Source organism: Bidens hawaiensis, unplaced genomic scaffold, assembly GCF_021521415.1.
Source record: "Bidens hawaiensis isolate Kalapana, Puna unplaced genomic scaffold, B.hawaiensis_p1.1 tig00032442_1, whole genome shotgun sequence".
NCBI classification, from domain to species: Eukaryota; Viridiplantae; Streptophyta; class Magnoliopsida; order Asterales; family Asteraceae; genus Bidens; species Bidens hawaiensis.
In genome coordinates this window covers 3,965-148,143 of record NW_027495526.1, presented here as the reverse complement: position 1 = coordinate 148,143, position 144,179 = coordinate 3,965, and the positions used below count along the sequence as shown (strand labels likewise).

Genomic DNA, 144,179 nt, shown 5'->3' with positions numbered 1-144,179 from the left:
ATGCATCTTGACATTTAAACATAATTATAAATTGGTCAAATAAAAAAATGAACCCATAGCTAACTAAAACACGTAAAGTTCATTAATAATAATAATAATGAATCATTAGAATAATAAAATAATTTTAAAATAAATTAAAATACTATGCAATCAATTCTATTAAATGATAATAATTTCTGTTAATTTATTTATAATATTCTGCATTTATTATTACATAAGTATTTTAGTTTAATTGACATTAACCATTATTTTAATATATAGACTTAATTATCAGAATTATCTATTAAATCAAATATTTGGAGATTCAAAATATGGTACAACATAATAAAATATATTGTATATCTTAAACTAAAAATCTTATAATTCTGTTTTTCTGTTATTATCTTATTTTATACAGGAATGTTATATTATCCCTTCTTTAGAGCATTTCCATCCAACTCCCTATCCTTAAATCTAAAATTACACTAAAACACGCTATATTTTCTCTATTCTTTTCAATTAAATAATACTTTTTTATACCTTTATCATTACCATTTCTCTTTCCTTTACTCACAACCACTTTCAAAATATATTAAAAAATTATATGGGATGAACAGTAACTTTTCAAATATACAGAAAAATCACTACGTTTTCTAAAATATAAAAACTCTTCACTCACAACACCTTAAATCACTCTCTAAATTATAAAAACACCCCCTCACATAAAATGAAGGATTGGATGAGAATGCTCTTAGTAAACATCATTTTAATAAAGAAATATAGCATATGCATAGGCATAATTAATTGTATCATATCCCGTATAATAAACATCTTTTGAAGTTAGTTTATACATTTATTTTTAATTAGTTGACTCAATTAAAATTTTCAATTTCATATCCCGTCCCTAGTAAAAATTATTTTAATATATAGGCATAATTATTTATGTTATTGTTAATTGGGTCTAATTTTAAATGTATGAGAATTGACAATTCATACCAGTTACCAAAATTCATTTAATTGATATGATTAATTATAATAATGGTAATAAATATCAATTACTAACTTATTCTTGTACATTACTAATTTTATGCTCTAGCTTGACATATGGTGTAGATTTAAACATATCAATTTTAATTATATTGTAATTAATCATGTTTAAAACATTATATCACCTAACCTAACTAAAACACGTTTTATAAGAATCTTTATAAAAACGTAAATACATTAATTAATTAACAATAATAATTTATTGGTTACCTTAATTAAAACACGGTAATTAAAAAATTATAATAAAGACATATTAAATTGGTCAAATATATTAAAGATTCTATAATGTACCTGAGCACCGGATTATTAACTGTATAACCTATTTTTGTAAACCTTATATAAGTGGTCAAGAATTCGAATTAGGGAATGACGGTAATTGACGAAAAATACAACCGATTTACACTGGTTTAATTGAATTTTTGTAAACTTAAAGTATATAACCGATTCAAGAATTCTCTATTTGCACTGGTGTGGCTAAAAAATAATACAACCGATTTAATTGAATTTTTATAAACTTAAAGTATTGACGAAAATTAGGGAATGAGGATTAATTGATTTTTCAAAATTTTGAATTACTCAAATGTAATGTGGTCAAATTAGATTGTAATATTATAAATATAAATGAATTAAATTTATATCTTTAAATCTAGACTATATTTAATCATAAGGAATGTAACTTATTAATGTAGAAATATAAGTTAGTAATTTATGTATTTACGTTAATATAATAAATCATCAATTATATTACCGTATATATAAATATCTAATGTATAAAAATACTGTATATATAATATATAAAATTATAATAAATTAGGATATATTTAAATACTAAATCATATGAATTGAATTTAAAAAAAAAATACTCAACATAATATAACTAATAAGCATTTAAATAATTAAGTAATTGATATTAGTTGTGGAATAATAAGTTACTAATTTTTATTTTTTATTAACATTAAGCTAATTTTAATATACTTGACCAATAATTATGAATTACAATATTATCAATTACAATACTTACAATATATTTAACATATTTAAAATTAGAATCAACCTCATATATTTAAATCTTTAGTCGCTCAATTTGGAAGCAGTCAATGGTCAAAATCCGTATTTATAGAAATTACAATAATTAATTGAATTATACAAATTACAATGAATTACAATATTATCAATTACAATGCTTAATCAAATCCTTAGTCAAATGATACTCGATAATTAAGTGAATTATAGAAATTCCGTAATTACAGAATTCTTTAATGAAATGGAGGATTCATTCCTAATTTGCATAAAATGATTAGGAATTTGAATTTATACTCTAATTTACAGAAATTGATTAGTATTTGTAAGTAAACATATTTGCACCGAGTGAGGCCTTCCGAACAATCAAAGATCTATTATCGCTTGGGAATGCAAGGGTTCCTTACATAGGCTTGCATTCTGTTGCCCTGTCACATTATTATTAAGATTAGTACAAAGTTGTATGAATAATATAGTAAATTAATGAATGTGTTAACAATACCATTTTGTCTTGCACAATCATTTCGATCGACCAATCTTGCCCGGGCTTTGAATTGTTCTTCAGCCGCCAAAGTTTCAAAATACGCACCTTTAAATACTAATCTTAGTATCACCATGTTGAACCAATTGGATGTTCTTAATAGTGAGTGTATCCTAAAGGTGCGTATTTTGAAAAAAATTTTAAAAAAACAAAAAGTTCATTTAGGAACAATAACACTTTTAAGCCAAAAAATGAATACAAAAATGGACGATACAAAAACAACACAAAATAAAAACCTTAGACACAAAGCTAATCGTTTTTGCTAAAGAGGGTTTGATGGTGTAAGAATTACCGTATAAAAGTTAAATATTTATACGGATTGAATTATGGGAGAATGAATTATAGAAGGAAGGTATACGGGGAATTAATTAGAAACAAAAAATTAGGGAATTTCAAAAAATTTCAAAAAACTTAAAGTAAGAACGAAAAGTAGGGAATTAGGATTAATGGATTTTAAAATTTTGAATTACTAAAATGTAATGTTCCAAAATTAGATTATTATAAATGTAATATTATTTAAATGTTGACTATATTTAAACATACGGAAATAAACTTATTAGTGTAAAAATATAACTTATTAATTTATTTACAATAATATAATTAATCATCAATTATAACACCGTATATGTAATTTATAAAATAACCATGTATCTTATATATAAAATTATAATAAATTCTGATATAATGAACTACTGAATCATATGATTGAAAGTTATAAAAATACTCAACATAATATAATTAATCAACATTTAAATAATTATGTAATTGGTATAAGGTGTGAAAAATAAGTTACTAATTTTGTTTTTATTTATTAACATTAACAGATTTTTAATACAACTGAACATTAATTATCAAATCCAATATAATCAATTAGAATATTTAAAATCAGCATCATATCTTTAAATCACTAATTGCTAAATTTAAAATCAGTCAATAGGTCAACATTTGTATTTATAGTAAATGTTAAGGGTGGTTAATCAAACCTTAATCAACTGAACAATTAATGATTTAAATAATTATTGTTGATATTTATATAATTGGTTCTAATTTTATATTTATGTAAAATAATTATTAATTAACCGATTGACTGATACAAATTTTAACCATTTGATTTGTAAGTCAATGGGTATAAATAATAAGTCAATGGGTATGTTTGGCAAAACTAGCTGGTGGTTGTTAGCTATAAGCTGGAAGCTGAAGGCTAAAAGTTGGTAGCTGAAGGCTGGAAGCTGTTAACTGTAGCTTTTTAAAATTTATTTAGGTGTTTGGCAGAGTAGCAGAAGCTTTTAATAAAACTAGCTGATGCCCGCGTGGTGCGGAGGAATGGGCGCACAATCTAACATCAACCACATAATCAGTGTCGGTACATGATTCACCTGATGACAGCGCATACATAACCTGAATGTAGACGTGTAATTCACGGAAATGCAGTAAGCGTGCAACTTATAGCGAAAATAAAGAAACAAAGCTGAAATATATAGTAATTTCAAATAGATAATTTTTTAAACCAGCCTATTTTGATATGAATCCCTCTCTAAACAGACACTGTTCTAATCTGAAACATTTTCTGACCTGACCCATTTCGACTCCAAAGTGTACCGACACGAACCGAACTAATTTAACCATTTTTGTATCGACTCGTTCTGGCCCTAATTTGGTCTTGCACATGACTCAAGTTCATCTACTCGAATCCTAATTTGGTCTTACACATGACTCGAGCTCACTTGACTCGACTTGTTACCGATCCTAACCGATAATCACGTAGTATGTTAATTTTTTAAAGTTAAAGAAGTATAACAATATCATACTCAAATTAAGAGAATAAAATGCTCGTTTTTATGATGTAATTTGTTTAAAAAATTATTAACATGTGAAAAAGTTATGGCCTCTAAAAAATTCGTGGGGTAGTTAGTTTTGAATAAGGGTTGAATGTGTAACTATTATATAAATTAACAAAAGTCTATAGAAGTTCAAGTACCAAACTTGTAAATTCAAATGTAAAAGCTTGTAGCTAGCTTTTTCTCAAACGCTACCAATACTAGCGTTCAAATATGGAGCTTTTTCTACTAATCTAAAAGCTTGAAGCTACTTCAACCAAACAAAGCTTTTTAATAAATATGAGCTTTTTCTTAGAAGCTTTAAGTTTGAAGCCCTTAAAAGCTTCTAAAAGCTCCTTGTCAACATCCGTAATTATAGTAAAACTTAATGATGCTTAATCATATAGTTAATCAAAAAATCAAATAATATACAATAATTAATTCAAATTTAGAAATTCCGTAATTAAACAATTTATTTAATCAAATGGGTGACTCTTTCCTAAATTTTACATGAATGGTACACACTGGTCAATTTGATAAATTTTCATAAATATAATATTATAATTAATTATACTAAAGTTAAATCCGTAATCTCTCTATATTGAATCCTATTGATTAAATATCAATTAATTATCTAAATTATATATTATCTATTATCTAAAAAACATTAAACCTGGTGGGAAGAAACAAAGCTTGTGAATGAAACCAGTCAAAAATAATAAAATAAAATTAGTTTTAAAACATAATTATAGTTATAGTATACATGATAAAGAAATCGTAATTAATTATTAATTATAATTATTAAGTTGAAACATAATTAGAAAAGATTTAAAATTAAACATTAAATGAAAGATGAAAGAGAATACTTTAAGATAATTGATGAATCTTATTTAAATTTATTATTGATTTATTTTATTAAGATGAAAATTAGAGAAACCATTGATATATATGGAAAGTATAATCAACAACCAATAGGAAGAGGGGGGACTTAAAGCCTATTGCTTTAATAGTATAGTTAGATTGATAGACATATTTGAATGTTGCATTACCCGATCAAAATTTTAAATTTTAGAAGCACAACAAATTAACATTACATATTTGAAAGCTAGCTACAATGAATTAAGGGTTAGAACTTAGAACCCTCTTCTTCATGTTGGCAAATTTGAGGTGTTTCGGGGTTGATATTAGCTAGGGCTGTCCAAACTGCTCGCTGCTCGTTCTTCGTTCGCTTGAAAATTGCTCGAAAAATGCTCGTTCGATTTAGGCTCGGTTTGGAAGTGAGTCGTTCGGCTCGGTTCGGTTTAAAAAACAATCCAAGAACGAGCAAAGCCTCGCTCGGTTTGGTTCGGTTCGTTTTGCTCGAATTATTTTTAATTTATTAGTTTTATATATAAACTTTATGTATATATATATAAATATACTATTTTTTAAAAGTTCTTAAAATTTCCCTCTTTTGTGTTGAATTCAAAGTTCAATTTTAATAACCATAGCCGCTCGTTTGATATATGTTTTGTTGTTAACTTTGAGTTTTGTACATTCTAAAGGTGAAAGTTTCGACAATTTAAAGTTAGAAGTCTTGAATTAATAATATTTTGAGGTTTTATAAATTTAAAATTAGAAACTTTGTACGAAATCAAGCAGAACCAAACCGAACCAAGCCGCTCGGTTCTAAACCAAACCAAGTTCAAGCATAAAGATATCGATCGTTTCTTTAAATTCAATTCGCTCGGTTCGGCTCGCTTTCAAACCAAACCAAGTATGAGCATGCCTGCGTTTGGTTCGGTTTGATTCGTGAACATCCCTAGTTGAAATCTTCGTGACTCAACGCACATTGAAGAACCAATGGAGATTTAATGCATTATAAAAAAATATCCACTAGGTTAAAATTGTCAACTCAGTGCTATAGTTGACTCATTTGAAGCCAATCATCCTTTTTTTTTTTAATTATGAAATTAGATTAGGGTTAATACTTTGAATCGTTGACATGCTAAAAAAAACATATAAAATTTCACATTTTAAGGTTTCTAAATGTAACTTGTAACACATCCGCTATTTATTTGATTCGGTTTCATTGGACATTGTTCAAAAGTAGTGATTTAGACTAATCTAGAGATGTATAAATCGGGTTTTTTTAATACCTGGTTCTGGGTACGGGTCCTGGTATTATCTCTAAAAACAATATCTTATGCACCGGGTTCGGGTCGGGCATAGAACTGGGTATTTGAATACCCTATTTTCGGGTATTGAAAAAACTCTATTTTCGGTTTTTTTTTTGTATAAATTGTCTTTTTTCAAGGGGCTGCTTTTTTTTTGTATTTTTTGGGTATAGATCGTGTATTTGGAAAACCTGATTTCGGGTATTGGAAAACCAAGTTCCGATATGAAACCGGTCCAGTTTTCGGGTATTACCGGGTACAAATTGGGTTTGATTCTGGGTACGAGCTTATAGTAAAAACGCGGGTATTAAAAAACTTGGTTCCGGACTTTTTATTCGGGTCAGGTTCAATATTCCGGTTTTTATCACCTCTGGACTAATCAAAACATATTCAATGTCCTATAATATGAACATTGTGGGTCCAAGCCCACTTGACAGATATCTATGGCACAACAATGGACCCAGCTAAACAACCCATTTCAAGTATAGGTGCACAAAAACCCAAACTCAGAACCGAACGTGAAATAAAAACCCGGAACCGGTTTTTCCAATGCCCGGGTTTTCAATACCCGAACCCGTACCCGACCCTACCCGTAGGCAGTGGCGGACCCAGGATTTTTCGCCAATGGGGTCCCATTTTTTCGATGCTCAAAATTTTCGGACCGATCGTTCGAGTCCGGTCGAAATGAAGAACATAATAGAAAAACAATATCATAATAAAACACACAAATACGATATCATTCGAAACGAGAAAAAACATTACAAGTTCTTAAAGTTGTTTCATGTGACTTTTCATCTTTTGAAAATGAACGCAAGTAGCTCTCTTTCGATATAACAAATGCAGAATTTTATCTTCTTGGTTAACATGATAAGATATAGCTGGTTTTTACTTGGAGGGATCCCATGGAAGGTGCTCTAAATCAATTTTCATAAGAGTATTACTTGAAGAAGATGATGGCTCAAAACTTTCTTTTCAATAATCCTTGCATAATTAGCCATGAAATTCAAGTTTTTAATGAAACTAAGTCACAATCTAACAACAATTTGATAATACAAGTATACAACATACAATTACCAATAATAAATCAATCAATATCATATTAGCCCTAAAATTACCTTTTGTTTGAGACAAATTTAGAGGAGAGCTGAGTGGAGTGAAGCTGTGGAAGCAGGCCGAAAGGAACAGAGGATGGCCGAGTGGCCGGAGCCGCGATGGCTAGCTGAAGATTCAGAGAGAGGAGGCATGCCTACGTGATTGGGAGTGTTGGGAGGCACTGTGTGTTGGTATGTTGAGGGTTGGAATGACTACATATGAGTTTAAGCTTAAAACCCTACTAAACTAATATTGAAAATGATTTAAAACTGAAAATGATTTAAAACTAAAAATGAAAAAGAAAAAAAAACACAACAAAAACGCACCAAGTAAGGGTCGAACCCGGGAAGTTTAAACAGAAAAAGTAGGGAATTTCCACCAGACCAGCTCAATTCTATTGTTATGGGTTCTAAGTTTTAATTTTTATAGGGTCCTTCCAAAATTTAATATACCACTTCTACTAAAGTTTTGAAAAACATTGGTGTCCCGGGACCCCGATCCATTATATGTGGGTCCGCCCCTGCCCGTAAGGTACGGATAGGGTATGCATTTGGGCCCACCATTTCCTTGTTAAAGCCCCGTTACCACGTTACCATTTTCTTTTTTATCGCCCCAGCCTTAACGCCCTAGCGCGGTGTTAAAGCCCCGTCACCACACCGCATCACTTTTGTCGCACCTGCTGAAGCCCCGCAACAAGTAGTGTTGGACCAACCACTAGCTAGTTGGAGTCGACTTGGACCGATAACTAGTTGACTTGGACTTACATTTTAGATGATTCTACGAAAAATATCAAGACTCTAGTACAAACTAATTATTTTAAATAATCAATTAAGGTTATAAGATTTAATAGATGAGAATCCAATTTTGTCAACATCTATTCAATAAGTAAATCCATGTAAATAAGTTGTTTTTATACTCAAACATGCAAAGAATGCCTGTAATTAAATACAAAATCCTGAATCTTGACTATATATGTCATGCTTACGGATATCATTAGTTTAACGAATATGCATATAATGTATCTTATCTTGCAAACCTCATTATTTCCGTTGATTTTAGATTTGGTATCAAATTACTCCGAGAAGTCGAGAACACCTGGCATTTAATTCTTCAACGTGATTGTGTTTCTCCCTAGATGATGGTTGAGAATTTTAACCTTGTGGTGTATAAATGTGTAAATTTAGTAGTACTAGCTTCGTTTCAGACTTGATACGTGTGAGTTAGCCGTTTGAATATATATATATATATATATATATATATATATATATATATATATATATATATATATATATATATATATATGGTAAGAATCCTAAGAGAACCCTTTGCAAATTGAGAACTTTAAGAACCTTTTTGGACCACTAAAAACACATTTAAAAAATATTTAAAAAAATCATAAAACAAAAAATAATAAAAATTTTAAAAAGGTAAAAAAACCAAAATTCTTATATTTCATTCCGGTTACATTAAAAAAACAAAAAATTATAAAAAACAAAAAAAAACGTCGTATTATAAACATATGTATAATTTTATATAATCTTTAGTTACGTAATATACACATATGTACAGTATTATTTATCTTAAATTATACACATATGTAAAAAAAACATGTAAATGTACATATATGTATATAGGGTGAGGTTAAAATAAAAAATGAGATGTGTCTAAAAAGTGTATGAAGAAATTATGACCTTTAGATCAATCCTTTAAATGGCTAAGATTATTTGTAGGTTAATACCAAGATGTGTTTTATTCTTAATGTAAATTTTGTTTCCAAAAGGTTATTATGGTCATTTTCTCTAATAAATATCCAGATCAATCAACCCACAAATATCTCATTGTTTCGTTCTTATACATTTAAATGGTGAGAAATACTCTTTAAAGTTGTAGACCCATAATCCATCACCGCCACAAACCCACGATCCATAACCGTCAACAGCCATCAACCACCATCATTTTTTATTCTCCGGTTATCGGCTCCCTCCTCCGTATATATTTTCTCGCAGAACTGAAAGTTGCTCAACCTTCTCCAATAGTGTCATCGGCAATGGTTGCGACGGCTATAAATCTAAGTCTTGGTAACAATATAAAGATCTAGGCTAGGCGTTTTCAGGTGAATCAATCTAGGCTAGGCGTTTTCAGAAATTTAATCGGCGGTGGCCCCGGACACATCACACACCAAAAATTAACACAATCATTTAATTGGACTGATTTATTAGAAATTTAAAAATCCCCTAGTTTCTAGGGTATCGACATGGTTCCGTTTGGGGTTTATTGTATTTGTTTTTTTATTGTAACATAAACACATCGGTGTGTTTTTTTCACTTTTTGTTGTTAAAAAAAGTTGTGTGATATCTTAAGAGGTTGTGTTTTTTGTTCCTACGGTGTTTTTATGTTGGTGATATCAATGTCGTTTGTGTTTTAGTATTTATGTTGGTGATATTGATGCCGTGTTTTAGTAGATTACATCAATGATTGTGTCAATGTTGTCAAAGCTTGGTGTGTTTCTTTTTCATTGGTGACTATGCTAGTCATCATGATGGCGATGCAGGCTGTGTGGCTTAATTTTTGGAGATGTGTTTTAAAGCTATGTATAGAATTGCGGCGTGGTGGTGGTAATTGGCGTGTGAGCGGAGGTGGGTGACATGTGAACGGTGGTTATTATATTGATAGGGAAAGAGAGAGAATTTATAATAACTTTAAAAATGATATCAAAAATTACATAAATACATTCTAAAAATAAAATAACAAAAGTTCTATGGACCATCCTACTTCTATGTGTTTTAGTTAATCCAATGGACTATAATCACTTCTTACACTTCTTAGGAAATATTAACTTCTTATTATAACCTTTTTCACCCCTAAGTGATCCAATATATTTACGACACGTACGCGCTGACGTGGCTCAGGATCAAGCCCCTGGATCAAGCCCAAAGGGTGTAATGGGGCTTGATTGATCCACCCCATGCCCAATGGCTCTTTTGAGCCCCGTGGACCGGCTCGCCACGGCCGTCCGCGCCCCCGTTCACACAAAGTGGTAGTGGTGTGCGCGGTTGCCACGTCGTCCGTGCCCCACTACCCTGAGCCTAAAACTCACAAACCTCATGCCACATTAGATTTCAAACCTCCCTAAAAAACCTCTACAATTTACACAACACTAACACTTAATTATTTAGTCTAACATGGGTATTCTTTATTAATGTTTCGAGGTTAGTAAATCATCATTACAAGACTCAGTATTTTTAGAAATTACTGTGAATATCATCATCATCATCGTCATCATCCTACTCAGTATATCCCACCAATAGCAAAGCTATAGTAGGGTATGAGAAGTGTAAGATGTAGACAACCTTACCTCTACCCTTTAGGAATAGAGATGTCGCTTCAAGTGAGACCCTCGGCTCGATAGTAGTTTTGTATCAAACCTTGGACATAAGGCACATAACACTCAACCATCGGGACACCACCCATTGGTGCATGTACCCTTGTCTTTCGGCTATCAACGCCACCACATGATGGCTGATTAACCTTCCGCCACTTTTAACGTTATTTTCACGATATTAGTAAAATAACGTCAAAATTAGAGTAATTTCACTTTTGCCCACCCGAGGGTTCACACATATATACATTATTTGCGCGCACTGCAAGCAGGGCGAGAAAAAGTTATTCCATAATTGTGAATATCATATGAATATTTTTTTTAATTAGAAAAGAAGATATATTGAGAAACGAAGTTATTCCAATTTTACCAAAGGCTTGACTGCTTGATAGGATTCAATATTTTCTGCTTAGTCCCTTTGTTCTCATTAACCCTCATTATATATTACAGAATACGATTTTTAGGAATCTTCTAGATGGACACAATATATGCTATACACAAGGAAACAAATATAATTTACATATATGTCTATTACACACCAGTCGAAACGGGAGGAGACCGAATGCTAAGACTGGACCGAAAATCTTCAAAAAGTGCGCGCGGAAGACTTTTTGTAAAAATGTCAGCTCTCTAATCCTGAGACGGGACATGTAGAATACGTACGTGATCCCGTTGTCCCTGTTCAATGACGAAGTGGATATCCAGCTCGATGTGTTTTGTTCGTTGATGTTTTATGGGATAACCCGAGAGGTAGATGGCACTAACATTGTCACAATATACTAAAGTGGCACGAGATAATGGTCGATGTAGTTTCAACAAAATATTTCGAAGCCAACATATTTCGGCAACCACATTAGCGACACCCTAATATTCTGCTTCAGCACTCGATCTAGAAACAGTCGGTTGGCGTTTAGAAGACCAAGAGATTAGATTAGACCCATAGTAGACACAATAACCGGAAGTGGAACGTCTGGCACCCGGCCAGTCAGCATCAGTGTAAGCAAGGAGTGAGGGATTCACGGATTTACCAAGAGTGAGACCAAGGTGCAATGTACCTTGAATATACCGAAGGATACGCTTTAGAGCATCCGTGCATGCATATGCATGCAAATCTGCTATACCGCATAACTGATGTCCGGACGAGTAAATGTTAGGTATTGAAGTGCCCCGGCCATACTCCGGTAGAGCGTTGGGTCGTCAAAAATTGTACCTGAAATCGCACTCAACTTACCATTAGTGTCAACCGGGGTAGCAACAGGTTTGCAAGTTTGCATCCCGGCCCGTTGGATGATGTCTCGAGCATAATTACTTTGAGAAAGAAACATAGTATCGCCTATACGAGTGACCAAAATACCAAGAAAGAAACTAAGTTGGCTGAGATCCTTAATAGCAAACTAGGATGCTAGATTGTCTAGTAACCATTGACGAAGATTATCTGAGGATTTGGTCAAAAGAATGTCATCAACATATAATAGTAGATAAGTCGAATCGGTTAGTGTAGAATAAACAAAGAATTGTCGCACCCACTTTGTCTAAAACCCACAGTCATAACATAGTCGGTAAACGTTTGATACCAGGCCCATGGCGCTTGCTTTAATCCATAGAGAGACTTTTTAAGACGACATACACGATTCGGGTAGGTCGAGTTATGAACCCCATAGGCTGATACATATAGACGGTCTCATTTAATTTCCCGTGTAAAAGAGCATTTGTAACGTCTAATTGATGAACGGGCCACAACCGAGCCAATGCAATAGATAATACGGTGCGGATGGTCGCCGGTTTAACCACCAGACTAAAAGTCTCCCCACAATCTATGCCAACCTGTTGTGTATGACCGTCACACACCAATCGAGCCTTATAACGTTCAAGTGTGCCATCCGAATTGAACTTATGTTTAAACAACCACATACAACGAATCACATTCATTTGTGGGTGACGTGGGACCAATTCCCAAGTCTCATTCTTAATAAGGCATTAAACTCGTTGGTCATGGCGGTGTGCATTCCGGTATGGACAAGGCATGGGCGTGGTATTTGGGTATCGGAAAAATAGTTGTGGCGGAGAGATTAAATATTTTCTTTGGCTTGATAATCCATCTATAGCTCTAGTCCGCATGGTACGGGTGGAGGTCTCTGTATTGGGTATGGTAGTAGAGTGTGGACCTGTATGGGTTGGTGATTCTGATATCGGTATCAAGAGAGTAAGAGGTAGGGGAGACAGATTGTAAGTCTGGAGGGTTATGCGAGGGTAGTGATTGGGCTATAGTGGGGGTGGTTTGGGCTTGAGATATGGGAATAGTATGTGGGCTAGGGGAGTTGTGGATTAGGCTAGACGATGGGGTTGATGGCAAAGTGGGTTCTGCCAAGGGTAGGTTGGTTTGGGATGTTGGAGTAGATGTAGTGGACGGGTCAATGTGTGACCAAAGGTGAGGATGAGGAGCGGTGAAAAGAAAGTCATAAGAGGGTGGAGCGGAAGGTGGTGAGGTGGAAAGGTTTTGAGCAAAAGGAAATATGGTTTCGTCAAAAACGACATGACGGGATAAAATGATTTGGTTCGTGTGTAAATCTAAGCACTTGTACCTGCGATGGTTTGATGGGTAACCAAGAAAGACACATGGTGATGAACGGTGTGCAAATTTATGAGTTAGGGTGGATGGGTGTAAGGGGTATATAAGCAAGATGCCTATTATAGAGAAGTTCGGTGGAAGTTTTAAAATTATGCAATTTACTAGGGAGAATATTGAGGAGGTAAGTGGCCATGTCAAGGTAATGGTGCCAAAAGGTTTGGGGAAGGGATGCTTGAGCAAGAAGAGTACGAATGACGTTATTAATGGATCTTATTTTACGTTCGGCTTTCCCATTTTGAGACGGTGTGGGGGCATGACAAGCGGAAAATCATGCCGTTTAGGCCACAAAATTGTTTAAAAGATGAGTTGATATATTCGGTGCCATTGGAACGTTTTGATTTTTCTTTCAAATTGAGTTTCCACTTGTTTGGAAAATGTATTAAAGGTAGTGAAAACACTAGACTTTTTGGTAAGTGGAAAAGTCCACAAGAAATCTGTTAGATCATCTAGGAATAAATATATAGTAGCGATGACCACCGGTGCTAATAACCGGTGATGTCCAAAGGTCACTATGAATAATATCGAACGGTGAATTAATACGAGTAGTAGAAGGCATGAACGGTAATTTAACACTTTTCCCGAGTACACAAGATTGACAAATAGTCTTACTCATCTTATTAAAGGAAATAACATCAGACTGTTTTAATTTATGTAATAAAGATGGTCCGAGATGACCAAGCCGTTGGTGCCATAATTGATGAGAGAGAGCTGCAAAAGTTGATGGTGAAGTATAGTGTGTAGACTCCGGTGGAAGCAGAGGATAAAGATCACCGTTGCTATTGCATCGAAGGATAGGAATCCGGGTCTTGAAATCCTTCACAAGAAAACCAAATGGGTCAAATTCTATAGAAATCAAATTATCAATAGTGAGACGGCGAACATAAATTAGGTTTTGAATGAGTTTAGGTGCGAGAAGTACATTGTTTAACTTAAGGGGCGGCTTGTCCGGTTACCGGAATGGTTGTGCCATTTCCAACTGTAATATTATGTAAAATGCCGTTATTAGAAAGAGACTGAAAATTACCTGGATTATTAGTCATGTGAGATGTTGCCCCGGTATCCATGAGCCACTGATCAGGCAGGTTAAGCGACATAGTGTAAAAAGCCTGCTCGATGTTTGTAGGAGTGTATGCGGCTGAATGGGCCTGATTGGGCCTTGGACCTATTAGACCAGCTCCTACTCCAGGAGGTCCATTACCAAAGCTGTTGGGCCGAGATGTAGTAGTGGGATACGGACAGGGTGGGCTGGGCCATGGGGTTGGGTAAGTTTTGTTGGGCTGCCCAAGGGGGTTGTGTGTTCCAGGCAGGGTCCCATAGTTGTATGCATGGGGTCCATATGGGTTTTGTTGAAAACCCCTGTCACGACCAAACGAATGACGACCTCGACCACCACGGCCTCCACGAATACGGCCACCACGGCCTCGTTCCCTTTCCGAAGCATCAGACTGATAATCATTTGAATGGTTGGAAGTGTTGTCAGGTTTGCTAGTGGTTGTGTGAAGGGCGGCAGTAATGGCTTCCGCCGCGTCTTGGAGAGTTTTACGGGTTTCTTCAGGCATAAGCCTGGAACGAGCGGCATAGAAAGAAGGAAGCGGTTCCATGTTTTGCAAAAACATACGTATACCTCATTACTGTTCGTTAAGACCAGTGATTAGTTGTATGACGAGGTCGCTATCTTTAACTGGGGTGTCGACATTGGAGAGTTGATCAGCAAGAACTTTTAATTCTTGACAATAAGCATTCATATTCGGGAAGTTATCAAGGCGGGTGGTCGTAAACCAGGTAGGCTTTGCAATGAATTATGAATAACTCAGACCATGTGGTATATTGGACAGACTCCATCTCCAAGGTTATTGGGATGAAGTGTTTGATGTTGGTAACAGTGACAGCAGGGTGAAGCTTGTTTTCCATGGTGAGGGATATGAGAAAGAAGGATGAACCAGGATCGTATAGTAGTAATAGCCGTGAGAAAGAGAGGGGGGCTAGGGTTTTGCTAGGTATGATAGGATTCAATATTTTCAGCTTAATCCCTTTGTTCTCATTAACCTTCATTATATATTACAGAATACAATCTTTAGGAATCTCCTAGATAGACACAATATATGCTATACACAAGGAAACAAATATAATTTACATATACGTCTATTACTGCTTGTAGCCTAGCGGCGTTATAATGGATTAATGTCTGTACATAATGGTCTTTTTCTGGTTGATCGAGGGTTTTAAAACTAAGTTGAACAAATATATAAACTTGGGAGTAGGATTACAAGGTGTAAGTAAGCCATTTTAAGAAAGTTATCTTAATTTTTCAAGTGCATGTAAGATGTTTAGCTAGTTTGGTTATGTTAAAGACAACCACTTATCAAGTCAAGTCAACGCTATAGTTGAGTGATGACTCATTTGAGGCACAAATTCGGGTCGACCCGAAAACGACTCGTTTGAACCATTTTCCAAAAACTGTAAATAAAATTTTAAAATAAAATAATATAATTTAGAGTTCGTAGAGAAAATAAGTAATATGATTTTTCTTATTTTTAAAAATAATAATTAAAAGCATGAAAATTGATCGTAAATTGCAAGAGTATATATTCGGAAAATTGAAAATGGAAAAAGCAAAAACAAAATGTGCGTATATAAGTTAGTTTAGTTCTAATTACTTACACTGGTTAACGGGTCAACCCATTTTGTAGGGTCCCATTTTGTTAAGTTAGTCTTTTGTATTTATTTGAACTATTCACGATGTATGCTAGTTAGCTTGTTGGTTTCTCTCATTTATGTTTTGGCCCAATGCCATGTAACTATAGCCCATTGGGCCGATATAATGAAAGCCTATCATGACATGCCTTCACCTATATAAGGTGAAGCATGCACAGACTAGAACCAACATTTTGCCAATCTCATATCTTATCTTCTCACCTACTCTCATCTCTTCTCTTAACCTTCCTCTTCGGGAAATAATACAAACCAAAAAAGATCCGAGATATCAGTTCTCTACTAGTGATTTCCGCTAGCTAGTAGTGAGATTGATCCAAAGAACTTTAGTTGTTTAATCCGTGTAAGACCAATAATTTGTGACTTGCGACATCAATATGGCGAAACCTGTAATATGCTTATGGTCAAGATAATAATTAAAGTGGGCGAGAAATCCAGATACGAGACGAGAGCTTCAGTGCACGCGATTGGCTTCAACGGGAGAAAGCTTCTAGAAGAAACATGTTAGGAAATAAATATGACATTTGTTGTCTTTGTATGTGTGTTTGTGTGATGTTTTCACCCACCCAATTAAGGGGAGCTCACATTGGGTGAGGTCGGTTCTTTGATCAATATAAATCTTTTAGCCGACAACGAGATCGTTCACTATCCTTATTATGTTTACATTATTTTGTTCGGTTGTTTGAATTCACTACAACCGTGTCGACACGTTTATCGAGAGCAAACCGTTCAGTGTTCGTTTTGGGACCTACAATCCGTTCTAAGGACCTACACATTTTTATACAGGCCAACCCAAACCCGGCCCGTTTTTTAAACGGGACATGTTAGTCACCCGAACACAACCCATTTTTTAAACGGGTCATGTTTATCAACCCAAAACCTTATTTTTCATGTTAAGTCTGCGTCGTGTTTTGGGTCATATCAACAGTTGCCGCCCTTATCAAAAACTCAGACAACTAAAGAGGTAATGGAACAACAAATAATCTTTTTCATTGCAATACACTACTTAAATGAACCAGAAAGTTAAAACTCCAAGCAAACTACCATCAATCAAAGTTAAATGACCCAAAGGCTACTACTTCAACGGTTCCCAACATCTTATTCCATAGCTCTTTATCATAAAGATAAGACTTATTCAAAAAAACAGTAACAAACTAAACATCTTTGGTCTCTACAAAATTACAAATATATACTAGTTGGATCATGAAAAAAATGGGTAACTGTTGATTGATCATAGATGCGGTGCCGCTAACAACCATTTGATCTTTAAATATAAAAACAAGAAAAGAATACCATGAATTACTATTAAAAAAACATTAAGAAAGACTGTAAAAATGATCCACAAGAACCTCATGTCTACTTATCTTGGCCCTGAGAGAAGAGATGATGACAAGCGTATGAAATCTTTCTTGTCTCCAATTGCTGCTTCCTGAATTCTCATTTCCTGAATTCCTAGATCTGTGAATTTGTAATCTAAGTTCGATTCAACAGTCATTCCTCCTTCCAACACCTTTACCACCAAGGGCATTGAAGGTCTTTGCTTAAAATTTGTTTGTAAACACCACGAAGCCACCTTCATCATCTCCACTACTTCAGTTTTGTGTACCTGCATATCTTCGCAGTGTGTGTCCACCATATCTAACAACGTTCCTTGCTCCCAGCATTTCTGTAAAACAAGGAGCAAGTACCAGTTTCTTCTGGCTGAGATTTGTCGAATATTTTCCTGCCACATAAGATCTCCAAAAGAACAATCCCGAAGCTATATACATCCAACTTTTCAGTGATGATTGAGCTCCGCCATTCTGGAGCGATATAGCCAGGTGTTCCTTTTATGGTACTCATCACTTCGGTTAGAGATTTGTCCATGAGCTTAGATAACCCAAAGTCAGATACTTTGGCATTGAAATTGTTGTCTAGAAGTATGTTTTGCGGCTTAATATCAAGATGCACAATTTTTTGCCTGCATTCTTCATGAAGATAGGCTAAACCTTTAGCTATATCAAGAATAATATTATTTCTATGTTCCCATTCGAGTATGTGCTCACGAACACCATGGTAAATCCACCGATCTAATGACCCATTGCTCATGAAGTCATACACAAGAAGTCTTCGTGATTTCCATGTACAATATCCTCTAAGTCTAACCAAATTCACATGGTGAATGCTACCAATTGATTGAACCTCAGCTAGGAATGATTTATCAATGTGTGTGGGACCTTCAAGACATTTTACTGCAATCTTGGTGTGATCTCCTAGAGTCCCTTCGAAAACTGATCCATATCCTCCTTCACCAAGTTTTTTACTAAAATTCTCTGTTGCGGTTTTCAGTTCTTTATAAGAAAACCGATTCGGCATTCCTGAAACTTGACCTAAATACTCTTCCTCCATTTCAGCAACCCTTTTTCGCTTGTGGACTATGTACATAATAACCCCAATGGCCCCAACAAGCAAAAGCATGAAACCTCCGATCGTAGATCCTATAATTGTTGCAAAATGATGTGATCTAACAATCTGGACATTTATGAAAGCTAAAGCATTAATATCATGTGGATTAACATTCCTCATTGTAAATATCTCTGATGGTAAAAAAACATTTTCCATGTGAAGCATTTGAAGTATACTGAAAAAAAAGCTGCTTTGCATGAGCAATTGTTTAGGCATGCTTGTTTGCAAGTCTCCATACTCACCACCTCCATGTCAGCATTAGAGGTGAAGTATTTGACGTTCTCAAGTGTAATAAAATCTTGATCTTTTGTAGAATTACAAGTGAGTGGAGTAATTTCTGAGCAACCCAGATCGGGTTTGCGATCATTTACTCGTCTAAAATATTCTTTGCTGGGACAACTGCATTGTTCATCAGTTGAGCAAATGGAATTTCTTTCACAAATCAAGGGATAACTACACTCATCGAGCGTATTTTCAGTAAGATCGATTACCGTCGTCAATACTTCAAAATTCCATTCATGCACTTTCAAATGCCCATTTCGCTTTAGTTTCAAATACTGAGTTGATGATGCTGGAGGTATGCCAATCACACCATCAGGATCACTTGGCTCGAAAGAATTTATGAAGAATGACAAACTCCCATTCAAGAACCTTAGGTATCCTCTTCTCTTCTTTGTATCGTTGCCATTCACCAACCAACTGTAATAGACTTGAGGTGGGTTTGATTCAACATAAGCAAACAAACCATTATTTGTGACTTGAAGAGAATACATGTCCTTGTGAAGCGACGTATTGGTTACACTAGATATCAGCTTTTGACTTGTAAACAACTTTTGGCCATGTAACAAAGAATTTGTTGGGTAATCAAAAGATTGCCAAACTATTGAGTTCTGGTCATCGAACAACACCAAGTTTCCGGTATCAGTAAGGTTCATGCCAGCAACAGATTTTCCTGTAGTGTTGGTGGCCCAAACTATGCTTCCATCTACATCCTTTAGGACCAATTCTCCAGCTGTAGTGAAATTCAGTATCGCGTTCTTCTGGACAGGATGGTCTTGGTTGGCTGACCATACGGTTCTATATTGCTCAGGGGATTTAGTTATCGGAGAAATGAATATGGCAAAGATGTAAGAGGTACAATCTTCTTCGCAATAAAAGCCACAAGTGAATTGGGCTCTAGTGGCTTTTCTACGGAGAATGGGTTTGACAACCGAGTGATTTGTTGTCCATATAGTGGAAAGATTTGCCGTTGGATAAGATTCGGCAGTAGGTGACAACATGAGAATTAAAAAAATGGCAAAAACGAAACTAGCAACCCGCATGACTGATGATGAACACAGATCAAGAGCCTATGAAGAAAAAATGGCAAAAAGTACACAATATGTTACAAGTCAATGCAACAAATTATACCCAAATATGTTACATGTCAATTCAATGCTATAGTTGCTAACTTGAGCCAATCTTACCGTGTTGTACTGGCCACAAGTTGCTGTTGCAGTTTGAGGCTTTGCGCCAAGCTTACCTACGCGTGTTGGACCGACCACAAGTTGCAGTGAGAAGAACTTCATACATCTAATTAATGTTTCAAACTGCATTCTAGTTTCTTCGCAATTAAAAAGAAATTTTCAACTAGTTATTATTCACTCTATTAAGAAAATGGTAGATAAACAGATAAAGATTAAATAATAAATAAAAAGAAAATAGAAAGGTGCATAAATATTACAAAGAAAAAGATGCATAAAATCATAAAGGTTCGGAAAAATCTCAAAAGTCTACAGAAGATCATAAAAAGTCGACGAGCCTATTTAATTAAATTTGGATTTTACTGCCGTGTATATTAAATATGGTTAGACTATTTGATAAAAAAAAGTCCGAGGACAACATCTTACATTATAATTAAGTATATGGTGATGTGATTTAACTTACGTCATTTGGTACTATTTAAGGGTGTAAATGAGCCCAGACAAGAGACTTCGAGCCCAGCTTTGCTTGTTTCAAGCTTTATTTTTAATTTTTAAAGCTTGACCTAACTCGATGTTGATGCACAAATAGACTCACAACTCATGAATAAGATGTTTGTTGATAGAACTTTCTTAATATTAGAATTAAGAGTGCAAAAAGAACTAATGCTACCGCATGCTATTTATAAAAAAAGCAAACAAACACATGAATGAATAAATAAATAAATAAGCATGTTCCCCAGTCCACACTTTCACATCCCATAAAACTCTGTCAACCTTAGACTAATTCAATAGCCATAACAGTTGGCATGTTATGTTGACCCGTGACCGACTTGCCTTTGAACTCGACCCGAACCATCTAGATTAACCCAACACTCGAAAGTATTTTTTAAAGCCCGACGTCGGATGGGGTTCAGCTAATTAGGGAAGTTATAAAGATATTCAACTTCAGAAAAAACTACCAAAGCTCACGCTAGCAACACCTACTTTTATTAATGATTCTTGAGTTATGTAGGCTTAAACCTATTTTGGGCAGCTAGCCCGTGGTAGAGGCGCTCAGAAGAGAAGGGTGTGGGTTGAAGGCAGTCGGCCCTAGCCCATTCCAGTTCGTTTGCTTATTTTGTGTTTAAATTTAATTGTATATATCTATATAAGGTTATATCATGTAGATCAAATTAACTAGTAAAACCCTAGTCGCAGCTCGCTGATCGTGGACATAGATCAAGTTAGACCAAACCATGTTAAATCCTCATGTTCTTTAGTTTTCGTATATGTGATTGTGTGTTAAATTCGTAACAATGACTACAATTAGATAACATAATTTTGTAGGACGTAACCCGTGTCCAGTTAAACATGTTGATTTTGCTCTATGATTATGATCATCGGGTAATGATATAAAACCATGGTTGCAAAAGTTGTGTCCGGGCGCCAACCACGAGTAATCCACACTTGGCCTCGCACTCACAACTCCCTAGTCGACCAATTTGGCAGCGCTAGTGACTTTTGTCAATAAAACTAGGTAACAAAACTCGTGTAGCGGTGGTGCATCGATGTGAATTCAATTGGTATTGGTTAGGTTCGTTACAGTAATGACAATAAATCCCAAAAAGTAAATGCTCAAAGTAGAATTGGCACTTGTATAGCTTATGATCAATATAAAACATTTTTAAAACAACATGGTGTCGGTTGGTAATTTAATCTGCACAATACTAATCGACGCTAACGCAGCCAGTATTAGCTGACGACACTGGAACTAAAACTATAATTTTGTCAGCATCCAAATGCAACAAATTAACATATTTAAAACAAAATATGTGTGTTGCAACAGTGTATTGACGTACAATCCGGTCGGTATGGGGTTACAACGTCAGAACTAAAATACAACAAATTAACATACTTAAAACAAAAAAAATGTGTTTCAGAGACAAACTGACGCGAATTCGGTCGGTATCGGCGATAAAAAGAAAACAAAATTTGTGTGTTGCGGCGATGAATTGGCGTGAATTCGGTCAGTATCGACAATGATGTCACTTAATTGTAAACATAAATTAGTAAACCTCCAAAAATATTAACATTAAAAAAAGAAAAAAGAGCCGGCGTGACAATATCACGCCTAGCTACTTAGTCCAATCAATTGATCTATGACACCATGTGCATCTAGTTATTATGGGGTTAGCCGACATTATATAGGTACAAGACTTTTAGGCTATGCGTAGTAAAGGGGCTATAAATTGTGGTGAATTGTGACACGTGGCGTCCAGTCAGTAAGGGGTGGGAATTTGTTTAATAATATTATTATTACTCCTTCCGGCGACAAATTCCACCCGCACCCGCCCCTTATCAGGCGGGGGTGGGGGGGTGTTCCTCCCCAAAATCGCTCTTCAAATTCGCCCATTACATTTAGCCTTAGATAAAGTTCTTAGCTTTAATTTAGACGAGTTATATGTAACATTTTGCGAGAAAAAAAAACATGCATCTCTTGACGATATCCATTTCTGTAGGTGGCGAGGTAATTAATAATCATTTATCATTTTCACTGCTCCAATTGGTTTTTACTTAAGTTAATGCACCCATACACATAAATTTCGATGAAATTAACATTAGTCAACATATTTAGAAAGTTCTCTACAACTAATACTCCAAAATTCAAAAGCATTGGTCTTTGGTTTATCTAGAAGAATAATTTAGAGGTATCTTAAAAAAGTTTGGAGTTAAGCGTACCATATAATTGAGGTCTTGAAATAAATCATAAAATTAATAATATCTGTCACCAATAACGACTGAACTAATCAAACTCAATAAACAATTATACAAAACAAACATACAATTATTAGTAGAATCGTTTACAACTTGTATCCATAGAATTAAAAAGAGACAACTTTCATGGAAGCCCATATTTCTTCTTATTTTTTGTTTGCTTCCTTTTCAGCCTGTAACCAAATAAATATTCTAGTATATATAATTGGAAAACTAAGTCTACAATAGACTTAGTTGATGTGCAGGTATAGTCCCTATTCTTTTATTTGTGTCTAGGTTTTGGTTCATTTTTTTGTTTTTGTTTCACTTTTGTGCCTATTTTCATTGAGTGTCGGTACATTGTCGATACCATGACAAATTAAATTGTTTTTTTGTTGTGTCGAAATGATAATCGCTAGGATGTTGAGTGAAGTATCTTTTTGGTATTGTAAGCTATGTATCAAGTGTCAATACCGCGTCGATACTGTAATAAGCCAAACCGGTATCGACCAAGTTCTATTAATGTTTAGATAAACTTTTTTGTTGTTGTGTCGAAGTTGATAGTCTTTATGAAAGATTGAAAACACTTAAAAGTTTCATGTAATGGCCAGCTGCTAAACCAACCCAAGGAAGATGAATTGGATTTTCTGGAGTTTATGTGTGAATAGTCGTTAGCAGCAGCAGAAAGACGAAGACACCAGACTACTTCCAGGTTAGTAAGCCAGTCACCAGTGAGTTTGAATGGATAGCCGAGTTGGAACGTGAATTTGCTGTGTACAGAAAAGGGAAAAAGAAAGAGATTGGTAAAGTCAGAGTTAAATTCCCGGTGTGTGAAGAATGTGGTGAGCTCGGGAACAAGGCAGAAAATTTCCCCGAATTTTATGATGATGATGAGGATCTCGATGAGGTTAATTAGCATACGGGTGTAACATCCCGAAATTTCAAAAAATAATATTTAATATATTATTTATTTATGGCGTAATAGTTTACTCGGATTAATAGAGAAATAATAAAAGAATAAATAATAAAGATGGAATAATAAATAGGCTATTAGGTGGAATTAATTATGAAACAAAAAGGAAAGATGGGTCTTAGGTTCATGGGCTTAAGGGAGTATAAATACACCTTAAACCCTAATCCTTTCCATTTTAATCCATCTATACACCATAGCCTCCCTACACACTCAAAACACACACACAAACCTCACCATTTACGACCGTGAACTAGAAGAGAAGATCCAAGACCAAAACGAACATTGATTCTTGAAGATCTTGGCTATACAAGCAAGATACAAGAACGTTTTTATGCTTAAAGGTTCAAAAATGAACTTAACGAACTCATGGTTATAAATGGTTCAAAAAGAAAACCCTAGATCTAGCTAAGAACGTTTTTATGCTTAAAGGTTCAAACTTTACATATAAACGAGTTAAGTCATGGCCGAGAGTGGAATTGGAAACGAGTTACGGATGATATATATACCATAATAAGGGTTTAGAGGTTAAGACATGTATGGAAAATGATAATAATGGACCAAAGTAGCAGCTCATTCGATTACATTGTTATAATTTGATTACATACATATATTCGATTACAATGGAAAAACTTGAATACATACAGAAATCTGAATTCAATGACACACTCGAATACAATGAGCTTAATCGAATACAATAGGCTAATTCGAATACACTGAGCTAAATCGAATACATGGTGAGTTCGGTTACAATGTCTTATTCGAATACAACTGATCATTCGATTACTATGGACACTCGAATACAACTACTGGTTAGATTGCCTTAAGCCTACTCGAATACAATATGTAATTCGATTACAATGTTACAATCAAATACAATAGTGTATTCGATTACACTGCTGGAATTCGATTACACTACAAGGATTCGATTACAATGATTTCATTTGCATACAATGTCATATTCGATTACAATAGGAGGATTCGAATAGAATGCATGTTCGCATACAATGCTCAGATCGAATACAATATGCGGACTCGTAAACAATGTAAAACTCGAATATATTGTGGTATTCGCATACAATGTATACTCGAATACATATATACATTTCGAATACATGTAGGACTCGATTACATCATACTCGAATACACTAGAATCGCATACACAATACTTAATCAATTACAATGAAGGATTCGATTACAATATTAAATTCGAATACAATAAGCATATTGGAATACGTTGAAAGAAAGGAATACATTGTATTCAAGTACAAGTTTTTGAATACATTAGTGTTTAAGGGTAAAATATTCTAAGTAAAATGTATTCTAAAACAAGACCATCAGAATAGACCAGACTTAGCCAATTTGGCTGAAATATGAATAATATGATTAGGATGAGTATTGATACATGTAATTAATGTACAGTTAGCCGAGCACAGTTAAAGAGAGGAATAACGATTAATGGAGAACGTAACAGGATCTTGGTGAGTTTCTAGCCCCATTTCCTTGTTATGTTTTCGGGGCTGTGTGCATACTCAATGTGTAATGTTAATACACTTGCCTTAAGTGGTAAGTGTATGCCATAGATGATTTATGTGATAAACATCATATTGAGGTTATGGATGAAAGCTTGTCGGTGCGTGAACGATCTTCGGATATTGCACGTATCGCCAAGGGAAGTGATTATAGTTGTATGTATAGTGTTCCTTTTATGGTTAATGTATAGTGTTCCTTCTATGGATAATATATAGTGTTCCTTAAATGGATAATATATAGTGTTCCTTCTATGGATAATGTATAGTGTTCCTTCAATGGATAATGTATAGATTTTTTCTTCTATGGAGAGTATATAGTAGGGATAATAGTAAATGTTCTTTTGATGGATATTATGTAACGTTCCTCTAATGGATATTTATAAAAGGTTAATTAAAGTGTATCTTCGGATAAGAATGAGTAAGTAGGTGAATGTATTGTGTGTTACCTGATTAACTAGAACTCACCAAGCATAGCTGACTTTTAGTATGCACGCATATGAGTAGAATGAAACAGCTGGCTTGAGAGAGGGACACATGTCATGGACTTAAGAGACTGGCATCGGCAGAAGAAGTGTTATGACGTTCTATGTTATATTTAAAGATAGGATTCGAAATGATTTGTAATGAATGATTGATGTTTTTATATTCCGCAAATGTTTTAATTAACTCTGATATTTAGAACTGTGTTTATGAGTAAATCCAACGTCTAAATTATGGTACTGGTAACGAGGCCTTACAACGGGGAGTCCAAGGGCCAAAGGTTTAATTCAAACACTTATCATCTGTGTCTTATGAATCACCCGAACTTTCGATACGAGGACGCAGCTACTTAGTCAAACTCGAAATTTCTGGGATCGAACCAAAACAGACAGCAGGGAAATTACTGCCAAGGCGGTTACTAGAAGGGTTAGTATAATCAGCATCGGGGGTATAAAAAAGACGGTAACCGAGGTGGCAATTCATCGGGTAATCAGAATCAGGAGCAACAGAAAGGGTCCTTGGGAAATTCGGACTAGTCTGTGCACTAGAAGTTGGATGCGTTAACGAAGATCGTGACGAATAATCAGATTGACACTAAGAATCAGTTTGAGTTACGGGATGAATCGGTAGAGGCACTGTCAAATCATATTGGTCAGCTAGCCTCTGATTTGGCTAAATTGAAGAAAAATGTGGGTCAACTTCCTGTTGACACCACAACCAACCCACAACATTACTTCTTAAGCTCTAAGAATGGAAACAATGTGCAGATCAATGCGGTAAGTCTTTTACCTAATTTTAAAATTTCTAGTGTTGAAGTTGATGCACTACCATAGTTTGTTGAGGGAGTGGTGGAAGATGTTAGTGATGATAGTATTTGTGTTGGTCAAAGTGAAACAATTTTCCAAAATAATTAAGAATTAAAATCAAATGAAATATCTTATTGTGAAAATTGTACATGTGATAAATGTTTAATGGGTAAATTGACAAACATAAGAGTTGATGAGGTGGGGAATAACACTGCCTCAAATAAGCTCCAAGACCTGGGAGTGCCACTTTTATCAATTCAAATTGGGGAATTTAAAACTGATCGGGCACTTCCAGATCTTGGAGCATGTGTTAGTATTATGCCCGGTAGTTTATATGATAAATATGAATTTGACTCGTTAGAAAGGGTAAACACCACCGTGGTGTTGGCGGACCAAACTCCCTCGGGGCATGGTGACTAATGTAATGGTTCACGTGGAGGAATTTTGCTACCCAGTTGACTTGTTCGTACTTGACTATGCTAAACGTGTGAATAATACACAACCACAGGTCATACTGGGTAGGCCATTCCTTGCCACAACGCATGCTGGGATTAATTGTGCTAGGGGGTTTTGGGAATCAAGTGTGGATACCGTGATAAATGGTTATCACTGTTTAAAAATGCCTAACCCTCTTGTTTACAAGTGTTTTTTGATTGACGGGACAAATAAAAAGGGATTTGAGAAACAGCAGAGTGACAAGGTGGCAGAATAAGGTGGCCGACCAAGGAAGAAGGTGAGACATTCACCCAACTAAAATGATCAAGAGTGGAGATTGAGGATGTTCGGGCCAGATCATGTTCTATAGGAAGACTGACATCAATTAATTGAAGAAAAGCGTGCTTATAATGAGAATGTCGCACGGGAGCGAGCAGACGGCCACCTTGAATGCCATAAAAGTTTTATAAGGGTGGAAATTCTACATTTTGTATATTTTTAGTTTTCATGTTGTTTTGATTTTTATATTACTAATTTTATTGTAAGCGTACCATCATAGCAAAATCTAAGTGTGGGATACCGCACGAGAAAAGTTGGGATTTTGATGCGTTCGGTAAAGTTTTCTTTTTCATAAAACAAGGTTTCAGTTAAGCTACCCAGAGTGCTTTCCTATTCTTTTGCGATCGATGTACGTGTATATTTTGTTGTATTTAGAACTTTGTGGTGTAGTTCACTATAAACCCTCACGAGACCATACTCGTCCACCTGGGCTACCGGGGGTTTAAAGGGCTTGTTGCATACGCTAAATGCAATCGTGATTCCTACGAAAGAGAGTTAGGTCTTTTAGAATTTTTTAACTCGTTTAACAAATTTATTATGAAACTAACTAATTCGGCTTGGTAATTCACTTTTATAAAATCAATTAAAAAAATCATTTTTGCAAATTCTCAAAAAACATATATCTTACACTTGTGAGAAGCTTGCTTCTAGATGTCTCAAGATTTTACAGATCCGATTGTTCGGTTGGTATTTGGTTGAGACGAGTGTTTACGAGAGTTTACGGGCCTTATTCTGGTGATTCAGTTTCATAATCTATTTATTTTAGTTGAGTGTTAAGAGTGTAATTGTACATTTGTTTAGTAGAGCCATCACATTAGAGCCCCGGGTTTTAAATTACTAAACAGTGAATTTCAACCCCGTCCCCAGAACGTTCTTTAAATAGTTCATATTTTTAACATTGAGGAAAATGTAAACCTCAACTGTGGGGATGGGGAAAAATTAAAATTTTAGCCCGATAGTACCTCGAAGAGTGTTCGGAAACCAAAGTTGTTAACCGTTAGTTATTTTCATTAATGTCACGTTATAGGTTTCTGGTCATGGTTGGTTGTTCAGCTTCTCGATAGTTTTCCAAACAATTTTTTTTTCCAAAAAAGAGAAGTTGAAAATGGGGCCGTTTAGGCGGGAATAGCGAGTCAAGAGGACGAGTATACATGTTATATATTAGCAGCCTATATTTCATTACATATTGTGAGATGGCCCCTATACTTAATACACATATTATATAACAAATATAAAACAGGTCTTATCATTTATTGAGGGTATCCGATATGTTTCACATAATTATAACTTGTTTGTCGTATGCTTATCGAGATCTTAATACCACCCGTACCTAAATGGAGATTAGGAATTTTGAAAACCCATACATATATTTTCCCCACTAAATAAAATTCCTTACCCGACACTATCCCTTACACTACTACACAGATGGGCAAAAGCGACCAAAATTGGCCACCATCCAAAACGGTCACAAAAGAAGCGACCATATTTGTGACCGAAATTAAAATGGTTGCTAAATTACCGACCAAAACTTGTTTGGTCACAAAATTAGCGACCAAACCAAAATCGGTCGTAAAAGTAGCAACCAAATTTTTTCAATCGGTAATCGGTCGCAAATGTAGCGAATGAAATTGTTTCGGTTGCAAAAACGGTCGCTACAATAAAAAATATAAAAACTAAAAAAAATAGAATATTTTCCGGTTGCAAAAACAGTGGCAAATTTACCGACCGAAATTTTCTGTTACAAAACTAGCGACCAAAACAAAATCGGTCGTAAAAGTAGCAACCAAATTTTTTCATTCGGTAATCGGTCGCAAATGTAGCGACTGAAATTGTTTCGGTTGCAAAAACGGTCGCTACAATAAAAAGTTTAAAAAAAAGTACTTTCCGATTGCAAAAACAGTGGCAAATTTACCGACCGAAATTTTCTCTCACAAAAGTAGTGATCAAAACAAAATCGGTCGTAAAATTCGCAACCAAATTTTCGGCCACTAATCAAGCGCAAATGTAGCGACCGAAATTGTTTTGGTTGCAAAAATGGTCACAATATTAAAAAATAAATAAACTAAAAAAACAAACGGTTCCAAATTTACCCACTAAATTGGATAAGTTGCAACAACAACAAAAAAACTAATAAAATTAGTTTTATCACAAAAATGGTCACAAATTTACCCACTTAAATTGTATGGTTATAAATACAGAGGCCACTATTTAAATGTAATAAAGATAATAAAACGAAAGTTAAGTCAGCTGCATAAACGGAAAGAAGTATAACTACCAAAATAGTTTAGGTCGTAAATATAGTTCCTATTTTATAATATTATAATTTCTAAGTTGATATTCTTTTTATTTTAATTTCATATTTGTCAAGCGGGTGTGTCTATCAGTTATAAAACCAAGCTCGAGCCTATCTTTGACTCATTAAAATTTGCTTTGAACTTGCTCGAGTTGAGCTTGATGCTTGCATTTTGTTTATGGTCTGAGCTCGATTCAATAAACAAAGGCTCGTGTTTAGCCTAATTATCGTAAAGCTCGTGTTTAGCTCAGTTAGCCCAATTATTGTAAAGCTCGTGTTTAGCTCAGTTGTGCCCCAATGACAATTAGATTCAATGGTGAAAATTTGGTATGAATTGGTTAATCAGTGTAAACATTGCCCAATTAGAGTCAATATTGGTCAACAAAAGGTAACTAAGGTTATTATGAGTCGTGTATATCTATATAGATATAAGGTCAATTAGGGGCAAAACAAAGGACATTGATGAGTGTCAGTTAGTTATAGTTATGGTTAACATTGGTTAAATCCAAGAGTCATGGGCAATAAGACTGGTCGCTATGGTGGGGGGCTTCGAAGCCCCTCCACCGTGCCACGTCAGCGCCACGTAAGCACCGAGGGCTTCGAAGCCCACCCCAAAGATACCCCGCTATGGTTGGCGCCCCTATTATATATATTTTCCCCACTAAATAAAATTCCTTACCCGACATTATCCCTTAATTATGAGTCGGTTTGAACCATATTCCTTTTCATTTGCTAAACCGAACATTACATACCATTTCAGTCTTGGCCTTTATTTTATTTTTACCCGTGTGATGAAATCCGGTTCATTATCGAGTTGTATATAGTCAGTTGTAGAGCATAGTACACAATGTACATATGTCTCGATAGATTTGTAAATATTTGCTTATCAGTTCGTATGGCTTATCTTTGGTTTATATATATATATATATATATAGGGTTTGGATCAATTACAAATGAAATTAACATGCTAAACGTGAAAATCAAGTAGAGTAATTATATAATTACTCTATGATAATTACTCTATAATCTAATTACATAATTACTCTACTTGTATATATAATTACTCTACTTGATTATCACATTTAGCACGTTAATTTCATTTGTACGTTAACTTCCCCTATATATATAGTGAAAGGATCAAGAGAGAACTCCTCCTTAGAGAGAGAACTAGAGAACTAATAATAAAGTATTTTTAATATAATTAAAAATATATTCTTAATTTTTTTTCTTTTATCCTTCTTATATGCTGTTATTCTTCACCGCAAAAATATATAAAAATAAAAAAATTAAAAAAAAACTCGTTATATTGCATATATGCAATACATCGACTTTTCTTAATGCATATGTGCACTAGTGTGTATTTTTATATGTGCAATAATGTTGATTCGCATATGTGAAATTGTTTGTATTGTATATGTGCAATAGTGTTATATTATATACAAAAATAAAAAAAATCGACATAGTGCATATGTGCATTAGTGTTGTATTGCATATATGCGATAATGTGTATTGCATACAATTATTAGTGTTGTATTTGTATATATAACAATAGTGTGTATTGTATAATACAATTGTGTTGTATTATATGCAATAAAACATTATTGTATATATGCAATAGACATTAGTTCACATATGCACTACACCGATAAGTTTTTTTTTAAGTATCAATATCATCTTACTAGAAGGAGGAAAGAAAAAAAATCATGAAATAGTTTTTAAAAAAGTAGTTAAAAATAATTATTTACTAGTTCTCTCTTTAAAAAAAGTCTCTCTAGATCCCACCCCTATATATATATATATCAGTGAAAAAGCTAAAAATAAGTTATCATTATGTTTAGTCATTGTAAATAGCAGTTCGTTTCTATTTGAGTATTTATTTGTATAGCTGTGTAAAATTGCCTAATCCGCACCCAAACCTAAGCCTCAGCAAAACCCTAGTCAGAGTACTTATGCAACCAGTGGGTAATGGGTGTAGATAAGAGTGATCTTCAAGCATATTAAGTTGTGACTCACATTTGGTAATTGAGGGCATAGACATATACTAGCACATGTTTTGCTAGTCCAGATATTAAACCGAGAGGAGTGTTGATATAGTGTGAGGGGTATGAACATGTATGCCTTAACTGGAAATAAAGTACACTCGTCTGGGCGGCTCTATTGTTTTTATAACATCATTTAATTATATTTGTGGGTTGTCAATCTAGAAAGTGTAAGTCTGGGAAACTGGGTATGAGCATAAACCTTACTAGTATTAATGGCAATAGTTGACATACATGAATGTTTACTTTAGAGTTTGCTTAAGGGAAAGAAAAAGATAAGTGTGGGGATGTGATGATTGGTTATTTTGTACATATTTTAGCATGTTAATTTATTACTATTTTGGACATGTACGAGCACGAGATGAAGACCCGAGATGATGTGTAATAGTGTATGATCAAAACTGGAGAATCTGGGTAAAAGTTGTTTTAACATATCATTTATTGAAATCGGAGTATCTTATGCTATGTAGATAAGCAACGCACATAGGAAGTTTTAAAGTATGGTTTGCTGAATTAGAGTATGATACTCTAAAGTTAGAGTACCATTTGTTGAGCCAGAGTACCATTTGCTGAAACTAGAGTACCATATGTTGGACCAAATTAAACTACGGAAGTCGCTAATTTAAAAACCTTATATAAGGATAAAGTTAGGGTTTGATTAAAAATGATTTAGGCAGTTTCTAGATCAAATAGAGGGAAATCCATCATACCAAGATCACATACATGTTCCATATCATTAGAATTGAAGATCCCGTGATATCGAGGCTCGGCTAAATCCTTCGAATCATACCCGGATGGTAAAGTTGAATTACTTTCAATTTTCTCATGTACTAAGAACATACACTTTGTGATTATTGTTGATTAATCTATGAGTATTGATGTTTAGTATTGTTGTGCATTCAGTCAGTTTAGGTTTACGTTGATCACGGCGATTAGTTTGTCGGTTGCTATAATAATTGGTCATAGGATTGTTTTGATTAGTTGAATACAAAGAAGCATACAATTTCCCTTAGTTGAGTCACACTGGCAGGGATTGTTTGATAACCAATGACGTGTGTTAGCGATTGTTGATGCCTAAGATTTAGCTTGTTAATCTGTCAATGTTAATCAATAATAGTTTGTCTGTTAGTTTGCATGAGATTACTGTTTGTTTGCATTCTTTAACCCCGGGTGTGATTTGCTTTTGTTAATTGCTTGAATTTGTTAAATTGCTTAATCAGTATTGAAACCAAAATATTTTCTTGTGTGACCAGCACTACACTTTATTACTCCATAATACCATAAATTGGTTACACGTTACACTAACCACATATTCCTCATGGTTCAAAACCCTACTTACCCTAGCTTGCGTAGGTGATTAGGACTTGATTTTTAATTGTTTTTGACTATATAGCGACAGTCTAGCATCACTAAGCAGGAGCCCCTCTAAACGAGAGAATATCTTTTTGAAACATTTTCTAATTTTATTAAAGAGAGTATAAAATCTTTTTGGCATGTCAATTGACTCATTTTTGTTTTTCTTAAAACAAACTAAAAAATCTTTTTGGTGAGTCACACTTAAATCATTTTCTCCCTCTAATATTGTGATAATTTGAAAAATATTTACAAATTTACATAGAAAAAGATAAATAAAGTTTAGGCAAAAACCGATCATGCCAAGACTCTACGAGATATAGAAATTAGGCACGATCAAAGGCTTTTTTGTGAAAAGGTCTGCATGGAAATCATGAATGAAATGCATTCGGATGTCAATGTGTTTTGTATTTGAGTGTTGGACCGAGTTTTTGACAATACTAACCACTGCTTCTTTATCACACTTGATAGGGTACAAAAGAAATTCAAACTGTAATCTAGAAGCTGATACTGGATCCAAATCACTTGTGAGGAGCAGGCGGAGGCGGCAATGTATTCTGCTTCAGCTGTGGAGATGGATACGGTGACCTGCTTTTTGCACTGCCAAGAAATTAACTGATCTCCCAGGAAGGAACTGACATCCTCTGGAAGATGATTTTCTATCAAGGTTGCATCCTCCATAGTCATTGTCGTTGAACGCCCGTGCAATATCAAAGGAAAATCTTTAGGATACCAAATGCCTAAGCAAGGCTTTCCTTTAAAATACCGAAAGATACGCTTGACAGCAGTTAAGTGGGACTCTTTTGGATCACATTGATATCTTGCACACTGACAGACGGGGAACACAATGCCCTTCCTACTTGCTGTGAGATACATAAGGGAGCCAATCATGGACCTGTAAAGGTGTTGATCGACTGACTTTACCGATGGATATGGAGCTAACACTTGTCTTGTAGAAATCAGAGTAATATAGGGATTGGCATCCTTGAGCCCAAACTTCTGAACAATCTCTCAAGCGTATTTCTCCTGATGAATCCCGTCCGTTTTCTGTTCAACTTGAAGGCCCAAAAAGAAAGTCATTTCCCCTGCAAACTCATTTCACAACTTATCACATGTTGACCCAAAGATAATGTCATCAACATACACTTGGAAGAATCTGAACGTCCTTTACCTTCTTGTTAAAGAGTGTTTGATCAATAACACCTCACCTCTTCTGTAGTCATTCTTTGAATGATGTTCTGCTAAGGTATCATACTAAGAATGAGGTGCTTGATGAAGGCCATAAAGAGCATTATCAAGGCGATAAACATGAGTGAGATGTTCAGGATCTTCAAAATGTGGTGGTTGCTTGACGTAAATTTCTTCTTTTACTTTCCCATACAAGAAAGCAGTCTTCACATCCATCTAGGATACTTTGAATCTCATGTATTATGTATGGGCCAAGAAGAGACAAATTACTTCAAGCCTAGGAACATGAGCATAAACCTCATCATAATCCAGGGCTTCTCAGCAGCCATACTTTATTTCTTATGATGACCCCTTTATCATCCTTCTTGTTCCGAAACACCCATCTTGTTCCAATCGGTTTCTTGTTCTCGGGCTTATTCACCAGCCTCCACACATTTGAGTTTCTTGAACTGTAGCAGCTCTTCTTGCATTTCCTCAACCCAGGAATTCTCCTTGAGGGCTACCTTGTAACCCTTAGGTTCAACCTGCGAAAAAAACAAGCAAAACGGAATCTGTTAGTGTTACCAGATTTTCTCCTTGTTTGGATGCCGGATGATAGGGAGCCAATGATGTTCTCGGTTAGGTACGAACAGTGAATAGCCACTTGTGGGATGTCATCAACTTGATCATCTGGTTCTGCTTGAATCTCAATAGACAAGTTCTCAACAGAATGGAACATGCGAGGAGCGTTGATCAGAACATCAGTAGTTGGTTGAACAATGTCCGGTTGATCAACCACATGTTCTGGAGTGATGAGGCCATCCCAAATTCTTCGTTGAACGATACAACAATTGCTGGAAACGGTGTGGTGTCAGTGTTGTTAGAAGTACCCACAACAGCTTGTCCAACAGAAACTTGAATGTTTTCATTGGGTGAGGGAGGTGTAGCCACATATTCGACCACACTCGGTTCTGCTTGAGCATCTACAGTTGTGCCAGTTATCTACATCAAATCTTTCAGCTGACCGGAATGATGTGTCTAAATCAGAGTGTGGAAGCATCTTCAATAGTCACCAGGTTAGTTTTGTCAACAGTTTGAGGAATGTGATTTGCCACAGCTGGATGAGGGGCTATGGGAAAAGCATTCCTATTAGAGGGACCAGCTGATAGGTTGATATCATTTAGGCTGTTGGAAATAGCCCGCATCAGTAATGGGTCGGATAAGGGAACTGGAACATGAGTTGATGTTGGTAGGGTAGTAGACATGCAGTTGAGCTGATTGAACAATACTTCATAATCAAACAACCAATTTGGTCCCATGTGCGCATCAGTGGGGTTAATCTCTTTCCAGTCAACATTATAGGTCTCCACTATAACCTTTGTTTTCTTATTGTAAGCGCTATAAGTTGTCTTGCAGGCAGCATACCCAAAAAATAGCACTTATCGGCTTTCTCAGCAAACTTAGGATCAGGTTTGGCACTTGTATAGAGCAACGTGCATGGACATCCAAATTTTTTGAAGTAGTTGACCTGCGACTTGGTTTTGTAATAGACTTCATAAGGAGTCCTCTTTAAGCGCTTATTGATTAGCACACGATTGTGTATAAAACATGCAGCATTGATTGCTTCACCCCAAAAGAATAGTGGAAGCTTTGAATATGAAAACATGGTTCTAGCTGCCTCAGTCAGTGTTCGGTTGCGACGTTCAGCAACCCCATTTTGTTTAGCAGTATAAGGGGCACTGAAATGTCGGTCTATCCCCTTTGAATGACAAAAGTCATCAATGGTTATGTTGCAGAATTCGGTTCTATTATCACTTTTGATACACTTCACTTTCTTATCAGTCTGTCTCTCCACAAGAGTTATGAATCTGATTAAAAACTGGGCAGTTTCATCTTTGTGACCTAGAAGAAAAGTCCAGCTTAAACAAGAAAAATCGTCAGTAACAACGAGACAATGGGCTTTTCAATCGATTGCCAGAGAATGAATTGGACCAAATAAGTCCATATGCAAAATATGAAGAATGGAGTTAACATAATTGATTGTTTTGGGCCTGTGAGGGAGTTTGTGTTGCTTGCATTTTGAACATGAAAGACACATCTCAATGCATGAAAAACTTTTAACAGGCAAACCCCTCACATGCTCACCTTTAACCAAGTTGTTCAAATTCTTAAAGTTGGCATGACCTAGACGTCAATGCCAAAGTGATGAATCATTCTCCAAGGCCTTAGATAATAGACATGAAGCAGTTTGACGAGAGTATGAACTACGCATATCCAGTAAATAAGCATCATTATGCATCGGAGTATGCATCAGAATCCATTCCTCGGGGATTTTAAAATCAGGTTTCAGAATTAAACACTCATGTTCTGTGAAGACGGTTGAGTATTTCTTGTCGCAGATTTGTGAGACACTGAGTAAATTGTAGTTGAGTTGTTCCATAGGTTGACATCGTCAAAGTTCATAATGCCATTTAAGGCCTTTCCTCTTTTTGTTATTTTACCTCCCATATCTCCAACAAAAGAAGCATTTCCACCATCGAATGGTTGAACGTCAAACAATAAGGACTCGTCTCCAGTCATGTGCGGTGCAACCACTGTCCAAGTACCAAATACTATTGGCAGGCCTCCTTGACTGACTCTACACACATTAACAATTAATTAGACATAGGGTAACCGAGGCTTAGTTGCCTCAGGAAGATCAACCATGAAGTCACCAAATTTTATTTTATTTTCTTGAAAAATAAATCTTTATGGTGAATCAGAGTCAAAATAGCAGTTGTTAGGAATCCATGCAGAGTCATGTTTCCTGTTTTTGGAAGATCTTTGGACTGTCTTCTTTTTGGTTTCATGACAAAATCCTACGCTCTTTCGATCTTTGAATTTCTTTTCTCACTTGTTTTTGGTGGGCTTTTGGAATTCTCAATCTAAAAACCCCTTTTTGATATTTCCTTATTGGTTACCTAAACAGATTTTCTCACGGTTTTTGATCTCACGACATTTCACCGGCCGAACTTTCATATCAGTCCGTCCTTGTTCTTGTACTGTGTACAATATTAGAACGGGACTGATTAAACATATTGTTCATTTCTTTCTGTTGTGAGTGCCAGTTCTTGCAGTGTCTTGCAGGGTGAGATGGGTTTCCACAGACATAACAACATTTTATTCTAGAGACCCTATAGAGCTTATTAGAACTATAATACACTTGATGTGGTGGGAAAGGTGATGCTTGGAAAGAAACATGAAAACCATATGATCTATAACCTCTATCATCAAAATCATTTGTGTAAAAGAATCAAAATAATTTTGTTGATGAGGATTATAGTAGTTATTAACAAAATGATGGTACAGTTGAGGAGTTTTCCAATGATTAGTTGTTTGAGAAAAAGAGTTATATGAGGTAGAATATATTTACTTGAAGTACTTTCCTTTGCATTTTCAAAAACTTTTCTTTTGTTTAAGTTAACTTTACAGTATTTAGATAAACAACTAGTTATGCTCATCTCATCAACTACATTTGTATTCACATCACATATAACAGAAGTTTCATCATAATTAGTTTCACAATCACTATCTGAAACAAAACCATCATTTTCATTTAAAGCAATTTGAGAAGTGCCAACATCAACACTCTCACAAATTACATGATCATTCACAGATGATGTCAATATGTTTTTCATGGATCCAAATATATTATTATTATCGACCGAATTGACAAACAGTTGTTTTAGATTCCCACTGGAATAAAAAGGTGAATTTAAAACACTTTTCTTTTCACAACTCATGTCCTTTTCCACACACCCACTTTCTTTTACATGACCTGGTGAAGAAGATAACTAACTAATATAGGAATGGGATCAATAGTTTTGGAGGTAGGAGGAACAAGTGTCTTTGGTTTTGGTACATAGCCTATGCCATAGATCATTTCGTCCTCTGGTGGGGTATTGAAACTAAAATGGGGTAGGCTAGTGTAGTTCTCATTGAACGATGGAGGAACTGCTGTATGATCATAGCCTAAACCTGTTTTTGGTTTCACCCCAATTTGTGCCACAATAATCACATTCACTTTATCAGACACCAATTCAAATTTGTCCACAGTTATATTTCGTGTTATATTTTGTTAGGCAAGGTTTAATTCTAGCTTTTCAATTTTAGCATTCAAATAAACCATTCGTCTTTCATGACACTCGACTAGCTCTCATTTAATTTGGCCATATCATTATTATGGGTTTAGTTATAGTGGCAAAAATCTTCTCAGGCTTTTTATATACATCATTCTGACTTTTATTGCTTACATTTTCATATATCAATGTAGCATTGTGAGTTCTATAATTCTCTACTTTATTAATACAAGCTTGAGAGCAGACTTTGTGTACCTCAAGAATGTTAGAGACGGTTTGGTATTCTTCTACAACAGAGCTTGATGGGGTTGATCTTCAATCACAAACGTCATCCCAGCGAGGGTTAGTGGATTTATCAACTCACGAAATTGTTCATCCTCCCAATCTGGTTCAGCTGTAGCAGCTGATAGAGTGACCATGGCCTTTGCTTTGAGTTTGGGCTTGATCCAGAGTTCCCTTTTGTTGAACTACTTTGACCTATTTGCGGAACTCTTTGTTTTGAGGAGGTGATCTGATTAACTTGCCTTTTATCACTCCTTCTACCACCTTCGTTGTCAGAAACTTCAGTGATTTTGATGTCTTTGGCAGGCTTGGATGGGTTTGTACATTCCCTCGTGAAGTTCCCTGTTTCATTGCACTTATAACACCGAAGTTTGTCCTTGTCAAAACCAATACCATTCCCATTAGAATCCTTGAAGCTATTTCTTCCATACTTCTTCATGAAGTTTGAAGCGCGATGAACAACCATGGCCATGTCCATCTGGTACTTGATGTCCATTTTCTTGAGATCCTTTTTGTTGATTACGGGAATGTCTCCTTGTTGAAACGGAGGTAGAAGCTTTCCCTGCAACAACTCCTCATGGCTTGCCATAAAGGCATCACAGCGCAACATGTGATTCATCAACTTGAGGAGTAGGGTAGGATGAGTTGTTTGCAGATTTCTTAATCCCATGAGATTTCAGTGCTTGTTCAACAGTCTTGTCTACTGCTTCTTGAAAGGAGTTTGCACAAGATGGTGCTTGCTGAATTACAGAAGTTTTGAGTGAAGAATTATGTACTAGTTGAGCAGAAAACATCTTCACCCCATCAACTAGATGAACGGTGGGATGAGCTTGACTAAGGAAAGTTGTGTTGACTCCTAATCCAGTAGAGATTCCCGCATTATTCAAAGAACTTATATGGTTACTCAATCTGAGCTTGTCATCCATTTCGAATGACTTTATGGTGGAAGTCAAGTAGATGTTATTTGCAAATTCGTTGTTCGTTTGATGGTGATGATGCTATTGTTCCAGGTGCAGGGTAAGGAGTTTAACAACTTGTCATTGATTTCTATATAATCATAGTCGATCCCATCACTCTTCATCTTGGTTATCAATGTTTCCAACATGTGGATGAGAGTTCCAACAGTTCCTCCTTGTATATGATTGAACATTTTGAATCCACCATTCAACATTGCCTTTTTAATGTTTCTCATCTCCACATTCCTTTCAAATTTTTTAACCAACGCGTCTCACCGACCCTTTGCAGTGGTGTGATCTCATAGAGTTTGAGCGATTTCGAGTGAAAGGCACCCACTCAAGACACCATAGGCCTTCTAATCATCATTCATAATCTTTTTGTCATTGTTGGTATAGGCCGCTACAAGTTTGGGAATTGGTCCATCAGCAGTATCAATGGTGGGAATGTGAAGACTATTCTCAATTGATCTGTGTAAGGCCCCGTTACCAATTTATTTGATCGGTGAAAATAGAATAGAAGATTGCAATTTATTTGGTTGGTGAAAAGAGAATAAAAATACTCTTTATAACGTAATTATGGTTATTTAATATCACTGATATCATGTACTTATTGTTATTTAATTTCAAAATATATTTTTTAATGCGATCAACTTATTTTAAAACACGGTCATGACCACAATAAAGGACTAAAAGCCTATACTGTGTTTAGGGCTTGTGTTGTTATGATAATGAGGTCAAGCTATAAATACGAGGTACTGAACGTGGATGATGGGATTTAAATATATATAATTCATATAAATGGTTTTTACACTTTTATGTTATTTTGAGTTAGTGTTTATTAAATATAAGTCTAAAGTGGTTCGTATTTGAATTAAATGTGTCAAGACACACTAAGCTTAAACGAGTAATACAATTCAATAATAAACACTCAAAAAATGATGTTTGTAACAAATTAAGTTATTATTTGTTCAAGTCACTATGTAATATTATGTTACTATTATGTTTAGAAGTTTACTGCTAAAAATGAATATATTACGTTTGCTAAATTTATTAATTATGAATTTTTGTATAAATCCTGTTTCAAGTTTTAAAAAAAACAAAAACAAAGCAAGAAAAAGTAATGCATGTTACTTGAAATTGACGTTGGACGGAATTCTTCAAGAAGAATTAAATGGAATTTGGTGGGCCGTGAATTTTGAAAAGGCTTTTACGTAATCGGATTCCCCCAAGATGAAAAGGATTTTTAATGCTTAATCGAAACTGGTCTCGCAAACTAGGACAACAATTTATTAGGTTGGTGAAAATAGAATAAATAGAAGACTGTAATTTATTTGGTCGGTGAAAAGAGAATAAATATACTTATTATGTAATTATTGTTATTTAGTATCATTGATATCATGTAATTATTGTTATTTAATATCAAAATATATTTTTTTGATGCGATCAACTTATTTTTTCAGGTATAAAAGTAACATGCATGATTCTTTTATTTCAAAACATCAAAATATCATAAGTATGTCTTCCGTAAAGCTTTGTATGGTCCTTGTACTCATACTCGCAACTTTAGGTAAGCTACCAATTTCATTTTGATTCTTTTTGGTTCATGATTTTACCTCCGTCCTTATATATGAGGAACACTTTTGTGTTAACATATTACTTATTTTAATTGCTTTGTGTCAAACTAACTTAGGGAGCACAGTGATGATGAGTGAAGCTTGTCATGAAACTTGAAATCTTTATCCGTGTGATCTTAAAACTTGTTTCACACAATGCCTACACAGAAGAGGGGTGCGGAACGGACACTGCATGGGTGATACTTGTTTATGTGTTTGGCTTTGTTAAGTATTATGGATTAAAAATACTAATAAAAAAAGGAAAAACTACTATCCAATTTAATTAAAGATTGGCATCAAAAATATCTTTTTTTGGTATTGATGTGTGTGTGCCGGCGTGTTGCGGCCGACATTTGATCGGGCATGAGCATGGTATAATTATATGCTAAACCTTGAATAAGAAACGGAAGTATTCTCACTAGAGTTTTATCTAATTGATAAACCTTGAGCATGGTATAATTCTATGATATTTAAAATGGGTGAGTTGGATCGGGTATGGAAATTGGGGATACACAAACAACCCGTTCTGTGCTAAAAACAATATATTCCGTCAATTAAAAAATAGTGATAGTATATTGTATGGTGTGTATGAGTGTATGTTAATAAGTTAATTATATTCATACTACCCCTCCCCTTCCCCCTTCCCCTACATCAAGTGTATATGATTTAATCTGTATGAAGTTCATGGTTTGATTATATATATACATGATTTTTGTATATGGATACTTTCAAAAATCTACAAATAGATAAATAAGTAATTTTAATAAGACGTTAATCGTGCATAACTGGAAAAAGAATTGTATACTACGAGTAATAATAACATGCTATTTTAAGGACATGTTTTAGCAATGTGAAATACACCGAAGCGAAGGTGTTATGATGGGTTCGCACCAACAACTGAAAAGCAATGAAGCTCAATTGTAGTGACAACGAAAAACAAGACAATTGCTCAATTTAGTTCCAATATTCTCTGCTTCACGTATTGGAGCATCCCAAATTTCGTTTGTTATTTAAATCAATCGAGTTTAATTGAATTTTATAATATAAATGTAATTATTTAATGTATGAGGGAGCTAAGTGTCTTCAGATAAAAAGTTAAACATGAAACCGTGTCTATAAATACAGCCATCATCCCATTATCTCATCATATTGGTTTCTTTATCAAGTTCTTAAAGAGAGAAACACCATTCTAACCCCAAATCCTGCTTTTGAGTAAACAACTAGCAAAGATTGAATTATTTTTGGAGATCTTACTGTCACATCGGTCTCAAATTTTAACAAAATTTTCCTGCCATATATTTGAAGATTTCCACCTATCGTATCATGAATCAGAGGTATGGAAGTCAGGTTCCGAATGAGAGAACGCTAATACAAAATCAGGCTTCGGTGACACAAAAAAATCGTCACCGTAGGTAGTTGGTGTCGATTTTTTTCCGCTAAATATGTCACCAAAGGTCGCCATTGTAGATGTTGTTTAGTGACACACAAAAAATCATCACTATATCATATAAAAATCAGTCACTGTGGAATAGGAATAGAGGTGTCACTATAGACCAGTGATTTTTATTCCATTTTTATCAGATAATGTCAATATAAACCCTTTTCAATGACACATGTTTTTTTGGTTAGTAGCAATATATCAACAATTGGTCACATGAAATTTTTTTCAATGTGACATTTTGCTTGAAATTTGTCACATTACACCATGTTCAGTGTGACTATTGGTTGGTATTTGATCACAATTAGAAACCAAGTTGTTAATCTAAGTTGTGACTATTACATACCTTCTAGTGACATAACACAAATGAAAAATGTGACTTAAAACGTTTTATAAACTAGTCTTAATTTAAGTGTCACTGTTGTGTATCCTTTAGTCACACTAACTTTGAAAATTTCTTGTTACATTTCAATTTAGTGACATATATTACGTAGTTACATGACAGTAGCACACTTGTTGTCACACTATTATTAAATAATTGTGAGTTTTTTTTATATTTTAGTGACAAATAATTTTGAACGGTGTGACTATATGTAGTTAGTTATCAAACAATTGTTAATCTAAGTTGTGATACCAACTTGTAAGGCCCCCTTACCGGTGCCCTACTTTGGACGTTGGATTTACTCATAAACACAGTTTTAAATATCATAGTTAATTAAAACATTCGCGGAATATTAAAAACTTTCATAAACATTACAATCAAATCCATAACTTTGTCTTTAACGAACATATTATCTTTCGAATCAAAACATTAATTAAAAACGTCTTAGGTCTTCAGATGCCAGACTCTTATTCTTTTGCCATGTGCCTCCACTCAAGCCAGTTTTCTCATTCTACTCACCCGCGTGCATACTAAAAGTCAGCTACGCTGAGTGAGTTCTAGTTAATCATACAACATACAACACATTCATAACTACACGCTTTCATACATACTTCATACTTTCATACTTGCTTACCTTCATACTTTCTTTCTTTCTTTCATATTCATACCTTACGTTTTAAAGAGCAGTACGCCGTATAACCTTCGCATATATTATTAGGGTATGCAACCCTTTAACCTTCGCATATATTATTAGGGTATGCAACCCTTTAACCTTCGCATATATTATTAGGGTATGCAACCCTTTATCCTTCGCATATATTATTAGGGTATGCAACCCTTTATCCTTCGCATATATTATTAGGGTATGCAACCCTTTAATCTTACCTTACCTTTCGTTATCATCTCTATATCACATCCATACATAATATTATACATATCACAGTCGTACATACTTCCTTATTCACATGCATATATCATACATACTACACTATACTTTCCTTAACAATACGTGCAATACCCGAAGGTCGTTCACGTACTGTCGAGCATACATTTATAACTATCACATTCGTCATTAAGACATACACTTACCATTTAAGGTAAGTGTATTAACATTCACATTGAGTATGCACACAGCCCCGAAAACAAAACAAGAAAATGAGGCTAGAAACACACCTGAACTTGGTTACGTTCACCGTTAATGGTTATTCCCTTCTTGAGTTGTGCACGACTAACTGTATAACAATTACACATATCAATTAACTATCACTACTCATATCGTCTTTCTAGTTTAATTTTATTTCCATTAACTGTCTTAACACATTTTTCATTAGGATTTTAAATTATTATTTAATTCCCATCATTCGCTATAACGAATTAAGCCTAATTCGTTAACTGATTCGTTGTCTTCTATGATCTGATTTTTTATTTTCATTAGTTGATTCGTTATCTTATCATAACTAATTGGCGAATAACGAATCCTCCTGATTCGTTATCTTATCATAACGACTCCTCCTAATTCGTTATCTTATCATAACGAACTGGCGAATAACGAATCCTCCTGATTCGTTATCTTATCATAATGAATTGGCGTATGTTCTTATCCAGATTTTGACTCAGGGTCAAAGTCAAATTTGATATGAATAATGAACAATCAACAGACATCAGATTTTCCAATTAACACTCAAATCGCGATGAAACAACACAAGTTTGGTATCAATAGACTCGGAATCACAGCACCTAAAAACCCTAATCATCTATTCGTTCATACATAGTGTTTGCATAGTCCGAATTGTTCCTTTATAACCCGGTTACTAGTTGGACAAAGTAACCCATCAATCGTTAATGGTTTTCAGCAAGAATCATCATGTTTAATTCGTTTTTACCACATGTATACAGATCTAAGATTGCCTAAATGAATCCGAACCTAAATGAACAAGTTTACGTTATAAACGTACCTTAAACGAGCCGGTTTACAAACACGAGCTAGTCTTGATGTTGTTTTGGTTCGTCACGACGATCTAGCACCAACGGGTTCGGGTTTCCACCTTCAGATTTTGGCTCGGGATATTGGATAGTGTTTGTGTGTGTTTTTGATAGTGTAGATATAGATAAAAATGGAAAGGTTTAGGGTTTAAGGGGTATTTATACTCCCTTAGGCCCATGGACCTAAGGCCAATTCCATCTCTTATTCCATCTTTTAAAGTCCAAGCCCATCATCTTATAGTTTATTTATCTAAACCGACACACGACACTTTGTTGAATAAAAAAAATTTCATTTATTTAATATAACCAAAAGTAGGATGTTACACTCTGCCAAAAAGCTCTAAGTACAAACGGATTGAGTTTATAATGGATCGAATTGAAGTTTGAATCGAATTGAATAGAAATTTGAATCGAATCAAATTGAAAAATCGAATCAAATAGAAACTCGATTCGATTGGTTTTGGATTTCAATTCAATTGGTTTTCAAACTCTATTCGATTGGTTTGTTGATTCGATTCGAATGGTTTATAACTCGATTCAATTGGATTTGTTGATTCAACTTGAATGGTTTGTGAATTCAATTTGAATGGTTTGTAACTCGATTCGATTGGTTTTTCCAGAAAGTACAATTTCACTTTATGCACGAATTTTCACAAAAGTACACTTTTTGCCAAATATGGAAACTCGATTAATCTACCAAGAAACCCGATGAACACTTGTAGACCTTTAAACGCAAACTTTCAAGCTTAACCTCACAATCTTCTTGAATCCAAACACTTTCAAGAACACAAGAACACACTGTTTCAAACCCGAATACCTTTGTAACACATTAACACTCTTATTTTAAGCTTGTAAACACTACTATAACAACAAGTGAACCCGTAGACCCACATTAACACTAGAACACAAGTCTTAAACACACAAACAAGATAAAAATCCAAGGTTGTGACCCAAGAACTGCAACTATTAGAGCCGAAATCTCTTATACAAATTGTATGTCATCTAAACGGATCTCACAACTTTACTCGGATCAGTTCGTGTTGTTAGTTAGCGAAAATCACTAACAACACTTGGATCTCGGATCTTAGTTTCAAACAAGTGTTTGGTGAGAGAAAGTTTCTATTATTTCTTTGAGATGTTGTGGAGAAATGGATAAAGTGACCCTTTTATAGGGTCCCAATGTTTCCAACTTTTACATTTCGTTTGTACAAAATAAACGTACGGGGTACGTAATACACCGAATATGAGCAAATAGAAAGATACACAATCCTAAAAAAAATATAGAATATTAGCCCTACACTGGTATTCAAAAATGATTTGAATAAATGTACGCGGTGTTTGGGATTCTTTATTTGCAGCTCCTTATAACTTATATAATGAATTTTTTATAAGTCACTCTATCCTAAAGATATTGCTTATTCCAACAAAGTAGCAAACTAAACATATTTGGTTTCTACAAGAGTACAAATACTAGTTGGATCACCAAAAAAACTAAAAAAAACGTTAACAAATGTAAGGCCCGGTTTTGTTATTAAGTCTTTCGTATTTGTATTAGTCTAGTTTTCGTTTATGTTCGTTTACGCTTATATGTATTGGGCCCGAGGCCTTGTGTATTTGGTGCCTATTGGGCTTGTTATTAATGAAATGGTGTATGAAATACCCACACTATATAATGTGTGTGTATGGAATACACCACACAACTCTTGCATTTTCATTTTTCATCTAAGTAACTAAACTCTCTCAACTCCTTTACCCTTATTCTTATTTTCGGCTCCCTTTACCTACATACAAGATCCGAGATCTCGTTCCAACTAGTTGTTTCCGCCAACTAGTTGTGAGGTTGATCCAAGAACAACTAGTATCTTAGTTTGTTTTGTTGTTTGATCCGGTTTCAGGACCTACAATTGGTATCAGAGCTTTCGGGCTCTACTAGTTGTAGATCTTGGGTCACAACCGTGGATTTTGGTCTTGAGTGTGAAAAGACGGAGTTTTGGAGAAAATAATTGGTTTTCGGGTTCTTGTGTTCTTGAAGTTCTTAAGTTTTTTTTTTGGTGTTCTTGCTCAAGAAGATGGTTTGAAGTTGTTAAAGTCGCATACAATCCCAAGTCGCATACATTCCTTAGTCACATTCACAAACCACAACTCGCATACAATCACTCACAACTCGCATACAATCTCAGCCTTAGACAAACTCGCATACATTCCCATTTCAACTCGCATACAATACTTAACACCACCCATTCACTTACATTCCTTAAGTCGCATACAATACTTAGCCAATTTTTCTTACATTCCACTCAATTACAATCACCTTGTTTCCAAAATTTTTCTAAGTAAACTGTAATCTAATCAAACCTGATTAGAATACAATTTTCTTTAGCATACATTTTGTGTGATCTTTTTATTCTAAGGAAATTGTAATCTAATCAAACTTGATTAGAATACAATTCTCATTAGAATACATCAGACTTAGTTTTTGAGCAGATTTTAAGAAATGGCAAATCCTAATTCCACTGTGGCAAGTACTGAAGCTGTTCAATGTATGTTGTTTGAAAACATGGCTGGTACGAAATCCAAGCCCCCAAAGTTGATGAAATGGGACAACGACTTTGACGAGTTCAAATGGAGATTTAAAAACTATCTCAGAATCATTGATCACAATCTCATTAGACCGTTTGAACAATGCCCACATCGTCCTGTAACCACTAATGCTGATGGTGAAGTTCCTAAAGCTGTGACTAAATATGACGATGATGATCGAATGATGCTTGCTGAAGATCAAAAGGCTTTTGGTGTTCTAACTGTCTCTCTCTCACATGAAATAGCCCTAACTTTAAGAGAACACACCACTGCCAAAACCCTTTGGGATGCATTGGCTACTAAGTTTGAAGGAAATTTGGAGATGAAAAATAGTAGAAAAGGGATGCTAAAAGGTGACTTCAACATGTTTAACTACATTCAAGGAGAGACCATTGCTAGCCTTATCTCAAGATTTGAAACGTTGATCACTAAAATCAACAGTGCTGGAATTGATTATGATCAAATTGAGATTGATGACAAGTTGCTCAACTCACTTCCCTATTCATGGAGCAGTAGTTTCATCACTATTAAGAGAACCACAAACCTTCAAATTACCAGTCTTAGTGACTTAACCTCAATCATCAAGTCATTTGAAATGGATGACAAGCTAAGAATGGGTAATCATGTTAGTTCTCTTTCGAAGGCTGGTATGACAACTGGAACCGGTGTGAGTTCTGCATTCATAAGCCAAACCAACTCCACTGCTCAGAATCCAAGTTCAACCTTCAAGAATGTTGGTTCATCTCATGTTCATCCAGTTCAAGTTCAAGCTCCATTCAATCAGTTGTTAATCAAGCTGTGGCTCAAGCACTTAAAGCTCATGGAATCAAGTCTACTTCAAGCACTCCAACTTACACTTCTTCAAAGCCAATCTCTACTGAATACTCCATTGTGGCTTTGATTCATGCTTTTCTATCAAGTCATGAGGAGTTGCTACAAGGAAAGCTGCTTCCTCCATCATTTGAACAAGGAGATCTTCCCGAGATCAACAAGTATGATCTCAAGAAAATGGATATAAAATACCAGATGGCCATGGCTGTTCATCGGGAAACAAACTTTATGAAGAAGTATGGGAAGAATAGCTTCAGAGACGGAAAGAATTTGGGTTTTGAGAAAGACAAGCTTCGCTGCTACAATTGCGGGGAACCAGGTCACTTTGCACGCGAATGCACAAATCCGCCAATGGCAGTGGGAGACATTAAGATCACTGAGATGTCTGAAAATGAAAGTGGTAAGAGGCCTGAAAAGAGAATCATCCCAAAATACTCCTCGAAGTCAAGGGTTCCAAAAATCAATCAAGAAAGCTCATCAAACTGGAACTTCGAGTCGAGCTCAAAGGCAATGATTGCTAGGAATGCCGAGTCAAATGTACCTGATTGGGAAGGAGATCAATTTGAAGAATTGAAGAATCCACTGAACTTTGCTGGGATGGCATTCACTGATCAGGCTGGCACCTCTTCAAGCACCTCCGATGAGATTCCTACACCTGCCTCGCTCATTCCCAAGGTACACAAACTTTGCAATCTAGAATGTATAGATAAAGTTCTTCATTATAGAAATCACAGTGCTAAAATTCTTGAACAAATTCGTAGCATTAAAGTTCAGAATGATGATCTTAAGAAAGCTGCAAAGATTTATACCACTAGGATTAACACTCATGGTAATGATATGGCAAAACTTAGAGAAAAGGTCACTATAGCTACATATTTAGCTCAACATCATGAAAAACATATAGATGAACTAAATGCTAAAATATCTAAGTTAGAAATTGAATTATCTCAAAAGAAAATTTCCATAGAAAACTTTGAGTTAGCCTCAGAAAAGCTGAACAAACTAATTGGGTCACAAATGGAGTTAAGATTAAAGATTGGTTTCGGCTATGATAGTTCTGCTGTACCTCCACCGTTTAACAATAACTATACTAGCGTTCCTCACCTTGATTTTAATTCTCCTCCTGAGGAAGAAATGGTCTATGGTATTGGTCATGTGCCCATATCAAAGACATTTGTTCCTGCAGCTCCCAAGATTGTTATTTCAGCTAATTCTTCAGTTAATCCAAATAGTGATTCATCTTCTATAGCGGGTTGTGTAGAAGAAAAGGGGTGTGTGGAAACAAACAAGGGTTGTGGAGATAAAAGCTTACTTTTTGATTCATCTATTGATTCTAAAAATATTTTGAACAATGATGTATTTGATGAGAGTGTTCATGTTGGCACAACTCTTGAAAATGAAAATGATGTTTCCATTTCTAATAGTGATTGTGAAACTATTTTTGATGAAACCATTGTTGATAGAAACGTGCATGAAAAGGTATATGTGAATACTAACTTACCTAGTTGTTCGTCAAATAGTTGTATAGTTGAGGAAACCAAAGTTAATGAAAATTGTTTTGAAAAGGAAAAGGCAAGTACATCTGGTAAATATGTCCCACCTCATAGAAACAATTTTTATCAATCTACTAATCAATATTATCAACCTCAACTGTACAATCAATTTGATAACAGCTAATATGGTTATTATCCACAAGATTATGTTAACTCTTTCTATACAAATGTTTTTGATGATCGGGGTCATAGATCTAACAACTTGTTTGTTCCCGCACAACCATCTCCTTACTCGCCACAACCCATGTATTATCATTCTGATGGTTTCTATAAGGAAGATAGAAGAAAATTGTGTTTTGTGTGTGGTAACCCTTCTCACCTTGCAAGACATTGCAAGAACTGGCATGATATGAAAAGGAAAACGAACAGTCGATTTAATCAATTCAGATCCAGGGCTAAACCAAGCTCAAGGAATAGAAATGATCAACCTGACAGTTCTGCCATTGAAATGGACGTGAGATCCAAAAATAAAAGAAATGAAAAACCTCCTTTTTGGATAACCAAGAAGGAGAGAGCAAAAAGGAATTCAAAGACAGAAAAGTCTGAGAATTCATCAAAAATAAAGCAGAAAATACATCCAAAGATTGAAAGACCTGAGGATGCTGTTTTAAAACCAAGAAGGAGACAGTCTCGAAAATCGTTTAAAAACAGGAAACCTGCTCATGCATGGAATCCTAAAGACTGTTCTTCTGATTCTGACACGCCCCACAACTTCATAAACAACAATGAGAAATGGACATTTGACCCTCCCAAGACAACTAAGTCTCGGGAACCTGTATCTAATTAAATAGCTAATGTGTAGGGTCAGCCAAGAAAGTCTGTAAATAGTATATGGTTTTTGGATAGTGGTTGTACCCGACACATGAAAGGAGACGAATCGTTGTTGTTTGACATTAAACCGTTCGATAGCGGATACGTCTCTTTTGCTAGAGATATGAGTGGATGTCAATTCCTGGGTAACAGATTGATTTCCTGGCAATGCAAGAAACAAGTCACTGTGTCCACCTCCACTGCTGAAGCGGAATACATTGTTGCCTCTGCTTGCAGTTCTCAAGTCATGTGGATCCAACATCAGCTGTTGGATTACGGTTTGAATTTCTTTAACACCCCGATTAAGTGTGACAATGATGCAGCTGTGTGTATTGTGAAAAACCCGGTCCAGCACTCTAAGACAAAGCACATTGACATCCGAATTCATTTTATTCGTGATTGTTATGACCGGAAGCTTGTCACAGTAGAACAGGTCAAAACTGATTACAACTTTGCGGACCTATTTACCAAAGCTTTTGATCGTGCCCGATTTTTGTTTCTTATTGAGTCACTTGACATGATCTCTTTTGAACAAACTTAAGTTTTTAAAACTAGTTTACTTTGTTTCAGTTTACTTTATTTTTACTCTTATCTTAATTTTACTTAATTTTAATCTCAAAATTATTTTAACTTTATTTTGTTTATCTTTCTTTTTATTTGTTTAAAAAAAATTATTATTCTATTTTAATTTTTCTAACTTAACTTTTCTTTTGTTCTAAGTTTTAAAATTTTTTCATTTTAAACTTTGTTTTATTTTTAAATCATTTTTTTGAATTTCATTTAAATTTTTTTTCTTCTTTATTTTATCTTTTTGTATATAAAATTGTAAATATTTTTAATATGTCACAATTTTAGAGGGAGAAAATGAGTATTAACTCACCAAAAAGATTTTACTTTTGTTAAGAAAATCAAAAATTCAGTCTTTTGACTTCCAAAAATATTTTATATATTCGTTATTTTATTAGAGAAAACTTCAAAAAGCCTTAAAAGTATAATATCTCGTTTAGAGGGAGCTCCTGTTTAGAGGGAGTCGGATAATATTAAAATATCAGAAATTTTGAGAAATCGATCCGACCTTTTGAAAATGATAGAAAATTGTCTAATGTGATCCTAGAACATGAAAAAAGTAGATCAAAAGCCAACAAGATCATTGCTTGATGTGTAGATAGGCTTAACAAATGAGTAAGTATCATAGTGATATAAACTTAAATATCTGCCTATGCTAGTGGTTACACTCTTATGAAACGGTTACCGACTCCAAATAAGTCATATTTATGACGGCAAAAATCCTAATAGTCAGTCATACACGAGCCCGTTAGCGATTGGTCACAATGAAAAACTTATTTCTTGCTTTAGCTTCAAATTTTGAAAAAGCAGAAAACTGCAAAATACTCAAAAAGTATTCAAAAACCAACAACAAAAATGTTGATAATTTTATCAAACAAAAAGGGGTATATTAGAACCACGTAACGTGGGGCAAACAAGTAAGTCCTAAACACTTTATATGAAGGCATAAGTCAACAAGGCTAGTAAGTCCATGGTTCAGCCTTTACATATTGTTTGAAAGAAAAGTTTGCAAAAAGTCTATAAAAGCTCAAAATGTTTTGATCAATCATTAGGGGGTCGGAGTCAATTCGGGGTGATACTGATGAACACAAAGTATGCCCAAGGTATGATGGAGTTCGTAACATGTTGGGCTAAAAGGGGACCACACAAGTATTGTGCCTAATTATACCTTAATGTATCACAATGAAATCAAAATACTTGTTAAGTTTAAAGTGGACAAAAATATATCGTGTATATATTCGTTGTGCTTGGATTCGGTGAGTAAACATTTTACGGAGTTTTGGAGTTCGGGGGTCAGGTATGAGATTTTAGTTAAAACCCGAGACTTTTGACCATATCGCGATCAGTTGTCCATATAAATCGTTTTCTAATTTTCTTTTTCTTTTTTCCACACAGACATCATCTTCTCTCTCTCTCTCTTATCTTTCTTCTCCCTAACTATCATCGCCGCCCCCAACCTCAAGAACCCTAATCAGATCTTTTAAAACATCAAACACAAGCACAGATCTGATCTTATCACACTTAAATTGGCCTATACTCGCTTACATTCACTGTATTCGTTTACAATCTGATTTGCTCAGTTACTGTATGGAGTTCGATTACCTTCGGATTTCAATCACAATCCATATAATCGATCACGTCTGGTTCGATTACTTTCTATAGTCGATTACAATCCATTTTTAGTCTTCAGATCTTAAGGAATTGTAATCGACTACGGGATGGATTGGTGAACTGAAATCGGCAGCAGATGCATTAAGTTAATTGTAATCGAGTCTACAGGGTCTTAAGGTGTAAGCTGCAATTGTAATCGAGTTACAGGATTCTTAAATTCTATTCGAGTTTTTACAGGTTTTGTGTGTTCAGTTTGTAATCGAGTTGACTGTTTTCAAATTGTAATCGAGTCATTGGGTTTGAGAATGTAATCGAGTTCAATAATTTTATTTGTAATCGAGTTCCTTTGTGTTCGAGTTTACTGTTTTGTATTCGAGTCCATGAGTAATCGAGTCTGTTAGTTTGTATTCGAGTCACTGCTTTCAATTGTAATCGAGTCTGTCTATTTTTATTTGTGATTGAGTTATTGGATCTGAATGTAATCGAGTCTGAGTTTTATGGTTTTAACTTGTAATCGATTTCTTTGGTTTCAATTGTAATCGAGTCCCTGTTATTGTATTCGAATTCACTGTAGTTTTGTATTCGAGTTCACTAAGTTTCAGTGTAATCGAGTTGATGTGTTCTCGAGTCCCTGTGTTTAACTGTGTATTGTATTCGAGTCTGTGAATCTGTTTCATTGTATTCGAGTCTGTGATTTAAGCTTGTAATCGAGTTGAATGGTTTTCTCAAATGTAATCGTTTTCCAATAAATTATGCAGTCAAGTTTCCTGTTTTAAAGGTGTGATCTCTATTGATTTTGAAAAGAGATTTGATTATGTTTTGGACAGTTTGAGATTGGTCTTAAATGTGGAGTTTATATGAAAGTTTGACCAAGTATAATGTGTTCCAAATGAACTCATTTGATTTTTGATTACATTTGGTAATGAAGTGATAACTCGGTTAATTTTTTTTAGGTTGATCTTAAATATTGTGGACTGTGTATTCGAAGATCTTGTGAAAATTGGCTAAGTATAATGTAGTCTATTTCATTGGAATGTGTATGGGTTTATATGAAAGTTTATTCAAGTAAAAATTAATCTTAACTATTTAAATGGCCTTGTGAAAATTCTAAGTTTAAAGTAATCTAATTCACTTGTTTTCAAATATTATGATCTTCAAAATGATAAGTAATTTGTACTTAAAAGGGGTTGTATTCAAATGCTTTGAATAAAATACTTTTAACTTAGAATTTGTCTTCAAAATTCATCTCATTAGAATACTTTATACTTAGACATTTTTCAATCAATTAGAATACTTTATACTTGAAAAATTTTCTAGTCTTGAGTCATTTTTGTAAATAATTTTTGTTAATCAAGTCCCTTCTTTGCAACAAGGTGGTGGTGATAATGGTGATGAGGATGAGGATGAAGGGAACGATGACGATGATGATGATCACGAGCACAATAGTTATGATTAACCTCGTGATGGTGAAAACGATGATGGGAATGGTGGTGGTAGTGGTGATGCAACCGGAAATAAGACGGCTGATGCTGAGCCGTCAAAAGAGGCTGAGAAAACGAGGGAAACGGAAGCTGCGGTGGAGGCCGAGGTCGCCTTCTTACTTAACGTTTGTTCTTTTGCAGGTACCGTTCCTTCAGTTCCAAAAGCCAGTGGAAGAAAATAAAGATGATGATGACGACATCAACTATTCTTCCGAACCCGACACACCACCAATTGGGAGAATGTTGAGCCAGCCGTTGACAAGTATGTTGTCGCTCATGTTGCTGCTTCTGCTAGAAGTTGGTCTAGAAGAGGAATCAAATACTACAGCATGAGCATATTGGAAGCATGCAAGAAAGGTCAAAGCCAACAACAAATTCGGTGATGTCATCATGCATTGCACTCGCAGCCACGAGCTCACGTTCTTTGATGAGCACGAACTGGCAGTTCTTGGACTCCGTGACATGAGGAAACTTGTAGAGTCGCCCCTTTGCACAGTTGAAGATGCCCGTCGTGACAACACGGACGCCATCGTTGGAAAGTTCAACAAGTTTGTCAGATTTCTTGTTGAAAAGCAACCTTTTGAAGAAGATCCAGATGGTGTATTTGACTACGAGTCCGAATGCGAGTGGTGAGAAAGAAATAAGACAAATACCAAAAGACTAGAGGGAGATTGTAAGGCCCGGTTTTGTTATTAAGTCTTTCGTATTTGTATTAGTCTAGTTTTCGTTTATGTTCGTTTACGCTTATATGTATTGGGCCCGAGGCCTTGTGTATTTGGTGCCTATTGGGCTTGTTATTAATGAAATGGTGTATGAAATACCCACACTATATAATGTGTGTGTATGGAATACACCACACAACTCTTGCATTTTCATTTTTCATCTAAGTAACTAAACTCTCTCAACTCCTTTACCCTTCTTCTTATTTTCGGCTCCCTTTACCTACATACAAGATCCGAGATCTCGGTCCAACTAGTTGTTTCCGCCAACTAGTTGTGAGGTTGATCCAAGAACAACTAGTATCTTAGTTTGTTTTGTTGTTTGATCTGGTTTCGGGACCTACAACAAAGAATCTAAAAGTGATCCACAAGAACCTCATGGCTACTTATCTTGGCCCTATGATAACAAGCATGTGAAATATTTCTCGTCTCCAACTTTTGTTTCTTGAATATTTATTTCCTGAATTCCTAGATCTGGGAATTTGTAATCTAAGTTCGATTCAACAGTCATTCCTCCTTGCAACACCTTAACCACCGAGGACATTGAAGGTCTTTGCTTAAAATTTGTTTGTAAACACCACGAAACCACTTTCATCATCTCCACTACTTCAGTTTTGTGTACCCGCATATCTTCGCAGTGTGTGTCCACCATATCTAACAATGTTCCTTGCCCCCACCATTTCTCGAATATTTTCCTGCCACATAAGATCTCCAAAAGAACAATCCCAAAGTTATATACATCCAACTTTTTAGTGATGATTGAGCTCAGCCATTCTAGAGCGATATAGCCAGGTGTTCCTTTTATGGTACTCATCACTTCAATTTGAGTTTTGTCGATGAGCTTAGATAACCCAAAGTCAGATACTTTGACATTGAAATTGTTGTCTAGAAGTATGTTTTGCGGCTTAATATCAAGATGCACAATTTTTTGCCTACATTCTTCATGGAGATATGCAAAACCTTTGGCTATATCAAGAATAATATTCTTTCTCTGTTCCCATTCTAGTATGTGCTCCCGAACTCCATGGTAAATCCAATGATCTAATGACCCATTACTCATGAAGTCATACACAAGAAGTCGGCATGATTTCCATGTACAAAATCCTCTAAGTCTTAACCAAATTCACATGATGAATACTACCAATAGATTGAACCTCATCTAGGAATGATTTATCAATGTGTGTGAGAATTTCAAGACCTTTTATTGCAATACTGGTGCGATCTCCTAGAGTCCCTTCGAAAACTGATCCATATCCTCCTTCACCAAGTTTTTTAATAAAATTCTCTGCTGCGGTTTTCTGTTTTATTATAAGAAAACCGATTTGGCATTCCTGAAACTTGATCTAAATAATCTTCCTCCTTTTTGAGCATCCCTTTTTCGCTTGTGGACTACGTGCATAATAACCCCAATGGCCACAACAAGCAAAAATGTAAAACCCCCAATCCTAGATCGTATAATTGTTGCAAAATGATGTAATCTAACAATATGGACTTTTATGAATGTTAAAGCAATAATATCATGTGGGTTAAGAGTCCTCATTGTAAATATCTCTGACGGTTGAAAAACCATTTTCCACTTGAAGCATTTGATTGATATTGAAAAAAAAAAGCTGCTTTGCATGAGCAATGTTTAGACATGCTTGCTTGCAAGTCTCCATACTCACCCCCTCACCCCCTCCATTTCGGCATTAGAGGTTAAGTATTTTACGTTCTCAAGCGTAATAAAACCTTGATCTTTTGTAGAATTACATGTGAGTGGAGTAATTTCTGAGCAACCCCGATTTGGTTTGCGATCATTGACTCTCCTAAAATATTCTTTGTTGGGACAACTACATTGTTCATCAGTCGAGCATATGGAATTTCTTCCACAAATCAAGGGATAACTACACTCATCAAGCATATTTTCAGTAAGATCGGTTACCCTTGTCAATACTTCAAAATTCCATTCATGCACTTTCAAATGCCCATTTCTCTTTAGTTTCAAATACTGAGTTGATGATGTTGGAGGTATGCCAATCACACCATCCGGATCACTTGGCTCGAAAGAATTTATGAAGAATGACAAACTCCCATTCAAGAACCTTCGGTATCCTCTTCTCTTCTTTCTATCGTTGCCATTAACCAACCAGCTGTACGTAATAGACTTGAGGTGGGTTTGATTCAACATAAGCAAACAAACCATTATTTGTGACTTGAAGAGAATGCATGTCCTTGTGAAGCAAAGAATTGGTTACACTAAATATCAATTTTTGATCTGTAAACAACTTTTGACCATGTAACAAAGAGTTTGTTGGGTAATCAAAAGATTGCCAAACTATCGAGTTGTTGTCATCAAACAACACCAGGGTATCAGTTAGGTTCATGCCAGCAACAGAATTTCCTATAGTGTTGGTGGTCCAAAGCTCCAAACTATGCTTCCATCTGCATCCTTTAGGACCAACTCTCCGGCCGCAGTGAAATTCAATATCGCATTCTTCTGGACAGGATAGTCTCGGTCGGCTGACCATACGGTTCTATATTGTCCAAGGGATTTGGTTATCGGAGAAAAGAATATGACAAAGATGTAAGTATTAGAAAATATTCTAGAATATATTATTAGAGTTTTAGTATTATAATGTTACCATAATTAAAAGATTGTATTTGATTATGTTTACTTGTATTTATCTCTTGTAACTCTATATATAGTTAATCAGTAATACATTACACCTTACGGGGTTTTCATTATTCTTTATGGTATCAAAGCCTAAAGGTTCTGGCTTGTTTCATTCTTTTCTTCTCATTCTCGTCCTGCCCCGGGACGTTTGTACAAACAATATATTATTTTCTTGCTACCGATCTATCTCATATTTATGCGTCTACGGGCTAAAGTAAACGACACCGCTGCAACCGGTTTTCTTCCTGTAATTGAACGAGTAGAACCCCTCTTTGGTTGGAGTTGATGCATGTGTAGCTTCTTATTTAAATTATCGATTGGTTTTAAATTGAAATTGTGTTTTATTTTTGGTTTTATCGATTGAAATTGTTTTGTTGTTCGTTAGTATTTATTTAGTTTTATTCTTCGGAAGAAACAAACTGCCGCCATGGGCCGCCAAGTCATTGCTTCGGCCGACTCAGTCATAGCTCCTGCCGTCGCAGTTGAAGCTCTTGTCATCATGCCTAGCCGCCTGACTACGGTCAAGCCGCCGCCAATTTTCTTAGATCCTATAACCGATCGAGTTCCTGCTCCACGTGACAGCAGTCGATATCTTCACAAGCTTTGCGCTCCAGTCCGAGCGTCCGATTTCCTATCGCTCTGACTGCGGGGGAATATTAGAGAATATTCTAGAATATATTATTAGAGTTTTAGTATTATAGTGTTACCATAATTAAGAGATTGTATTTGATTATGTTTCCTTGTATTTATCTCTTGTAACTCTATATATAGTTAATCAGTAATACATTATACCTTACGGGGTTTTCATTATTCTTTAGTAAAAGGTACAATCTTCTTCACAATAAAAGCCACAAGTGAATTGTGGTAGCTCCAGTGGCTTTTCTACGAAGAATGGGTTTGACAACCGAGTGATTAGTTGTCCATATAGCGGAAAGATTTGCCGTTGGATATGACTTGGCAGTGGGTGCCAACATGAGAATTAAAAAAATGCCAAAAAAGAAACTAGCAACCCTCATGACTGATGATGAACACTGATCAAGAGCCTATGAAGAAAAATGGAAAAAAAAATTATATACATATACTCTATATATGTTACAAGTCAATTCAGTAAAATACCCAATATGTTACATGTTCATTCAATGCTATATATGACTAATTTGAGCCAACCTTAACGTGTTGGACTGACCACAAGTTGCAGTTTGAGCTAAGCTTACCTACCGTGTTGGACCGAAAACAAGTTTCAGTTAGAAGAACTTCATATCTAATTAATATTTCACAAACCCCAATTATAAAGTAAAATTCAACTAGTTTTTCTACAAACTTAACTCGTCCGACCGGTTGTTAAAATGGCATTTCAAATTTAGAAAATAAAAAAAAATACATTAAAGTATAGCAAAGTTACACCCCAACTACAAAAATGTTTTAAAGTAATAAAAAATATGTAAATAGCTTTTATTTTTAGATTAAATAATATATAAAGAAAAATAGAAAGTTACACAAAATTACAAAAAAAGATGCATAAAATCACGAAGGTACGAAAAATATCACAAAAGTCTATAGAAGATCATAAAACTCAACGCACCTATTTATTAATGAAAAATTAGATTTTAATAATCTTATTTTTGAAATTGACCGATAATAATCCCGTATTCCCGTCTGAGAATCTCCTTGTCATCAGTCTCACTTTTTACATTATTTTTTTTCATTTGACCTCCGTTAAAAAAAAGCCTTAACGGAGTTAAGTTTTTATTCAAATTTCAAGTTAATGCGTTAGGGCTTTTGATGGAAGAATGATACTAGTCACTTAGTGTAAATTTTACTTTGAAATTGTGCTCCAAACGATGAAATGGTGCTTCAATTCAGGAGTTTGAACTTCCGGTTAACAAAAATCAAGATTGTCTTAAGTAAAGTTGACTGATGACTGGTTTGAGCCCCAAACTTATATTAAAACATTAGGTTGATTGAACTTAACTGTACATAAGACAATCTTGGGACAAAACCCACATCTCCATGTGGATTCCATAGCTTATAATTACAAGTTATAATCCATAATAGTTGTTGGAATATCAAAAACCCTAATCACGATCTTGTTAAAGATCTCGTTAGTTAATTTATTAAAGATTAGTTAAACTGTAAATAGAAAATAAAAAAGTTATAAGAAACGATGTGATACGTCGCTTGTTGAAACGTTGCGACGGTAAGTTCGTAACCGTTGGAGGGTATAAATACCACCATTGTAATCATCCGTTCAAAACAAATCAATAATACATAATCGTTCATATTCAATTTTGTTCATTTATTTTCATTTGATTATGTCAATTCTGTTAATCAATTGATCTAAGTGCCATCAAACAGAAAGTAAAATAAACTCCCAACAAACTATATTACCATCAGTTAAAGTTAAATGACCCAGAGGCTACTATTTCATGTTCCTATTATATGCCTTATTCCAACGATAGTAACCAACTCAACATCTTTGGTTTGTAGAAGAACACAAATACTAGTTGGACATGTAAAAATAGATAACTGCTGATTGATCATAGATGCAGCGCCTCCCCATTAGAACATCAAATAAAAAACAAGGGATGAATATATACCATGTCTAAAGGAACAAAAAAAAAACATTAAAAGGACAGCACGGATTTGATTCACAAGAACCTCATTGCTATTTATCTTGGCCCCGAGAGTAGAGATGATGATGACAAGAGTGTGACATCTTTCTCTTCTCTAACTGCTGGTTCCTGTATTCTTGGAACTGTGAAATTGTAATCGAAGTTCGATTCGCCATCCATTCCTCCTTCTAACACCTTAACCACCGACGACATTGAAGGCCTTCTCTTAAATTTTGTTTGTAAACACCATGCCGCCACATTCATCAAAAATTTAGTAGAGAGTCGTAGAGAGTGTTAAATGAGCAACACTTGTGGGCTAAAGGGTGGTTCGGTTTGATCTCAAAGGGGTGGTTTGGAGGAGATCATAACTAAAGGGACTTAAAAGAAAACTAAGTCATACTTGGTGGCTAAGTTTCCTTAATGGATAAGTCTTTTTAGTATACATAATGGATAAGACTTTTTAGTATGAATAACTCTTGTTAATATCCATAATGGATAAGTCTTTTTATGGATAAGTCTAGCTAATAGATAAGTTTCCTTATTTCAATATGATAAGGATAAGGATAAGGATTGGCTAGATAAGTTTCCTTACTTCTTAAATATAAGTTTGTCTTATGTCTCTTTTCTTGTTTTCACATAATAAGAAAGCGCTCGTGTGTTTGAGCAAATATTGTTCGATCGTGTATTGGGTCTTGGATTTGTTTACTGTTTCACTTGTTTAAAACGTAACAAGTGGTATCAGAGCAAGCGGTTTGAAGATCGGGGCAACCTCCGCCGATGAGTGTGTCCGTCGGTGGAGGGCACTCGTGAACAAAGGCTTGGGTCGTAACCAGGAAATTAACAACAGCAGTAGACGGTGAGTTGTTTCGAGTCAGACCGTCGTGCGGGATCATGCTGTTTGAGACGACAGGAATTTCCGGTAAAGTAGGTCCATTGTTGTTAGAGGAGCATGTGGCAAATGGATGTGAGCAACGCTTTTCTGTATGGAAACCTTGATCATGTAATTTACATGGATCAACCGAAAGGTTTTGAGAACAAAGAGCGCCCGGGTTATGTTTGCAAATTGAAGAAGGCGTTATACGGCCTAAAACAGTCACCATGGGCATGGTTTGGGAAAATAGGAGAGTTCCTAGAGCACAATGGTTTCGTGTCTACCGTAGCCGATACTAGCCTATTTGTTCGGACCGAAAAAGACAAGGTGGCGATTGTCGTAGTGTATGTTGACGACTTGATTATCACGGGAAACTTAATTACCGTGATTGATCAGTTAAAAGAAAATTTGTGTACCCGGTTTCACATGAAAGACTTGGGAAGGTTAAGTCATTTTCTCGGATTGGAGTTAAAGTATGAACCGAATGGGGTTGTGTTACACCAACACAAGTATTCGGTTGAACTTTTAAGTAGGTTTGGCATGACGAGTTGCAAACCGGCGATTACTCCAATGGAAACCAATTTACAACTTCGAGCGGATGAAGGAAAGGAGTTGACGGATACAACTATGTATCAGAAATTGGTGGGAAATCTTATTTACTTAACACTTACTAGACCGGATATAGCATATGCGGTAGGAGTGTTAAGTCGGTTCATGCATAATTCGAAGAAACCGCATCTTGATGCTGTTAGAAGGGTGTCATGGTACGTTAAAGGAACACCTAGCTTTGGAGTCATGTTTAAGAGGGGGTCAAGAATCGAATTGGTCGGGTATTGCAATGCTGACTATGCCCGAGACTTGACTACCAGTCAGGAGCTGTCGCGTGGAGCAGCAAAAGGCAACCAACAGTTTCGTTATCCACAACCGAAGTCAAGTATAGAGCAGCAGCAATAGCTGCTCAAGAGTGTGTGTGGTTGGTACAATTGTTGAAGGAATTAAATCAAAATGTCAGCCCGAGTATGAAAATTTATTGTGATAATATATCATCAATAATGCTAGCCGAGAATCCCACGTTTCATGCAAGAACGAAACACATAGAAGTTCACTATCACTTCATTAGAGAGAAGGTACTCAAGGGTGAAATCGAGTTGGAGTATGTTGATACAAATGATCAAGAAGCCGATATGTTCACTAAACCGTTGACTAATGTGAAGATGGTGAAGTTTTGCAATGATCTTGGGATAACGAACGCAAGTGTTGAGAGGGAGTGTTAAATGAGCAACACTTGTGGGCTAAAGGGTGGTTCGGTTTGATCTCAAAGGGGTGGTTTGGAGGAGATAACTAAAAGAAAACTAAGTCATACTTGGTGGCTAAGTTTCCTTAATGGATAAGTCTTTTTAGTATCCATAATGGATAAGACTTTTTAGTATGGATAAGTCTTGCTAATATCCATAATGGATAAGTCTTTTTATGGATAAGTCTAGCTAGTAGATAAGTTTCCTTATTTCAATATGATAAGGATAAGGATTGGCTAGATAAGTTCCCTTACTTCTTAAGTTTTTGTTTGCCTATATAAGGCTTGCATGGTTTAGTTGTAAAATATATCAAGTGTGTCTTGTATTAAATATAAGTTTGTCTTAAATCTCTTTTCTTGTTTTCACATAATAAGAAAACGCTCGTGTGTTTGAGAAAATATTGTTCGATCGTGTATTGGGTCTTGGATTTGTTTACTGTTTCACTTGTTTAAAACGTAATAGAGAGTTCTACAAATCTCTTGTCTGTGTTCTTGATTCACTTGCTCAAAATTTAACAAGTGGTATCAGAGCCTAGGGCTAGTACCGGGAAACGGTTTAAATATCGGGGCAGCCTCCACCTGCGGGTGTGTCCGTGAGTCCGTCGGTGGAGGGCATGCGTGAAAGATTGGCTTCTGCCGCAACCAGAAAACTTAACAGCAGTAGACGAAGACCGGTGCGATGTTTCGTTCAACCGTTGTGTAACATCCCGAAATTTCTAAGAATAATATTATATATATTATTTATTTATGAAGGGGAACATTTGCTTGAATTGGTAGAGAAATAGTAAAATAACAAAGATGGTTCAAGTGGGCTAGTTAGATGAAATTAAATATGGACCAAGAAGGAAACATGTGCCTTAGGTCCATGGGCTTAAGGGAGTATAAATACCCCTTAAACCCTAATCCTTTCCATTTTTATCTCTACACCATAGCCTACACCTTGGAAAGCACACACAAACCTTATCCTATAACCCGAGCCAAGATCCGAAGACGAGAACCCGAGCTTGTTGGTGCTAGATCGTCGTGACGAACCAAAGCAACATCAAAGACCAGCTCGTGTTCGTAGTTAGACTCGTTTACGGTACGTTTATATCGAGAACTTGTTCGTTAAGGTTCGGATTTAGTCTAGAAATGATAGATCTGTGTTAGTATGGTAAAAACGAATCCAACAAAGCTAAACTTATGGAAATTGATTACAGTTTGATAGGTTAATTGTTAGTATGAAGAAACCCGTATGTAGATGCATAAATCGCACCCTTTAAACGTAAATGTTTGGCCGATTTGATGATTGGGTTTGTAGGCGCTGGTCAGACGATTCCGTTGATACCAAAATCATGACGTTTCGTTAAGAAACGAAGATTTAATTGCAAATCTAAGTTCTGTTGACTGTGGGTGTTCTTGACGATTTTGAATTTGACCCTTGAGTCAAAGTCTGGATAAGAACTGTTGATGATTCGTTAAGTTTGGGTGATTCGTTACGCGGTCATAACGAATGGGACTCATTCGTGTGACTTGATAACGAATCAGCCCTTAATTCGTTAAATGCCCATTCGTTCTGTCAAGGTAACGAATTAGCTACCGGTTCGTTATGTTCAAGTAACGAATCAGATGAAGATAAGGCAACGAATCAGTTAGCGAATCAGACTCAATTCGTTATAATTGAGATAACGAACTAGGCCATTCGTTATAGCGAATGAAGGAGGATTTTGTAACGAATTAGACTTTGAAATAATTACAGAAGTGGCCCCTGGACTTGTGAAAGAATGTGATAGTTACATAATAACCCTTGGACTTTGATAATTTATGAAAGATTCCTTTAAAGGTTAATGAGTAACGATTAACTAACCGGGTAATGATTCAATGAAGTAAAACCTGCTTAGACGAGTAAGACTAATTAAGTAGCATTGAGAATGGCTAGAGTAGTATTTGATATTCCACTATTAAACAGTTAGACGCGCACGGCTCGAGAAGGAATAACCAGTAGCAGAAGAAGTAACCGAGTTCAGGTGAGTTTCTAGCCCCATTCCTTGTTATGTTTTTGGGGCTGTGTGCATACTCGATGTAATTAGTTAATACACTTACCTTAAGTGGTAAGTGTATGCTATATATGATATGTGATAGATATGAATGATTGTTTGTCGGTACATGAACGATCTTCGGATATTGCGCGTACTGTCAGGTTATAAATAAAGATATGAATGTTATATGTAACGTATAGATGATGTATGACCGTGATAGGTGAATGCTTGTCGGGGCGTGAACGGTCTTCGGATATTGCACGTATCGACAAGGAGTATGATTGTTAAATGAATGACGTGAAGAACGCCTAGAGTGTTCTTATGCTACGATGTGATTATTGTATATGCAAATAAGTGTATGCAGGTACAGGAATGGCAAATGACTTCTATATCTGACTTAGTAAGTTAGGATGGCAAATCCCTCTAACTTCCGTTGGACATAGACTTGGCATGTGATAGCGTAGTTAAGGACGGCGGGCCTTATACGAGTTATATACGATAGATGAGAACGTAGTTAAGGACTGTGGACCTTATACGTGTTTATGAAATAGGATTCAGCATAGGAAAGGACTGCGGGCTTTATACCTGTTGTAATTGCGTTGTGATAGCATAGGGGAGGACTGCGGACCTCTTACGTGCTAAGAAATAGGTTGTAACACAGGGAAGGACTGTGGACCTTGCACGTGTTATTAATATAGGATGGTACCGGGAAGGACTGCGGACTTTGTACGTACCATAAATTGTGAACATAGGTAAGGACGGCGGACCTTTTTCGTGTTCACGACCCTGAGTATAGGTATAGACGGCGGACTATGAACATACTCTCGGTGGATTGAGGTAGGTAGTAGTAAGTATGTAGGTAGAATAGAAGATTAACTGGTTAAGTATGAATATGTATCTTCGGATACATAAGTATGTATGATATGTGTATGTATTATATGTTACCTGATTAACTAGAACTCACTCAGCGTAGCTGACTTTTAGTATGCACGCAGGTATATATGTTTATCGTGATGGCATGAGGATGGCACATGGCATAGATTGAACGGCTAACATCTAAAGATAGAAGAAACGATGTTTTAACTATGATGTTTTATGTTATGGTTTTAAAGAAAAGATTAAATGTTTTGTAACAAATGATTAATGTTTTAAATTCCGCGAAAGTTTTAATTAACTCTGATTTATAAGAACTGTGTTTGAGTAAATCCAACACCAAAAGTAGGGATACCGGTAACGGGGCCTTACAAGTTGGTATCAGAGCAAAGTTCGAGAGATTTAAGCATCTTATATGCTTAGACTCGAACAGAGAATGGGATTTAAGTAAGAAAATAAAGAAGATGCCAGTTCGAGATAGCCATGTGTCACTCAAGCAAACTCAGTAAGGGTAAAGTGTATGGTTAAATATGTATGTTAATGTTAAGCTTAATTGCTAAATAAAGGACATGTGAATGTTAGGGATAGGGTTAATTGATTGTTGATTAATTAACTGTTTAGAGTAGAACCAGCACAAATAGACTCATAAGAGGAAGTGTATAGGACACGGAAAGTAACGTGATCAGCTAATCACAGCTGGCCACTGTTATTACCAGTTAGCCTTACTATCCTTGTACTAAATAGTTCCTTGGGTGATGACGTTTGTAGGTAGTTACGGTTCATTTCCAGCTAATCTCATCGTCGTACATACGCCTGATCAGACTCGGGTACCACTCCTAGCTAATGTCATCGTCGTACAAGCCTCCAGATAGGCGATGCCTCTTCGGTGTAGGGGCTTCTAGTTCCGGGGCTACTCGGGGTGGCGATGAGGTAGGTAGTTGCAGTTCCTTTCCATGGGCATGAGTCACCTGGTCGGATGATGATGATGATGGTGGCGTCGACATCCCTATTGGATAAGTCGTGTATGCGCGCGTATGAGTGAATAGGGTAAAGAGATAAAGATAACGAAAGTCTAAATATAATATATATATATATATATGCAGTGCGTAAAAATTATAACTAATGGGTCGTTGCGGTTATAGTCTAGTATGCATGCAATTTCTAGTTCGCTATAACCAATGGCTTTGATACCAGTCTGTCACACCCTCAAAATCCACTAACGGAGTTTTACCGTCAGAGGGTGTGAACTAACATGATCGGAATCATTAGTTATAATCAAACACCATATTCTAAGTTTAAAACCATGAACATTAAAGTTTAAACAAGTGCGGAAACGTAAATCATAAACCAAGTGTTGCGTCGCGCAGGACGACCTAAAACCCAATTAATAAACGTTTAAAAAAAACAAGTTTTCAAACGATAGTGTTCAATGAATGCATGTTCCTATACCGCGCGCCCGCCTCGGCTACCTGAGAATAACATACTAAAAGTGTCAACACAGAGTTGGTGAGTTCACATAAAAATATAAGAAAACGTTTGCGTTTAAGTGTTTGCGTTTGCGTTACCAGATAATGTTAAGTCATTTATATATCAATAGGTAGCTAGCCTATAAAACAAGTATTACTAATTGTTCGACACCGAAGCTGACTGTTTATCAATTGCCTTACCACCATGTCTACCACGACCATGGAAATGTGTTAGCCAAGATTACACCCACTCGACCTACAGTCGAGTTTAGAGTTGGGTGGGGTTTGTCAGACCCATTAGTACTACTCAACAGTGACTCGCTATTATACAATATTAACCGGTCCGATGTTATGAACGACTTTAGTTGGTTTGTTTGCCACTTAGCCTTACAAGTGATATATAAAACTAAACACAAATCTACAGCGTTGGAGTATGTTATCTTCCCCAAATAAAAAGCGTTTAAAAAGAGTAAAGCGTGGACGTGAAACTCACTGTTTGCGAAAAATTCTAAAACAAATCCGAGAGATGCGCGTCACAGAAAATCCTCACTAGTGCTCTAAAACAAAAATGAGATTTTCTAAGTATTTAAACCATTATTGAGTCTCTAGACTCGGCACACAATACCTATGCATGAGATACGTTTCGTGTTTCGTTTGTGAATTATGTGTGACTCGATAAACACATTGGTGACACGTTATATGTGTATACAACTACTTAAGCATAAAATACTAACATTGTACATTACTAGTAAATTATCTCCCCACATGGGCAATTTAGTCAAAACTTGGCAATTATCTATTAACAAACACGTTTCATGTATTTTCACATAGTTCAGCAGCTAGTTTTATCAAGACAGATTTCTACTTGAAAAATTACTCTATTCAACGGATCATAATATATTAAATAATTCACCAAAAATCGTCACAAAAGCACACATGAGTTAGGTTTCCAGAATTATTTTTATTGTATTTTTATTCCTCATAGTTTTCTCACAAAGACCAAAACATTACAGTAAACTCACAGCAGTCAAAATCGTGCGCAATAGAATGATATTTGTTATTCCCGTTAAATGGTAAATTCAATTAATTCAAGACAAATTGGGTTAGCTTATGTTAACTTCCAGAAGTGGAACCAGCCAATTTGGTCTTGTAGTTTATGAGATATGTTAATTTCAAAACAGCCTAACAGCAGACCTCACAATTCAGACTTGCACTTCAGTTTTGTAAAATAATAAAAGTTAACTTTTACAAGTCCAAAAATTACAAACTTGGACTTTTTAGAAACTAGACTCAACCTAGTACACTGTAGTGTTAATAATTTCGACCAATTAACGCATTAACATTCAGTTACAGTCGTCTAAACATAAATTTAACAATCTGTCCAGTACCAGTTTACATCAAAACTCAACATAACAAAAATCTATGAATCATAATCCATGCATATAACACTCTAGATACAAGATTAACCAACCATGCATATCAATTTCACATTACACACATAGTTAGGGTTTTTCTTGAAAGTTTATAATCAAAGAACAAGTGATTAACAAGCAACAATAACACAACTAGTTGTCAATTTCATTAGCAATTCATCATCAAGCATATAATCAAACCCTAACTCATCTTAATCATTAATTTCGAGAATTAGGGTTTTGATTAACCCATTCAATATTAAAATTAAACACATAAAATGCATAGAGTAGTTGTTAATTACCTTCCTAGCACCTTAATTCTTCAACAAAACTTGAAACAAGGTTGTATGTATGTGTGTGTGTGCTCACGGCTGCCAAAGGAGAGGGGGTGAAGGCCGATCGATTATGGGGAGGGGGTAGGGGGTTAGGGTTTTGTTATTATTTAATATTAATAATGTTACACAATGGTCCCTCTACTTCTAGTTGTTCAAACTCTAGTGTAAAACAATAACTCTTGTCTCTTGCGTTTAATATTTCACATACATATCAAGTAACATATATGTTAGCACATAATTATCACGTATTTGTTGTTTTGATGTTTGTCGTTTGTTCACCAATGGTTTGAGTCGACTCGTGTGCGTTTCGGTGCAATCCCGAAAGACTACATGTGTAGTGATTGTCATGTGTCAATTAAAACCCTAGTTTAAATGTAATGAGATGTGCGTTATAGATCAAGTGATCTTAAGTTTGAATTGACGGAGTTTGGATTAACGGAGTTAACCTGAAATAGACGAGTGTCACATTATTCCCATGTTGAAAGAATTTTCGTCCCGAAAATTTGAGTCAAGTCGCGATGGGTGTCAAAGCAAGAAAAATTTTCAGTTTGTCATATCATCCCCTAGTAGAAAGAAATTTCGTCCCGAAATTTAATTCATACCTCTGGTGATTTCTGACGGTTTGACGGCTTTCACGGTTTTCGGTGTTTGGTCAACCCTTCAAAAAGGTGAGGATAGTTTTTCATCATTTGGTCCTCGCGTTCCCACGTGAACTCTGGTCCACGTATCGAGTTCCAACGAACCTTAACGATTGGAATTTTGTTGTGCTTGCGTGTTTTGGTTTCCCAATCCAAAACTTCGACTGGTTCTTCGATGAAGCATAGCTGTTCATCAACTTGCAACTCGCCTAGAGGAACTGCTTGGGTTTCATCGGAAAGGCATTTCTTCAAATTGGATACATGGAATACATTGTGTACGCTACTGAGTTCCGTTGGTAAATACAGTCGGTATGCTAACGGACCAATGCGCTCAGTTATCCGGTAGGGGCCAACGTATCGTGGATTGAGTTTGTTTCGCCTTCCGAAGCGAACTACACATTTCCAAGGTGAGACTTTGAGTAAAACTTGGTCGTTCACTTGAAATTCAACAGGCTTTCGGCGCTTGTCGGCGTAACTCTTTTGGCGATCTCGTGCTGCTGCCATGCGGTTTCGGATTTGAACAATCTTTTCAGAAGTACTAATTTTGGACCAGTGATTTGACTATCACCCACCTCTGCCCAGCAGAGAGGTGATCGACACTTTCGTTCGTACAACGCTTCAAACGGCGCTGCTTTAATGCTTGCGTGGTAGCTGTTATTATACGAAAACTCTACCAAAGGCAAGTGAGGTTCCCAACTTTTCCCGAAATCCAACACGCATGCACGAAAACATGTCTTCCAAGGTCTGAATGGTGCGCTCACTTTGCCCATCCGTCTGAGGATGGTATGTTGTACTCATATCAAGGCGGGTGCCTAGTGCACTCTGTAGTGACTTCCAAAAGTGCGAAGTGAAACGGGAATCTCGATCAGATATGATTGAGACAGGCACTCCGTGTCTAGACACTACTTCTTTCATATAGATGCGAGTCAGTCTTTCCATTTTTTATGATTCTTTGATTGCTAAGAAATGCGCAGACTTAGTCAAACGGTCAACGATCACCCAGATGGTATCGCATCCCATCGGTGTTTTGGGTAATCCTGTGATGAAATCCATGGAAATGTGTTCCCATTTCCACGTTGGAAGTTCTGGTTGCTGTAGTAGACCAGATGGTTTCTGATATTCCACTTTGACTCTTGCACAAGTCAAGCATTTGCTCACATAAATGGCAATGTCGGCTTTCATGTTTGGCCACCAGTAAAGTGCCTTTAGGTCATGGTACATTTTATCTGAGCCAGGGTGGATGGAATATCGGGACCTGTGTGCTTCGTCCATAACTAGGGTTCTCGACTCTCCGTATCGAGGGACCCAAATCCGGTTTTTGAAATATCGAACCCCGTCCGATTTGGTTTCAAGTTGCTTGTCCGTGCCTCGCATGAGTTCTGATGGGAGATTATCGTCTTTCAAGACTTCGAGTTGAGCATCACGAATCTGATCGGGTAAGTTGGCGTGAATCGTGAGTTGCAATGCTCGCACTCGTCTAAGTTTATCGGTTTCTTTTCTGCTGAGAGCATCGGCCACTACATTGGCCTTGCCAGGGTGGTACTTGATGGCACAATCATAATCCTTAAGTAGCTCGATCCAACGACGCTGTCGCATGTTCAGCTCCTTCTGATCGTAGATATGCTGGAGACTCTTGTGGTCGGTGTAAATGGTAAACTTGGTATCGTACAAGTAATGCCTCTATATCTTAAGAGCAAACACCACAGCTCCGAGTTCCAGGTCATGGGTCGTGTAGTTCTTCTCGTGGATCCGTAGTTGTCGAGAGACATAGGCTATAACCTTCTCGAGTTGCATCAACACGCAACCGAGACCCTGTATCGATGCGTCACAATGCACCTCAAAATTCTCCGTTCCCTTGGGGAGGGCTAGGATAGGGGCGCTACAGAGTTTGGTTTTTAACAGTTGGAAGGCGGATTCTTGTGCGTCACCCCAATTGTACTTAGTACCCTTATGTGTCAATGCGGTGAGTGGTTGAGCAATCTTAGAAAATCCCTCAATAAAACGCCGGTAGTAGCCGGCCAGTCCTAGAAATTGTCGCACCTCAGTCAGAGTCTTAGGTGCTTCCCAGTTTTTGATGGCCTCTACCTTGCCGGGATCGACATGGATTCCATTCTCATTGATCACATGTCCTAAGAAGTGAACCTCGCGAAGCCAAAATTCGCATTTCGAGAGTTTAGCGTACAGTTGTTCCTTCTTCAGCAATTCTAAGATCAACCTCAGGGTTCTTCGTGGTCGGTCTTGTTCTTGGAGTAGACGAGGATATCATCAATAAAAACAATCACAAACTTGTCGAGGTACGCCTTGCATACTCTGTTCATGAGATCCATGAATACGACTGGTGCGTTGGTTAAGCCAAAAGGTATAACCGAAAACTCGTAGTGACCGTACCGAGTTCTGAAGGCCATCTTTGAAATATCTTCTTCGCGCACCTCAGTTGATGGTAACCAGATCTCAGATCGATCTTCGAGTAGTAACTCGATCCTTGAAGCTGTTCGAACAGATCAACAATTCGGGGTAAGGGATAACGGTTCTTGATCGTCACCTTGTTCAGCTCTCGGTAGTCGATGCACATGCGGAAAGTCCCGTCCTTCTTTCGGACAAATAAGACAGGGGCTTCCCATGGTGATGAGTTGGGTCGGATAAAACCTTTATCCAACAAATCTTGTAATTGAGTGGACAACTCTTGAAGCTCCGCCAGTGCGAGCCGATACGGGGCTCGTTCTATGGGTGCTGCACCAGGGGCCAATTCGATTTGGAACTCAACTTGTCGAATAGGTGGGAGTCCAGGAAAATCCTCCGGGAAGACTTCCGGAAAATCTCACAAAATCGGTAAGTCTTCGATTCGCTTCTCCTCCGCGGGTTTCTCGACAATATGAGCAAATTGCTGGATGACTCTTTTGTAAATATCTCTGCGCCTTCATGAGGGTGATGATGCTGGTGGTCATGCCGCTCTTCTCGCCCTGGATTGAAATTATTTCGTCGGAAGGGGTAGTGATGTGGACTATCTTGTCGTGACATATAATCTCTGCTCGGTTCTCGGATAGCCAGTCCATGCCGACAACGACATCGAAACTACCAAGTGTAAAAGGTATGAGGTCGATATCAAAAGTATGACCCGACAGTTTCAACTTACATCCCGCTAGTACATGAGTTGTTTCTATAGACTTACCGTCGGCTAATTCGACAGGAAACTTAGCATCTAACGGGGTTGGAGTTAAGTCTAAGAGTTTACTAAAGGCTTCCGATATAAAACTCCTATCAGCTCCAGTGTCAAACAAAACAGAAGCAAAACAGTCGTTCACAGGAAACTTACCGGTAACCACATTCGGATCGTTGCGGGCCTGGCCCGACCCAATGACGAAAGCTCTACCTTTACCACTACTTCCGCCACTGTTGTTGCCTCCATTGTTCTCATTCTACTTTAGTTTGGGGCAATCCTTCCTGAAATGACCCTCTTAACCACAATCGAAGCACCCTTTAGTCGCCGTAGGCTGTTTAGGAGCACCCTTTGCCGGTAGGTCTCCCCTACAGTCTTTGGCCCGATGACCCATTTTTCCGCATCTCAGACACTTGATACGGTCGCATGAGCCAGCATGGTGATAGTTGCACTTGTTGCATTTCGGGTACTTTCCAGCATAGCCACTCGAACCCTGCCCGCCACCGTTGTTGTTATTGTTGGAACCCTGATTATTGAAGTTGGGAGCGAGTTCGGGTTTACGGTAGTGTTGTTGCTGTGGGGGGTTCGATGATGAGGACCTGGTGTTGTCAAATTTCCTCTTTCCATTACCCGAGTTGTTGTTGTTGTTGTTGTTGTTGTTGTTGTTGTTGTCAGTGCTTGAGTTGTCACGGGTTTTAGAGGTGGAACCTCTAGGTGGTAACGTACCTTGTGCCACTGCTTGGTCCGTCAGTTTGTGAGCTAATCGGATCGCTTGCTGAATCGTAGTCGGTTTGGAAGACGTCACCATACCCTGAATTTGTGGTACCAACCCATCGACATACATCTCGATTCTCTTACTCGGCGGGTCTACCATCCGTGTACACATTACTGCTAGCTCATTGGAACGGGTGGTGTAGGCTTCAATCTCGGAACCCACCATATTCAACGACCAAAATTCAGATTCCAACTTCGCGATTTCCTCTCTTGGACAATACTCTTCCCGCATCATATTCTTGAACTCTTCCCAGTTCATAGCGTTCGCCAAATCCAACCCAAGAATTTGCACATTGGAGTTCCACCAAGTGAGGGCAGAATCCTCCAGCGTCCCAGCAGTAAACTTAACCCTGCTGGCGGGTGGACAGTTACACATCTCGAAAGCTGACTCTCCCTTCTCAGCCCAACGCAGGAAACCTATGGCTCCCTCAGTGCCCTTAAACGAGTTGGGATTGCAATCCATATAGTTCTTGAAAGTACATGCTCCGGCTGGGCCTCCGGCTTGATTCTGAACATGTGCAGCTAAAGCTGCCGCCGCATGGTCATTCAATAGGGTTTGGAGTTCTACTGCGGTTAGGTTAATGTTACCGCGACCATGCCCAGCGTTTCTTCCAGCCATCTCCTAGAATCACAGTATAAAATGTTAGACATGAATTCTCGGTTTCATATGCAACACACCATACATGTAATAAAAGGTAGGTAAGAAAGAAAAATAAAATAAAAGAAGCAAACATTACATCACAACCATATAATAATCCAAATAATAATTCAAGATTAAAACCATTGTATTCGCTACAAAGTATTTAAAACCAATCCTTAAAATCATAGAAAATAATAGTTTGGATGGAGACAACCCCTCCATCTAGGTGTTATCATTCTTGGATGTCATCGTCCGATGACACCTCTGAGTGTGCCTCCAGCTCAGCTGGCTCTTCCTCCGGTTCCTTTTCGGGTTCCTCCTCGAGGTCTTCCTCAGGTTCTTCCTCGGGTTCTGCTGCATTCTGGGCAATTTGCGTCTGTAAGATATCACAACGCTCTAGATCTATCTCTGTCCGGGATCTCGCCACAAGGAGTTGCTCTTGCAAATCTATCATCTCTGCTTGCATTTTTCTCATTATCTTCATTTGTTGATCGTTAGCCTCCTGCGCTTCCCTCACAGCTTCCTTCAGGCGGAAAATTTCTTTCCTAGTCTCGGTTCCATCTCTTAATAATTCGGGAACGTTCACTTTCGCCGAGCGAATAAAATCCGCGTCACGCTCTAGACAGGAAACAACAGCTGCGAGAACACGCTCTATCGGTTCGGTTGTGGGTGGTAGGATGTTGGGGTATGCAGGACGGCTCGGGTGAGGTAGTGGGGGAACTTGCTCGCGGTAAACCATACGCCTGATCAGACTTGGGTACCACTCCCAGCTAATGTGATCATCGTACATGCCTCCAGATAGGCGATGCCTCTTCGATGCAGGGGATTCTAGTTCCGGGGCTACTCGGGGTAGCGATGAGGTAGGTAGTTGCGGTTCCTTTCCATGGGCATGAGTCACCTGGTCGGATGATGATGATGGTGGCGTCGACATCCCTACAGGATAAGTCGTGTATGCGCGCGTATGAGTGAATAGGGTAAAGAGATAAAGATAACGAAAGTCTAAATATAATATATATATATATATATATATATATATATATATATATGCAGTGCGTAAAAATATAACTAATGGTTCGTTGCGGTTATAGTCTAGTATGCATGCAATTTCTAGTTCGCTATAACCAATGGCTTTGATACCAGTCTGTCACACCCTCAAAATCCACTAACGGAGTTTTACCGTCAGAGGGTGTGAACTAACATGATCGGAATCATTAGTTATAATCAAACACCATATTATAAGTTTAAAACCATGAACATTAAAGTTTAAACAAGTGCGGAAACGTAAATCATAAACCAAGTGTTGCGTCGCGCAGGACGACCTAAAACCCAATTAATAAACGTTTAAAAAACAAGTTTTCAAACGATAGTGTTCAATGAATGCATGTTCCTATACCGCGTGCCCGCCTCGGCTACCTGAGAATAACATACTAAAAGTATCAACACAGAGTTGGTGAGTTCACATAAAAATATAAGAAAACGTTTGCGTTTAAGTGTTTGCGTTTGCGTTACCAGTTAATGTTAAGTCATTTATATATCAATAGGTAGCTAGCCTATAAAACAAGTATTACTAATTGTTCGACACCGAAGCTGACTGTTTATCAATTGCCTTACCACCATGTCTACCACGACCATGGAAATGTGTTAGCCAAGATTACACCCACTCGACCTACAGTCGAGTTTAGAGTTGGGTGGGGTTTGTCAGACCCATTAGTACTACTCAACAGTGACTCGCTATTATACAATATTAACCGGTCCGATGTTATGAAGGACTTTAGTTGGTTTGTTTGCCACTTAGCCTTACAAGTGATATATAAAACTAAACAAAAATCTACAGCGTTGGAGTATGTTATCTCCCCCAAATAAAAAGCGTTTAAAAAGAGTAAAGCGGGGACGTGAAACTCACTGTTTGGGAAGAATTTTAAAACAAATCTGAGAGATTCGCGTCATAGAAAATCCTCACTAGTGCTCTAAAACAAAAATGAGATTTTCTAAGTATTTAAACCATTATTGAGTCTCTAGACTCGGCACACAATACCTATGCATGAGATACGTTTCGTGTTTCGTTTGTGAATTATGTGTGACTCGACAAACACATTGGTGACACGTTACATGTGTATACAACTACTTAAGCATCAAATACTAACATTGTACATTACTAGTAAATTATCTCCCCACATGGGCAATTTAGTCAAAATTTGGCAATTATCTATTAACAAACACGTTTCATGTATTTTCACATAGTTCAGCAGCTAGTTTTTTCAAGACAGATTTCTACTTGAAAGATTACTCTATTCAATAGATCATAATATATCAATTAATTCACCAAAAATCGTCATAAAAGCACACATGAGTTAGGTTTCCAGAAATATTTTTATTGTATTTTTATTCCACATAGTTTTCTCACAAAGACCAAAACATTACAGTAAACTCACATAAGTCAAAATCGTGCGCAACAGAATGATATTTGTTATTCCCATTAAATGGTAAATTAAATTAATGCAAGACCAATTGGGTTAGATTTTTAACTCAAAATGTTAACTTCCAGAAGTGGAACCAGCCAATTTGGTCTTGTAGTTTATGAGATATGTTAATTTCAAAACAGCCTAACAGCAGACCTCACAATTCAGACTTGCACTTCAGTTTTGTAAAATAATAAAAGTTAACTTTTACAAGTCCAAAAATTACAAACTTGGACTTTTTAGAAACTAGACTCAACCTAGTACACTGTAGTGTTAATAATATCGACCAATTACCACATTAACATTCAGTTATAGTCGTCTAAACATAAATTTAACAATCTGTCCAGTACCAGTTTACATCAAAACTCAACATAACAACAATCTATGAATCATAATCCATGCATATAACACTCTAGACACAAGATTAACCAACCATGCATATCAATTTCACATTACACACATAGTTAGGGTTTTTCTTGAAAGTTTAAAATCAAAGAACAAGTGATTAACAAGCAACAATAACACAACTAGTTTTCAATTTCATTTGCAATTCATCATCAAGCATATAATCAAACCCTAACTCATCTTAATCATCAATTTCGAGAATTAGGGTTTTGATTAACCCATTCAATATTAAAATTAAACACATAGAATGCATAGAGTAGTTGTTAATTACCTTCCTAGCACCTTAATTCTTCAACAAAACTTGAAACAAGGTTGTACGTATGTGTGTGTGTGCTCACGGCTGCCAAAGGAGAGGGAGAGGGGGTGAAGGCCAATCGGTTATGGGGAGGGGGTAGGGGGTTAGGGTTTTGTTATTATTTAATATTAATAATGTTACACAATGGTCCCTCTACTTCTAGTTGTTCAATCTCTAGTGTAAAACAATAACTCTTGTCTCTTGCGTTAAATATTTCACATACATATCAAGTAACATATATGTTAACACATAATTATCACGTATTTGTTGTTTTGATGTTTGTCGTTTGTTCACCAATGGTTTGAGTCGACTCGTGTGCGTTTCGGTGCAATCCCGAAAGACTACATGTGTAGTGATTGTCATGCGTCATTTAAAACTCTAGTTTAAATGTAATGAGATGTGCGTTATAGATCAAGTGATCTTAAGTTTGAATTGACGGAGTTTGGATTAACGGAGTTAACCTGAAATTGACGAGTGTCACAATTGGTGTGGCCAATCTTGGTCGGATCATGTTAAGAGTTTACCATGTATCAATAGGCCGCAATATGGAGTGTTCAATTAAAGGTTGTTCACATGAATTAATAAAATGTAGTGGTTTGTGTGAAGTCCATAAAAATCTACTACCGCCCAAGTAGCAATTGTGATTATCAAGAAAAAAAATATTGTTCACAGTAGTATGGACCCGCCTGTTTTTCGGGTTAGTGATTGAACCGATCGAAGTCGAAGGAAGCGAAGGCCGCCTCTTTTAGTATAAGGTGTGTCTAGGTTCCGATTTCGGTGAGTTTCCTATCAAATGTATCCACGTTCCGGTAGTAGTTGACAGCGGATTGGAGGTTATTTCAGTGCTGCCTTGACAATAAAAAAAGGTTTCGAGTAACAGCGGAAACGAGCTGTCATATAGGGACAGCAGGCGTGAACGTTTGGGTTCAACTTTGAGAACAAACCAATGACGGTGAGGGTTGTCAGCATGTGTTACCAGCGGTTACAAGGCGGTTCGGGTCCGCCGGTATAACAACTGCAACAAGGTTGTGTGTCAACTTTGTTTTTTTGTTCGTTGAGTACAAGGTTTCGGTGGTGATGGGTCATCACCATGTGTCGGGATGGTTAAATCCCCATGTGTCGAGCAGTGATGTTGTGCCATGATCATGTGTTTATGGTAAAATCTCAGTGTGTCGGGATGATTAAATCTTCGTGTGTCGGAGTAGTTTAGAAGGCTTAAATGCTGAATCGATGACCCGACAGTTCCGAGTGGTAGCGTTATTGGGCTGTCTAAACAGGACAAAAACTTCATATGTCCCGGGTCCGGTTTTGTGACCAAACCTTGGCCTACGGAGCTGCAATGACTCAAGGTGCTTTGAAGCTGCATGGGAGCTATAACAGTGCTGATATAAGTGGTCAAGCTTTACCAAATAGTAGCGGTTTTGGGATGCCAATTAGGACCATAAATGGGAGATCACGTTCGGTAAGATCGAGTGAGATATCGGGGCTCAATCAGCGTGTACAAACTGTTTGTTCATAGGAGAGCGTCAAAGATAATCAAGGCATGTGATAACGGCTGTTTGGATGTGAGATAAATCTTTCTTACATGCAGTGGTGGTTCATAAACAAGAATGGATCATGTGATCAGCATGCATGGAAGTTGAAGATGACTAAATGCTTGGTCGCTACAAGCCCACCACTACCAAATGGAGTTAAACCAAACAAAATGGATGAAGCAATTAATTTGGTAAAGCATAAAATTGGTCTATATGACCATGAAACAAACTGGATGAACAAAGGCGTCCAAAAATCAAGTCAAAAGAGATACGAGTGTTGCAGGCTGTGAAGGACCTTAAAGGAACAACTATGAATCTAGGGGGAGTGTTGGAATTCAACATTTGAGCCGATATCGAAAGACGTGACATGTTGCGTGGAGCCCGGAGTGTTTCGAGTCGAGGTTCTCCATGTATGTCAGGGTAAGAAGTTTGGTGTTGAGAGGGAGTGTTAAACGTGTCCAACACCAAACCATACTGAAGACTCCTAGAATCTTGGAGAATATTTAATATAACAATTAGTTTATTGTTATAAGAAAAGTTAGTCTTATTTTATTTAATCCTATTTGTTTTGGATTCAAATTATGTATTTGAGATAGTATAGGATTAGGAATTGTGGGTTTATATATACCATTGGTTCAATGTGTTAGTTATTATTAAGTTTTTCTCGTTTGTCGTTTTCTAAATAAAAGAGTTCTACAAATCTCGTGTCCGTGTTCTTGATTCACTTGCTCGAAATTTAACAAGAGATGATCCACAAGAACCTCATGGCTATTTATCGTGGCCCGAGATGATGACAAGACTGTGATATCTTTCTCTTCTCTAACTGCTGGTTCCTGTATTCTTGGATCTGTAAAGTTGTAATCCAAGTTCGATTCTCCATCCATTCCCCTCTTCTAACACCTTAACCACCGATGATGCCATTGAAGGCCTTCTCTTAAAGTTTTTTTGTAAACACCATGCCACCACATTCATCATATCCTCCACTACTGTATTGAGTACATGTATATCCTCACTGTGTCAGTCAACCAAATCTAACAATGTTCCTTGCTCCCAGCATTCTTGAAAGACAAAGAGCAAGTACAAGCTTTCTTCTGGCTGAGATCTATCAAAAACATTTTCTGCCACATAAGATCTCCAGGAGAACAATCCCAAAACTGAATGCATCAAGCTTTACAGTGATAATTGAGTTCCTCAACTCTAGAGAGATATAGCCTGGGTTCCTTTTATTGTACCCATCGCTTCGGTTTGCCTTTTGTCAATGTGCTTTGATAACCCAAAATGGGAAACTTTAGCATTGAAATGGTTGTCTACAAGTATACTTTGAGGTTTAATATCAAGATGCACAATTATTTTCATACACTCTCCATGAAGATATGCTAAACCTTTGGCTATATGAAGAATAATTCTCTTTCTACATTCCCATTTGAGTATCAAGTCCCGTATCGATAATCAACACACACAAACTAAACGAATAACTCTCGTTTATATTAATCAGAAAATCTAACTAAAAAAACTGATTACAAACTCTCAAACCCTAACTCGGTTTGACTCTTGATGAACCCTAACTCGGTTGCATCTAGATGAACCCTAACTCGGTTACATCTCGTGTGTGTTTCTAGATGAACCCTAACTCGGTTGCATATCACACATCACATTCTAATGTCTAACCATATAAGCTCGATCTTGTAATTCTCATTAGCTCGAAAATCACAATACTTAAACTAACTTAACTCTCTTAATGATATAACCCACAAGCTCGGGTATATAGACTAGTTTAAATATGAAAACCTAATTAGACTAGAATACAAACTCCTTATCATACTCAAACACTAATTAGTAAAAACATATTTAAACAATAATTAATAAATAAATTCCTTGTTGTCCTAGTCATTTGCTCGACTTGTTCACCAAGTAATTTATTCCATGTAAACCAAGTCACATGCTCAACTTGATAAACAAGACATCAACTCATCATATGCTCGATGAGTCGGCCTAATGGAAATTACGTCCAACAATCACCCCCCCCCCCCTAATTTCCGACTTGAAATAGCTGGTCTTTGACTTTGAACTTGTCTCCTTTGACATGTTGTTTTGACTCATGATCTTGGCCTTCTCGGTTTTCACAACCATCTTGGCCTTGATCTCCCCGGAACTTTTCTTGATCCATAGATGTGTTCTTCCGGCTCCCACCGAACTCGACTAACTCTGTGACCCTGTCTCCGACCATTCACTCGGTCGTATGAAAACTCATAACCACTCCTTTGGCTGCAATCCCAGTCATCTAATCGAGTGAACAACAATCTTCCTTATGTGCTTCCGAACACCATGGTAGATCCATCAATCTGGTGTGTTGCTCATGAAAACATATGTCAAACCCGAATTCTGGGCCTAGGCGTGTGGCCCATTACTTATCTTGGTCCCGAGAGCAGAAACTAAATATATGGCAGAAGACGCATCTAGTAAAAAGTTTCTTGTAAAAGTGTATAGTAAGTAACTTCAACTCTTACAAGATGTCGGAAAATAAGCAAATTATGGATCAATTTAATGAGTTGCAACACATTCTTGGTCAATTGAACAACACAAGACGCACATGGAAGAGTCAAATGCAGTCTTTGCCTCCATTATGGAAAGATTTTAAGCATACTTTGAAACACCAAAAGGAGGAATTAAGTTTGGTTCAGTTAGGTAGCCATATTAGGATTGAAGAATCTCTTAGGATTCAAGAATTCGAAAAATTGAAGGGAAAATGGAAACGGGTTAAAACTCGGTTAACTTGGTTGAAAAGGAGGGTAATTTCAAGAAAGGGAATCAATTTATTGGAAAGAAAAGGAAGGCAAAAGATGGCTATCAAAAACCAAATATGGCTTTGACCCGACCCATCAAGATTAACTCCAACATCTTCCAGACTTATTAGTTGGATTGTGTTTAAGAACCACCCTATTTAAGAAAAGCTGTAGAAGCTAGAAAATGAGGAACCAAAGTTATTTTATGTGGGGATAAGCAGCCAATGTATGATTCTTGTTGTCAAATTATTATTATTATTACTATTATTAAAACCATATACTGTGTGCAATGCACCAAGTTTTAGCTGTTAGTTGGTTGAGTCATGGATTCAATAATTATTGGACTAGCCTGATGTGAAGTAACTTTTTCATCTAATTTGTGCAACATTTATTTTAGCGTTGAGGCCTTCGGTTAAACCAGAACCATACGTTTCCACCATATGGAATGGATATCAGTTTTTTAGTATCATTCTAATTCTTCAAGCTGGAACATCATATGCAATAATGACTTCTGATGAGAATCCTCATATCTTTATATGTTTATAGAGTTAATCAAAATATATTGTTTCCATCCGACATCACGTGGAATCTCAGTCCATTTTCTTATCAAACAACCTGAGGCTCAACAGTAATAACCACACCCTGGATTTGAATACGCAAGTTAACAAAAAGGTAAAGAGGTGCATGCTCCATCATAGAAGAAGCCAATGCCAGCTGTGGTCCATTATATCCTCCGAAGAAGATGGTTCTGATCCTCGACTCATCATTACTAGTGAAGCAGAATACAGGACATTGGCATAGTATAAGCAGCTAAAACCATAATAATTTGAATTTATTACAACCATTTTGCTATGTACTCACAACCAAAATAATATAGTACAAGCATAAAGTTAATTAAGATTGAATGAAGTTAATGAAGACCAATTTGTCTAGAAAAAAATACAGAAGCTTAGAAATATTTATTCACTCACCTTGGCCCTGATAGAACAGAAGGCAGCAATGGTGTTAAATCTTTCTCCTGACAGTTGTTTTTTTGTAGTCTTGGATCAATGAAGTTATAATCCAGGTTCGAGTCAACCTCCATTCCTCCTTCTAATACCTTAACCACCGATGACATTGAAGGCCTTTGCATATAATCAGTCTGTAAACACCATGAAGCCAATTTCATCATCTCCACAACCTCTGTACCATTTCTTTGCATATCTTCGCTGCTCATGTCAACCATATCTAACAATGTTTCTCGCTCCCAACATTTTTGAAAAACACGGAGTAAGTGCTGACTTTCTTCTGGCAAAGTCTGGTCAAAATTCTTTCTTCCACACAAGACCTCTAACAGAACGATTCCAAAGCTATAGACATCCACCTTTTCTGTGATAACTGAGCTCAACATTCTAGAGCAAGATACCCGGGAGTTCCTCTCATTGTAGTCATCACTTGGGATTGATTTCTATCTATTAGCTTAGATAACCCGAAATCAGATACTTTGGCATTGAAATTGTCATCTAGGAGAATGTTTTGAGGTTTAATGTCGAGGTGGATGATTTTTTGTCTACATTCTTCATGGAGATATGCTAAGCCTTTTGCTATATCTAGAATGATTTTCTTTCTGCATTCCCAATCAAGTATGTGTTCATGATTTCCATGATAGATCCACCTATCTAATGACCCATTGCTCATGAAGTCGTACACTAGAAATCTTTGTGATTTCCATGTGCAAAATCCTCGAAGTCTAACCAGATTCACATGGTGAATATTGCCAATGGATTGAACCTCAGCTAGGAATGATTTCCTAACATGTACAAGACCTTCAAGACATTTTACTGCAATCTTGGAGCCATCTTTGAGACTCCCTTCAAAAACCAATCCAAATCCTCCTTCACCAAGTTTTTTACTAAAATCCTCGGTGGTGGTTTTCAGTTCTTCATAAGAAAAGCGTTTCGGCATTCCTTGCACTTGATCTAAATACTCTTCCTCCTTTTTAGCATCCATTTTTCTCTTATGGACTACATATGTAATAAAACCTAGTACCACAACGAGTAGAAGCACAAAGCTTCCAGTTGTAGAGCCTACAACTCTTGCCACTTGATGAGATGAACGATGTGATGTAGCATTTTGAACTTTTATGAAAGCTAAAGAAATATCATCTAAGTGATTTATGATGGCCTGTGGTGGAGAGGCCGGTCCTAGCTCGTGCACGGGGATTTGGCGTTGCCCCTTTAAAAATTTTCATGTTTGCAAAGATGGTATCCCGGGATACAAGGGGTACTCTAGGTTACTCATGCATTTTCAGCGGGATCACTTCAATATAAAGGAAAGGAGAGATCAGTTAAAGGAGCGTCTTACTTCGGACTTGGAACTCTACAATGACGTTGTCGAAACCTTGCGCTTGCTTAAGAATTGGTTATGCGAGGAGTGCATGGCCCTGCATGCCTTGAATAAGCCTTGTCTGCACGGAAAAGAAGTTGTTAAATGCACCCCACGTGCAGGAGGCGACTTTGATTTTATTGTGGGGATCCCTCAACCCCGCGATTCGCAAGTGGAACTTGGGAGTGGTCAGTCTGAGACGTTTGTGGTAGATGTCGCTCTCCTTGAGCGCGTCCTCGCCATTCCTATTGCCACTGTCAAGAGTATCCCGCCCGCGTGTCGCATGGCTTTTGCCCAGGCTTTGTCAGGGGGGCTCCGTAAAGTGGTTGATGCCCCGAGGTCTATTGAGGCTTGGGTTAAACTTTTGTCGTTGCCTCGTTGCACGTTACGTATTGTCAAACCGGCTACTAGGCAAGAATCGCTTCAATGTAGCTCCATTATGCGGGCTTTGGCTGTTTGGAAAGATGGGGCAGGTTTAGAAGAGTTGGTGCTACTGCTCCTTGAACTTCCAGTGATGTGGGATTGCCAACATAAAGAAGAGGGAGGGGGCAATATCAAGCAGTGCCTCCGGAAGGTAGCGGACGGCCATTACATAGCGGCGATCAAAGTCATGTGTTCATCCTGGGTCGCGCCTGCCGGGGGGGATACTTTGAGAGCAATGATTGATAAACATCCTATGGTGGACCCCCCGACCATGCCCTCCGTCGTGCCATCGGAACCAGCCTTGCGGGTGGACGATGATTGTGTGTTGGAATGTATTAAAACCTTCCCGAAAGGTACATCTTATGGGAGGGATGGTTTGCGGGCCCAACATATTTTAGACGCTTTCTGTGGCCAGGGGTCTCCGACCGCCTCCGGGCTCTTAAAGGCCATCACTAATGTTGTCAACTTGTGGCTTGGGGGGCTTTGTCAAAAAGTTCTAGCGGAGTTCATTGCTTCGACACCGCTGACCCCCCTGTTGAAGCCTGACATTGGAATTAGACCCATCGCAGTGGGGGCCATTTGGAGAAGATTGGTGTCGAAAGTCGCTATGCGTAAAATAGGGAAAAAGGTGGCTGCTTATCTAGGGGATTTCCAATTCGGGGTTGGGATCCCTAATGGGGCAGAAGCGGTATTGCCTAGTGCTAACAGATTTTTAAGCTCGTTTCATTCTGACGGGTCCCTGGCTATGCTCACTGTTGATTTTTCTAACGCCTTCAACGAGGTGGATCGGACGACCCTTCTCAGGGAAGTTAGCTGCATATGTCCATCCATCTTCCCATGGGTCCAGTTTTTATATGCCCGCCCCGCCCATTTATATGTGGGGGATACTCATATCGGGCTTTTACTGGGGTGCAGCAAGGGGACCCCCTTGGCCCTCTTCTTTTTGCGTTGGTCCTTCATCCGCTCATCCTTAGGGTTCAGGGGACCTGTCCCTTGCCCTCCATGCTTGGTATTTAGACGATGGCACTATTATTGGTAAGGCTGAGGAGGTCGCTAGAGCGTTGGGCATTATTCGCTCAGAAGGGGCGTCTCTAGGACTTAGGCTTAATATTCGAAAAACAGAGGTTTTTTGGCCGTCATGTGATGATTCGAAGAAAGTGTCGGGTTTATTCCCTGGAGAGATTAGCAGGCCTGCGATGGGAGTTAAACTCTTGGATGGAGCGGTTAGTCGGGATGCAGGGTTTATTCGGTCTTTGGCAACTAAAAGAGCTTTGAGGGCGGTTGAACTTATGAAACGCCTACCGGACCTGAGGGACCCCCAAAGTGAGCTCCTTTTGTTACGCTCGTGCATGGGGGTTGCTAAGTTAGTGTTTGGGCTCCTGACTTGTCAACCTGAACATGTCAAAGAGGTTGTGTCCATCATTGATGCGGGCCTGCGGGGGGCAATTGAAGATATTGTTGTGTGTGGAGGACCGCATTTTGGGGACCTCCAGTGGAGGTTGGCTTCCTTCCCTATGCGTTGCGGAGGCTTAGGAATTTTCTCGGCTGAGGATGTCTCCGCATTTGCATTTGTGGCTTCCAGGTCTCAGTCGTGGAAATTGCAAGACCACGTCCTGCGAAACTCTGGTGTTACGGGGGTAGATCCTGACTACTCTTTTGCACTTGGTAATATTGGAACAACTCTCCCGAACCTTGATATAGGCGGTTTTACTGATAAGGAGACCGCCCTCAAGAAACCTCAACAAACCTTGGCGAGTGCTCTTTATGGTAAACACGTACATGATTTGGAAGAGCGATTCGATATGACCCCGAGACAAAAGGCAGTTTTAGCTTGTCTCAAGGGGGCTCATGCCCAGGATTTTTTGACTGTTGTGCCCATTGAAGGTCTTGGGCAACGGATGTCGTCAGTTGAATACAGTGCCATCCTTAAATACCGGCTTATGATTCCGCTTTTCCCTCCAGATGAATTATGCCCCATTTGTAAAAAAGCTTGTTTGGATAGATTCTGTGAGCATGCCCTCCACTGTAAGGAATTGCCGGGATTCAAGTATCGTCATGACTGGGTTAGAGATGGGTTATGGGATGTGCTTAGACGTGCCGGGATCTCAGCCAAGAAAGAGGCACCTGTTAACTTTTTGACTGATCCGCGTGAGGGAAGATCTACCCTGCGTCCTGCGGATGATCTTGTGTTTGGCTAGGCAGGGGAAAGCATGTGTGTGTTGACCTCACTGGGGTGTCCCCGTTGGTGGGGCTGAGAGACAGTGGCTTCGTACCAAGACAGGCGGTTTTGAGAGCGGAGTCTAAGAAGGTTGCTAAGCATGAGACATCGTGTTTGGAGAATCAGCACGTGTTCATTCCATTTGCCTTCGACACTTTTGGATCCCTAGCTCCCGAGGCGGTTCGCTTCTCGGAGCGGGTGCAGAAGGTGGTCCACAGTGACTCGCAAAGCCCGAGGAACCAAGAATTTATATTTAGTAGAATAGGCTTTCCGATTCAAAAGGGAATAACGACGCAGCTTGTTGCTCGCTTACCCATTATCCAGATGTAGTTTGGTTTGTGTTATATATAAAAGGATCAATATTTTCTAAAAAAAAAATTGTAATTATATACATGTAAATTGATATTTGATATCTCCCAAAATAATTTTAAATTCAATTAAATAAGGTTAATTTTTACGATTTAAGAAAATTGGAAACTAGTCATATTAATTTTTAGTTTATGTTTAGCTATGTTTCTTCACATGTAAGAAAAAAGATTCAATTATCTTCACAAATTAATACATGAAAAGTCAACTAGTTGTTGGCCTGTCTTTGTCATTTCTCAAAATGTTGACGACTAACAATTTTATAAATTGTGCTTACATAAAACATTCGTAACATACTAACCAATTTTCATATGTATTTCCTATTACATCCAAATTATAACTCAAAATAGTAGTTACAAAATTAATGTATGGTGGTATATTTTATTGATAAAGTGTTCAAGTTAATCAGTCAAAACAAGCAACCTTTTATATATATATTGTAGCTATATATATATAGGGTAGGGTTTCAGCGAAAACTACAAAATTACGAGACAAAAGAGAAAGCTACAACTATCAAATATTTATTTCAGAATTTATTTTTATTGTTTCTTTTATTGTATGGTAACAAATATAAAATGCTAAGAAAAAAAAATTAAACATAGAGATCCCAAGTTACATAAATGTTACTTTTTGAGCTACATCTTTTTTTAATTACTTTTTATTTTTATCATTTTATATTTCTAACCCTATATTAAATATATTGAAAAAAATTAAGTCAATTGATTAATGGTAGATTTCTTGGTTTTCTCATAAACAAGTCAAGTCAATGATATAGTTTTTAGCCGCCATCTTAGACCAAGCGAGGCTAGTTTGAGCCAAAACTTTTAAATCAAGGGCATCTTTGAGTAATATAGAATATAATTTTAATTTTTTTGTAGTAAGTAGTCTGATTTCCATCATTTTTTTATTGTTTTTCATGAATTGTTTTCTGTAATGCTTTGTGTTCCTAACCTTTCAATGTAAAAATCAGCTTGTAATACAAAACGAATTGGACCGATTTTGTTATTTAGGGCTTTTGGTTAGGTCATTGCCCAAAAGCAAAACATGAAACAGAAATTACACAATTAGTTACAATATAGCCATTACTTTCACAAAATAGTGTCTATATATACTACAATACGCAAATCGTCGCATCTTTTCAAGATGACGGTGAAGAGTACCTGTCAAGTGTCAATAACTTAACTATGTAAACTAATACATGAATACAAGGTCTAGCTTATTATTAACAATCACCTGCCTTTACTTGAAACGGCAATAACCAAAAACTTCAGAGCAAGAGTTACAAGAACAATAAACATTTCCTCAAGGAAACTATCACAATGATCATAGTTTCCAGATTTATTCCAAAAAAACAGCAGCCCCGTCAATGGAGAATAGGTTATTTGCCAAATCGCTTAGTCCTGTTCAAGACTTCAACTGTCAAGTCAAAAGAAAAAAACAAAAAAAGAAAGAAAATACTAAAAAGACTGCGCGGATATGATCCACAAGAACCTCATGGCTACTTATCTTGGCCCCGAGAGTAGAAATGATGACAAGCGTGTTAAATCTTTCTCGTCTCCAACTGCTGGTTCCTGTATTCTTGGATCTGTGAAGTTGTAATCCAAGTTCGATTCAACATTCATTCCACCTTTTAATATTTTAACTACTGATGACAATGACGGCCTTCTCTTGAAGTTTGTTTGTAAACACCATGCAGCCACATTCATCATATCCACCACTTCTGTATTACGCACCTGCATATCCTCACTGTGTCTGTCAACCATATCTAACAATGTTCCTTGCTGCTCCCAGCATTCCTGAAAGACAGGGAGCAAGTACCAGCTTTCTTCTAGCTGATATCTATCGAAAATTTTTCTTCCACATAAGATCTCCAGTTGAACGATCCCAAAGCTGTATGCATCAAGCTTTTCAGTGATAATTGAGGTCCGCCACTCTGGAGCGATATAGCCTGGGGTTCCTTTTATGGTAGTCATCACTTCGGTTTGAGTTTTGTCAATCAACTTAGATAACCCAAAATCAGATACTTTGGCATTGAAATCGTTGTCTACAAGTATGTTTTGAGATTTAATATCAAGATGCACAATCTTTTGCCTACAATCTTTGCGGAGATATGATAAACCTTTGGCTATAGGTAAAGTTTAGCCATCCTACTAAGTGCAAGTAGGCAAAAGATTTTCTTTCTGCATTCCCATTCAAGTATTAGTTCCCGAACTACATGATAGATCCACTTATCTAACGAACCATTACTCATGAAATCATACACTAGAAATCTTTGTGATTTCCATGTACAAAATCCTCTAAGTCTAACTAGATTCAAATGATGAATGCTACCAATAGATTGAACCTCAGCTAGAAATGATTTCTTAATGTGTGAAAGGCCTTCAATACATTTTACTGCAATCTTGGTGCCATCTCCGAGAGTCCCTTCGAAAACTGATCCATATCCTCCTTCACCAACCTTTTTACTAAAATTCTCTGTGGCGGTTTTGAGTTGTTCATAAGAAAATCGATTCGGCACTCCAGGGACTTGATCAAAATACTCTTACACCATTTTAGCGCGCCTTTTTCGCCTGTGGACTATGTATGTAATAAACCCTATGGTCACAACAAGTAGAAGACTCCCGATTGTTGAACCTATAACTTTTGCAACTTGATGAGACAAACGAGTCTTAGAGCCTAGAACTTGTTGAGACAAACAATGTGATGTAACATTGTGGACTTTTATAAAAGCTAAAGCATGAAAATAAAGTTGATTAGCAGTCTTCATTATAAATAACTTTGAGGGTAAAAAACACTTTTCGAATGAAGCATTTGAATAATAATGAAAAAAAAAAGCTGCTTTACAAGTCTCCATACTCACCCCCTCCATGTCGGCAGGAGCGGTGAAGTATGTCATATTCTTAAGTATGATATAATGTTGATCTTGTGTAATATTACATGTGAGGGGAGTAATTTCAGAGCATCCCAATCTGGGTTGGCCATCGTTTACCGGTCTAAAATATTCAAATACGGGGCAACCACATTGTTGATCAGACGAGCAAATGGATTTTTTTCCGCAAGCCATAGGATAATCACACACTCCTAAATAATCATCCTGAAGAGGTAGGTCCCAGCAGAGCCCAGTTGGACCCGCAAGACTCACCTCAAACAGGGACGTCTGCGCAAAGGCTAAACTCGCAACCCCTTGAAGAGGGACGTCTGCGCAGAAACCAACTGGGCCCGCAGGACCCACCATGCTCAGAGACGTGACGTCCTTACGCGTAGTACGCAAGCTGTTCCCGCAGGAAAAGCCTCCCAATGGTGAAGTACTCCGCCTGTTCCCGCAGCTGCGGATACAAGCCATCAGGGAAGGCTACCTGCACAGCAAGGCTACACGCACAAGGCACTTAACTCTTAAATAATTCAGTAATGTCACCTGAAGAAGGAGTGAGCAAGCCGGGAACACTCCCGCACAAAGCCGGGAACACTCCCGCACAAATGAGCCAGTCCGTAGGATACTGGAGGATCTTTTGTACTGCAGCTGACGAGGTATGGACAAAAGATCTGACCAAAGATACGACAGCTCACTGACAACAGTATGACGAGCAGCACGCTCTTGTACTGTATGTCACTATTAGCCGCTGCCTACTCACCAACCTGTCGGAGGACGTGCATAGCCTGCAGTTGGTGGAACAGGAATAGTACACAGCCGGCCTGGTCATTATCAGCCGCTGCCTACCCACCAACCACCAGCATGGCATGTGCGTGGCCCACAGTTGGTAGAACAGGAACACTATTCAGCCGGCTGTACCTGCTTGGAAACCTACCTTCGGCTATAAATACTCCAACACCTTGGAATGGTATCATCTTATCTCATATTTCATATCTTGATATATTACCTGATATCTGCTCTAGTCATTCTCTTAATATACACTTATATTAAAGAGCAATCTAGTCTGATTCTCACGCCGGAGGGTGGTCACAAGGAGGTACCCCCCCCCCCTTCTCAGTGACGAGCTCACGGTATCTGTTTTGCAGGTTATCAGAAGAACCATCTTCGCCGGATCTAACCCCTCATGGGAAACATCTATTTAACCCCCAGATTATCCGTAATCTGCCCAGGGTCGATTAGTGTTTCTTCATTGGCGCCATCCGTGCATAAAAGCTAGAACTTAAGTCTTTTTCAGTTTTCTCAAAACTTCTGGAAAGATGGTTAAAGTTACTTCGGTCCCAAAACCAACAAGTGACCAAGAAACCCCGGTAACCACAACCCCAGCTACTGGGGGGAATACCGGCGACTACACAGTTTTTACGAACACTACCCCGGTTACCCAAGCCGGGGCAAGTGCAGTAAATTTTACGAACACTACCCCAGTTACCCGAGCTGGGGCAAGTGCAGTAAATAATCTTTCACTGGGATTCACCGATACCCAGTTAGAGAGACAACGAACGAGGCTCCCCCGCCAAACACTCGATGAAGTTAAAGCGTGGGCGGAAGCACGTCAAAAACAATTCCAAGCTGAGTTGGATGAACGCTTACGTTCACTCCAACAGGCTAATGAATTCGGAGAATACTTGGACGATGATTCGGAGGAATCCGATAGTGACGCAAACCCTCGTCATAGGGCGAAAGGGAAGCGTAAGGAAACAGACTCCCAACCGAGAAGGCATTTTGGAGAAACCTTCAAACCAAAAAACGCGGGTGGAAACCCACGTGACTTCTCCAAAACATTTAGACCAACTGTTGCAAATGCGGGAACGTCCAAATTTGCAAGGGACATTGCGGAAGCAATCGCCCCGAAAAGTGCCAAACAGATGTCCAACATCGGCACTTACGATGGTATATCTGATCCAGACGATCATTTGAACAGATTCATAGCGGGGGCAACCGTCAGTAATTGGACGGAACGTACGTGGTGTTACATGTTCCAAATGACGCTTGTTGGGCCAGCTAGAGCGTGGTTCGATCGTCTACCGGTCCACCACATCTACGATTGGGCAGACTTCCAGCAGAAGTTCAGCCAACACTTCAACCAACAAAGAAAGTATACCGAAGAGCAATGGACAATCCTCAACTGCATCCGAGAGGAAGATGAGTCTTTACTAGACTTTATCACGCGCTTCAATTCAAAGAAGCTAAGTCTGGGCACTATTAGCGAAGATCTTGTTCGCGCTGCTTTCATCCAGGGCGCGAAAGACCCAGAGCTCATCCGCACCTTAACGGGTAAAGATGGCATGCCATCCACATGGGATGCCGTCATGACAGCAGCAAAACGCTTCGCGGAAACGGAGAAGCAACTGGGTAGAGATCTCCCCCAGAGCACAAACCTTTACACCCAGAAAACAAGAGAAGACAACGTCCTTACCGCCCGACTTAACAAAAAGCGGAAGCTAGGCATTTGGCAGTCAAGGGTAAACTTTGACACCTCATCCGGCTTGCAACATCGATTAGGCGGAAGGGATAACGTGCAGTCGAACCAGAACTCCAGATGGACGCCACTCACCAAAAGCGTCACCGAGATATTCGCCACTGAGAAGCTCCCATGGCCAAAGGCTCCAATAATCCGACATCGTCACAATGCTGATCGGAGCAAATGCTGTGACTTTCACAGGACAAAAGGCCACAACACTGAAGAATGCACAGACTTGAAGGACATCGTCGAAGCATTTGTCAGAGATGGGACGCTCTCGCACCTCGTGGCGTAATGAACGCTGAGCAGGCTAATGCGTGTAGAACCCCAGTTGGGGAAAACACGAATAAAACTGCAGCTTCAATGTCGGAGACTATATACTGCGTAAACAACGAGATCCCGAACCAGGCGCATATCGGCTCAATGGCACTCCCATCCCAACAACATGGAAGGGAGCTCAATTACACAGTTTCCATGTAGATCAATTCCAAACTTGTAAAGAAAAGGCCCAGAGCCACTTCTAATGGAAATGATTCCCCTTATCACATTGATGCTGCTGGTCTTACATTTATACTTATGAACTTTCCACACTGATGCGCCGGTCTTCACCGCATACATTAGTGGGGAAGTAAGTCGTTGCGTGTGGAAGGCGGCAAAACCCGCATAAACACAAAAAACGGCAAACCTTCACGCAGGTCAGTCATAGGTAAAGTTTGGTCATCCCACTAAATGAAAGTACCGGTCTTACCCGCACAAATCATGATAGAGGAAACCGAACTAACCTATTGACAACCACGCGTCGAACGGTTAATTTATTCAAAACACTGATATGCCGGTTTTCACCGCATAAATAAGTGTAAAGAAGTCGTTGCGTGTGGACGGCGGCAAAACCCGCGTAAACACAATAAACGGAAAACCTTCACGCAGGTCAGTTATAGGTAAAGTTTGGTGATCCCACTAAATGAAAGTGCCGGTCCTAACCGCACAAATCATGATAGAAGAAACCGAACTAACCTATTGACAACCGCGCGTCGAACGGTTAACTTATTCTAAACACTTAGAAAATTTCTAACGAAAAGATGAGGAAAACCTCCACGCAGGTCAGATATAGGTGAAGTTTAGCCATCCTACTAAGTGCAAGTGACGGTCTTACCCGCACAATCACGAAGGAGGAAGCAAAACTTCAACCTATTATTTACCACGTTCAAAGGTTAACTTATTCTAAACACTTAGAAAATTTCTAACAAAAAGATGAGGAAAACCTCCACGCGGGTCAGATATAGGTGAAGTTTAGCCATCCTACTAAGTGCAAGTGACGGTCTTACCCGCACAATCACGAAGGAGGAAGCAAAACTTCAACCTATTATCTACCACGTTCAAAGGTTAACTTATTCTAAACACTTAGAAAATTTCTAACGAAAAAAATGAGGAAAACCTCCACGCAGGTCAGATATAGGTAAAGTTTAGCCATCCTACTAAGTGCAAGTGACGGTCTTACCCGCACAATCACGAAGGAGGAAGCAAAACTTCAACCTATTATCTACCACGTTCAAAGGTTAACTTATTCTAAACACTTAGAAAATTTCTAACGGAAAAATGAGGAAAACCTCCACGCAGGTCAGATATAGGTAAAGTTTAGCCATCCTACTAAGTGCAAGTGACGGTCTTACCCGCACAATCACGAAGGAGGAAGCAAAACTTCAACCTATTATCTACCACGTTCAAAGGTTAACTTGGAACACTTGGAAAGTTGCTAATTTAAACTAAAGTATGCATGAGCAAGTCATATAACGTTTATAAAGCAAGTCATCCACTAAAAGTAGCGGTCCTACCCGCACAAAGATTTGTATTCCATAATAATTCAAGTATTACAAGAATGGCCGGGTAACTACCCGCCTACAAGAATATAAATCTATACAATGTAAACCTATCCTAACAGTGGGAAGGGATCTAAAGGTTCAAGCTTCAGGACCACTCCCTCCAAACCCACTTGTACCCGCACCATCAGTTGGCTGTGGCGGTTCAAGGAAGGTCTTAAGAATGGTTAGCCCATCATCAGCAGCAGCAACTTCCTTCACCTTCTCCACCACCGGATGCGGGAAGGCGGCATACTGGTTCACTGCTTGGTCATATACAGCTTCAGTATCCACATCATATAAAGGGAAGTTGGAAGGCGGGATGCCCTTCTCAACGAACCCTAGACCAAGCAGGAAGCCGGCCTTTTCCCCATCCTCATGAGAAGCGTTGAGGGCTACACTCATGGCATCGTCATATGATGTGTCCGTGAAGACTCGATGCACAACCTACAAGAAAAAATACAAGTAGCAAAACCTTTTCTATGTACAAAGAAAAGCGTAAAGATATTATGAAATTGCAAATACCTGAGACAACGCTTCTCGAAGAAGCCATTCCTTGGAAACCAGAGCCTCCTGGAGGGCAGCTTGAGCTTGGTTTCGGGCGCGTTCGGCTTCACTTTTGTTAAGGTTGGCGAGCAACACTTCCTTAGCAGCAGCCTCTTCAACGCCCTTTAGCTTCCGCTCAGTGTGGTCAAGCACGCCCCTCTGGTCCAAGATCTCTTGGAGCTTCTTGGCGTCTTCCATAGCCAAGGCATCATGAGCCTGCTGGAGCCTCTCTAGCTTGGCTTTAAGCTCCTCATTCTCAATACGTAGAGGCTCAGCAACAGCTTCAGCCTTGGTGGCCCTCTCAGTTGCGTTCCGTGCAGTTTCCTTAGCCAGCCGAAGCTGTTCGTTAACAGCTTGGGCAGCCTTGGAACGGGCCTGAACTTCAACCTCGAGGGCCTTGAAGGCCTTCTCCTTCTCCGCAGCCACTGCGGCAAGCCTCTTGTTCTCCTCCCGGATGGCCCGCGCCTGAGCCACTTCCAGGCTACGCGCCGTCTTTAACTTGTCGTTTTCACGACAAAGTAACTCGACGCGCGGCTGCATCCGGACAAGGAGAATCCGCAGTTCATTCGACAGCCTACCCTCCTGGTAGCTGGACATGGCTTCCCCCAGCGCACCAGCGGGGGCGGCGTGGCGCGCCCATTCGACGCACTCTACAGGCGTCCGAAGGGTGGTTCCCCGGCGGATGTTCCACCGTGGAACAAACACCTCATTCGAATCCGACACTGCAAAAACAAAAAGCAGTTAGGAAAAGATGATATAAAAAAAAAAAAAAAACATGAGGCCAAATTCACCCTACGCACCTGTAGGGTCGACAACAGGCCGGTAACCGCCGAACCCATCACCTGAACCTAACGGATATCCATCCAAGAGGTCAGGCAGATGGGAAGGAGGCACAAACGGGCTTGAAGCCCCAAACATACCTGCTGAACCGGCCGGGGGCGAGGTAGTTGCCGGCGCGGGAGGCACGGTCGAAGCCGCTGCGGTAGAAACCAACGGATGTGAACTCACCAGAGGTGAACTCACAACCGTGGCAGCGGCTGCGGAAGAATCCACAGTAACACTCAACGCCGGCTCAGTGAAGGAATCAGTGAATATGGCACTGACAGCCGGCGGAGATGTCATCACAGTTGGAACAGTTGGCTCAACTGGGTGAGCAACTGAACCAACTGAAGCAGGCGCAGTCGCCTGGGTCATCGCCTCAGGTAGGTTGACCAAGCCTACCGTCATGGGTCCGGAGGTGCTCCTCCCCGCTCCACCCTGGAATGCGGTAGCATCCACGCCTGCACAAAGAAGATATATAAGTATAATGGCGGAAAGCTATGCAGTTGAAGTAAAGGAAGATTACTTACGGGTTTTCTTGAGCCTAAAGGTTCTGACAGGCGGGGACAAACCCGATGGAGCCGGCCTCTTCACGCCGCTCACCGTCGTCACACTGGGCTGCCCGGAGGTGACAGCCGTCTCAACCTCCGGAACAGTGGTCTCACTACCACCAGGGTTCCCCGCCGCCTCCTCGCTCTGGGTTTCCGAGTCAGACCGGACAAACGGATCGGCGGTGGAGGCAACCTTCGCCTTGCCCTTCGCGCCAGTAGCCTTCTTTTTCCGCACCAACAAAGGACCATCTGCGGATTCCTCGTCAGAAGATGGCAAGATTAGAGGAATTCCAGCAGAGGTTTCAGCATTGAGAGGTCGAGGGTTGAATAACTCCTTACCTGGCCGCGTGGCGCTCAGAATCGGGTGGCCTGGCGGGTAGACCTCCACAAACCGATCCCTCGTTTGCTCCAGGATGGGCAACTCGTTCTCATCAAGAGCACGAGTACCCATCCGAGCGGGACCATCAGCCTCCCGCGGATGCAGGAGCGACTACAAGTCATTCCCCTCTGAAATAAAAAAAAGAAACAATTAGAAGAAAAACCTATACCAACAAAGAAGACAGAGCATACCATAAGGGACAGAGTTCAAACCGTATTCGAGGACGATGGGAATCTGTGACGCCTCCTTCCACACCCGGCTCATCCCGAGCATCACCATCCGGAACTCCGCAAAGCGGTACACCGGAGTCTGGATCCGGGAGATCTTGGCGAACCAGTCCGCCTCCTGGTAGTTGAGGGCGTGAAGGGCGGGGAGTGCTCTCCCATTCTTAAATTTCATCGCAAGGGGGATGACGCGAGCGGAGATATAGAAAAACTCCCGCTTCCACGACCGAAGACTGCTCTCGGTAGCGCAGATCTTCAAACCCTTGATCCGATTGACCAAGGTGTACCACCCCTGGATGCACCTCCAGGAGTAGAAGGTCATCAACCGATCAACGTGGGGCTCCACGCCCAGAATGAGGCACACCCACTCAAAGTGGCGGATCTTGGCGATCGCCATCGGGTGTATCTCTGTAACATGCACACCGTGCCTCTCCAAGACACGGTATACAAACTTCGTCAATGGGAACCTGAGATTCCCATAAACGAAGAATGCAGCATACACCCCTATTTTGCCCTTGGGGGCATCGTACACCGTCTGGTGTGGTTCCGGAAACTCAGGCTCGAACGGCTCGAGCATGAACTTCCGGACGACATACTGATAGAGGTCGGCTGGAAGAGCACACTGGCACTCGCCAGCAGTACTCTTGTCATCCTTGTCCGACGTGGACGACGGATTCTCGGCGTACACGTCAGACTCCTCGGCAGTAGCCTGAACATCATGGGAAGAAGACATTCTGGAAGGATGAAAGGCAACGATTTCAGAAAGAATATTCGCCGGAAATCGCTTAGAAGGAGAAGATAGAAGTGAAGGTGTGGATTACAAAGGACCCTCTCCCCCTTTATATACTCATCGCAATGAATGCGATGAATTTAATGCGGAGGAGAGAGAAAAGAGCTGGTGCAATGAAACTATGACACGTGGAAAAAGCAAGCTGGCAACAGCTGTTGACGGGACGCGCACCGTAAAATCCGCACCCACGCGCCCAAAAAATCGCGCCCACGCGCCTGAAAAAGCGTCTGGAATGACCATGTACTGTCACGTCGCCATAACTTCCTGCACGTCCTGACACTGTCGGAAGAAACCGTCGGACGACGTTTCAACAGTTTGGACTGTTTTTATCCTTTCACCAACTCTTCGAATTTCAAAGATTCAAAAAGATTCAAAAGTAAGCGGGAATATACCCCTTACCTTGGCAACCAAGTAACTATAAGACAGGTGCGAGTACAGTGTTAAGGCAAAACCCTTCACATACTTAGCACCTGCAAGGAATTGAAGCCAAGAATACCTCGGCAACCAAGTAACCATAAGACGGGTGCGAGTACAGTGTCAAGGCAAAACCCTTCACATACTAAGCACCCGCAGGGAATTGAAGCCAGGAATACCTTGGAAGTAACTATAAGACGAGTGCGGGTACAGTGTCAAGGCGAAACCCTTCACATACCTAGCACTCCGCAGGGAATTGAAACCAAGAAGGATCTTTCGGGCCATGCTTGCGGAAACTGGAATAACATCCCCGCATAGCGGGAACGTTGAGAACTAGATTGTTTGAAGCTCCAAGATGGAATTGGTTGTTTAAACATAATTGATCACTATGTTCAAAACTACCAAAACCTCATGGAGAATCTACACAAGTGGAACTCAACGCTCCTGACTTGCGAGGAGGTCACAGACCTACCCGCATCATACCCAAAGATCAAGCAGGAAAGTCGGGAATTTCTGCACGTGACATTAGGACTTCCGTGGGAAGAATCCCCATGGAAAACCTTAAAACTATAACCCTTTTCAAAACGCTTTGCTTAAGTCCAAAAGTTCACCTCACTTATTAACAATTCATGAGAAGAACATTGGACTGGGGGGACTTGAAGAGGTAGGTCCCAGCAGAGCCCAGTTGGACCCGCAAGACTCACCTCAAACAGGGAGGTCTGCGCAAAGGCTAAACTCGCAACCCCTTGAAGAGGGACGTCTGCGCAGAAACCAACTGAGCCCGCAGGACCCACCATGCTCAGAGACGTGACGTCCTTACGCGCAGTACGCAAGCTGTTCCCGCAGGAAAAGCCTCCCAATGGTGAAGTACTCCGCATGTTCCCGCAGCTGCGGATACAAGCCATCAGGGAAGGCTACCTGCATAGCAAGGCTACACGCACAAGGCACTTAACTCTTAAATAATTCAGTAATGTCACCTGAAGAAGGAGTAAGCAAGCCGGGAACACTCCCGCACAAAGCCGGGAACACTCCCGCACAAATGAGCCAGTCCGTACGATACTGGAGGATCTTTTGTACTGTACCTGACGAGGTATGGACAAAAGATCTGACCAAAGATACGACAGCTCACTGACAACAGTATGACGAGCAGCACGCTCTTGTACTGTATGTCACTATCAGCCGCTGCCTACTCACCAACCTGTCGGAGGACGTGCATAGCCTGCAGTTGATGGAACAGGAATAGTACACAGCCGGCCTGGTCATTATCAGCCGCTGCCTACCCACCAACCACCAGCATGGCATGTGCGTAGCCCACAGTTGGCAGAACAGGAACACTATTCAGCCGGCTGTACCTGCTTGGAAACCTACCTTCGGCTATAAATACTCCAACACCTTGGAATGGTATCATCTTATCTCATATTTCATATCTTGATATATTACCTGATATCTGCTCTAGTCATTCTCTTAATATACACTTATATTCAAGAGCAATCTAGTCTGATTCTCACGCCGGAGGGTGGTCACAAGGAGGTACCCCCCCCCCCCTTCTCAGTGACGAGCTCACGGTATCTGTTTTGCAGGTTATCAGAAGAACCATCTTCGCCGGATCTAACCCCTCGTGGGAAACATCTATTTAACCCCCAGATTATCCGTAATCTGCCCAGGGTCGATTAGTGTTTCTTCAAATACGGGGCAACCACATTGTTGATCAGACGAGCAAATGGATTTTTTTCCGCAAGCCATAGGATAATCACACACTCCTAAATAATCATCCGTAAGAAGATCAGATACCACTGTCCACCTATCGGATTTCCATTCAAACACTTTCTGTTAGAAAAAGAAAGAAAAACACAATATTATATGGTCATGGTCAACATCTTTTCCTTTTAAAAGATTGTGAAATTAGAAGTACAAGACCGTTGGAGCAAATCAAGTGGATCTCATCATTTTATTATTTATATTGTATTTCCTTGAATAGGATTGTTCTTTTTCTATTTATAGTGTATTACCTTCTCCATTGTAAAAATAAGAAACACAGATTAGTGTAGCAATAATATTCTTCAATTCCACTTTCTAAGACTTTCAAATACCCATCTGGCATCAGTTTCATATACTGAGCTTTAGGTATGAAAGTCGCATCATTTGTATGATCACTTGGCTCGGAAGAATAAAGGAGTGGTGAAAACCCCCCACTCAAGAACCTAAGGTATATTCGTCCTTTATTTGTAGTGTTACCAGTATCAGTTAGGTTCATGCCAACAATTTATTTTCCTGAAGTGTTGGTGGTCCAAACTATGCTTCCGTCTCCGTCCGATCAAGTCTCCTGCTTTAGTGAAATTCAGTATCGCATTATTCCCGACAGGATGGTCTCTGTTAGCTGACCATACCATCTCAGATTTTTGAAACTCATAGGTTCCAGAAATGTTTATGGAAAAGAGGTAAGAGGTGCAATCTTTTCCTTCACAAGAGAAGCCGCAGGCGAATACAGTTGCATCGGTGTGTGTAATAAGCATAGGATGGACACTTGAGTAACGGTCCATCCAATTAGTGGAAAGATTTGTTGTTTTTAAAGACTGAACCAGACTCACAGTGAGAATTAACAAAATGGCATTAAAGAAACTAGATATCCTCATGATTGATGAACTGTGAAGAAGCAAGCCATGGTTCTAAACTCCTAATGACCCAATATGTTACAAGTCAATGCTATATTATTTATCTTGTTAAGAGCCAAACTTGCCATGTTGGACCCACAAGTAGTTGGAGGCTTGGAGCCAGGACTTTCTAATCAAAAGGTGTTAATTTTTCAAAGCATCTATAAAAAAAAATATTTCAAATAGTAAGTTTATAATGATAAATTTCAATAGTAATATTTTCAAATAATTTATCTTTAATTAAAGTTTCACAAACCTGTGTAGGCCATGTGTAGTGGAGGGGCTACAAAATGGGAAGGATTTTTAACACGTGGCCAAGGGGGACGATATGTAGCCCAAGAGGGCGGTGTTGTAGCCCACAAATCGCCTCGCCCTCCAACACTTGATCGTCACATTAACATGTCCATCACACAACACAGCAACAAATACATCCCCACCCCCCCCCCCCGGCCCCTCTTATCGCTCGGGGGGTTGGGGGAGGGTGTTCTCACCCATGTCACCCCATTTGGCGCCCACCACACCTAACCTTAATGATCTCAAAATTTATAATATGGTAAAAACGTCAATTAAAAAAAAGTAACAAAATATTTAAGTAAATAAGTAGACATTTAAGGGGTGTTTGGGATTCCTTATTTTTACCTCCTTATAACTTATATGGAGAAGTTATATGTTACAAATGTGTAACTTATCAACATTTCCTCTCATATAATAAGAAAACAAACTCTTTTTTTTAACTTATAAAAAGTTGTAAGTTATAAGAAGGTATAAATTAGGAATCCCAAACACCCCCTTAAATAAAACTATAATCAAGTTTGCCAATACTGTTATGCTTTTGGACCCTTACCAGCTCAAAAGCGGTTAACTTGTTTTATGCGGCCCACAGACCAGTCCATATACTACATAACCAGGTTATAACGGGCGGGTCCGGTTATTTTATCCGGGCTTTTCTGGTTGGCCTATTTTGTATTTGGTTGGGATTACCGATACCCGTCCTATTAACATCCACATTTATTACTAAAACAAAAGCATAAAAGGGAATTAAGAAAAAGAAAAAAAAATTAACAAGACAGAAGCAATGGTGTAAACTAAATCCATACAAACTTGCAGAAACTGTACATACAAACTTGAACCCATTTCCCCCACCAAATACCAACAGCCCCACACGACTGAACCTAATGGGAAACAAGCGCCCGTTCACACAGTATTTATAACCTAACGTTTATAAACCATCCATGAACAAACTTCAGCCACAATAGGCCACAAAAACCACCTTCACCTGACAGATGAGAAGATAGATTTATCTGAATCATCCTCTTACTGATTCAGGAGCAACCTGACCACCACCACCTTTATGACCACTGAATCCACCAACATGCATTGACCTTTTAGAAAAGTCAACCAACATCTTCCTCTGATTATCATCTGTATGAGGCAGACTAGCCCTGAGAAGCTCCACAGGCATCTCTCGACTGATCGCCTTTGCAGCTTCCGATAACACAATCTCTGTGCTCGGTGACACCTGTGCATACATAGCTTGTACCAAACTATCATATTTACTTAAACAATATTTAGTCAAAAGTCCGAAAAACGCATCAAACGAAGCCTGCCAAAGTGTTGGATTTTGCAAGCTGGAATTCGCACTACTTAACAACTGAGTAGCTCGTTCTAGAACCGATTTTAAAATAACCGTAGCACCATCGCCAGCTGGACTGCCAAGCGGGCGAAGTGGCGGTTGTTCTGAAGAACACACCACAGCAGCAAGACACGCACTTAATGAATTAAGATCCATTGCACTTACACATGTTTTCACTATCTTTGCTAGTGAAGTAACGGTTTCAGAGGCTTCATGTTCAGACGGAAGTCCACCAAATAAAAATCTAAGGTGGCGAAAGATCGTCATGCATACTATTCGTGCCAGCTCACTGCTCGGCGACAGAAGTTGAAGATATTTAGAAATAAGTTTCCGACCCTTGGGAAGAGATACGACCCGTAAGAACACAATATCATCTTTAGGTGCCAGTTTGGAAGACGTTTTTGAAATTACACCAAGAGGGTCCACTAGCTGAAGAGCTGCCGCCAAGCCTTCTAGAAGAATTTGACGCTTCTGTCTTGCCTGAGAACCGCCATCTGGCGGCTGAGTTGACTGCAGAAAACGGTCAATGTCATCTACATCAAGAAGCACAGAAACCCCATCTTCAATCATGATTCTAGCTGCAAGCATCGGTTCTCGTTCCAACGGTTTCTCAGACCTTTTCGATTCAGACCGGTTATCACTCGAACCGGATGGCGGGTCCACTTCAAGAAGCGGTTGTGGCCTTCGAATTAAAGAAAACGAAACTCTTCCATGTGAATCAACGTTAATACGAGGCTGTGAATCTGAACTATTACGGCCCCGTTGGGATGAATCTTTTAAATTGGCCGGATGGAATCGGCTTTTGGAAGAATTCTTGGCAATCCTGGCTTGGTGATAATAATCATTAATATATAGATCGTTGTAATGCGTTGCAGCGTGTTGCACATTAAGAACGGCTTCAATCTCTTCAGACGTCATGTATTTAGATCTAAATTGTACCCGACATTTATTATCATTCTTCTGACTGCTGTTATCAGAGCCTTGACGGGAAATACGCGACCCGTGTTTACTCTTTTGTTTACTTCTATGATCACGAGTATCGGGCGACCGGAATTTGTTTAAATGTAACGGGTGAGAGGGAAGGGTGTCGTATAAGTATGGCTGAAGTGCAAACGGGCTCAAGCGTAGAGAATTTGGTGACATCAAATGTGGCGATAAGAGCCCATTTTGAAGCATCAAATTAGGATCCACATGTAACATGTTGTTAGCCCATTGGCTTTGGGCTTGAGTGTATTGGGCTAAGCCCGGATGCCCCAGTTGAGTTCTGTTTCCACTAAAACGAGATGAAAGAGGGAGCCCACTTAAAGGTGAAAGATTTGTTTCTGGGAAGGGGATCTGGGGACTACCGATGCCAGATGAACGGTTTAGATTTGAATGCTGGCGTGGTGAAGGGAGACTGTTGTGGCTACCGGGTGAGAATGAAGGCAAAGATGATGTGGGTGCCAGTGCTGGCTCTGTAAAAAACTGGTGTTTTTCATGAGGGTAAGATGATGCTCGGTACAATGGTTTAGGATCTGAGAGATGTGATTGTGAAGACCATCGTCCGCTGACGTGGCTGCTTTCTGTGTCAGAGATATGTTGATCTAACCACTCAGGTAATTCTCTATCTTGTACCCAGTCAGATGCAGCTGAACCTAAAAAAAGGTGATTAATAAACTATGTGATATATATGAAGCTTAAAAAACAAGTTTTTTTATAACACATATGATGAGAGAACAAAAATGGTTAGATGTGTACTCACTTTCTCTTGAAATAGATCCTGACCCTCGATCACCAATAACTCCAGGATGTCTAGGCCCACTAACTGTTCTGTTTATCTGTAAATCAAACATTTGTACCAAACAATCAGTTAAAACATACACACGTGCATACAGAAAGAGTTTTGAATGAAACTGGTAAGGTAAATATTAATAAAAATCAACGTCTCCGTTAAAAGTTACTGCAAACAGTTATCGTGTGTAGAAGGAAGCTGACCTTTGAAAAAATAGTTGACAAATCATCTAAATCTGACAGAGAGCCTACATCTGGTTCCTGTAGAAAAAGAAAAGTAAATTATATAACATGTCATAGTTTAGATGTTTATTAAGCGTCCAGAAAATAAACAGGTGATCAAGTAAAACATCAATTGACACTATTTGATGTTTAATATCACATCCCAAGCATCAATGAACAATATTTATACCATTAAATGTGACTTGTTAGTTCCCTGAACTACGAAAAATCCAGTTTCATCTCAAAGAATGCATGTGCCAAGTTATTAGCAAGGTGAAGCGTAATATGGGATCATTTTGTTATGTTGTGGTCTCCGATCCATCATGGGTCTGGTCCGGTTTAGACGAATAGACAGAATTAGGAGATTAAGCTGTTTGAGTTTTGGCCAAGCCCAAAAGCTCTAATCAGGCCCAGTTTAGTTAAAGGGTTAAACCCTAATTGTCTAGTCTATATATTCTCTCCTGTACTTGTAAGTTGGTATCACTCAATAATAAGAAAACCCTAGTTATCGACAGTGGACGTAGGTCATACATCGTGACCGAACCACTTAAATCCTTGTGTCTCTTTCGTTTATTCTTTCGGTTTTACTATTGTATTCGTGTTTGTGTGACTCCGAACCTAACAATTGGCATCAGAGCCTGGTTCTCAATTATACACACAGTTCCGCCGCCGCTGCTCCGCTGCCGCTGCTACAGTACCGCCGCCGCTACGGTACCGCGCCGCTGCTACAGTTCCGCCGCCGCTGATTAGGGTTCCGCAGCTGCTGGTTCGTTTTTTTCTGATCAGTTTCCAGTCCTTTTATTCCTTGGGTAGTTTGGTTGTTTGCTGAAATCAAAACTCAGTTTGGATAATGGCTGAGGACGGAAAGATCAAGATTGAGAAGTTTGATGGTCAGGATTTTGGATGGTGGAAAATGCAAATTGAGGATTTGCTATGTCAGAAAGACTTAATGGAAGCACTAGAAGAGAGGAAACCGGAAAGTATGAAAGATGATGAGTGGAAGGTACTTGACAGAAAAGCCATAGCTGTTATTAGACTCTCACTAGCTAAGAATGTGGCATTCAATATTGTAAATGAAACTACCACGTATGGTCTTATGAAAGCCTTGTCAAATATGTATGAAAAGCCTTCTGCATCAAACAAGGTATTTCTGATTAGACAGCTAGTTAACACCAGAATGAAGGAAGGGGCATCTGTTACCTCTCATGTTAATGACTTCAACACTATTATTTCTCGTTTGTCTTCTGTTGATATCAAGTTTGATGATGAAGTTCAAGCGTTACTCTTGTTATCCTCGTTACCCGAAAGTTGGTCAGGGACTGTTACTGCAGTTAGTAGTTCTTCTGGGAATACTAAGCTTACTTTTGAAGGAGTCCGGGATTTGATTTTAGGGGAGGACATAAGAAGAAGGAATTCTGGTGAGACATCTAGTTCTATATTGAGCACCGAAGGGAAAGGTAGGAGAAGAGAGAAAGGTAATGGCAGGGGTAGGTCAAAGTCTAGAAGAAGAAGTCAGTCAAAACCCAGAAAAGACATTGAGTGTTGGAATTGCAAAGAAATGGGGCATTTCAGAAACCAATGCCCTAACCCCTCAATTTCAAAAGAAAAGAAAGAATCTAAGAAGGAAGTTAATCTGGCCACCGGTTCAGATGATTCAGAAGGTTCAGAAGAGACTCTTATCTGCTGTGTTGAAGAATCAACAGATTCATGGATTATGGATTCTGGTGCATCTTTTCATGCCACTTATAGCACGAAGAAGATGAAGAATCTCCGAACAGGTAATTTTGGTAAAGTTCGTTTGGCTAATAATCATGCTGTTGATATCACGGGGATGGGGGATATTGAACTAAAACTTCATTGGGCACCTCATGGACTCTAAAGGATGTTCGGGTCGTTCCTAGCCTTAGAAGAAAGCTAATTTCTGTTGGGCAGTTAGATGACCAAGGATATGATGTTATGTTTGGTGGGGGTCAATGGAAAGTTGTGAAAGGGAATCTTGTGATCGCCAGAGGTAAAAAAAAGGGCACTTTATACATGGTTGAAATTCCAGCTGATGGGGTAAATGCAGTGACCAATGGACCGAGTCAGTCTAGTTTGTGGCACCAACGACTCGGTCACATGAGTGAAAAAGGGATGAAAATGCTCGTTGCTAGAGGAAAAATTCCAGAACTGAAGAAGGTTGAATCTGAATTTTGTGAACCATGTGTTTTCGGTAAAAAGAAGAAAGTATCTTTTGTGAAGACCGGAAAACAACCGAAAGCTCAGAAATTGGAGCTTATTCACTCTGATGTCTATGGACCAACTTCAGTCTCTTCTTTGGGAGGATCGCTCTATTATGTCACCTTCATTGATGATTCGACACGCAAGGTATGGGTTTACTTTCTTAAAAATAAATCTGATGTTTTTGATACTTTTAAGAAATGGAAAACTGCTATTGAATTGGAAACTGATTTGAAGGTGAAATGCTTGAAGTCGGATAACGGTGGTGAATACGTTAGCAAAGAATTCCGTGATTATTGTGAAGAGTACGGTATTCGGATGATCTTTACAGTCCCTGGCACTCCTCAACAAAATGGAGTGGCAGAACGAATGAACAGGACGTTAAATGAAAGGGCAAGAAGTATGAGACTTAATGCCGGGCTTCCAAAGACGTTCTGGGCAGATGCAGTTAACACTGCAGCTTATTTAATTAACCGGGGATTGTCAGTACCGCTGGGTTTCAAGACACCAGAAGAAGAGTGGAAAGGTAAAGCTGCAGATTATAAGCATTTGAAAGTCTTTGGGTGTAGCGCTTATGATCTAGTGAAAAATGACAAACTTGATGCTAAAGCTAAAAAATATGTTTTCATTGGATATGGGTCAAACGAAATGGGCTACAGGCTTTGGGATTTAGAAAGCAGAAAAGTAGTCAGAAGCAAGCATGCAACTTTTAATGAGGCTAAGTTATACAAAGATAGAAACACTTCAAAATCAAGGGTTCAGAAAGAGCTGGTTGAATATGAAATTGATGCTCAGAAAAAGACAGTTGAGTCAGCTACCGAACCCGAGACAGAAACTGAAGAAACCACAGTTCCTGAATTTGAAGATGATGATATTGGTGGAAATGAAGAGTCAGAGGGAGTCTCTGACAGTGGGAGTTCAGAGTCTGAGGATGAACAGTCTCCACAAGAACCTGACCCGCCTCAGCACTGGGTTAGGAGGTCCACCAGAGTTTCTAAACAGCCGGTACGTTACAAACCTTCAGTTAATTATCTCCTTTTAACTGAAAATGGTGAGCCAGAGAGTTATTATGAAGCACTTAAGTTGAAAGATTCGCTCCAGTGGGAGCATGCTATGAAGGAGGAGATGAACTCTTTGAGTAAAAACCAGACATGGGTTTTAACCAAGTTTCCACCAGATAAAAGAGTTCTACAGAATAAATGGGTCTATAGAGTCAAGGAAGAACATGATGGGTCTAAACGATACAAAGCTCGTTTAGTGGTCAAGGGTTTCCAGCAAAAGAAGGGAATTGATTATAATGAAATATTCTCTCCAGTTGTGAAGATGACCACCATCAGATTGATCTTAAGTATTGTTGCTGCAGAAAATTTACATCTAGAGCAATTAGATGTTAAGACAGCATTTTTACATGGTGATCTTGACGAGGAGATCTATATGGCACAACCTGAGGGATTTCAGGTTGCCGGGAAAGAAAAATGGGTCTGCAAATTGAAGAAAAGCTTGTATGGTCTGAAGCAGGCACCTAGGCAATGGTACCTAAAGTTTGATGATTTTATGGTGAGAACTGGGTACAAGAAATGCGAGGCCGACCATTGCTGCTACTTAAAGAAGTTTAAAGGCTCGTATATCATTCTACTTCTTTATGTAGATGATATGTTAATTGCAGGATCTGATATGAAGGAGATTCGCAAGTTGAAGAAACAGTTGTCTGATGAATTTGAGATGAAAGATCTTGGTCCAGCCAAACAGATTTTGGGGATGAGTATATCCAGAAAGAAAGATGGCTCCATAACACTATCCCAAGAGAAATACATAGGGAAAGTGTTAGAAAGATTCAGGATGAATGATGAGAAGACTAAACCGAGAAACACACCTTTGGGAAGTCATTTCAAACTTACCAAAGACCAGTCTCCCAGAACAGAGGAAGAAAGAACAGAGATGGCTAAAGTTCGGTATGCATCTGCTGTTGGCAGTCTCATGTACACCATGGTTTGTACACGGCCAGACATTGCTCATGCTGTCGGGGTAGTTAGTCGTTTTATGTCGGATCCGGGAAAGGAACATTGGGAAGCGGTGAAATGGTTACTCAGATACTTAAAGGGTACTTCCAGTTTGGGGTTATGTTTTAAGGGGAAGGATACAATTCTCAGAGGTTATTCAGATGCTGATCTGGGTGGATGTAAGAAGACGTTTAAAAGCACTACTGGTTATGTTTTCACAGTTGGGGGAACAGCAGTATGTTGGATGTCCAGACTTCAGAAAAGTGTTGCTTTATCAACCACTGAGGCAGAATATATGGCAGCAGCCGAAGCAAGTAAAGAATTAGTATGGTTGAGAACTTTTCTTGAAGAGTTGGGAAAGAAACAGGCAGAGTTCTTCTTATATTGTGACAATGAGAGTGCAGTGAAACTTGCAAAGAATCCAGTCTATCATTCGAAGACTAAGCACATCGGGAGGAGATATCACTTTGTCAGAGATTTGATCAGTGATGGTGTTTTCAGTTTGAAAAATATCTCAGGTGCTAAGAATCCAGCAGATATGTTCACCAAGCCGGTGATGCTGGATAAGCTGAAGCTGTGCAGAGCTTCAGCAGGCCTTCAGGAATAATGTTGAGAAGGCGAAGGGTAACTAGGAGGTGCAAAACCAGATGGGTTTTATTTTACATGTACAAGGCAATGCAGGTGAAGACATTTTACGTCTCCAAATGGGAGCAGGTTGAAATGTTTGACGCATCTAAGTGGTGGTTTAGAGAAGATGTCTCGAAGCCCAAGTGGGAGATTGTTATGTTGTGGTCTCCGATCCATCATGGGTCGGGTCCGGTTTAGACGAATAGACAGAATTAGGAGATTAAGCTGTTTGAGTTTTGGCCAAGCCCAAAAGCTCTAATCAGGCCCAGTTTAGTTAAAGGGTTAAACCCTAATTGTTTAGTCTATATATTCTCTCCTGTACTTGTAAGTTGGTATCACTCAATAATAAGAAAACCCTAGTTATCGACAGTGGACGTAGGTCATACATCGTGACCGAACCACTTAAATCCTTGTGTCTCTTTCGTTTATTCTTTCGGTTTTACTATTGTATTCGTGTTTGTGTGTGACTCCGAACCTAACACATTTATCCATCAATAAATGGCGATATGCATTACATGAATCTATAATTTAGGTTTTAGTTTAAACTCAAACTTACATTCAAACTATATTTACCAATCAAGTCATGCTAAGTTGCTAACTAAAAGTTCAGTTCAACTGCGAGCTGCATCCGAATTATAAGTTTATAACTTTAATCACTCAAGCATAACTCCATACCTCGTTGCTTGATTCAATTCAACACACTTATATATAACAACCTTAATTGTACAATAATGGCCATAAAAAAAACTAAAAAGATTTCATCTCTGGCAAACGAAGTGGAGTGTGATATGGAATCATTTATCCATCAATAAATGGTGATACGCATCACACGAATCTATAATTTAGGTTTTAGTTTAGCATCAAATTTAAATTCGAGCTATATTCGCAATATATTCACAATACAAATCAAGTCATGCTAACTTAATTCACGTATCACAACTCTTTGATGATAAAAAATGAGTAAGATAACTAAAAGTTTAGTTCAATATCGAGCTGCATCCAAATTATAATTCTAATCGCTCAATCCGAACTCCATAGTCCATACCTCATCGCTCAATTCAATTCAAGTCATTTACAAATAAAACCCTTGTTAAATGATGTGCATAAAAACTGAAAAGATTTCAGCTGTGACAAACAAATCACAACTTACGACACACAAGCACAATAACCATCAGTAAAGTTTCTAAAAATCCAAACTTTACCTCTTCTCGGTCAAACAAATGGTATTCATCATCAACAATTCCAGTCGAAAGATTACAATCATCTTCTTCCAAACACCCAAACTCAACCTTGTCGGTCGCATGCCGCCCAAAGAAAGCGTATTGCGAAGCATCAAACCGTTTATCATCTGTTCATCAATTCAAAAAGTGTATCAGCCACATAAACCAAATCCCAAAAAAATTAATAATAATAATAATAATAATAATAATAATAATAATAATCACATAAACACTTCTAATTAGCACTATAACTTCTTCCAATTGCACAACAATCAACACAATATCATCAATTTCAATTTCAAACCCTAATAATAATAATAATAATAATAATAATAATAATAATAAATAATAATAATAATAATAACAATAATAATAATAATAATCACACATAAACACAGTTAATTAGCACTAAAACTTCTTCCAATTGCACAACAAACAACACAATTTCATCAATTTCAATTTCAAACCCTAATTCCCAAATTAGAACACACAATCAAACACCAAATCACCAACTACCGACTAATACAATAACCAATCAGCTCACCTAACGAAGAACCTATACTGACACCACTCAGATCATTACTACCAGATCTCTCCATGACGTCACTCAAACCAGCAAAAAAAACTAGGTCGTTTTGGGGGGAATTGATGGGTGAATTAATCAATTGAGAGGTGGAATACTGGAATTGATCAATTGAAGATGCAATTAATTGATTGTGTATGAAGGTGATGATAATAATAATATTATTATTATTATTATTATTATTATTATGTAAGTTTTGTTCCGACTGCATTTATTGCAGTGGTGGAATTGAAGGTCTGGACGCAATCATTTCGTAACCTAACAATATGTATCCCAAAATAAGCAACGTGGCAATATAAAATTTCTAAATTCAATTATTTATTTATTTAAATATAATAATGGTAACTTGTGTGGGGTTGACTAATAATATTATTTTATTTTAATCATAAATCATCTAATTATTCAACTTTATGTTTTTAAAGTGTGTAAAGTACAGTGGTGAGGAAAAAAACAAAATATTCAATTGGAAAAAAAAAACCGATAGTTTCGGTTTTTTATTGTTATTAAACGGTATCTATAGTTTGGTTTTGGTTTTGTATTTAATAAAAACCGGAAAACAAAAAGTCGAATCGAATTTCTAGATTTTTTTATTGTAAGTAATTTATAAGAATTTTATAAATATGAACTCGGATATTTTTTGTTAAATGTATAATTATCAGTTAGTTAATAATTTACAAAATTATTTATACCTAAGTTAATTGTTTTCGGCCAACTTTTTTTCAATCTAAAACTTTCAAGCTTAAATAGCTACTAAATCTAAGCCGAAACTGAATAGTTTCAAAATTCTAAAACCGAAGTTTTAGTTTTTCGTTTGATTTAAGCTAAAAACATACCTAAACTAAACTATACACACCCCTAACTAATTCACGTATTGAAACTATTATTCATGTTTGATTTTATTTGTATTAAACTAGTGTTATACCCGGCTCGTTGCGCCGGCAGGTTGGTAAAACCCGGGAGATGATAAACCCAAATGTGTCGGTCTCGGGCGTTGAGGCGGTAGGTCGACGCAAATTCGGTTGGTTTCAGTTAAGTGTGTTATACTACCGGAACTAAAAACCAAAAATAAAACAAAAACATATGAAAATTTGAGGTGGATCAATTGAGTGACATCAGTCAGTAACACTTGGGCGTTGGGAAGATCCGAGCATTGCCGATCCGGAGTTGAGGTGATGAGTCTACGCAAATTCGGCTTATTTCCGTCGCATTTGTTAAGGTACCAAAATTAAAACAAAATGCAGAGAGTCTACATGAATTCGTTTCGTTTCCGTTATGTTAGCCATGGTACCAGGACTAACACAAAAAAGAACAAAATTTAAGGACCAATACGGTGTCGCTAAGTGGCTCAATCGGCATTTAGTGGCACCAAAGTTTGTAATTGTATATATTTATAACTAGGTTAGTTACCCGTGTGTTACACGAGTTAGAATAAGTAATTTTTTTAAAATAATAACATAATGTGAAATACAAAAAAAAATGTATCACATATATAAAAATATATTATACGGTAAAAAAATTATACAATACGCAATTTGGAAATAAAAAGTTGTTAGAAAATTCAAAATCATAAATTATTTCTTTGTTATTTTCTATATCAAAACTTAGTTGTAAACGGCTACTTTTTTAAACCAACTCGTGGACCAAAATTCATTCTAATATTAAATTGTTTTGACATGAACAATGTTTGATACTTTAACCAGTTAAAGAAACTCACCCGTTTCGTATTGATTACTTATAAAAATCTAATATTAATAATTAATGCAATATATTTTATATTAAACAAATTAATATTTATGATGGTATTAATTCTTTTAAATTAAGATGGAATTATTAAAAATTGAAAATGAAATATTAAAAAGAGAAATGTAATTAATATGAGAGAGAGAAAGAAAAATTTTGTAATAATCAACATAGTGATAACATGTGACATTTATAAAGCTTTATTTATTAAATAGTATAGATTATAATTATAATATTTCTAATCATATTGTATCTAGCTTCTTCTTCCTTTTTTTTTTGTATTGCTGTCGTTTTTTTAATAATATATACAAAGTTAGTTGTGTATAATTATAAAATAATACCTAATTTAAAGTTAAAGTTGTTAACTTTCGTCCCTACTTTACTCCTAATGAACATTTCTTTTGGGAAACTATCATGTTAGCAACATTATGAGCTTGAAAAGTTTCCATAAAGTCTTCTAAATTCTACCTTATCTTGTTTTGTGTGGCCCATTACGTTAGCTTCCTTCATATGTTTCTTTTGAATGACATGTCTACCAACCTTTGGTTTGTATGAATCAAAATGCGTGTTTCTATAACATTTGGACACATTTACGGATTTGCCCATACGAAAGATCATTTTACGGTCATCTTCCTTTCAAATTTTGTATTTTTATGCAAATGGAAACAATTCTCTTTTTTCCATGCTCGTAGTTAGATTGAACTAATCTTATTGATTTGGCTGTGAGTAATGAAAACAATTATATTTATGTAAAACACCTAGAATTAGTTGTGACAAAACAGGCCATGTGAATAATAGATTAAGCGTACGTATATGACTATATAGTAGCATTTATATAGCCATGTGGTTATAACTTATATTAGTCACACAAGTTGTATTTGGTGTAAAAGGAACATCAAGAGGTTCATGTAGTTGAAAGACAACACCTTTGTGACTTTTGCCAAACAAATTACCAATTGTTTTCATCTCTTTCTAGTTGTCAAAGATTATAGAGCACAAAGATGGTGAAACTCTGTTGGAACTTGTTAATGACAATTGTTTGTCTCAATATATTAAGGAGGACAGACGATAAGCAATCAATTTTAGTTTTTTTTTTTACGATTCGTTTTAGGCCTTTAAAAATGATAGGCAACCCCTTACCACAACAGTGAGGACTCCATGAACATGAAGTGAAACAACAATACCGAACCAATGAATTTGATGCATTCCATAATATCCTTCATATTCATGATAATTTAATGGCAAATAAATTATAACAAATGTATCTAGATATCACATGATACGTAATACTCGACACTTACATATACACATGAAAAACTCATCAATCGTCTGTGGTAATTGTTAGGTGAATGATGTTAATTCAAACCTATTTAAGAATTTCAACACACAATTTTAATCTCTAATTAACAATATGTGCGCAATTAGATGTGTGCAGGAAATCGAAAAAACCAACCTGAAACCCAAAAAAAACGAATTAACCGAATAAAAGAAAACCAACGATTTGGTTTTCTATTTTCGTAAAAACCGAAACGAACTTATAAATTTATTTATTTTAATTTTAAGTAATTTATAATTGTTTTTATTGTCTTGACTCCATTCATTTATGTAAAAGTTGAGCATTCTATGTATTTTATTGAAGACTTACTCTTTGTGTTATTATATTCCAAGACTCATTTCAAACATTTATAATCCAATTTGATTTATTCTTTTTTAAACTCATGTTATATGAGTTTTAACTTTTAAGTTATATATCTTTACTTTGTAGATTTATATTGTGTTTTGTTTTTGTTACTTTTAACCTCTCATGATTCACAACACATCCGTATTGTAACATTCTTGATCCATTTTCTTCAACATATGCTTTGATGTCTTTAATCGCTATTATTATCATTTACATGACTTGATGTGATTAATCAAGTGTTTAGGGACATGTACGTGACATATAATTATTATTGATGAACCAATGATATTTGAAGTCAACATTTAGTGGTTTGTCATTATCAAGACCATTATCAAGACCAATATGTAATTAAAGTTTGAACCATCATTTTCACGACAAACATCTAGGCACATACACTTTACAATTCATTAAGGTCATCCGCGATAAGATCCAGAATAGCTGATAAACAAAGTGTTTTGAGTACAAAAACAAGCAACGACTGCATTCTCATGAAAGATCAATTTACCAAGTGTATGCATGAGCAAGAATTCTTTCACGCATTCAGAACAAGGTATGACTTCGTCATGAGTCCTAAACACTTTCGCAACAAACCTTCGGATACATCCCGCCGTCAACCAACGGGCATCTAATGTTTAGCAGGCCACAAGGCACAAACATGTTTCCAATAATTAGCACCTTTATATACGTGCAAATGAATGGAAATTAAAACATTTGAAAATAATAAAAATTGAAAATTAAAATGCATGTGTGGTTTCACGTGAGAATAATAAATAAATCATGGGCTAGAAAAGAATCATATGTAAGAATTTTTGGAATAAAGGAATGAAGGTATAAACTTATAAAATTTAATTAACATAAATATTTTTTTTTCAATTATCCATTTAATATGTTATTTAACTTTTAATATATTGTATGGTTTATAATTTTATGTATTTTTTTTATTTAAAAAACTAAATTATGCTCAATAGTCAATATTAGAGGTGGACAAATAAACCAGTTAACCGATCCGAAAACCGAACCGGTTTGAAACCGATTATGTAGAAACCGGTTTCGAACCGATTGAAACCGTGAGTTTGGAACCGGTTTGTAATTTTCTCCACCAAAACCGGTTCCAAAACGGTTAACCGAACCGAAACATGTCAAAACCAGGAAAAAACCGGCCAAAGCCCGAACCGAAACCGATCGAAAACCGAACCGAAACCATAGTCATTGTTCATGAAACCGGTTTCAACCCGAACCGAAACCGATCATAAACCGATTTTGACTTTTATTGACCAACCCGAACCGGTTTAAGTGTAAAAACCGGTTTATGCACCTCTAGTCAATATGCAATTATGCAAATTTGTCGGCATGAATAAATGCACTTATAGGATCTTAAAAGTTTTGAATCATTTGTTGTGTTTATCCATTCGAGCCGGGGGTCTCACCGGAAGCAGCCTCTCTATCCCTATGGGATAGAGGTAAGACTGTCTACATCTTACCCTCCTCAGACCCTACCATAGCATTGCTATTGGTGGGATATACTGAGTACGATGATGATGATGATGATGATGATGATGATGTTGTGTTTATCCATTATTTCTTGTCTAATGAGCCTCATACCACATTCCATTTAGTATCTTTCAATCACGGAAATACCGATCCATTTAATTTTATTAAATAAAACATTTAGTTTTTTAACTACTAAAAAGTTTCTAAAATTCTAAAAAAGCTAGCTTGTAGCTAGAATAACATAATAACACAAGCACAAGAGAAAATTAAAAGCATATATTAAAATTACACCGGTCATTCACTTCAATAGACACATCTTAGCTCCATTCTTAATCCGAAGAACCGAGCTTGCTTTTAGTTCCTCTACAACCTTGTATAAATGGGTTGTTATCTTTGAAAACTCGATCATTTCTCACCTTGCAAATTAATAAACCTCATCAATGACACCAATATCGTAGATTTTTTTTTGTTGCATATTTTAGACTCGGTTGACAAAGTTGAGTGAACCAAGAACTGACATGGATTGCTTCCAGACCAAACAGACTCATCTAATGCATCTGATAACCTACGAAAACGAACTTAGAAGATCATACACTCATTTAACTCTCTGATTTCATCTTCCTTAGTCGGATTCCTCTTCTAATTCCAATATCCAACAAAGCCAATTTCTTGTTCTCGAACCCCCACAACAACTTTACTACTCTTGTACATTTCTCTAATTAGAATAAGTTTGATAAAACGTTTTTTCTAACATATCCTCACCAAAAACATTGTGTATTCAACGTTTCCAGTTTTACTTTCAAGAGGCTGAAAGAATCGATGTTTAACTTCTTCACTCCAATAGCTAGCATTCTCAAAATATTATTGCACGATCCACTAATTGATTTCCTTACCGGTATGCTCAACCAAATCCTCCTTGGAAAATGTACGTTTTTTATTGTCTGAATTCATAGGCTTGTTGATTTCATTTTGTATCTCAAAAGCCACTATGAAAGCAAAGCCATATATGATGCTCAAATGCTACCAATTCCAACATTCTTCCACAAGCAATCCACATATTTTGTGGATAAAGACATAAAATATATAGGCAAGCTTCCAAGAAGCGCTTTTATAAGTGTGATCCTACTTCCGAATGAATGGGTACTCAGCTTTCCAACTCGATAACTCATATTTAAATTTACTAATGATCGGTTTCCAATTTTGAACCAACTCACCAAGTTCATATTAGATCCAAACCAGGAAGCTTACATAAAAAATACAAAAATGAACCCAGGTATCAATTGAGTATTTGTGCAGTTTATATATTGAAATTGAAAATGTTCAAATCCACATGTTATATAAGGGTATGAGGGCACCATGCATGTACCATAACCGGGTAAGATACACTCCTAGGGTACACCTGCCAACCCTTTCTATTATGGTAGTGGAGTGAAGCTTGTAGTCACCTATTCGGGTATATAAGAGGTTGGAGTGAGAGTGGGTCCTCAATCTTTACTTATCCGATCATTCATTATCTGCATATTTATATATGAAAAAATGATCTTAGGGTATTTAAGAGGAGTGCTACTTGTGATTAGCATGTTTTAGTGTATTGTATGATATAGACATGACATTGCATGATCGGTAGAACTTAAGGTACCATAGTGAAACGCCCCTCTCACTCTCACTAGAAATAGAAGAGAAAAAATGGCGTGTATGCTAAAAGTACGTGTTAAATATCGAGAAGAAAAAAAGATTACAACTATAATTAGTTATCAATAGTTGTAAAGAAGTGAAAAAAAAAAAGAATAATACTTTAATCATATCAAACTTCTTTGTTTATTAACTAAGTCCAGCAAAATTATGGAATTATAATTCTAGTGACACTTCAAGTATTCCATTTACATCCAAAACAATGTGCTTTTCCCTATTTTTATTCTAAAGGTTTGATGTATAACAACTCTAGTACATAATGTTCAATATCTATACTTTATATAATACACCAAACAAGGGCAAATTAAGACACTTGGTTTTAAGAGTTTTACAAGTGTTAATATATAAAGTACATGTGTAATTAGGGGTATACTTGTTTTTTAAACACAAATCACCCAACTTACAAGTTGGCCCCTCATCTTTAACCATATTCTTTTTTTAGTTTCAATTTTAAACCAACTTCTCACCCACGATTTTTAAACGACAATAAGATTTTCATACGTTAATATTTTTGTAAAAATATTGCACCATAAAAACGAGTATTTTATTCTCTTTAATTTGAGTATAATATTGTTATAATTTTTTTCATTAAAAAAGTTAATATGTTGCGTAGGGATGTTCAATGCCGGTTTTGATTGTTTTTAAGTTATAAGCTTGTGAGTCCAACCGTTAGTACCTATCTTTTGTCATCCAAAACCAAAACTAAACCATTAAAAATTGAAGCCAAGCTGTTATTAACGATCCGGTTCTGGTTTGGTTTGGTTTGGTTTAACAGTTTAAGCTTCGATAGTTAAATTTGTTTAAAATGATTATTAATTTAACCGTATCATCAATTCCAACTAAGTCAAAATATGATACTTGAAATGACAAAGGAAGTAAAAAACAACCGACTGAAAGTAAAAAAAACTCAGCGGTGAAACCAAACCGATGACCGGTTCAAGGTTTTAAACCGAACCATGAACACTCATAATTGTTATGTGATTAACAGGGTTCACGTTCAAACACCCGCTGCATCGCGCGGGCACTCGTCTAGTCAATTTAAATACATCATGTCATCCTATTTATTTTTATCTACAAAGCAATATAGATTTTAATCTGTATCAAATATAAGGGTTTGTTGTATGACGTAATGAAATGAACGAATGAATGGAATAGAGAATGGAATAAAATGGACAAATGAATGAAATAAATTATTACCATTTCATTATCTTATTTGGTTACCACATAAGAATGAAATGAATATCACTTTATTATTATTTTATTATTAAATAGTAAACTATACACAAATATTTTTTTGTTAGTTAATGAAACGATAATAACATAATGCAATATGATAATAAAAAAATATAATAATTATTATAATTAAAAAAATAGTTATATAATAATAATAATAATAATAATAATAATAATAATAATAATTGTTGATCATTTCATTTCATTCTTTGAAGGAATGAAAAAATAGCACATGTTACTAAGGAATGAAAAATGTTATATATATGGAAGGATTTTCATTCCTTAGTAATAATTCATTTCATTGATAAAGACAACCAAACATGTTTTATTTTATTCCTTTGGAATAATCCATTCCATTCCGCCTACCATTACTTCATACCAAACGCTACCTAAATGTCTTGTCATTTACCTCATACAATACACTAAAACATGTTAATCATAACATCCCCACCACCAACACCACCTAGCCACCATTGTTGCCACCACCAACACTGCCATCGTTACCGGCATCACCATTGCAGACGTCCACCACCACACTGACACCACCACTGTCACTGCCACCACCGTCGTCGTCGCCACAACCATCACCATCACTGCTACCATCGCCAACACCACCACGTCGCCAACACCACCACCATTGCTTTTTTTTATTTTGATAAAATTTTCTTTATTTTGAGGCAATGGTATTTTTTCATTGTTTTTCATGAATGAGTCTTTAATCCTTTTTATGCCTACCAAACATCATAAAATAATGATTCATTTCATTCTCACATGTTAACCAAACATGATAAATGAATGATAATGATCTATTTTATCATGTTGTTCGTTCCGTTCTCTCTTCATCCAGTTACCTGATACCAATCATACCCACATAACAGGCATGAAATCAAAGACATCTTGTTATTTTAAATCAAAAGACAACTTCCATCAATCGAGGAGATACCATGCGTCATGTAACACCAAATCAACGACAACATCCATCAATTGAAGGGATTTGAGGCACCTTTTAACACCAAATCAGTCCATATAGTTATTCATTTTCTAACAAAACGGTCCATGTATGACCCCTACATACATTTTTAGTCAACTTTAAGAGGCGATTCATAAACCCTTCAATTTTAATAATTGGTGTAGGCCAACATTCAAATGATCAAACAAAAACACAACCACTTATGTTACCTCAAATATCAAATCATCAATTAAAGTCTTTTATTCACAATTCAATTTTAACTTTTACTTTTTAATATACTATATATATTATTATATCAAATAATATAAACATATTAATATGAAAAACACCATGTCTTATGAGATGAGTAGATGACAAGTGAAAGAAAACTCGTGGGTGGGCCAAATAGGGAGCCACCGACAGAGTAGGACCATGAACAGAGATGGTGTACTTGTATGATATGATATATGTCAATGATGTAATAGTACGTAGACTTTGTATCACCAATTAGACTAAGGGGTGTGGGGCTTTAGTGGAGGTTTTAGTGGGGGCAAGAACCAATAATATTATGACGTGTGGCAGAGAGAGAAACTGGATAAGGGGGGAGTTGGAGCCCCTGGTGGAGCCCCTGGCCCCTGGTGTGGAGGGGCTCCAGTAGAGGCTCCAGCGAAAATTTTTTTTTATTTTTTTTATAAATATATTCAAACAACGTATTATTAAAAAAACTCATAAATTATTAAAAAAAACACACATTAATAAAAAAACACATTAATATCTAAAAATAAAATAAAAATTAAAGTACTAAAAAGAAACATTCTTCTTATTCTTCGGCTTGGTCTTCTTCGATCAACCTCTTTCGGATTCGTTCCTTTTGCTTTTCCATTAGCATTTGATCGACCGGATTTAGGTTACTGAAGTCTCTAGTAAGAAAGTCCAAATCTCTCATTCGAGTTTTTTTCCTTTTTGTCATAAGAGACCACCTCCATGGTTTTGTTGAATTTATTGAGGGATTCAACAAGATTGGCGATAGTTACGGCTTCCCCCTCAGCCGGTTTTTTCCCCTTGGCATCCCTTCCCAATGGCCGCCTCCTCGGTGGTGAAGACGTTTCCTCCTCCGCAATGTTTAGGTCGAATCTAACGCGGCAATCCGACCCGGTTGAAGTGCTATACGCTCCAGACGAACTAGTTTTAGTCCGTTTCGGCCCTACTTCCGCATCAAAGTCCGGCGCCACCAGCTCAACCCACTTGGAACACCTTTTTTAACCTGTCCCACAACTTTAAATAGTCCCACGTCTTCACCATCCCATACCTCCGCAAACACTCCTGCTTCCACTCTTCGACCTTGAAATTGTAAACCGCCAAATCATCACTGCCACTTGGTCTCATACGACCGCTGTTCCTGTTGAAAAGATTACTAACCAAGCCGACAAATTTTCTGATTTCGGACCACCGACCCGAAATCATATCGGCGTTCCGCTCTGTACTCCCAACGAGCATGTAGAACGTCTCCCTAACCTTTGTCCAAAAAATCTTTCTCTGTTGGTAGTCAGCTGCACAATGAATAAATAAATTAGATTTCCATTTAACTTTTTTATTTAACTTTTTTATTAAAAATCTTTTTTAAAAACGTTAAAACAATTACCGCAACGCCGATCCTCAGAAATGACTATCCAAGCCCGACACAAGGCTTCCTTCTCATCCGATGACCACAGAGTGGCTTTCCGTTTCGTCCTCGGAGTCGAAGCTGGTCCCGACCCGTCCGTTGCAACTGGTTTTTTCCGGTGGACGCGTCTTTTTGGTCCCGTAGCTTCACCTTGTGATTCTTGTGTCTCCGGAACAACAAAGTTAGGAGACGGTTGTGTGTTAGATGGTTGAAAGCCGGATGATTCTTGCGGCTCCGAATAAAACATCGGTTGGTGCGGTGACGACCATAAATCGTCATCAAGATAATCATAATCAAGGTTTGGGAACCAATTTCCAGCCATTTTTGGGTGAAGGTTTGAAGTTTTGGTATAAAAATGGGTGAAATGGAGTATAATTATATAGAAAATATATTTTTTTTTTGTTTTTTTCGGCTCCCCAACGGTCCAAAAAACATCAAAAGGTGTGCCTCATATCTCTCTTCTCCCGCTAACCAGCTCACGTCTGCCTTGTTTTTCCCGCTAGCGCCCCTGGTGGTGTGGTGTTAGCGCCTGGGGGCACGAGCGGAGGGGCTCTAGCGTCCCCGTTGAAGCCCCACACCCCTCAGTCTTAGTAATTGAAAAAAAAAGCACATAAAATTCAAATAATGTGTATAACTCTTAGGTCCTTAACTTATCAAACAAAGTTTTAATTTGAATTTGATTTAAATGTTTTTGATGATAACTCGGGTTTTGATTTTTTTAATAAGAACAATTTTAAGAGTTTTAGCGTTTTTGTCATGTATATGTATTAGACGTTTTCTTTTCATAACTAGTTTTATGTTAAAACTACAAAAACCATATAAATCATTTTTACATAGTATATTAATGATTTAATAAGATAGAGGGGTGGACGATTATGTAACCGTTTTTGTATTACACCCTTTTTTCACATGGTTAAGCACATATTTTAAAGAAATAATCAATATATCATTCTCAGCATGTTATTTAAATAAATGATATGTTTCTATAAAATTTCAAATAAATATCACTTACTTCCACGTATGGTTAAAAAAAGTCAAAATATTTTCACAAAGTTTTTTAAGCGACAAAAAACATCTAACTACTCGCTTGAAAACATATTAACAAACGCACCACATTCCATAAAGTGCCCATGTGCCCAGGGCACGTGTATGACATGTTGCGAGCAATCTTGATTGTGCTGAATGTGGTCATATCATATCTCTTATAGTATCTCACTTATGCGTAACTACTTATGTAATCAAGAATAAATGATTCCTATGTATGATGATCTAAAGTATGCATCAATGCATGTTTCATAAACACAAATGATATAAATGTTGTATATGGCCATCTCCAGACTCTCGAAACTACTACGATATTGTTCTACACTGAAGAAATAAACTAATGAACATATGTTTGTCAATATAGTCGTTAAGTTCCAAAGATGTATGTTAGCCGTAAAGTATAAGCTAGTGTCGAGGTTGTAGAATGCAATGAAGTGCATGTCACCCTTTTACATGGTACTCTCTTTGTTTATTGAAGAAGCGTGGATCGACTTACTTGTATACGATCAACGTCCCTCGGGTACGAGTGTGCTATATCACCGATGGTTTTCCGAGATACGAGTTCTTCCACCTACAAAACGAACAGCACCGTGAGCTTACCCCTCAGAAAGGGACAGAGGGGTCCTCTTTGGGGTAACCCTCCGGAGTGAGAATCAGATATTGTAGGATGGGATAATCAGGATGTGAAAATGAGTAAAGGATTTAGAGTATATTTTCCTGCCCCCCTCCAACTGTGGAGGTGGTGTGGTATTTATAGTATTAGGGTTTCCAATGGCTGGGCTCAGACCCAATTAGGCCTTTTTGGCCTCCTCCTATTGCTTCGCGCCACGTGTACTTAGGAACCTGGTGCTTTTTCATTGATTATTCTCTGACCAAGGTATTTCACCTGACCCATGTGCCATCACGTGGTGGCACATGGGCTTTGCTGAGTTGTCCACCCTTCATTGGCAGCTGTCAACATCAGCACATTCTTTATTCCTTAAAAGATACCTTCTGGAAGGTTGCCTGATGAGTACAATCATGGTTGTCCTTATCCTGATTTGGATTAGTCTATTGTCTCATTTGTTGTGTGTCGCTTACGTGCGGCCTTTATGCGCCTATCCCGGGGATGCGCAAGGTCTTCTCTTTATTCTCACAGATGTTTCATGCGCTTGCGCATATGTGATATGCGCCACGCGCAGATGTTTCATGCGCTTGCGCATAGGTTTTGGCTTTGTGTCTTCATGACATCCTGATTTCAAGCCTCTTGTGTATATCTTGTGGGTTGACCCGCCCCGCTCGATGTTAAGGCGGGTGCATACCTCTTCAAGCCCCCCCAGTCTAATGTGTGTCTTGTCTTGCGCGAGCGAGGTAAGATAGGTATTAGGCTTAATAGTTTGCTTTTTCAATAGGGCTTGTTTTTTCTTTTTCTTTTCTTGTACGCGCGTTGCGCGAAATTCCATCCCTTTGGTTAAAACGAATCGTCAATGCACGTGGTTGGTTGGTGTGACATCTGCCCCGATCCGACCCGACCTAGGTACCCGTTTCCCTTATCCGATCTCTTTCTTTTATGATTTAATATTTATTTATACTTATATTTTACTTTTAATAATAATAATATATTTTCCTTCCCGCCTTTTTCTCTCTCTTTCTTTCCGCCGTCCCGTCCCTCTTCTTCTCTCTTTCCGCCTTCTTTTCCCTCTTGTCGCCGTCCCGCCCTTAAGCCTTGTTTCCCTCTTTTTCTCCTTACTCTTTGCTGTCCTTTGTTCATTCCCGCCTAAGGTTGTCTGCGCAGCTCCCCGCGCCAGACTCCTTACAAGGAAGCCTGCGTGAAGACCACCTGTTACTGCGATACGCGAGACGAATTGTCCCCGCAGCGCGCTAAGGATTTTAGTTCTTCCCGCGGCGCGCTATGGATACCGTTCTTCCCGCGACGCGCTAAGGAATATAGTTCTTCTCGCGACGCGCTTAGAATTGAAGTTCTTCCCGCGGCGCGCTTAGAAATGTAGTTCTTCCCGCGACGCGTTAAGGTTGGTTCTGTCTGCCTTCGCGCTCGCGCACTCTTGACCTTCTGTGTCTGCCTTCGCGCTCCAGCCTTCTCGCGCTAACCCTTTGAGTCTTTTCTTCTGTTTTGACCAGCCGTTTGCTTTTGTGATATCTTATCTTTTGAGCCGTTGACCTAATCTGCTTTATGTCTGAAAAGCCACTTTTGGCGCAGCATGCGCACCAACCCCATTGGTTGACAGAAAAAGTGACTGACATTATCTTTTGAGATCTGCTTTTCCATGCTTGACCAGTACCTTTATCTGACCCGCCCATGCCTGTTTACTGTTCCCTGTCAGCTTTTCCTTTGTCCCCTGCAGCTGCCATATCTTTTGATATCTTTTGCTTTTGGAATCTTTTACTTTTTAGAGATCTTTTCCCCTTTTCTAGGGATTGTGTTCCCTAGGGTTTCTCTATAAATAATAATGTTATTTTTCCTAACACATCACACACAAACACTTAATTTAACCTCCTCCTTGCTCTCTCTGCCGTCTTCCTCTCTGCCTCCGTCTTCCTCCCTGTTCTGTCCTGCTTTTCCGGTAATATATATTATATATAATAATTTACTTATTAATTATGCTAACTTATAATCAAGACTTAAAACAGATCATTAAAACAGTAATCTTATTTATAGGTTAACTTGTGCTTGTTTAAAGTTGGTTCTTGCTTTATCTTACACCGCATCGTTTATCAAGTGAGTAATCTCGTACCTAATCCCTTTTTATTTTAATGTTTTGGGATGTTCATGTGTTCGTACAAACTTAGAGTCTTAATCTGTTTATGAACTTTAGTCGCGCAGTATCCCATGTGTTGAGGACGTAGACTTGGCTGTTTATTTGTATGTGTGGATCATTAACCGTCTTGTCGGTCTATTCCGCAGTTCTCATGGTACCATTAGATGAACACGGGAGAACTATCGTTTATGATTTTCTCTTTTGTTTACACTTGCACAGTCTTTCTTGTTTGTGAGCTCAATTGTGAGCACTGGCAGTCTATGAATCTTAGAGTTGGTCCCGATCAGATTACACCCTTGTTGAAAACCAGACATACACATGTTGCGCGCAGATTTATTGTTATCTATGTATTGTATTAAACTTGATTTCTCACCAACACGCAAGTGTTTGACGTTTTATTTTAACACATGTTCAGGTTTGCAGTAGCTGTTTTGGAGCTTGTGGACACGTAGGAAGTTTTCTTTATTTTGGACCTAGATTAAAATGTATCAAGACAAGTTTTTGCTGTTCGAATATTATGATTTATAATATATTGATTTATGATGATTTATGTTATCTTGTTTACTTTGCGCGTGCCCGAATGAATGTATTTATTAAATATTGACACCCAATAGTGTCACGAGTAATGAAACAATATGTGGCGCCCTGATGTATAATCCGCCTTTGGTCGGGGTGTTACAGTTGGTGTTGACATGCATCAGAGATGGAGACGTTATGTGTCAGACCTTTCGTGTGCTCGAGGTGCTACAGTGGCTTTTCACGTCTCCTCATACAGTGTCAGGAACACGTGTCGCGCTTATGTTGACCTACGCCTGCGAGTGGGGGCGCGTGAGCGTAGATCTGATTATTACTTGTTTCTCTCTCTCTCTCCGGGGCCTATAAAACCAAACCTTTTGAACGGTTTTTTCTTCATCTCCACTGTCATTTTCAGAGCTTTTGCCTATCATTTACATTCCGATTAAGAGCTTTCGTCTTTGTCCCTGAATTCCGTGCTTAAAGTAACCATATTGTTCGATTCGCAATTGTATGTCTGATAACCCAGACACCACAATTTCCCCTAGTAAAGGCCGTGTGAAATCAGTGGTTATGTCTACTTTGAAGAAAACCGGCAAGGGTACTCGGGTTGCCGAGGCTTCGTCGGAGGAGGGGAGAAAGAATAAAACGGCGAAAAGATGGGACGAGATCCCCTGCAAGTTGAAACAGCTTGAGCTTGATGGTCTCATTGCTTCTCAGGGTTTTCTCCCTGAGTATGGTTGTCTGCTCCCGGCAGCCGGGCAGACGGCTGCGGATCCTCCTGCCGGCTATATCTCTCTATATTCTCATTTTCTTACTCACTGTAACCTTCGTCTTCCGATGACAAGGTTTATAGGTGCGCTCCTTCAATTTTATGGGATTCACATATCCCAAGTTCACCCTTTTGGGTTGGTGCGCATGACTCATTTTGAGTTTATGTGCAAAGCTCAGCGCGAAGAGCCTACTCCTCGCCGCTTTCAATATTTCTATAAACCAAAGGTTCAAGATTCTTGGTTTTCGTTTACTCCGCGCAGTCAGAAGGTTAAATGCTCTACTGTCACTTTTAAGAGCCTTCATGACTGGACTGAGAAGTTTTTCTACGTCAAAGCTGGTGTTATTCCAATCCACATGACTGTGCACGCGATCACTTCTGCGCCCGCGGATGACAATGTCCTTAAGAACCCAACGGGCACATGGGTTAAAAAATTAACTGTTGAACCATCCCCCGCCAAAAATATTTGCGAGGAAGCGTTGGTAGGGGTTGGTATGAGCAAGAGGTGGACTGACAGCGAGACTGAGCCTGTCATCCATGTTGATGGCTTAGGTGGGTTGTTTGTTCATTGCATTAATTTTGCGCGAGTATAATTCGTTTTGTTGATATCACTTGTCTTGTTTTATGCAGAAAGCAAGGAATACATCCACGACGCCTATGACGAGCATACAGAAGGTGGCTCTGTCACCCTGAACGCTGGGGAAGTTGCTTTCCCTGATCGCTTCGATGATATGTTCATCCCTGTCGACTTAGAGTTTTGCTTTGACAGCGATGCGCCTGGTAAGCCCTTGTATTTGTGTTTAGGCCCTTAGAATACCAAATTTGGTTTTAACATTTCTGTTGCGCGTATTGTAGATGCGCTCGCTAATTATGAGTTGGAGCCTGTGGAAGAGGAAGGGGAGGAGGCAGAAGCTGAAGTGCAAAAACTCAAGCGTAAGGCTAAAGGCAAGACTGGCGCAGGGGCCAGTAAAAAACAGAAAAAAGATGATGCCTCTGTTGCCCAGAATATTCCTCCTACTCAAGTGAAGGGACTTGAGAAAACCAAGGGTTTTACTTCCAAGTTTTCCTCGTCTTCTTTGCCTCAAGGTGTGGGCAGTCCTCCAGTCCACACGAGGTATGGTGCTGCCACCTCATCTCTGCGCGCGGCGGACAAGGGAAGCGGTGCTGCGCCTGCTGTTTCGTCTTCTCCAACAGGTATACTTTGTTTATATTTTGTTGTTTTATGAGCGTGATTCCGATAGAGTTATTAATGAAGCTTTGTTCACTCAAATGTTTGTAGAGCCGGCAACGTTGATGGCTCAACCTCAGGCGCAGCAAGGTGCCAAGGCTATGCCGAAGGTTGTTTTGAAGTCCTCTGTTTTGCCCTCAAAAAGGGGGAAAATGGACTTCATGGCGATGCTTAATTCGCAGACTGCGGTGCGCCAAGGTATTTATTGCGCTTTGATTGTCTGATTTTTTCCTTTAGTTCAAGTCATGAATCATTTCTCCTTGTTGGTTTTTTCATAGGAATTATAGCTGGCACACAAGCTGCTGGTGGCACTGCTAGCGCTGGCGCCGTTAGTTCTGCTCCTGCTCCAACAAGTACTGAATCTCCCCTTATTGGGATCACTAAGGAGCAGGAGACTATATTTCGCGCTACTCTAACAGCGTCAAGACCTCCCTCACCTCCTCCTGCGCGCAGCCCTCCTCGTGAGACTATTTTTGATTCTTCCAAGTCGCAGGAGAAGAGACCTGTTATAAAGGATGATGAGGAGGTTGATTTTGAAAATTTTGATGGTGGCCGCGTAAGCCCTACAGCGCCACGCGATTTCGTGGCGCAGCCTTCTTCTCATGTGGCAGGCAGAAGCTCATCAGCTGGCGCTAACCTTTCTGCCAGTTCTCCTCAGGTATAAATTTATTTTGCTCCGCTGCGCAGACTTCCAAATTAGTGTTTAGATAACTAAAACGTTTCTTTGCGATGCTTTGTGCTTGTAGGGAGCCGATCACATATACCGCCCGAGCTGGAGTATCACTGAAGAGAGCTCATTCCAATCCTTGGACGTATGTGAAGACTTTGGGCTCACTCTGTTCCTCCAGCTGAAAGGAGGTTTCAAGAGGACCGCGCTCGCGTGGATTTGCTTAATGACCACCTTTTTGCTGGGACTGCGTTTTTTGCTGCCTCCCAAGAGCTTCGCAATGATTATATAAAGGTACGTGATGCCCTTGTGGAGGCCAAGCAAGAGGCTAAGATTTCTGCTTGGAATCTTTCTGATGCCCGAGAGAAGGCTGAGAAACTCCAAGCAGAACTTAGCGAGAACCGGGCTAGTTCCAACGCTGCTTTTGTGAAGCGCGGGCTTGAGCTGCAAGCTGCGCGGGAGAAACTGCAAGTGGCAGAGGCAGATGCGGTAAAGCACGCGCGTCAAGCGCGTGACCTGGAGTTGGCAGTGGAGGCGCGTGACCAGACTATTGCGCAGGTTATTATTGAAAAATCTTTGTTGGAAAGTGAGGTTGCGCGCCTGAAAGAAGAGCTTGTTGCTGCGCAAGCAGAGAAGAAAGAGGCCTTGGCGGCGGCGGCGTCCGAAAAGGAAGAGCTGAAGCAAGCCAAAGAAACTGTTGAGTTGTTAAACTCTTAGATTCCTGCTTTTGAGACGTCTGTCTCTTCTCTTGCGCAGGATCGTCATTGGCTGATTTCACAGGGTGTGACTCGTTGCGCTTTTGCCATGAAATATTCAGACGAGTTCCAGACCCTTGTGATGGACTATAATGCGGCGTCGCGCTTGGTGGGTCGGGCTGAGGGGTTTAAGGATGGTTATGAATATGGCATGCTAAAGAAGAATCCATCCGACTACCCTTATCAGCTCGACGCTGTCTGCGCTGACATGGCTGAGGTGGGGGAGAAGTACTTGAATACTCCAATTCCCATCCTTGAGCAGGTATTTTAACCTTAATGAGTTTACCTGACTTATTTTCATAATCTTTTGTACTTATACTGTTCCTTGTGACTTGCAGATAGCCGCGCTTGCTGACCAGCCCGATCTTGGCGCTTTAAAGAAATTACTTGATGAATGTGAAGGGACTGGTGGCAATGATGATGGTGCGGGCAACGCTACCTCTGCCAGCGGCTCTGGCGTGGCCAAAGGACCTACTCCTGACGCTATCATGACAGAAGACGACTATATTCAAGACGAACAGCTTGATTATGGTAAATTTGGAGATGACGAGGAGCGAGCTGCGCCAGATGCTGAGGGAGGAAATAATGATGAGGAAGATGAAGAGGCTGACATTAACATAGAGACTTGAAAAACCCTTCTTGTTTTTTTTTAGTTGTGTTTGTAGTTTCTACCTCATCATTTGTAAATTTGTGAACTTCTATATTTTGGAATGAAATTTTGTTTTTCCCTTATTCGCATCTTGCGCATTCCCAATTCATCTCTTTATATTGCATGCGTGTGCTTGTTGAATATAAGGTATACTTACACATTGAAACTTGAACGAGGTTGTAAGGAAATTATTTTTACTTGATCCTTAACAGTTGTCATATTTCAAGTTACTTTGAGATATTCTGAATATGCTGACACGTGCCTTGGCATTTCATTATTCCTCTTTTGCGCGACGTTATCGTGCATTTATTATAGGGAATTATGAATGAGTTTTTTAGCCTTTACGTGCCAGTATGTGTTACTCTGTCTATATCCATTATAATCTCATGCGCGGCCCCGACCTGAGACCTTAACAACTATGCTTTGGCATGTGCTTTGCCTTAGTTGTGCTTAGGTATTTTTATGGTCCGGCTGCGCAATACGTAGGATGGATGCTATGAGTAATTTGAGCTAAGGCTCATATTATTGGGCTAAGGCCCTGACGTTACAGAGTTAAAACTCGTTAACGCGTCTGAGCTTGAAGCTCGCGCATGTATGTTTTACTTCGTTTTATTTTTAGTTTGATGTCAATACAATGTTGTCATATTGCTCAAATTAATAAAGGGAAGTGTGAAACATTTATGCAAAAGGTAATAGAACGCATATTAAAATAGAGCGTATCATTATTCATAATGGCTTACAAAGCCTTGATTACAAACTTGACAACTTTTACATGAAACATTTTCTAAGTTGTGCTGCATTCCATGTGCGCGGGATCTTCTTTCCGTTTAAATCTTTTAGAGCGTATGCGCCTTTTCCCAATTCTTCCGAGACTTGATAAGGTCCCTCCCAGTTGGGAGACATCTTTCCCGGGGGTATTGCGCGACTAGCTTCATTGTTCCGAAGGACAAAATCATTCTTCTTGAAGTGGCATTCTTTCACGCGCTGATTTTAGTATTTTTCTAGCTTTTTCTTGTATTTGGCTTCACTGATGATAGCCGCCTCTCTGCGTCCCTAAAGTAAATTGAGATCCAACCTCCTTTCTTGCTCGTTATCCGTCTTACTCATCATGAGCACTCTACAGGATGGGCATCCAATCTCTGCTGGAATCATAGCCTCCGTTCCATAGGTTAGGCTGAACGGGGACTCGCCATTGCTGGTTTTGCTTAATGTCCTGTGCGCCCACAAGACATTAGGTAACTCCTCGACCCATGCATGGGACTCTCCTTCCAACCTTTTCTTCAGCCCATTCAGCAAGCTTTTGTTCGCGCGTTCCACTTGGCCATTCCCTTGAGGATGGTATGCTGAAGTGAAGACCTGATTGATGTGCAATTCCTTGAACCAACTGGATATCTTCCTGTCAGTGAATTGTTTGCCATTTTCGCTCACGATTTCCATGGGCAGGCCAAAACGGCATATGATTTGGCTCCAAATAAATTGCTTCATTGCCTCGGCTGTGATTTTTGCCAGTGGCTTGGCTTCAACCCATTTTGTGAAATAGTCTACTGTCACTACCAAAAACTTTACTCGCCCTGGCGCTTGTGGTAAGGGACCCACAATATCGATTGCCCACTTGTGGAAAGGCCATGCAGAGGTCACCGGAATCAAGTTGTTCTTAGGCCGCATGGTATTTGGCGCATAGCTCTGACACGCTTTGCATTTTTGGATCTCTTTTAACGCGTCCAAGTACATGCCTGGCCAATAGTAACCTGCGTTCATTGCCTTGGCGATCACCATGCGCGGGCCAGCATTTATTCCACAGATTCCTTCGTGTATTTCTCTGATCACATAACTTGCTTCCTCAGCGTCTAGGCATTTCATGAGTGGTCCAAGATAAGAGCGTCGATATAACGTACCATCGAGCATTTCGTAGTTCTGCGACTTGTGTCTTATCTTCCTCGCCTGTGCGCGATCGTCTGGTACCTTTCCCTCCTTCAAGAATTCCATTATTGGAGTTATCCATGATGAAGGTGTTGTATGAATTACAAGAACAGACTTCGCACCCACTGACGGGTTGCTCATTACTTCCACTCTGACATCTTTGCCAAAATGATCGAAGCTGGTTGATGCCATCTTGCTTAGCGCGTCGGCAGACTTATTTTCACTGCGCGGAATGTGTATGATTCTGAAAAAGTCAAATTGTTCGGTGAGTTTCTTCGCCTGCTCTAGATACAAAGGCATGGTGTTCTCCTTGGCATCATAAAGGCCATTGACTTGTGCTGCTACCAGGTATGAATCTACATGAGCCTCTAGCTTTTTAACTCCGAACTTGTACGCGATGCGCAAACCAGCCAGCAGGGCTTCATACTCAGCTTCATTGTTGGTGCTCTTGAAATCCAACCTGATTGCGTAAGTATACTCATGATTTCTGGATCCACCAGTTTGAGGCCTGCGCCGGACCCTTCGTTGTTTGAAGCTCCATAAGTGAATAATCTCCAAACGTTTTCTTCATTACTGGCTTGCGGAGGGTCTACTTCGCGCTGAGCCTCTTCAACTTTTCCTTCAGGGATTTCTGCGATGAAATCAGCTAAGACTTGTCCCTTGATTGCTGGACGAGGCTTATAGGTGATCGTGTGCTCCCCTAATTCCAGTGCACATTTTGTCAGCCTTCCTGAGAGCGCGGGACGTCGCAAGACTTGCTGGATGTTGTAATTAGTCAGGACTTCAATAGGATGACCATTGAAATATCTGTGAAGCTTGCGCGACGCATGTGTCAGTGATAAAACTAGCTTTTCTATGATGGTGTAGCGCGTCTCAGGATCTGTCAGCACCCGACTTACATAATAAATTGGTGTTTGGATTCCCTTGCGATCCACCAATAATACTGCGCCAATGGCGCGCTCTCCTGCTGACAGGTACAACGTTAAAGTTTCACCAGGTAGTGGAGCTGTGAGCGCAGGCAGATTTATCAGACATTCTTTTATCTCACTGAAAGCTTGCTCGGCCTCAGGCGTCCACTTGAATTGGCTTTTCTTTAAGCAATTTCTCAATGTGTTAATGAATAGGGTAGATTTGCTTGCATGGTTTGCTAGGAACCTGTTAATTGATACCAATCTACCATTCAACTTTTGAACTTCCTTCATGGTGGATGGTGAGGGCATGCCGAGGATAGCCTCCACCTTCTCTGGGTTCACCTCGAAACCATCCTTGGTGACCATTACGCCGAGAAATTTCCCTTCTTCAACACCGAATGTGCATTTGCTCGGGTTGAGCTTCATGTTTACTTCCTTTAGGCGCCGAAGGGTTTCTTCGATGTCTTTGAGCATTTGTTTTTCCTCCCTGCTTTTAATCACCAAATCATCCACGTAGACTTCTAAGTTTTTTCCAATCTGCTCGTTGAAAATTGCATCCATGAGTCTTTGGTAAGTGGCTCCTGCATTCTTCAAACCAAAGGGCATTTTTGTGTAACAGAAAACACCCTTGTCAGTTCTGAAAGCAGTCTTGTCTTCATCCTGTGGTGCCATTTGAATTTGGTGATAGCCCTTATAGGCATCCAGGAAACATTTGAACTTAAACGGCACCACAGAGTCCACCTTCATGTCAATATTTGGGAGGGGGTAACAATCTTTTGGACACGCCTTGTTGAGGTCCTTGAAATCAATGCACATTCTCCATGACCCATTGCTCTTCTTTACCATCACAGGATTGGCTACCCATGTTTGATATCGTATTGGGCGAATGCTATTCGCGCGCAGTAGATCCTCTACTTGCTCATTCATGGCCTTTGTCTTCTCGTCTCCCATGACTCTTTTCTTTTGAGCAATTGGCTCCACGGACTTGAATGTGTTGAGAGAGTGCTGCGCCAGGTCTCGCGGAACCCCAGTCATATCAGAATGGCCACGCGAAGACTGACATATACGTTGTGAGCAATCTTTTCATTCTCACTCTTGTGTCATCTGATATCGTAGCTCCGATTGTGATTGTTTGTTCTGGGAATTTTGGGTTGAGAATCCATTCCTCTGGCGCGTTGTTTGCCACTGGAAGCTTCATTCTCCCCTCTCGAGGTATACTTATTACTGCGCATAAATGATCTCGGTACACAAATGTTACTCCTGTTGGTGTTGGGAACCCCAACGCGCCATGCGCTGGTGACGGTATGGCGTTGAATTGGGCAATCGTTCCTCTGCCCAAGATCATACTATGGCATGAAGTGGTGGGCAAGACCAGGAAGTTGACAATTTCAGCTCGCTTGTGCTTCTCATCCCCCATAGTTAGTTCGAATTGTATCTGACCTAGGGGGTGAATAATTTCGTTTGAGACACCCGAGATTGGTGCACTCACAACTTCAAGCCTTGCTTGGTCTGCTGGATCCAACTTCCTGAAACATTGCTCATACATGATGTCTGACTCACTAACGGTGTCCACCAGGACTCTTGACACCTCATAATGAGCGATGTGTGCAGTGATGACTAAAGGGCTGCTGATAGACGGGCCTCCTCTGATTCTTGGAAAGATTACTTGTTGCTCGCGCCAATCCCCTTGGATTTGTGCGCTTCTCTTCCTCGATCTTTGCCCTTGCCTTCTTCTTTCAGCTACACAGATTCTTTTGAATTTTTTACTGGCTGAGGCTCCGTCTGGTTGTTCGTTCTCTGGTCTTGGATTTTTTACCAGGTGAGCCAACTTGCCTGATTTCACATCTTTTTCGATCGCATCCTTCAAATGATGGCATGCATCAGTGTTGTGCCCTGTGGATTTGTGAAACTCACAATATTTGCCACTGTTCGGTGGTCCCTTATGGAGTAATGGCCTGGGGTTTTTAAACTGGACATTCTCTGTGCTTAACACTTGCGAAGGCGTTTTGGTGATGGGAGTCCATATTCTTGGTAGAGGTCTGTTAGGCTCTCTGCCGCCTTCCTTCTTGTCACCTTCTCCGCGATTAAGAATGTCTTTTTGGGGTTGGGGTGAACTTTGTTGCGCTTGCTTTTCTGTAGGAGAATAATTGGTTTGTTGCAACCTGAACCATACGGAGTTTTGTTTGCGCTTCTTTTCATTGTTGCGTGGTGCTTCTGTTTGATGCCCTTTATCTCTTGCTCTGTCTTGGGCAATTTGTTTTTCATTTCGCGCGAAGACTCGCGATGCTTCCGTAAGCTTAGCCCAAGTGGTTGGCATGCCTTCTCTGCTCACGAGAGCTCTGCGGAGTTGATCACTGCGCGCACCTTGTATAAAGGCCACGCGCAAGAGTTGTTCAGTGATGCCTCCAATTGCAAGAGATTCCTGATTGAAACGAGTTATGTAGTCTTCAATGGTTTCATCATTCCTGCGTACGCAGTGCATGATGTCATCGGGGTCGCGCGTGTGTCTGCGTTGCTGTACAAAGTGAGCCTGGAACTTTTCCAATAGCTCTTCGAACCCATCGATTTGTCTTGTCGGCAAGCTTTCGAACCAGACACGCGCTGCGCCCGTGAGGCAGCGAGCAAACATGTGACACCATGTTGGCATCGTCCAGCTTTCTAAGTTTCTAGTGTTATAAAAACCTTGTAAGAAATCATCTGGATCTGTTGTATCATCGTACTTGCCTAAACCACTTGGCATCTTGGTTTTGTGTTGAATGGGAGCCTTCGCAATGCGCTCAGCGAATTTTGAATGTTTTACCAAGATGGCTGGCCTATATGGTGTGGTTACGTCCACTTGCTCTTTCGCTTGTGGGTTGTATGGTGTGTATAAATCCATATCAGCTTTGGCTCCAGGTGCTATGTGCATGTGTGCGCGAAGCTGTGAACCTCCTGCATGAGTATCTCGCGTCTTCTTCATGCTGTGCACCTCTTCCTCATCACTAATATCAGCTTGTTCGGTGTGAACAGAATGACCGTCTTCCAGCGCGCACGTCTTTTTTGTTGTTCCCTGAATGGTTTGTTTATCAAATGCGAGCCTTTGTGTTAAATCGGCTAACTTTTTATGTTTTACCAACTCATTGTATTTGTCCATTAAACGCCGTTGTTCGTTTATGAGCCATTCTTTAGGGTCATTGGTTTCAACTTCCGGGCCCATTGGTCCTTTTTGTTTTGCACCAGTCAGATTTTGGAACGTGAGATCGTCTGGGGGAGTTTCAGTCTAACTATGAGGTGTTGTGTTGAAGGGATGGATACTGGTGGTGCGCGCAGTGTCACGCGGCGCCCTCAGAACCTGATGTCCCTCATTAACATCCTCAAGCTCATTATCCTCCAGAACTTAATCATTGTTTCGAACACCGGAAACCATGGTGAAGAGAAAATTGATGAAATAATAGTTTTGTTGCCGTTGTAACAGGTGATGGCGCCAATGAAGAAGCGTGGATCGACTTACTTGTATACGATCAACGTCCCTCGGGTACGAGTGTGCTATATCACCGATGGTTTTCCGAGATACGAGTTCTTCCACCTACAAAACGAACAGCACCGTGAGCTTACCCCTCAGAAAGGGACAGAGGGGTCCTCTTTGGGGGTAACCCTCCGGTGTGAGAATCAGATATTGTAGGATGGGATAATCAGGATGTGAAAATGAGTAAAGGATTTAGAGTATATTTTCCTGCCCCCTCCAACTGTGGAGGTGGTGTGGTATTTATAGTATTAGGGTTTCCAATGGCTGGGCTCAGACCCAATTAGGGCCTTTTTGGACTCCTCCTATTGCTTCGCGCCACGTGTACTTAGGAACATGGTACTTTTTCATTGATTATTCTCTGACCAAGGTATTTCACCTGACCCATGTGCCATCACGTGGTGGCACATGGGCTTTGCTGAGTTGTCCACCCTTCATTGGCAGCTGTCAACATCAGCACATTCTTTATTCCTTAAAAGATACCTTCTGGAAGGTTGCCTGATGAGTACAATCATGGTTGTCCTTATCCTGATTTGGATTAGTCTATTGTCTCATTTGTTGTGTGTCGCTTACGCGCGGCCTTTATGCGCCTATCCCGGGGATGCGCAAGGTCTTCTCTTTATTCTCACAGATGTTTCATGCGCTTGCGCATATGTGATATGCGCCACGCGCAGATGTTTCATGCGCTTGCGCATAGGTTTTGGCTTTGTGTCTTCATGACATCCTGATTTTAAGCCTCTTGTGTATATCTTGTGGGTTGACCCGCCTCGCTCGATGTTAAGGCGGGTGCATACCTCTTCATTTATGTTAATATCATTCAATTGAAGTTATAAAGTTATAATATTTTACAAAAGAAAACAATTTATTTTAAAACAATGTAATAACAATAAAGATGAACACACCTCCTTAAAGACATGAGGTGTCTTCTCTAAGCGGACATCCTGGTCAAATTAGTGAATACTGGCGATATTATACTCATGTTTGACGAAGCAAACATGGTGTCGTTCGATGCCAATCCACAGGTTGTTATGTTATAAGGGTTTTGAACATTACACTCATGAAATATCAAATGAAACGAAAACATGTTTTCCCTATCCATGATCAAAACAAGACCCGTCGGTCAAACAAAGCTCTTAGACATTAATCAACCTATCTAGTTTCTTAAGTGCCACACTTATATGAGCCTTTAACGTCAACAACGACTAATACATGATCAATGACACGTATATAATACAATAATGCAATTTTTATCACGATAACACAGTTAATGTCAGTTTGTCCTTTTATGACATCAAACACAAACACGAACCTGACCATCCCGTAAAAAATAACTCACGGAATTAAATGATTCTTCACTAAACTTATATCAGGTTACATTTTATAATATAAACGTATTTAAAAAATCCAGTTTGACATACATTTCCTACATTTTAACTACAAAACTACTATTATCTATATAGAATAAATGAGAAAGTTGGTGCCACAAAGTTGACATAGGCTCCAAGACTTTCATATATATAAGATAATCTATAACATTAATTTAGCTTTGGTCCATTGGCTTGGTGGTGTTGTTTGAAGTTGGTGTTCCTTTGATTGGCCTTGGTTCGATTCTCAGCTAGGGCAAATAAAAATTTTTTTGAACCTTTTTTTTCATTTGTGTCATTATTAAGGCCATGAGTTTTACCAGCCGTTTTTTTTTCTAGATTCGTAACAAACGTTTTGTTTTTTGTTTTACCGAATTCGTGTCGTCTCACCGTCATAATGTCCGGGCCTGACAATGTTCGGGTTTTACCGACTCACCACATAACGTCCAGTACCGACAACACTCGCGTTTTACCAAACTTTATTTTAGTTCCGTTGCCGTAACATATGTAAACGAAATCAACATAATTTTTGTTGACCCACCGTCAAGAAACTCGGATTTTTACCAGCGCCACGATTTTACCAACTCGCCACCACAACTCCCGAACATGAGTCGACTCGCTACTGCAACGACAAGGTTTGCATTGTCTTAAATATGTTAACAAAAAAATTATAATATGTTATACGATTGTCGTTGAGTCATTGCCTCAACGTTTGGCCCGGACTCACCTCTATTTCTATTTTTTGTTTTCAAATTGTTTTCGTTTCAATAACGTAACGAACGTAGCTAATATTGGCTAAATTCGCGTTGACTCCCCATTGCGACAACCAATTTTACCGCGCGGGTAAATCACTAGTTAATAGTAAGTTACCTTCACAACTTCCAAACAATATTTAAAAAAAATAAGGAATCCATTGTTTCACATTATTATTACATATAAATGATTAGAAGACAAAAACTATTTTTTTTTACCTTAACGTAACTTTTACATTAAACTTACGGAATAAAATGCTCTTTCATTAAATTTATACCAAGTTGCATTTTATTAAAAGAACTAATTAAAAAATAAGCAATTTTACATACTTTTCCCTACATGTTCACCACAAAACTACTACTATTAATAGCAAGTTACCTTCACAACTTCCAAACAAAAAAGTTACAAAAAAACTAATAACCTTATCACCTTATACACACACACACACACAAAATCCAAAAATCCATTGTTTTACATTATTATTATTACATATAAATGATTATATAACAAGTATTTTTTTTTATTTTTGGTATCTAAAATTTTATCCAATACTCCAAAATTTCACTTACAACTATATATCACTAACAATTTATGGAATTAAATGCTATATTTGCTGAGTTTATTAATAAATAATCTATACTATATATAAAACATGAGTTAGGGACCTCTTAAATTTTGAGAGGTACCAAACTCATTGCTTTATATACAACACATAATGCATTAAAATTTAAGATTCTAAACTTACAATATATATCATTAAACTTTAGTCACATTTTGTTAATTTAAGAAATAATTATGACTTTCATCCCTCATGTTTACCCTATTTTTACTCTAACTTTATTCCTTTTGGTTTTCTTGTTATATCTTTTACAAAGATATGATTAAAACTAAATCTGAACATACCCATTTAACGAGCTTTTTTTTATTGACGTGTCAATATAAATTTTTTTAGAAACAAATAAACGGTTTAAATTGTACAAGTCATTAATGCATGAATGTACAAATTACTTTTACAACTAAAAGTTAATTACAAGTATAGTACCTTAACTTTACTCAATTTTTATTATTTTAAGGATTACTTACCACTTGACCCCTTATGTTTATGTAAATATTATTATCTTTTGATATATTTCACAAAAATATAATTAAAAGTACTCAAAATAAATAAATATCAAAATATCAAGGGAAACTTGAGTTTAAGATTTTATTTTTAATTTCGAGCTAAGCTAAGTCGGCTCAGTATGATGTTCGACTCGAGTTAGGCTTGGCTCACTAATAACCTTTTAAGTGTCGTGTCCCGCTACATCGTGCGGACATCTGACTAGTATTTTATAAAACAAAAACATATTAAAATATAACAATTTCGTAGAGTTTCCCTATAGTTAAACCCACAAAAAACTACCAATAGTAAGTTAACAACTTCCAAACAAAAACATTACAAAAAAATTGATAACCTTATCACCTTATACAAGAAAACAATTCATTGCATATGAATGATTAGAAGACAAATAGTATTAATTTATTTTTGGCCTTAAAGTAACTTTAATTAATTTTATCCAACACAATACTCCAAAACAACATAACATAACATCTTCTAACGTGTCTTATTTGGAGGCAAAGCAGCAGCAACATTCATCATCATCATCATCATCATCATCATCATCATCATCATCATCATCCTCTCTTCCCATATTCATAACTTTCTTTTTCCCAAAACACGCTTTCTTTCAATTTCATACGCATAATATTATTAACATCATCAATCAACCAATCAATTCCAATCCATTCGCCAAGATCTTCAAAACCCATTAATCATTTTCGATTCTCTTCAAAACCCACTAATCTTTATTCAATTCCATCTCGTTTCCGATTCGATTCGATTCAATTGGTGGGTTAATTGGGTAATGTAGTGAACAAGATTTTGGATTCATGATGTTAATTGGAGGATATGAATATGCAGAGAGAGGATAATAGTTATTGGAACCGGCAATCGGATTGGGGGTTTTGTACGGAACCGGAATCGTTGAATTCGAATTATTATTGTTATTATTATTTGATGCAACGGTTATCGGATTCGGGTGTCGGTGATGGGTATATTGAGCATACGGTCACCAAATTTGATACGCTTGCTGGTGTTGCTATTAAGTATGGCGTTGAGGTATACGTTATGTTATGCTGTTTAATTTGTTAGAAATTGAATATCGAAAACCGTTTGATTTTCGTTTGATTTCATGTTTTTTAAGAAATTTTTCTAATTTTGCTGAATAAATGGTAGTTTTAGGGTCAAATGATTGGTTAAATTTAGTTTCTTTTATGCATAATTTAATAACGATGAGCGTGTTGTAGAAATCGCCAGGCGCTAGTCGGGCGGTGGGGTAGGGACTTACGGTTAATCGGGATTAATAGGGATTAGTCGGGATTAATCAGATTGAAATTTATATGTAAATTTTCAAATATACATGTATATTCCAAATTTTATGTATAAAATTCTCAATTTTGACCGATTTTGGACAAATAGGGATTAATAGGGGACAAGTCGGTGGGGTGGCGACTAGCGGGGCTTAATTGGCGTCTAGTCGGGATTTTTACAACACTGGTTAAATTTAGTTTTTATGCATAATTTAGTAGGGAAGAGAGCAGAAAAATACCGTACCGATTTTATCGTTTTGGTACCGGCATGTACCGGTATCATAAAAAATACTGAAACCAAATGGTACTGATACCTAAAACATGAAAAACAAATACAGGTGTTGACTCGCAATGTTGTATACCTCGCTAGGCTTTAGTCGGGCGGTGGGGTAGGGACTAGCGATTAATTGAGATTAGTAGGGATTAATCGGATTAGATTTTGCATGTAATTTTCCAAATATACATATATATATATATACCAAATTTTATACGTAAAATTTTCAGTTTTGACTAATTTTGACCAAATAGCGATTAATCGGCAACTAATTGGTTGGGACGTAGCAACTAGCAATTAATCGGCGCATTGTCGGGATTTTTTCAACTATGGGTATTGGTTATGTTCGGTACGGTACCGTAACGGTACTTGGTGCAAAACATGAAAAACCAAATGATGAATTAAAGTGACTTCACTAAGTCCTTGTAGACAAATGAATGATGTGTTAAAACATCAAACATTTACTGTAGTTTGGATTTTGTTATGTATTTTTAGGACAAGGACTAATTGTAAATATAGCTGCTTATTATTCTGGGATGATGACCGGTCTACATTGTTGGCTGATGACATCAACTAACTTGTAATCACTATATAAGTTGATTATATTCATCATTGGAAAGGAGAATCGTTGACTCCATGAAGTCATTATTATTATTATTATTATTATTATTATTATTATTTTGTATTTTTATTATTATTATTTTTTTGTGTGTATTTGAAGTTGAATTGTATTGTGTGATCAGGTGGCTGATATAAAAAGGATGAACGGGCTGACAACCGATCTACAAATGTTTTCGCGCAAGACGCTTTATATACCTCTACCGGGAAGGCACCCGCCCTCTCCCATCATATCAAATGGATATGATATTCAAGGGTAAACATTATTTATATACTAGTATTTATTTTGACCGCCTAATGGATATGAAACTTGTATTTTTTTATAAAATTGTTATTGGAACAAATACAAATGACTTTTATTGTGCGAAACATACGAAGTTTAGAAAAAAAAAGGACGCACTGGTATTTTCGTAACTACTCTATTACTGAATAGAGTAATTACACTACAACTTGTATTTTGATGTAGCGTAACAATAATTACGCTACACTTTACAAGTAGCGTAATTATTATTATCGTACTTATATTTTTGTTGCGGTGTAATTACTCTATTCAGAGTAATTAAGAATTTGCTACTATGCAAAAAAAAATATTTCACTTCGTACAGTTTGTACGTTAAATCTTATTTGTACGTGATCCGGACCCTATATATGTAGATAACAGTTTTTAAAATAATAAAAATTGAAATGAAAATGTTTTTTTATAAATAGTTGCTGTTATGTTTCTTTATTGGTTGTCTGGTTCCTACCTTTTAATCATAACGGAATCTCACCTTATATTTAATTGGAAACATGTTGAATGACTATATAATAATATACATGTATGCATATGATGATATGTATTCAACTATTCACATTGATGTGTTATTGACTTATTATCTTTGACTTATTCATTGATGTGTTATTGACTTATTATCTTTGACCTGCAGGCAAAAAAAGTCAACACCAAACCATAGACATTCGGATTTATGCGACTCGATAAAATCGTTAAAATTGTCATCCTCATCCCCGCAAACCGTTTCGCCATCGATGGACGCGTTACGAGACTATTACGGCCTTAAACCGACCAATCAAAATGGTGCTAACGGAAGACTCGGGCCCAATAAAGCAGGTTCTTATAACATAGAAAACGGGCCAAAACCGCCCCAAAGTTCCCACCCGCCACACGGTCTTCACAGAAAATGTAAAAGCTTAGCTAACGGGTTGTCAGAAAATGGTGACGACGCTAGTAACGGGCCCGTTTCAAACGGGAAAAAGCCGGATTCCAGTACATGGTACGATAAGTTAATGAGAAGGCGTTTATCAGAAGTCGACCTGCAAACTCACACTCCGGAAATGTTGCTTAAACCCGACACCACGAACACCGCTAGTGCGTTTTCAGCCGCAGCCGGAAAAGGCTTAGCCTTGAGACCAAAAGCCGCTAGCAAAACCGTCAGTGACTCTGATACCGACACTTCTGGTGTGAAAAAGTCATCGAGCACACCAAGGTTTTACGACTCATATAATAGTAATGGTAACGGTAACGGTAATAGTAATAATAATAATAGTTCGTCTATGTCATCGATCTGGCCAACTTCGGTGTTGAATCTGACGGTTGACGCATTGTCTACTGCGGCCATCACGAGACCGATATTTGACGGGTTGCCGAAGCCGATAAGCGGTCGAAAGAACAAAGCAGCTATTGATTAAGTACATATGGTCTTTGGAACAATTGAATTCATGGGACAAGAGGAAATAGAAAGAAATGAAATGATAATAGAGAAAAATAAATAAAATAGGAATAAAGGAAGCCATTGTTATAATAAATATATTAATTTTTGGGGCTAAAAGTGTATATTTAGATAGAAAAAAATTGTATATTAAGGATTGTGTGTTGAGAAATGGAGAGATGATGTTTATATGTTTGTTTGTATTTAATTTTCTAAATTGTTTTTTAAACCAAAATGTTCGTTTACAAAGATCAATATCATATATTCTTTATTGAAACTGTATTATTGGGGTTCATTTATGCAAAATTTGTAGTTCTAGTTCTGTATGTGTCGGTTGAATTGCTTGCTTTCTAGCCGCCTCCAGAACCTATAAAGAGTAAAGCGTGTGTTAGAGAATTAAAACACCTTTAGGTAGCGTTTGTTATGCAGTAATGACAGGTGAAATGGAATGATTCATTACGTGAGAATAAAATAAGAGGTGTTTGGTTACACAATGGAATGGAATCATCCATTACACATGGAATCCCATTCCTTCCCACCCCCCTTCTTTTTTTCATTCCATTCCTCTTTCAACCTACTTTCTCAACAACACCATCATCTAACAACCACCGCCACCACCACCATCATCTAACCACCACCGCAACCGTCACCACCATCACCTCTGTCACCACCACCGTCGCCGCCATCACCACCTGACCGCCACCGTCGCCATCACCACCTCCACCTCCACCACCTTACCACCAAAGCTACCACCGCCACCACCGTCGCCATAACCACGACAACCATTGTCACCGTCGCCACCCGACCATAACCGCCACCACCACTATCACTGCCTGGCCACCACCATTGTTATCACCACCCTACCACTGCCATCACTACTAGTGCTACCATCGCTTGACCACCACCACCACCACCACAACCACTACCCCCGTGGCTTGACCGCCACCGTCGCCACCACCACCACCATTTTCATCTCCAGAGCTACCACCACCGTCACCATTTTAGTTTTTTTTTTTTTTTTTTTTTTTTTGTAAAAATATATATATTTTGGA

At 38.2% G+C, this 144,179-nt stretch overlaps 3 protein-coding genes and 3 pseudogenes across 3 annotated transcripts; 1 reads left to right on the top strand and 5 right to left on the bottom strand.

Annotated features, from left to right (window-relative positions):
- Window positions 1-17,732: 17,732 nt before the first annotated feature.
- On the bottom strand, window positions 17,733-20,541 carry LOC143583513 (G-type lectin S-receptor-like serine/threonine-protein kinase SD2-5; annotated as a pseudogene).
- Window positions 20,542-55,748: 35,207 nt separating this feature from the next.
- LOC143583511 (G-type lectin S-receptor-like serine/threonine-protein kinase SD2-5 pseudogene) lies at window positions 55,749-56,411 on the bottom strand (annotated as a pseudogene).
- Window positions 56,412-82,538: 26,127 nt separating this feature from the next.
- On the bottom strand, window positions 82,539-83,603 carry LOC143583515 (G-type lectin S-receptor-like serine/threonine-protein kinase SD2-5 pseudogene; annotated as a pseudogene).
- Window positions 83,604-88,444: 4,841 nt separating this feature from the next.
- Window positions 88,445-88,915, bottom strand: LOC143583509 (G-type lectin S-receptor-like serine/threonine-protein kinase SD2-5). The gene has a single exon (XM_077065800.1). It carries the CDS (start codon window positions 88,913-88,915, stop codon window positions 88,445-88,447), a length of 471 nt encoding a protein of 156 aa, XP_076921915.1.
- Window positions 88,916-101,636: 12,721 nt separating this feature from the next.
- Window positions 101,637-110,878, bottom strand: LOC143583512 (protein PAT1 homolog 1-like). The gene is made up of 5 exons (XM_077065801.1): window positions 110,799-110,878; window positions 110,237-110,382; window positions 104,170-104,226; window positions 103,937-104,012; window positions 101,637-103,829 (listed from the first exon to the last, which is right to left on the bottom strand). Exons 1-5 carry the CDS (start codon window positions 110,851-110,853, stop codon window positions 101,869-101,871), a joined length of 2,295 nt encoding a protein of 764 aa, XP_076921916.1. The 5' UTR covers window positions 110,854-110,878; the 3' UTR covers window positions 101,637-101,868.
- Window positions 110,879-139,791: 28,913 nt separating this feature from the next.
- Window positions 139,792-143,322, top strand: LOC143583514 (uncharacterized). The gene is made up of 3 exons (XM_077065803.1): window positions 139,792-140,278; window positions 141,547-141,677; window positions 142,348-143,322. The coding sequence occupies exons 1-3, from the start codon at window positions 140,069-140,071 to the stop codon at window positions 143,105-143,107; spliced, it is 1,101 nt and encodes a 366-aa protein (XP_076921918.1). The 5' UTR covers window positions 139,792-140,068; the 3' UTR covers window positions 143,108-143,322.
- Window positions 143,323-144,179: the final 857 nt, after the last annotated feature.

Bases quoted from the DNA above. Each gene is read 5' to 3' on its own strand.
- LOC143583509 (XM_077065800.1), bottom strand. From the start codon at position 88,915: ATGACTACCATAAAAGGAACCCCAGGCTATATCGCTCCAGAGTGGCGG.
- LOC143583514 (XM_077065803.1), top strand. From the start codon at position 140,069: ATGAATATGCAGAGAGAGGATAATAGTTATTGGAACCGGCAATCGGAT. The intron at 140,279-141,546 runs GTATACGTTATG...TTGTGTGATCAG, and splicing joins CTATTAAGTATGGCGTTGAG to GTGGCTGATATAAAAAGGAT. The intron at 141,678-142,347 runs GTAAACATTATT...TTTGACCTGCAG, and splicing joins AATGGATATGATATTCAAGG to GCAAAAAAAGTCAACACCAA.
- LOC143583512 (XM_077065801.1), bottom strand. From the start codon at position 110,853: ATGGAGAGATCTGGTAGTAATGATCTGAGTGGTGTCAGTATAGGTTCT. The intron at 104,227-110,236 runs GTAAAGTTTGGA...CTTTTTCTACAG, and splicing joins ATTTGTTTGACCGAGAAGAG to GAACCAGATGTAGGCTCTCT. The intron at 103,830-103,936 runs GTGAGTACACAT...ACCTTTTTTTAG, and splicing joins AGGATCTATTTCAAGAGAAA to GTTCAGCTGCATCTGACTGG.